This window comes from Euleptes europaea, chromosome 1, assembly GCF_029931775.1.
Source record: "Euleptes europaea isolate rEulEur1 chromosome 1, rEulEur1.hap1, whole genome shotgun sequence".
NCBI classification, from domain to species: Eukaryota; Metazoa; Chordata; class Lepidosauria; order Squamata; family Sphaerodactylidae; genus Euleptes; species Euleptes europaea.
In genome coordinates this window covers 111435811-111579989 of record NC_079312.1, presented here as the reverse complement: position 1 = coordinate 111579989, position 144179 = coordinate 111435811, and the positions used below count along the sequence as shown (strand labels likewise).

At 43.6% G+C, this 144179-nt stretch overlaps 4 protein-coding genes across 5 annotated transcripts; 3 read left to right on the top strand and 1 right to left on the bottom strand.

The window, feature by feature from the left end:
* Positions 1-67476: 67476 nt before the first annotated feature.
* On the top strand, positions 67477-72766 carry CCNG1 (cyclin G1). The gene is made up of 6 exons (XM_056852340.1): positions 67477-67740; positions 69531-69784; positions 70340-70418; positions 70509-70604; positions 71266-71460; positions 72683-72766. The coding sequence occupies exons 1-6, from the start codon at positions 67477-67479 to the stop codon at positions 72701-72703; spliced, it is 909 nt and encodes a 302-aa protein (XP_056708318.1). The 3' UTR covers positions 72704-72766.
* Positions 72767-77882: 5116 nt separating this feature from the next.
* NUDCD2 (NudC domain containing 2) lies at positions 77883-83805 on the bottom strand. The gene is made up of 4 exons (XM_056852352.1): positions 83605-83805; positions 81936-81984; positions 80565-80716; positions 77883-78033 (listed from the first exon to the last, which is right to left on the bottom strand). The coding sequence occupies exons 1-4, from the start codon at positions 83791-83793 to the stop codon at positions 77950-77952; spliced, it is 474 nt and encodes a 157-aa protein (XP_056708330.1). The 5' UTR covers positions 83794-83805; the 3' UTR covers positions 77883-77949.
* A 1561-nt stretch (positions 83806-85366) lies between these two features.
* HMMR (hyaluronan mediated motility receptor) lies at positions 85367-109683 on the top strand. The gene is made up of 18 exons (XM_056852305.1): positions 85367-85412; positions 90419-90517; positions 91551-91639; positions 93183-93263; positions 94240-94428; positions 95041-95124; positions 95920-96020; positions 98299-98370; positions 99217-99395; positions 100215-100333; positions 101110-101324; positions 103252-103368; positions 105332-105490; positions 105985-106131; positions 106667-106766; positions 106999-107175; positions 109118-109280; positions 109642-109683. Exons 1-18 carry the CDS (start codon positions 85367-85369, stop codon positions 109659-109661), a joined length of 2157 nt encoding a protein of 718 aa, XP_056708283.1. The 3' UTR covers positions 109662-109683.
* Positions 109684-113993: 4310 nt separating this feature from the next.
* On the top strand, positions 113994-133979 carry MAT2B (methionine adenosyltransferase 2 non-catalytic beta subunit). 2 transcript variants are annotated; one of them, XM_056852328.1, is made up of 7 exons: positions 113994-114040; positions 121326-121520; positions 122695-122809; positions 123136-123288; positions 129635-129828; positions 132922-133035; positions 133653-133979. In XM_056852328.1, exons 1-7 carry the CDS (start codon positions 114011-114013, stop codon positions 133821-133823), a joined length of 972 nt encoding a protein of 323 aa, XP_056708306.1. In that variant the 5' UTR covers positions 113994-114010; the 3' UTR covers positions 133824-133979. The 2 variants fall into 2 exon arrangements, with proteins under 2 accessions (XP_056708306.1, XP_056708297.1); XM_056852319.1 differs by lacking the exon at positions 113994-114040 and adding an exon at positions 118986-119052.
* The last annotated feature ends 10200 nt before the right edge of the window (positions 133980-144179 follow it).

The window sequence follows — 144179 nt, the reverse complement described above, 5'->3', positions numbered from 1 at the left end:
TGTTTCTCTCTACACATTTCGTCCTCAGATGTAGACATAGTTCTGGAAGTCGGAGGAAAGACAAATGGTGCAAAGAGGAATGTCTCCTTGCTAAGAACAGTTTGCATAAAGACGGAGAAAGAAGACCTCACTGGGGATCCAATTTAACACTTTAAATAGAGGCAGTGTGGTTCAATCGAACTCAATTGAATTAAAGAAGATTTAGATCGTAATCTTACTTCAACCATGAACTCGTTGAGCAGCCTTGAGCTGGATGCCATCTCTTGTAGTTAGCTCCCAGCCTGGAAATGAGAGAAGGTTTATGATCCCATGTAAGGCTGTTGCCAGGCCAAAGAATGTCAGATGCTTTACCGGGCATCAAAAAGACAACAGAAAACTGCAAATGACTATCACATTTCTATCCTGCCTTTCCTCCAAGGAGTTTGAATGGTGTTCATAGTTCTCATCTCTTCCATTTTATCCTGCTGTGAGCTAGGTGAAGCTGAAGGAGAGTGACTAGCCTAAGATCACCCACTGAGCTTCAAATACAAGTAAACATTTTAACCTGGGTCTCTCTGGTCCCAGTTTGACATATAACCACTATGCCACACTGACTAGTCATAGGGTTGCCAGCTCCAAGTTGGAAAATACCAGGAGATTTTGGGGGTAGAGCCTGAGGAGGGCAGGGTTTGGAGAGGGGAGGGACTTCAATGGGGTGTAATTAGGGTTGCCAATCTACAGGTGGTGGCTGGAAATATCCTGCTATTGCAACTAATCTCCAGCCGATAGAGTTCAGTTCACCTGGAGAGAATGGCAGCTTTGGCAATTGGACTCTATGGCATGGAAGTCCCTCCCCTCTCCAAACCCCACCCTCCTCAGGCTCCACCCTTCAAAATCTCCAGGTATATCCCAACCGGGAGCTGGCTACCCTGGGTATAATGCTATATAGTCCACCTTCCAAATGCCTGTTTTCTCCAGGTGAACCTGGAGATCAGTTATAATAGCGGGAGATCTCCAGGAGCTACCTGGAGGTTGGTAACCCTAACTAGTCATGAAGGGGAACAAGCTACTAAAGAACTTCCATCATCTTCCATTGGTTCATTTTTGCCACTGTCTTGGGTCAAAACCAACATGCAAGCTTTCAAATGTGAAACCGAGTGATTGGTAGCAAACCTGGCTCAAAAACAACAGGCATCAGGAAAAGCTTTGCTGTGACCTGTAGCCAAGGCTAATACTGAACAAAAAGTAGACTCCAACTAATGATAACACAGTAGAGAAAGGCTCAACATACCAAAAAACAAAACAAAACAAACAAAGCACGGAAGAAAGAAAGAATTAGAACATACAGAGATGCTGCTATAATAAGTAACTATAAAAATAATAACTGTGTTCAGGGGGGTGGCTACCTAGTTAGGGCAATGTGAATATAGGCAAGAAGATGATGACAATTATGCTCCATAAGCAAAAGCCCTAAATTCTCACCTTTGCATAAATTATGTACTAATCAAAATCAGATTTAAAAGTTAAATAGATTTGGCCTAATCTGCATAATTTGTTCTGATTGTAAAACCTGAGTTCTATGCTCAAAGGGCAGGATTTGCAATCTAGTTGGCAGGAGAAGGGAAACATGCACCTGTGGTAGGAATGAAACAAAGATAGAGACGCTGAAGGAAATTTGAGTGAATTGAAAGCTTATTGTGAAGCAGGGGAAGCAAGGTGACTACAGAGGGACTGGGCAAGGGAGAGAGAGACTGGTAGGGCACTGCCAAGGCAGGGCAGAATTCAGGGACAAAGCAGAACGCTTTCCAGATTGCGAGGCGATGTTTGCAGAGCCCAAACCTTGTCTTCTAATTCCAGTTTTGTGTGCCAGTCCATGTTTAAATTGCCCAATCTACTCATTTCTCTCCAGCCTACCAATATAAAATTTCCATCTTCACTGTCCCCTGAATGCTAGACGGAAGCTTGCTGAATTGATACTGTAGCAATATTAGCCAGTTACTCATCTTTGCACATTTATATGGTGCCCCTTGGGCTGATCCAGCTGAGCATTTAGCCAGTGAGTGAAATTCCTAATTCAAATGTCACTTCAGCTATGAATTTATAAGAACATAAGAAAAACCATGCTGGATCAGACCAAGGTCCATCAAGTCCAGCACTATGTTCACACAGCAGCCAACCAGGTGCCTCTAGGAAGCCCACCAACAAGACAACTGCAGCAGGACCATCCTGCCTGTGTTCCACAGCACCTAATATAATAGGCATGCTCCTCTGATCCTGGAGAGAATAGGCATGCATCACTAGTATCCATTTTTACTAGCAGCCATGAATAGCCCTATCAAATTGTTGTCTCTCAGACTCAGTCCTTCCTATGAAATATGAGGATAATATTAAACCTACCAGAGTTGTCACAAGAGTTAATGAGACAATGTATTTTAAACGTGTTTAAAAAAAAAAAAAAAAAAAACCCTCTTCTGAATATTTTTGTTATTGCTGCACGATTACATCTTGAGCTGATTGCTCATTAATAGTCAGGTATGATCACGGTTAGGAGATGTTTTGAGGGGTTTTTTTTCCTGAATGGGAAGTTTACTGGCAGAATTGTAGTCTGAGATCAATGCCCTTGGGGAGGGGAGGGAAGGAATGAGTGAAAAGAACTGGTTTGTTTGAATTTGCAGGAACAACAGAGAATTTTTGAAATGGAGTTTGTCTGGCCTGGAAGCAGCCAGAGGAAGGGTATGTGTCTGCATGCATACGTGTATGGAAGAAGTCATACTGTTGTTCTGGGAATGTCAAACAGCATCAGTATTTTGCTGCCTGCTTCAGGAGTAGAGTTGCCAACCTCCAGGTGGTGGCTGGAGATCTCCCGTTATTACAACTGATCTCCAGGTGACAGAGATCAATTCCCCTGGAGAACATGGCTGCTTTGGCAATTGGACTCTATGGCATTGAAGTCCCTCCCCTCTCCTCCTCAGGCTCCACCCCCAAAATCTCCAGGTATTTCCCAGCCTGGAGCTGGCAACCCTATTAAGGAATCTGCTTGCTTCGACTACGCTCTGCTTTATGAACAAACATGTTATAAATATATGTACTGTACTGTTATAAATACTTGTATAGCTCCACGGAAATTAAAATTATGCATACTGCCTCCGTTTATATTTAGAATGCTACCCATTCTCAGGAAATGTAGCTGCTCAAACTTCTCTCATTACTTTCTTTCATGTTCTGACAATAAATGTCTCATACTTCCAGCAGATCCCAGGGAGGCTATAGAAACCGTGAACTTCAGGTGCCTGGAGGCAGTTTTGGAATGAATGAGGGCTAACAAGCTGAAACTTAATCCCAACAAAATGGAAAGGCTACTGATGGGGGGTGGGGGTGGAGAGAAGATTTGACCTAGTAATTGGGAAGTAGCCTGTTCTGGATGGGACTGCACTAGGGTTGCCAACCTCCAGGTAGTAGCTGGACATCTCCCGCTATTACAACTGATCTCCAGGTGACAGAGATCAGTTCACCTGGAGAAAATGGCCGCTTTGGAGGGTGGACTCAATGGTATTATACCCCATTGAAGTCCCTCCCCTCCCCAAACCCCGCCTTTCTCAGACTCCACCCCTAAAATCTCCAGGTATTTCCCACCCCAGAGCTGGTAACCCTAGATTGCACTCCCCCGAAAAGAGCAGGCTCTTAGCCTGGATGTACTGCTGGACCTGGGCCATCTGTTGAATAGGTAGCAGCTAGGGTTGCCAACCTCCAGGTACTAGCTGGAGATCTCCTGCTATTACAACTGATCTCCAGCCAACAGAGATCAGTTCACCTGGAAAAAATGGCCGCTTTAGCAATTGGACTCTATGGCATTGAAGTTCCTCCCCTCCCCAAACCCTGCCCTCCTCAGTCTGTGCCTCAAAAACCTCCCACCGGTGGCGAAGAGGGGCCTGGCAACCCTAGTAGCAGCAGTGGCTAGGGGTGCCTTTCATGAGCTTTTGATTGGTAAGCCAGCTGCATCCCTTCCTGGGTAGGAAATAGATCTTGCTACTATGGTAACTTTCAGGTCAGGGTAGGGCAATGTGCATAGAGCTACCCTTGAAGACTGTTTGGAAGCTACAGTTAGTACAGAATGCTGCAGCTAGAATGTTGATTGGAGCAGGTCATAGGAACCATAACACTCCAGTCTTGTTCCACCAACACTGGATCCCAATTCCCTTCCAGGCCCAATTCAAGGAGTTGGTATTGACTTTCAAAGCCCTATATGGCTTACAGCTAGCACGTCTTAAGGATCATCTACTTCCATATGGCCCTGACTTGGATGGCCCAGGCTAGCCTAGTTTTGTCACAGAAATGCTCCCTAAAATGGCATACCTGTGGCAAGTTCTGTCCTGTTTACAGAATTTTACCACATTACTTGTCCATCACAGAATGAGGGTCTCTTCTTCCTGCCAACAGTCACCACTAATATGAATAATACCTGTGTAACAGGCGTGCACCACACTATAAGAGCCTGTATAAATTGCATTAGCAAGAGGGAGAAAAGACCAGCCACGGCAACATGTAACCCACCTCTCAGAAGAATATCTTTGTAAGAAGTACAGCAAAATTGGTGAGAAGCTACAGAACACTAGGAACCTACTGGAATGCTGACTTTCTCTACCTTTTTAAAGGAGAATCTCTTTCCCTTCCTCTACCCACAGACACCTTGTGAAGTAGGTGAGGATGAGAGAGCTCAAAGAGAACTGTGACTAGCCCAAGGTCACCCAGCTCACTTCATGTGTAGGAGTGGGGAAACCAACCCAATTCACCAGATTAGAGTCTGCTGCTCATGTGGAGGAGTGGGGAATCAAACCCAGTTCTCCAGAATATATTTCTCTATTTCTAACCACTACACCTTGCTGGTAGAGGTCAATGATGGCCAACAGGCTACACAACAGGAATTGTTAATGTTTCAAAGCCAAGCTGCACATTAACATTTTCATGAATCTCACAACTATAGCTCCTCCAGCTTTTTCATCACATAACCCCAGTCCTGACTGCCACTTGTCCCTCAGTCCTCCAAAGCTCCTCTAACACCAACACCTCTCTGTTTCTCCATAAACTCTTACATCTATTCTCACCTAAAGCCTCAAGCCCACCACCACATTTCTACTCTCTTGACCCTTAGACTTCTGTTCCACTCTGATTTCTAACCCAGACTGTTCACTTCTCTTCCACATGTACAAAAAAGGGGAGGAAGCAAGTGGAGAGCAGTGCCCTGGAGAAAGTCACTCAAACCAGAAGAACCAAATCTTCACCTTCTGGTGACATTTGCCATATGGGGCTATGTCACACACCCCTTTCACCTTCTTTAATACCCCACTCTCTCAGACTGTCTGTGTATGCTGAGAGAAAGCGTTAGCCTGAGTGTATTGTTACGGCCATTGGCCAGCATAAACCTCCAGGTAATAGCAGATCTCCTGCTATTACAATTGATCTCCAGCTGATTTTCTCCCCTGGAGAAAATGGCCGCTTTGGCAATTGGACTCTATGGCATTGAAGTCCCTCCCCTCCCAAACCCCGCCCTCCTCAGGCTTCACCCCAAAAATCTCCCACTGATAGCGAAGAGGGACCTGGCAACCCTATCTATAGCAATGTCCCATGATCATGGATATTGGGGAATTGTGTGTGCGTTTTTACATGTGAAGAACCAGCTCACAACATTTGCATGGTGGGAGGTACATGACAGCCAAAACCTAATCTAGCTTCCTACAACATTTACAGGGCAACCCTATGAAAAGTTACCCCTGTCTAAACTCACTGAAATCAATTAATTTAGACGGGAGTAACCCCACATAGGATCACATTGTTAAAATCTTCCTGGCAAGCCAGATGTCTGAACTGGCCCACTGTTTAATAGATTCATATTAGTGATAATGGACAGTCCAATTTTGTGGGCAGACCAGAAGAGCAACGTTCAGCATGGTACCTCCACTTTATGCAACTGAAATTGATATAAATTTGCATGTGCACCTGCTGCAGAGATCCACACTTCAATTTAATTCCCAAACTCATTTATCACATTCTAACCTTCTTGCAGGTTGAAAATAGTGATAGCGGTGAATTGGAGTAGTTAATATTCTGAACTCTACCAATTCAAGAAGGATCACCCCATTGCAAGGTGGACACAGACCTGTTTTGATTCAGATCTGGTTCACAACAGAATCTTCCCTTTGCTGCTCTCCCTGAGCTAAGGTTGCCAAGTGTCCAGTTTTGAACTCGACAGTTCAGTATTTGCCCTAACTCTCCAGTAAATAAACTGAGAAAATACTGGGCATTTAATTGTCTGGTATTGTCTAATTAAGTAAACCTGCAACCATCATAGTGTTAGCCGAAATGCTCTTTTAAATGGGGAAATTAGCTGTGCATACGGTAACTATAATATTTATAAAGCAGGATGCAACCAACTATACCAGAGCCCGTAACTGTGACCTTAGAATAACGACAGAGGCAAGGGATTCCGAATTAAGAGTTTATGTTTTTCAAGCATTCAAATGGTGCAACACAAACATACACAGAGAATCTAAGAATCAAAAGGGAAGAGGAGAGGGACGGTCGCCAATGTGGCAGGAGTTCGATGATGGGTTATACAATATCTTTCCTGTAGAGAAGTTGTCCTGAGTTCCAGTAAGCTAAGATACAGAGAAATAAAGAGGGGCGAGGGATAGGGGTTCCCGTAGACTCGACCAGCGAAGCGGGAGGGAACGTGGCCAGGCTGCACAAAACGCAAGCCAACAGAGTGACGGCAAATATGCCAGGGAAAGACCTAAGGTAGCATTATGGGTGTGGGGCATCCCAGATATACTGTTTTCTGGGGGTGGGATGATTGGATTACCCCTACGTGGTTCCCGTGTGACAAAAGGATTAACGATCAATTGCCAGGGTGGCTTCAGTGGCTTATTTCCACACATAAAGGGACAGGGTGTCTCTCTTTTTTATCATTTGTGTATGTATATGGTTGACTCATTTTTTATCAAGCGTGTCCAGTATTTTTGTTGAAACTATCTCTGACAACTCCTTATAAGGGACAGAAAAACTTTACCGTTGAGAAGGAAGGAGTCACCAGCTGTGAAGAAGGTTCACCAGGGACAAGACAGGCTTTACTTGACCAACTCTTAACAGAAAGTGATGCTGCTCGGCATGCTAAGGGGTGTCTAATATGGGAGGCAAAAGGATGTCCCATATACTGAGTATGCTCAGGAACATCATCCCCTAATAAGAAATAGCCCAGCAAGACTTCTCCAGTTTCTAAATGCCTCTTCTTGATACCAGTAAACCTTCCTTTTTCTTAAAGATTAAGCTTTTGGTACTTAAGAGGGGGGAATAGACTGGAGGTGGGGGGGGGAAATACTTAATCTACTTATATGTTTATGTTCTCCTTGCAAGCAGATTTTTTTAAAAGCACATGGAAGGACAAATGCAAATTAAGGTGAGCCAAGGGGAACACTCTCATGATCACTAAATGAAAGACTGAATAGAAGAAAAGTAATGACATTAAGGTACTAAGTTTTGAAATCTTTCCTCCCTTAACTTGGCCTCCTCCCAGGTTAGTTAATAATGAAGTTTGTTACAGTGGGCAAAACACTGAATTTTGGCTCAGGTCCAAGCCAAGGACATATTAGAGGCCCAGAAGTCCTATTCAAGCTATAGTTCTCAAAGATCTTTAGATTGGGAACATCCTTATGATAAGAACTGAAGGATTAATGAAGACCCATGGAGCATTCTTTCCCTTCCTCCAGTCACTGCTTCAAGGTAAATTTTGAGGGGAAAAGTCTTGGAGAAGTCATAGAGAAGAAAGATACTAGATGAAGGAAAATCTGGGATAATGTAGAGCTTTTGAAAGCTCAGGAAGCTTTGACCAATTCTGAATCAAGATCTCTAAAAGTAATGGAGAACAATACAGCTTCATGCCTCTAAAGGGAATCTGGTCTTAGAGATATATTCAAGGGTTTTCCCTGTCTGATTTGGTCTTTTCTGTTAGTGTAGTTGAGGAAACTGATCATTTCCCCCACTTTCCCCCATTTAAAACATGAGCTGCCATAATGTATGTTTAAAGCTGCTCATGATCCAGACTGGGTGGGGGGGGAGAGATAAACATTTTAAACACCCTCCTAATTCTTTCTTTGCAGTATTGTATTGCTTTATGATGAAAAGGGGGGGGGGAATCCCTGAAAACATATCACTGCAATGAGTGATGATGGCTTATTCTCACACTCTCTTTCAGAAGCCCCACCACCCTTCTTTTTCTGTGCCAAAAGAGCTGTAGGTGTGAATGATTCATTCCTTTGTTGCTTAATCAGTTCATCTGTCTCTACCAGCACATGTGATATCAGACAGTCTGAAGAAAGAAAATCCATATACCTGGATGATAGGTCTGAAGACTATCGATTACATTTCTTGTGGTCTTCTGAGGGGAAAAACGTTAAGATGGGGGACTATTTCCAGTGAAACAAGCTAGATAATTATTTAAAGAGGAATTGACCAAATGTGCCATCTTTATAGCACTACCTTAGCCTATTTACTACCTTGCTTGGTCCAAACATAGTAAAGACCTTTCCCCAGGAAAAAAAACAAAATGGCAAGTTCCTGGAGCAGGGGGAAACAAGCAGACGGGCAGACATACCAAGGGAAATCCAAGCAGCAGTTATTTACTAATGGTAAATAACCCAGATTGTTGGGGACCTGGCTAATTTCAGAAGCACCTGATTACCAGGACCAATTCTGGTCTGTGGTTTGTTAGAATCACAGCTTGAAGTATCTGTAGTTCAATCGTCTCATCACCACTCCTCTGGCCAACAATTCTAGGAATAGGGTTGCCATTGCCAACCTCCAAGTGGGGCCTAGAGATTTCCCAGAATTGCAGCTGATCTCCAGAGATCAGTTCCGCTGAAGAAAATGACTGTTTTGGAAGGAGAACTCTGTGACATCATACACTGCTGAGGGCCTTCCCTTCTCCAAACCTATGGTTGCCACCTCCAGGAGGTGGCTGGAGATCTCCTGGGATTAAAACTGATCTCCAGGCGACATAGATCACTTCACCTGGAGAAAATGGAAGGTGGACTCTATGGCATTATACCCAACTGAAGTCCCTCCCCTCCCAAAACTCCACCCTCCTCAGGCTCCACCCCCAAAATCCCAACTCAGAGCCGACAACCCTATGTAGGAATGACCTGCAGGACCCCTGCTTCAAGTCCATCATGTCTGACAGACACACTTGTTCAATCCTCCCTTCTTTCTTAAGGCCTTGCATTCTTGTTTGAATTGGTCTGTGCAAGATGCTAGATGCGCTGTCCTCGCAGTGCGTGCTTCATGTGATGGCTGCAATGAGGAGAGCGGCTTGCTATATACCTTTTCCTTCAAATAGGAAGTAGGAAAGTGTATATTTGGAAAATGAATCAAAAGCTGAGGCAAATACACTGCGGGTTGGATCCCGACTAAATTTTGGAATGGCAGCATGGAACTTTCCTGCCTGCTTTTCCCCACAGCAGCCCACGGATGCTGCACCTAGGAGAACAGGAGACCCTGCAGAATTACAGGAGGGGGGTCTGCAGCAGAAAAGGGTAATTAGTGGAAATTGCTGATTTAGTCAGGATCCAACCCCATGTTCGTTTATCTCAGAAGGGTAATTAATACAAATAAAACTACCTCCGTCTTTCGGCTCTTCACCAATTGGGCCAGTCCTGGCTGTCTTTTCTGTCAGCACTGTGTTTTCTGTGTCTACACTTTGTTTTCCATTTCCACGTCCCTATAGTGCCTTTAGGTCTCTGTTCCTATGGCAGCAATAGCTGAGAGTGACTCATGTACCTGGCAGGCATACCATCCAACAAGAATGTGTAGTAGCCCAAGTTCACACTACAAAGCATGATTCTGGACTGATATTTATGTGCACAGACACAGGCAAGGCAAGATGACCTTTTCCTTGCATACCTGGGGAAATCCCGGATATATAAAAAATCACTTTTTCTTCATTGTTGGTGCCCTAAGGATCAGCATGGGCTCCAGGCCAGTCATAAGACAAAAGGAGCACTGGTGAGGATCAAGAAGGGAAATAAAGTACTGAGAATCTCCCCCCCTCCCAGCTGTATACTTCTATAAGGGGCTTGAGCAGGTCAATTTTAACTGGATTCTTAATATTCTGTGTTTCCCAGAGCTTGCAGCCAACTCGAGAACTTCAGCTTCTGCAAAATATAGCAGCCTGCCTCTTGGTTAGGATAATTATACACACACACAAGTGGAAACCTGCAAGAAATTATTGGGAGGGCATTCTCCGACCCTTGCTTCCTTCCCTCTTCCCCCTTTCTCTGTCAGCATTCCCCTCTCTCTTTCTGCCCCACCCCTTATCTATTAACCTTCCTTCACCTGCCTTCCCCCACCCCTCTATGTCAGTCTTCCATCCACTTCCTTCTCTAGCAATCTTCACTTACCCCCTCTTTGTCCCCTTGATTGTATGTCAATCTCCCCTCTTGTACCCCACCCCTTCTCAATGTCCCCCCTCTTTCCCTCCACCCTTTCTCAATCTGCCCTTCTCTCCTCTCCTCCCCTCGATTTCTCTCCCCTCAAACAATTTCCCCTCCTTTCTCTTTCTCTTCCCCTCCATCAGATGACCCTTGCTTCTCTCTCTTTCTCTCCCCCTTCTTCAAACAATCCCCTCCTTCTCTCGCTTTCTCTCCCCCTTCTTCAAACAATTCCCTCCTTCTCTCTCTTTCTCTCCCCTTCCCTCAGATGATCCCCTCCTCTCTCTCTCTCCTCCCTCAGATGATCCCTCATTCTCTCTATTTTCTCTCCCCTCCCTCAGATGATGCCCCATTCTCTCCTTTGCTCCCTCCCCCCTTAGATGATCCCCTCGTTCTCTCTCTTTCTCTGCATCCTCCCTCAGATGTCAATCCCCCCAATCTCTCTCTTTCGTAGATATATAGACGTCTGGGGTCCTGCAAGAAACTTGCAGGGAGAGGGCATCCCCCTGCCTTTGCTTCCTTCTCTCCTCCCCTTCTTTATCTTTGTCTCCAAGCCAACACCCACCTGAATAAATGCTCAATATGACTATAAACATACAATTGTACCCCAAAAAAGTTTACTATTTAAAACAAGGGGGGGAAATCAACTGAAATCAAGGCAATCCCCATTAAAGCACATGTAGCACACAGCACGGGAATCCAAGTACTTGAGTTACAATCCTATGCAGAGTTTCCTAGGAATAAAAAAAGGTAAAGGTCCCCTGTGCAAGCACCAGGTCATTCCTGACCCATGGGGTGACGTCACATCCCGATGTTTTCTAGGCAGACTTTGTTTACAGGGTGGTTTGCCAGTGCCTTCCCCAGTCATCCTCCCTTTACTCCCAGCAAACTGGGTACTCATTTTACCGACCTCGGAAGGATGGAAGGCTGAGTCGACCTTGAGCCGGCTACCTGAAATCAACTCCTATGAAATATATATGACCATGCAAACGTGCATTGGATTTTTTAGAAGGGAAGCTAATTGATTATGACCTGATATAAGGGGCAATTGATGGCAAATATCTTAATCAGACACTAACCTGAAACTTGGTTTTCGAACCATTAGACTGTTCTGCATTGATTTGCACTTTGATCCATTATATCTGGCCTGCTAGCATTCCCTCCCAGAACTCATTATATCATCAAGATTTCTGTGGAGACATTTCCTGTACATCAACAACCGTTTCATACATCAAGCTATCCTGAGTGGGAATATTACAAAAACAGCTTCCAGACAAACAGCATAAAAGGTCTTGACAGGAGAATAGAGGAGAGGAAGAAACAAGCCCCAAATCACGCTGGAAGAAACTAATACAAATTAACTGCAGCTTTTTGGTGGTGTAGGACAGGTGTTCGGTAAACGGTTTAATGGCCTCAGTGGAGCAATGAAACTCCCAAAGAACTGTTAATCAGGAAACAAGTAGAAAAAGGGGTGGGAGTGGGGATGATTATATATGACTCTCTTTGAGTTCACACATCTTATATAGCCAGTAACACATTTTCACCCAGTATTTCACAGATTCATTAAATGTACTGTTTGTTTTTACTTCTAAGGTAGGCTTCTCAACCTGGTTGGTGTTTGTCAGTTACTTGGATCAAATGTTCTGGCTTATGCTTTGTTCCCATTACATAAAGAGCAATGCATGTCTTCTTCATGTGTGCGCCACATCTGCACTTCAGTCTCTGTACTCTATTGTACATAGGGTTGCCAACCTCCAGGTACTTGCTGGAGATCTCCTGCTATTACAACCGATCTCCAGCTGATAAGAGATCAGTTCACCTGGACAAAATGGCCGCTTTGGCAATTGGACTCTATGGCACTGAAGTCCCTCCCTTTCCCAAACCCTGTCCTTCTCAGGCTCCACCCCCCAATAAAAACCCTGGTGGTGAAGAGGGACCTGGAAACCCTAATTGTACACCAGTTGCCGCAGGCTGTCATGGCAGCCATGTTTTCAGGCCACAAGCAAGCCTGTGAATCAGCTAGCCCATTTGCTTGTCTACTTGGAAGCCAGCTATCTGTGACTACTTAGTGATCAAGATGTTCTTCAGTGAGAGACAGCTGTGCTGGAATTGTTTATGCACCGGTTGCCAGCTCAGAAGCCCAAACCGTCCTTGATGCTTTGAGATTATGTGTGGAGTTCGGTTTAGAAAAAGCGAGTGAATTTTGGAAGGCGGCAGAGAGACTGGAAATGAGTGCCTAAGAGAGACTGTTTTTATTTTTCCATCCATCCTTGTTCTTTATTCTGCTATTTTGTAATAAATCCTTAGAAAGGAGGTCAACTGAAATATGGCGACATACCCTTTTTTATTGGTTAAGAGTCCACTTAAAACCTTCGGGTTTAATTCCTTTTATGCTTGCTGCTGATCCCTTCCTGCAATGGTCTCTTAGAGCCATAGACAAGCTAAGATCTATAGGATTAGACCTAGAACAACTCTTAGAAGGAGGTTTAAATAAAGCAAAAAGTATGGTACACCAGCGACTTATTGACATCGAATTGCAAGCAGAGTATGCCGCCTTACCTCCTTTTTACAAGCACTTGAAACCTAGGTCGAGCATGGCTTTAGCATCATACCTGGCCAATATTTCAAACTCAAACCACAGATGGGCTTTTTCAAGGGCAAGATTTGATGCTTTTCCTTCCTCGGTTCTTTATGGTAGATTTCGACGAACCCCTATGTCTTTGAGACTTTGCCCCTGCTTGGAAGACATTGTTGAGACAGTTCCACACATTTTATTTCACTGTCCTTTGTATGAAGTGGAGAGAAAATGGTTAATTGAACCCCTATTAAGGCATTTTAGCTCACCCGGAAATTCCTTGCATCAATCAGAGAGCATATTTCTGAGATATCTCTTGGAGGATAAGAGTATATGGGTATCACGTTTGGTGGCTAAATTTCTGTATATTGAGATTATCAAACTTATAAACAGTTCAGGCCTCAGGTAGGTTGAATGTTATAGAATCTCTAATTTTATCACAGTGTCTATCATTATACATGGATTTTAATGGTTACTCTTGTTTAAGATTGTTTATAATGTCTTAGGCGTTACATGTTTTGGATCAGCTTGAACTCTTTTTAAAAATTAATACTTTTTATGCTGTATATGTGATGGATATTTTACTGCTCATGGACTGTTCCAATAAACTGACTGACTGACTTAGAAAGGAAGCATTGCTTTTAAGCCCTCTTTATTTTTCTGTACAGAGAACTAATTCTGGGTAGAATTCTTCCCTTTTCTTGGGTGGACAAAGGACTGGCTAGCTCAGGTAACTGGACACAACTGTCCTAGGTCATGAGATGTTAGATAGCCCCCCAAAAGGTATGTGTGATAGAACCATCAGGCTAAGAAAACCAGAGCTGTACCTAATGAACCAGCAGTTACCTAGGAGCTCCTCACTGTGCCAAGTACACTCATGTTCTTTCTTCAGATATTTCCTTGCTGGTGGAAGAACACTTTCCCAGATAAAATAGGATGGCCAACCTCCAGGGGGTGGTTGGAGATCTCCCGTTATTACAACTGATCTCCAGGTGACATAGATCAGTTCACCTGGAGAAAATGGCTGCTTTGGAAGGTGGACTCTATGGTATTATATGCCATTGAAGTCCTTCCTCTCCTCAGACCCTGTCCTCCTCAGGCTCCACCCCCCCAAAAAAAATCTCCAGGTATTTCCCAATCTGGCAAACCTAAAATAAGAAAAGATCCTTGAATAAACTATCTTGTTTGCCACAGTTTCCCACCAGATGCTTACAAAAAGATCATGGAGATCAAAGATTTCCCCTGTAGTTACCACCCAGCAACTGGCATGCAGAGGTATACTGCCTCAGAACATGGAAGTTCCATTTAGCTATAATTTCTAGTAGCTATTGATGGATCTAATTTCAATTAACCTGTCTATTTTAAAAGTTATCTAGGCTAGTGGCCATCACTGAAATTTGTCATGGTTAATTCTGTAATTAACAGTGCAATCCTAAGAGCACTTTCTTGAGGATGAGCGCTTTCAATAGACATGCTTCGGATGGCACTGTTAATTATGTACTGTATAAACCAAAGAAATATTAAATGCAACACATGCCATGCAGAAAATACATCTTCTCGTCTAAGAAAATTATCTGAAGGAGATAAAAAGTTTCCAAACTTCAAATGCATATTTTCTAATTCTATTTGTCAAAGCGATAACATTTTCCTCCCTTCAGTGAGTTGTCATATTTTCCTTTGGAACTTGAAAATCATTCTTGTGGGAGGTTAAATTTAAAGCCATTTTATAAAACTATCTTCCTTCGCAGTCTTTTCTGGCGCTTCTCAGCCCTGGAATTATATGTAGAAATAATTTTGCAACTCTATCTGAAACGCCTAGTATAAATATACCGCAACTCACAGTCTTTAATGAGTACTGAGTTATACAGGGAAAAGGCAAGGTAAATCATGTATCAACAGCTCCCCCCATTGGAAAGCAAAATTATAACGGCAATTTTGTGCCTCGTTTCTGCAAATTGCTTGCATAAAGCCATTCAATGTGACAATATTTGGAATTTTAACCATTTGCGATGGGGTATGCTTTCTAATTTTCCATGATTACTGCATATGCTGTATACTAAATGCACAACAATAATCTATTATATCATATCCATTTAAAAACAAACATTCATATATATATATATATATATATATATATATATATATATATATATATATATATATATATATATATATATATATAGACATAGCAAGAAAAATCCTTGCCAGGTTGCTTCCTATTCATTATTCACATCAGAATTTCAGGTACCTGGCAACTCTAAATCAGCAATGAGAAGTTTTCCAGTGTAATTTAATGCCCATTTATTCCTGCATGTGTGCACAACAGTCATTATGTCACTCAGCTTCTTCTCAAAAATCTAGATGGATTTAATATTTTTTGAAATGTAGAAATGTTGGCATTGAAAGCCCAGAACTAAGACTCCTCTAGACATTTTAATTGTTCTGCAAAACATTTTTCTTCCTTTGAATGTCAGAGCGAACCTTGATGTGTTAGCCTTTAAAAAAAAAAAAAAAGATATTGCTGAAAGTTCTGCTAAAGAAACTCCTTTAGACATCTGGAATTTCAGTCCTACTCTGACCCTCAAAATGTAAGGCCTTTTAAATGCAGCTATTGCCTTTGATTTCACCATGCTGAAGGTTCCCCCAAGACCAGCAATAAAACTGTCTCTTTGACCTTTTGCAGATCTCTGGTACAGAAGCTGACAGCTCTGGCCAGTTGTACTTATGCATTAACAAGCTGCCAAGGATCTTCAATACTATGCAATTACTGAGTGTTTAGGTAGTTATTTATACCTAAATAAAGTGATGGCAAAGAGGCTAATGACGAGAATGCTTCCCAATGCACAGTACTGTAATTTAAGAAAAGGATGCCGCAAAAAGAAAGGAGAAACAAAAAATATGACCCGAGGAAGAAGGAGTTCCTTGATACGTTAGTAATTTTTGTTGCCAATGTATGAACAGGTGGTAGTCGTCACTCCTAAAATAGCAAAAGTCCAGTGAGCCTGTTTCTTACCTCTGCAGAGTCCAGGCCGTCATTATGTAACATGTGTGCAAACAACATAAGAATGCTCTGAAGAGTCACTTGGGTTCCAGTCGCCTGACCTTTTCCATTCTCACATTAAGCAAGGACTATTTCTGGACTACAAAATACTTACTGAGGGACAGATAGATTATATACTTTGCATTCTGAAGTGGAAGGTTGCTATGGTTTCTCTCTGCAAGCAGAAGATTCTCTTCATTAGACTGTCACGGACACAGGGACCAGTCACATCTAGCCAGCATCCTTCTCAGCCCCGGCCCTGAGGTGACTTTACGCACAAGCTCAAAGGCTTTAACACAAGCCCCTTACTCAGGACAGTTGCCACCATTTTACTACACATACATGTTTCTACCTAACAAGTTCAGAGTCAAATTGTTGGGTAATCTTGGCCCCTCTTTCTTATTTGGGAGCTTTCCAGCCTCAAAGCATACCGTCTTAAAGAGTATTATCCACATGGCAGAGAACTGTTTGTTTAAAACATGCATACGACACTCTTCCCATCCCCCCAAAATGCTCAGAGTAGCTATCAATAGATACCGATATCAATAGTCACAATTAACTAAACCACCTATGAAAAGATCACCTCTATATCCACCTCACAGTAAACTGGATTTAACACTCACATACATATGTGCCGCCTACTCACAACCAACTAATGGCAACGAGCAAGGGGCTTTCAAGGCAATGAAAAGTAGAGGTGGTTTGCCATTGCCTTCCTCTACAGAGCCTTCCTTGGAGGTCGCCCATCCAAATACCAACCCTACTTAGCTTCCAAGATCTGACAAGATGAGGCCATACCATGCTGCCTTCTCTCCCCCTAATGCTCACATAGCAGTCAGATTTATAACAATTATAACAGATTTATAACATAACCAGCAGCTGCAGTGGCTCACTAAAACAGGTTCTATATGCCTTTCTACATGGGGAGGGGCTGTGGCTCAGTGGTAGAGCATCTGCTTGGCATGCAGAAGGTCCCAGGGTCAATACCCGGCATCTCCAGTTAAAGGGACTAGGCAAGTAGTTGATGTGAAAGACCTCTGCCTGAGACCCTGGAGAGCCACTGCCGGTCTGACTAGACAGTACTGCCTTTGATGGACCAAGGGTCTGATTCAGTATAAGGCAGCTTCATGTGTTCATAAGAGTTTGTAGCATTTTTCCAGGAAGGTTGTTCTGTAATGGATGCTAGCTGCCCTAACTGCTGAGAGAGACGAGGTTGCTGTGCAAATTTAAACTTGCTCATAGGTTTATACCCAAACAGGCAGTTCCTTGGGTAAGTGGTTCTCACGTTATGAAGGTCTTTAAAGGTCATAACCAGCATCTTGAATTGAACTTGGAAACCAGTGTGCATTGAAAGTGGATTGAAAGTGCATTATTTGGGCTGTGTGAAAGTGCCCTAGTTAATGAAATAAAGAGCTGGGTGTTAACAATACAATGATGACTTCTAACCTCAAAGCTCGTGTGATCTCATTAAATGGCCTAAACTCTAAATACTGAACAGCATAAGTGACAAGAGGCAATTTTAAGGCACATCACAGTTAAAGGGCAAGAGCATTTAATGCCCAAGGCAAAATTCATGTAAACTCTTAAATAATGAAAAAAGCTGACTTAAAAATGAGATGCATAAATTCATATATGAAAGAACTTTAAGATCATTTAGCTTTATATGCTAGCTCTATGCTTTTAAGAGTAGAAAAATGTCGGGAACAGGGCTGATACTAGAACCTAGAATGTTATAAAGTTTTCTATTAAGAGCTTTCTCTTCTCCAGAAAAAAAAAATGCCTCTTTTAAGTTACAAAGAAACATATTGCATGGTGATGAGGATGGCTATTTGGCAAAGCTGAAGGAGAAAAGGTAGCCAAATGTATGACCTTATTTGGGGGGGAAAGGAGTTATAAGGGTCAAACTACTCATTACCTTTTCCCTAGGGACATCCCCAGTCAGACAGAGAAACACGTTCTGCAGTTCCATACTTCCTGGGTGTACACAGGCCTAATTTGGTCTAGATTATGGTGCATAGAGAAAAGAGGCTTCAACCTTCCACTGCACTGTTTCCCTGATTCAAAATGCCCCCCAATGGGATCTGTATGTTTACTGATTGGCTTTGCCTTATTAATAATAAATCTGAAACTGAAAATGTTACATTTGCACAATGGGGCAAATAACACCCCTGAGTGCATCTCAGGTAAGGAAAATGGTGTCTGCCATGCTTCTGATCCAAACTGGAAGATGAAGATGAAATAAGGGCAGTAGCAGTGATTAACATTTAGCAGGGACTCTTTGAAGGAAATAGTGGAATGAATCAATACAATATCTAGATAACTCTGTCTGACAAGCTGAAAGCATAACCTTCGACTCTACCAGGGCTTGACATTACAAAAGAGGCTGCTTTCTGATGAAGAGGAATTCCAGAATGAATATACAAAGCATATAAAGTATTTCAACCAAAAGTTGGTCACAGGTTTTATTACATCCAAAATGTTCTGACAAGAGAATGGACTCTTCTTTAATTTTAATTGAATCTAATAACAAAATAATAATCTAAAAAGCAACATTTTCACATTAAAACTGTTAGGTCTGTCTAAGGTTGTAGTGACTTAAGTTGGGGTTGTTTGGACCTCTTCAGCCCCTGTAGTTTTGGGGAGTGCTGAAGGGGGTGGAGTTTAGTATTGATGTTGGCCATAGCCTACTTCTCAAATTAGAGTGAATGCACCCACAATCTGCATACAATATACCCTTGATTTTTCTTTATATATGTACTGAGTAATCCGCATATTACATTCAATGCATGTACAGCTGAACATGTGATTAAACCACAGATTTATCCAGGTACTGGTCCCCAGTTCCATTTGCAAAGTGAACACATGTTGGCTCTTTCTTAAAAAACAGATGTTTTCATGTACATGCAGGATGTACATGTGCTCACAGTCAAATATGAACTAGGATCATGTTGTAAGGATAGGGTTGCCATTTGACTGCTTCAGGCTGGCAACCCCTCACCCACTTCCCACCCTGGAGAATCAGGGAAGTGAGAGAAAAAATGACAGTCTAGGACAGTGAGGGCGAACCTTTTAGAGACCGAGTGCCCAAACTGCAACCCAAAACCCACTTATTTATCGCCAAGTGCCAATGCGGCAATTTAACCTGAATACTGAGGTTTTAGTTTAGTAAAAACAACTCATACATTAACATCTTTTGCCTTAAAGGAAAAACACAATAACAGAGCTTTCAATGATACAAAAACTTTTTAAAATGCCACTATGTTTTGTATACATGTAGCTGCCTTATACTGAATCAGACCCTCGGTCCATCAAAGTCAGTATTGTCTGCTCAGACAGGCAGCAGCTCTCCAGGGTCTCAGGCAGAGGTCTTTCACATCACCTAATTTCCCAGTCCCTTGAACTGGAGATGCCAGGGATTGAACCTGGGGCCTTCAGCATGCCAAGCAGATGCTCTACCGCTGAGCCACAGCCCCTCCCCTCCTGGACACGCAGCCACGCCCAGCTATTTGATGTTTTCAGAGCCATGGGTGGGAAGGATTCCCCCCCCCCCGCCCATCAAAGATGAACATCCCGCGGCGGCACAGACGACATGCCCCAGCGGCTGGGCATTGCGCCTCTCCTGGGCGGGAGAACCGCAGTAGGATTGGGCCCCGGCAGGCAGCAGCCTCAGCACCCTGTGGTGTGGGGGGGTGGCGGCAGCTGCGAGCTCGCCGCTCATGGGGGGGTCTCCCTCCCTCCTTCCCCCTAACCTTGCTTTGCCTTGCGGTGCAGGGCCGGCGCCGGCTTCCCAGTCTGTCCGGGCTCTGCGGCCACAGAGCCAGGAAGGCGTGGCCAAGGCCTTCCTTCAGAGCGGCAGCCGCCGCTTGCCCGTCCGAGACCCCCAGCCGCTTCCCCAGCCCTGGAAAGGGCCTGAACCTCAGCCGAGCGCGGGCCGATCGCAAGGGCCAGGGGGCCAGGCAAGGCAAGCGGCCGATGGTGCGGCCCCCGGGGCAACACCCCCGCCCTCGCTCCAGCCCAGGCGATGGCCCCGCCCCTCCCCATGCCGCTGCAGGGTGAGTGGGGGGGCACGCTGGCAGCCTGGGGCCTGGCGCGCTCCTTGGCCCGCAGGCGGCGCCTCCACAGCGCCCGGCCTGCGGAGGGAGGCGTCGGAGAGGGCGCCCCCTCTGAAGGGAGCGCAGTGCAGCCGCTCCGGCTGCTGCAAGGGGAGGAGCGCCCCGCCCGCCCTGTCCACGGCACCGCCAGTGCTGCTCCCGGGGCCCCTGCCCTGCTGCCCCTCGCCGCCCAGCCCCGTGGCCCCCGACAGCAGCGCCGCCCCGACGGAGGCGATCCTGCTGGCGGCCCTGCCAGAGTATAACTCGAGCTACCCCTGGGCCTGGCTGTGTGTGGGCCCCTCACCCAGCCCGGCCCTGGAGGCGCCGGTGGGGAACAGCAGCAGAGTGAGGGCGGGCAGGGGCAGAGCTGGAGAGGCAAGCGGCGCCGACAAACAGCTGAGCTGCGGCCGACCCTTCGCCTTCTGCCCCGCCAGCGCTCGTCCAATGCCCAGCTGGCCGGCGGGCCGCTCAGAAGCTGGCGGCGCGTGTCTTCGCCTCCCCCTCGCTCGTCCTCCTGTCTCCCGGCCGTTTGTGGGGAGGTCCCTCGCTATGCTCCTCTCTCGTGCCGACCGCAGCTCAACTGAGAGAGAGGGAGAGCTGCGTGCCGGCAGAGAGGGCTACGCGTGCCGGAAATGGCACGCGTGCCATAGGTTCGCCAACACGGGTCTAGGATAAAGATGGCTGTCTAGGATAAAGATAATAAACAATGGAGGCCAATCTAGAGCATTGCCTTTGCCTTAAAGTCTGGTGTCTTCTGACCCATCCCATTCACACTTGTGGAGCTACAGATGAGAAGAGCTAGGTTCAGCTCATCATTATCCCGGTAGGCCATGGCCCCACAAAGCCACCATACTTCTCGCTTTCTCTTGTCCCTTGGTGGTGCAGCCCACAAAGAAGTGAAGTGTTGGTGCCAGAATGGATAGTGCTGCTGCTGGCACCATCCCTCTGATCCTGTGTGCCACCACCTCTTCAGGGAGGAGCTGAGCCCACCCACTGCAACCCACCTGGTCCTCCCCTGCCCATGTCTCAAACAGGTAAATATTAGTCTTAGCACACTATAAAGCAGGGGTGAGGAACCTTTTTTCCGCCAAGGGCCATTTGGATATTTATAACATCATTTGTGGGCCATACAAAATTATCAACTTTAAAATTAGCCGACCAAGCCCCAAGCAGGCAGCTGCCCCAGATGACACCCCCCGGCGCAGGCAAGCAGGCAGGCATCCAACTAGTGGGGCACTTGCCCACCTGGTGGCACAGGATGGTCCATAGCTAACGGCTCTTCTGCAAGGGGGAATAAAGGTTCCTTTTCTCAGCAAAACAAACTCACATCCGCCTTGAATAGAGGCTATTTCTGTCCGCGGGAGGGGGCCGATCGCCAGCCTTAGATCCTTCTGAGCTAGAGATCTGCCAGGACCCACAAAGGGCCAGACCAAATGATTTCACGGGCCTTAAACGGCCCCAGGCCTGATGTTCCCCACCCCTGCTATAAAGGAACAACGTTTAGGGTAAAAAAAGGGACATTTATCTTCAATTTTAATTTTTAAAAAGTAAACTTTGAGCAGGAGAAGTGGAGACTCTGATCTGAAGATTTTGAAGGAGCAGGCTAAATAATAATCAAGCTAAATTCAGTAGGGGTCTTTGGTAGGATCTCTCTTGGCTAAGTATTCTCCTCAACCACTAGGACGAGAGCCATGTTAGTTTGCCAGCGTGGTGTAGGACTTTATTATGCCATGCCACACTGTGGGTGAATGGGGATCCTTCCCCTCTTTAGTTGGCCTGTTTTCTCGCCAGTCAGCTGAGGGGAGGCAGGCAGGCCTGTAAATTAGCAGACAATTGTCCACCATTAACAGGCACCTGGCAACCCTATATATAAATCACCATTTTGTATAATACAAAAAAAAAAAAAAAAACCCTTTGCAACTGCCTCAAAAGCAGGAGGGGAGAATGTAAAGGATTCAAGTGGACAAAACCAAACTGGTCACTATATAGACACTCTCTTTTGATTTACCATGAGAGTCAAGAGTGCGTTCATTCAGCAAAAGTTTTCCCAATCATCTATTCCAGAGACCATTTATTAAAATGTGCACGAGAGCCCTTGGTGAATGATTTGAGATACCTTCACTTTGGGCATAGTAAGCATATCTGGTTCTACAGAAAGCCAAAAAGCTTTCTCAAATCAATCATTATGCTCTTTAGACTGTTACAAAAGTTTTAGGTTGAAATGTAATTGAATTCTGGGGGAAGGAGAAAATGTTAATGTACTACTTTAAATTAAATAGAGCTGGGAGGAATTGTCATGCAAGTCAGCAGCACTAACAGCCTACCTACTGATAACTTCATTAAAAATATAGTGTAAATGTAATAAAAGCTTCAGTCTTGTCCTAGCTTGGTGTGCTGACAGACTGCCTAAAAGCAACTAATCAGAACTCAGGTAGGAAGGAATGAACCTCTAAGTGCAAGCTTGCGACACTCAGACAGTGGAAGAAAAGAATGACAGATAAGCAGCCTTGATACAGAGCTATCAGGTAAAGATCAGGGGGACCCACCTTGACTATTCCACGATCATTTACCTTCTACCATAACTGGTATTAGAGCTCCCTCAAGTACTTGCTTGTTCAACTCACATTCTGCTTGCCAGTCACCAGCAAGGAGCCATTTTTTGTCAAGCAATGTGACTTTTCATAAACAGCTTGAACCTGTTTGGTAGGATTGCCAGGTCCCCCTTCGCCACCAGCGGGAGGTTTTTGGGGCGGAGTCTGAGGAGGGCAGGGTTTGGGGAGTGGAGGTACTTCAATGCCATAGAGTCCAATTGCCAATGCAGCCATTTTCTCCAGGTGAACTGATCGCTATCGGCTAGAGATTGTAATAGCAGGAGATCTCCAGCTAGTACCTGGAGGTTGGCAACCCTACTGTTTGGTTACTTCCCACATATTCAAACAGTATAGTGCAGTCAGCAACATTTCACACATGCACATTCTCACACCACCTGATCAGAGCTCTATTCCCTGGCACAGATCTGTTGGCACCACACACCTCTCTGCACCAAATTGTTTAAAAACAGAGTGACAGAGAGCATCTGCCAAACTGATTCACCAATGGAGATAGCGTTTCCCTCCATTACCCTCTCAGACCTGATCTACACATGCCTGTTGGCTGGCAACCAGCAGGAGAAGGAGGGGGCAGTGATGGGAGAGATGATGTTACATCATTGGCTTGACATCACTTTCAGTGTAAACCCAAAAGTGACATCACTGTACCAGCATGACACTCTAGGTTCGCACCACACTACAGAGTTTTGGGGTGATCGTAGCATGTCATGTCATGTCCAATGGCGTGACAACTGCCCAGCCCTTTTTTGCCTGCCCCCCTGCTGAGTGGCAGCAGTGACATCAAATGGAGAGCAGAAAGTCTCCCATCACAATGGGGTATTCTTCACGGAGATTTGCTGCTGTTTCGATGCTGATTTGCGTCGGAGGCAAATTTTGGTTATTCACTCCAGATCCGTGTTTTCCCCCACTGAGCAAAATAAGCCGGGTTAAAAGAGAGGCAATCCAAACCACTTCTGAGCCGTACTTTCCAGTAGAAGAGCGTTTTGTTGCTCGGATGCCCATGAAAAAATGTTTGCTTCGCTCCCCGGGATGTCTCCTTTCTCCTCCCCCAAGAACGGTGATTGGCTGGGGGAGTTGCCACTCTAACAGCATCGCACCGGCAGGAGGGAGACCCAAAGCAGACTGGCTGCCCCTCTTCAGAAGGGTGATGGGAGTTTTGGCTTGGATTTGCCGCTCTCAGGACACCCCCCCCCCCAACACACACACACATAGGATCGCACCAGCTGGAGGGAGACCCAGAGCAGACTGGCAGCCTCTCTTCAGAAGGGCGATGGGAGTTTTGGCTTGGATTTGCCGCTCTCAGGATGCCCCCCCCCCAACATACACACACACATAGGATCGCACCAGCTGGAGGGAGACCCAGAGCAGACTGGCAGCCTCTCTTCAGAAGGGTGACGGGAGTTTTGGCTTGGATGTGCTGCTCTAAGGATGCCCCCCCAAAAAACACACACACACAGGATCATGGGACGAGGGGGCGGGATTAGGCGGATTTGGAGCGGTGAGTCATGAGCGGCAGCAGATGTAAGCAGCGCAGAGAAGTGCGCTGTTTCTCCCGTGAAAAATTGAAAATGCCTCGGGATGGGGGGAGAATCTGCGCTGCCATGAAAAAGCTATTTAAATAGGTTTATTGTTTGCTCCGATTCGAAACCAAAGCAAAATCCACCGTGAAGAATACCCCAATGGGAGACCTGGTAAGTGTATATGAAGTAGAATGAAGTGGTGGGCTCCTGAGGTGATCAAATGAGCTGTACCAACTCAGACCAAGGTTGGAAGAGTCATGTGTTAATCCTGGGTAATGAAAAAGCTCCCAGAAAGTATTTTTTTAAAAATAGTGCATTGGGATGCAAGTTTCCATCTTAGCCCTTCACATGCTGTGTTATCTTCTACTTGCACGAAATGATTAATATAGAGGAACTGTGAAAAACATAATTGCTCACCTGCAGTTTGACATGGTGGTACAGTCCAGTCAACTGCATCGGCGCTGCCACCACGCTACCACCTCGGTCTGCAGCATGCCCACTAGCTTCAGAGAGAGGCCAATCAATAAAAGGGCTTCCCCCCACCTTTCAATGGGGCAGTCATGGAATCACATCTGATTAGCTGTGGCACCTTGAAGTCATCACATTCCCTACGTGACTTCTGATGGGTGAGATGGTGTGATGAAGGAAACCTTTCAAGATAAGAAAACAGTGCGCTGAAAGAACTATAGCAGAAACAATGGCTGTGAAAACGCCCAGCAACATGTGTGAAAGGTAGAAGATTCTGGCAGACCCCCCTCCTCCCACATGGAAACTTTTATGCTGAACATCCCCAACATTTGGTGCGGCACTCGCACAGATATTTTTTCTTTTCTTATTTTGGCCCCGTTCCCAATCTGTTTAAAAACGAACCCTAGCTTGAAATGGACTGGAAAAGCAGCGCTATGGCATTCAGACTGGAAATTCAGACTTTTCAGCTTGAAGGCATAGTGATTGTTTATTTTCTAACTGCAAGCCTGACAAACTCTTCCTAAGGTCTGCAAGTCAAGATGTGTTGATTTTGATTTATGCATTGTTACTTGGCAGGGGGGCTGAGGATCTAATGTTGCCTTCGCTTCCACCTATGTGGTCCCACAGTTACAATTTCAGTCAGAGCATAACTTGTCTAAAGTCAAGCTATCTTTGGTTTGTCTGCCAGATCTAATGAAGGGTAGAGTCTAGCTGTGCATTAGAATTCAAATCCCTGTGTTACAAACTCACATATTAATGCCAATTGTTTTGAGGACATACACAAAAAAAGGGAGCACAAACATGTTATTGTTGTTACAATAGCTCAATATAACACGATTTTGAATGCAGGGCCTAGGGTTCATGGCTGAAATCATGTTCTATAGTTAACAGAGCCTGGTAGCTGTATGTTTTAGTGGTCTTTTTGAAAGAGAGAAAATGGTTGGTCTACATAGCTGCCCACAAAAACATAGAAGTACATGGTAGCTTGTTAGGGTTGCCAGGTCCCTCTTCTCAACAGGTGGGAGATTTTGGGGGCAGAGACTGAAGAGGGTGGGGTTTGGGGAGGGGAGGGACTTCAATGCCATAGAGTTCAATTGCCAAAGTAGCCATTTTTCTCCAGGTGAACTGATCTCTATCGTCTGGAGATCAGTTGAATTAGCAGGAGATCTCCTGCTACTACCTGGCAGTTGGCAAACCTTTACCTTGTACTGATGATGGTCAACCACCGGTGCAGGTATCACAGGTGGAACAGCAGTGTGCTGCACCTCGGGACAGGAAAAGAAAGACTCATAGTCTTGGATATGGCACAGAATTTGCCGGATTTTTTGTTGCACATCCCCATATTAAAGTCATCCCTCAAGAGTTGAGAGTTCTTGGACTACAGCCAGTGATTTCCCTAGCAAACCAGGATACTTGTTCTGCCCGTGTCCACATGGAGTCCTGATCATTATAGCAGGTTGGGGAGGAGTTGAAGGAAATGCCAGGGTAAAACAGGTGGGTCAATGTAAAAGTACAGTTTGCATCCTGGTAGCAACCCTACCGGAATAGCTTCAGAAGGGGGGGAGAACAAAACAGAAAAGGCAATTGCATGAAGTCTAGTTATCTATGTGCCACCAAATGCAAAGAAATATATGCACGCCTGAGAATGAATCTACAGTTTTGCCTTGCCTCCCAACAAAACATTTCTTCACAATGTGGCCTATTGAATAATAGACCAGCAGTTTGAAATTAACCAAGAGATCTGTTTCTGCTGAGCCGTACAACAAAATAAATCCAATTTACTTCATTTCTCCCCTACACAGATTACTCATCACTCAATTATTTCACATTTCAATCTAATTAGTGCTCCAATTAATTATATTTCTTCATGTTGAGAAGCAAATGCTCATTTAGTTGATTGCAAGATATTTCTCCTTTCCTGTTGCAAGGGGGGCGGGGAAGTAACATTAAGGGACTGTGGAACATGACTTAATGAGATAAAGTGTCATGTGAAGCTATTATTTGAAGCGGATCAAAGTAAAATAGTTACTGGATTTAAAAACAGCCAATAGTTGCAGTAACTAAACAGGAGTAGAACTTCTTTAAAGAGCTTCAGCCACACACACACACACACTCAAAAAAAGCCCAGTACTATTAGGCATTCAGTACATTATTGCTGAGTGAAGTGTGCAGTTAGTCAGAATGGTTTCATTCCATGTCAGGTTCTAACTGAAGTCACCTGAAGAAGGGCTCTTGGCAGGACCAGGCCAGGCTCTGGCTTTAGGTCAAGTTCTTGGTTCACATATCATAAACTCTGTGTATAGTTTCTCATCCTGTTATCCACTCTGCCTGCAATCCACAGCTGTTGTATTGTCTATCTTGCCCTGGGAACTGTTATCTCGGAATTAATTCACTTTGTTTTACTTATTCTGGCTGGAGTGCTTTTAACCATGTATTCTACCCTTGTGAATTTCCTGCATTGTGCAGGGGGTTGGACTTGATAGCCCTGGTGTAGGGCTGTTGAAAAAAAAATTCGGTAAAATTCGGATCCGGCAAAATCCGGCCCGTTTTGATCTGGGAAATGCCGAAGTCCGAACTCCCCTGTTTCGGTTCTGTGGAATCTGGCGCAAGATTTGAGTTCGGGGGGAAATTTGGCCGAATAAAGCCATTAAAAACACATTTGCGCCTTTCCATGGCTCCGGGGGGGGGGCATTTTTGGAGGTAGATGTTCCAAACTTTCAGCGTAGCTTCAGGGGGCCCTTCTTGCAAGACCCCCCAAGTTTTGTAAAGATTGGATCAGTGGGGCCGAGATATGGGGCCCGGTAGGTCCCCCCTCCTTAATGTGCATCTTTATTACATTTTACAGCACACTCATACCTTTCCACAGCTCTGGGGGGCATTTTTTGAGCTAGATATTCCAAACTGTCAGCGTAGCTTCAGGGGGCCCTTCTTGCAAGACCCCCCAAGTTTTGTTAAGATTGGATCGGGGGGGCGAGATATGTGCCCCCCATCCATCTACTGGAATAATTGCGAGCAGGCGCAGGGAGACTCACACAAGGAGCACCGCCCCCCCTCCCCTATCCACCAGGCTCGGCTGCACTCCAAGCGGGGGAAGAAAACCAGGGCATGCAAGGCGCACTTGCAAAGCCTACAGAGAGTCTCAAGCAAGTCTCACCAACCCTCCCCCAACTCTCCAACCAATACGGCGCCATGCTGCACCCTAAATGGGGGGGGGGAAATCCAACGTGCGCGAGGCATGCTTGCAAAGCCGACGGAGAGTCTCAAGCAAGTCTGTCTCACCCCCCACCTCTCCAACCAATACGGTGCCGTGCTGCACCCCAAACGGGGGGAAAAATCCAACGCGCATGAGGCGCACTTGCAAAGCCAACGGAGAGTCTCAAGCAAGTCTGTCTCACCCCCACCTCTCCAACCAATACGGCGCCACGCTGCACCCCAAACAAGGGGGGGGGAATCCAACGCGTGCGAGGTGCGCTTGCAAAGCCGACGGAGAGTCTCAAGCAAGTTTGTCTCACCCCCCCACCTCTCCAATCAATCAGGCTCAGCTGCTGCTGCAACCACCAAACGGAGAGACTTGAGGCGCTAGCCGCCGCAAAGACTCAACTTTAAACTTTAAAAGCAGAACACACACTCCCGCAGAGGCAAGCGGGCACCCCCCCCCTCAGCAGAATGGGTGAAAGCCCTCTTTGGCTCCCCCGCCCACCCACAGAAACTGCTTCCCCCCCACACACACAGACTCTGCTTTCCCCCCCCACACACACACACACTGGAAAAAAATTATAGATAAAAGCCCCAAAATGGGTCTTACTGTGGATGTCTTCTCAGGAGTAATCCAATACAATTCCATTTATGCATGGTAGGTTTTGCCTTGGATTTGCCGCTCTCTAGATGCACAGGAAGGATCTTGCCTGCTCGCAATCATTCCAGTGGATGGATTGGGGGGAACCGCATATCTCGCCCCCCCGATCCAATCTTCACAAAACTTGGGGGGTCTTGCAAGAAGGGCCCCCTGAAGCTACGCTGAAAGTTTGGAATATCTAGCTCAAAAAATGCCCCCCCCACAGAGTCGTGGAAAGGCACGAGTGTGCTGTAAAATGTAATAAAGATGCACCTTAAGGAGGGGGGACCTACCAAGCCCCATATCTCGGCCCCCCTAATCCAATCTTCACAAAACTTGGGGGGGAGTCTTGCAAGAAGGGCCCCCTGAAGCTACGCTGAAAGTTTGGAATATCTAGCTCAAAAAATGCCCCCCCAGAGCTGTGGAAAGGCATGAGTGTGCTGTAAAATGTAATAAAGATGCACATTAAGGAGGGGGGACCTACCGGGCCCCATATCTCGGCCCCCCTGATCCAATCTTTACAAAACTTGGGGGGTCTTGCAAGAAGGGCCCCCTGAAGCTACGCTGAAAGTTTGGAACGTCTAGCTCAAAAAATGCCCCCCGGAGCCGCGGAAAGGAGCGAATGTGCACACGCACCCCCCCACGGGGATCTCTCTCACACACAAACTCTTTCTCTCCCCAGGCTGCACAGCAGCTGGGCTCACCCATTCAACTGCAACTGATTGGCCGGAAGAAGACCTAGCTTGGCCAACGATTGGCCACGGGAGAATGCTGCTTACTAACTGACGGTTATGCTGCTGATTCTGCGCCCCCGAATTTGCCAGATTTATCTGGCGTCCGCTCAAACTCACCAAATTCGGCTCGTCGTTTTCCCGCCTTTTTTTAATTCGGTTCCATCCGAACTAGAAACCGCCGAATTGGGGGAAATTCGGCTGTTTTTTCAGTTCAGACGAACCGAATCGACAGCCCTACCCTGGTGGTCCCTTCCAACTCTATGATTCTATGATTCTACCCATGTCATGTCATTAGCAGCCTTCTTCGTTCTGTAGACAGTCCTTTTATTTACCTTATTGCTCCTAATAAAGTATTATTGCTTCAGAGCTACCTGCTTGGATGAATCAGCTTTTGAGGGATGCTAGAGGTAAACGCCTGACATTCCACTTGAATCTATTTTTGGCCTCTAACATCAACAGATTATATTATAGCTGCTTAGAGACCTTTACAACAATGCCAGAGGAGAGGCATGAAAACCTATGTACTGTCCCTACCAAGGGAATGGGATTAGAACAAGAAGTTGATCTAAATAGAGCCAACGTGGTGTAGTGGTTAAGAGCAGTGGTTTGAGTGATGGACTCTGATCTGGAGAACCAGGTTTGATTTTCCACTCCTCCACATGAGTGGTGGAGGCTAATCTGATGAACTGAGTTTGTTTCCCCTGCTCTTACACACAAAGCCAGATAGGTGACCCTGGGCCAGTCACTCTCTCTCAGCCCCACCTACCTCACAGGGTGTCTGTGGTGGGGAGGGGAGGGGAAGATGATTGTAAGCCGGTTTGAGTCTCCCTTAAGTGGTAGAGAAAGTCGACATATAAAAACCAACTCCTCTTCTTCTTCTCATGGATGGAGTTGATTCACTGATCCACCTTTAAAATAGAAAAGTATTTCTGACATTATTTCCCTCTCCCACCCCCTGCTCAGTATTCAACTGACCTGAAAGTGACACCACATAGTAAACTTGCAAGTTACCAAGGTGTGAGAAATTAAATGTTCAAAGCAGCCTTCCTCAGGGTTGCCGTAAGTTTGGAGAAGGAACTTACAAATGCTTGCTGTTCTTTAACATTTACTCGTGTATTGACTGGAGTATGGCTGGAGGGCACGTGATGTCAGCAGCTTTGCTGAATTTAAGCAGGTCAGGGTAGGATTAGTGCCTGGATGTGAAAACCCTTAGTAGGGTTGCCAACCTTCAGGTGAGGCCTGGAGATCTCCCAGCTCACAACTGATCTGACTACTTTGAAGAAAGGGGCTGCTTTGGAAGGTAGACTAGGGCTGTCAATTCGGTTCGGTCCGAACTGAAAATCAACCGAATTTCCCCTGATTCGGTGCTTTTCTGTTCGGACAGATCCGAACTCAAAACTGGTGGGCAACCGGGGGGGCCGAATTCAGCGAGTTCGGGAGTTCGCGAATAAATTCGGCCAATTCGGCCGTCAGTAAGCAGCATAACCGTCAGTAAGCAGCATTCTCCTCCCCCGGCCAATCGGTGGGCAAGCTGGGTCTTCTTCTGGCCAATCAGTCAGGATTGAGTACTGGAGGAATCAGCTGATGTGCGGCCCGGCCAGGGAGAGAGAGAGAGAGAGCGAAATCCTCGTGTGTGTGGGGGGGTGCTTGTGCACATTCGCTCCTTTCTGTGGCTGCAGGGGGCTCATTTTTTGGGGTGCACACACAAAACTTCACTGGAACTTCAGATGAAGCTTCTTAAGGTACCCCCCAAGTTTTGTAAACATTGGGTCAGGGGGTCCTGAGATATGGGCTCCCCCCTTTTTCTTTCCATGGCTGCAGGGGGCGCATTTTTGGGGGTACAAATCCCAAACTTTGAGCGGAGTTTCAGACCAGTGTTCTTAAGATACCCCCCAAGTTTTGTAAACATTGGGTCAGGGGGTCTCGAGATATGGGCTCTCCCCCTTTTCCCTCTCCCCCTTTTCCATTTATGTGGCTGCAGGGGGCGCTTTTTTGGGGATATAGCCCCCAAACATTTAGCATAGCTTCAGTGAATTATTCTTAAGATACTACCCAAGTTTTGTAAAGATGGGTTCAGTGGGGGCAGAAATATCGCCTCCCCCCTTTTCTCTTTCCATGGCTGCAGGGGGCGCATTTTTGGGGGTGCAGACACAAAACTTTCACTGGAACTTTAGATTAAGCTTCTTAAGGAACCCCCCAAGTTTTGTGAACATTGGGTCAGGGGGTCCCGAGATATGGGCTTTCCCCTTTCCCCTATTGGGATGAATGGGGCAGCCGATCCGATCCTGTGTGCATCTCCTCTCCAGAGCAAAACGTTCCGTGCCTAATTGGAATCATCTTGGATTACAGCCCGTCCTGATGGAACAGAAGACAGCCACAGTAAGACCCCTTTGGGGGCTTTAATCTATAATTTTTCTCCTGTGTATGTGTGTGTGTGGGGGGGAAAGCAGAGTCTGTGTGTGTGTGGGGAGGGAGCAGTTTCTGTGGGTGGGGGGGAAGCCAAAGGGGGCTTTCGTCGGTTCTGCCTGGGGTGTGTGTTCCCCCTCGAGTCTCTCGCTCCCTGGTTTGAGGGGGGAGGTTTCAGTTGTGTGTTGCAAAGGTGTTGTTTAACAAGGTTGTGTTTGCAGTTGTTTTGCTAATTTCTCCGCTGTTGTCGGGCTGGGAGCTTTGTGCGTGGGTGGCAAGCTCTGCTGAGAGATGCACAACATTAAGGGTGGGGGGACCCCTTTCAGGGCCCATATCTCAGCCCCCCCTGACCCAATCTTTACAAAACTTGGGGAGTCTTTCAATAAACGTCCTTTGAAGCTCTGCCAAAAGTTTGGGACCTCTAAGCCCAAAAATGCCCCCCCCCTGAGCCGCGGAAAGGCGCGGTTGTGTTTTTAATGGCTTTATTCGGCCGAACTTGTTTCCGAACTTTGAATTCCCGCCGAATTGAACGGATCCGAAGTGGGGGAGTTCGGACTTCGGCACGTACCGAACCCACAAGGGCCAAATTCGGCCGAATCCAAATTGTATCGAATTTTTTTTTTTTGACAGCCCTAAGGTAGACTCCGTGGCATTATTCCCCGCTTAGGTCCCTCTCCTCTCTAAACCCCACCATGCTCAGGCTCTACCTCCAGATCTCTAAGAACTTCCCAGCTCAGAGCTGACAACCCTACCCCTTAGGAAGCCTGTATAACCTGCCTTGAGTTCTATGATGGAAAAAAATATGGGACATCAGTGTAAATAATAGTAAGTTGGACAAGGCTCTAGAGATGACTGATCTGATGTGTGTTTGTGTGTAAAGTGCCTTCAAGTCGCAGCCGGATCTGATACATCCCATGAAAAAGTTTTAAAAAAATCAAGGTATGAAAGATGTATATATATTTTTGCAGTGAAAAGGAGTGTAACCCCCCATTCACAGACCATACCACCCTGTACAACCTCTATCACACAGGTTCAGAACTATGGGTAGCTAAGGCAGTCACAGTTTGCAACTTGTTTTGCCTGTTTTAAATATACAGAGAGCCCTGACCCCTTTCACATACTATGTCTCCTCTTTCATTCACACAGACACCACCAGACAGGGCAGCCCAGTCACCTTTAACAATCAACCCTCATTCAGACACTTCACAGAACTATTGGGGTTGGGACTCAAATACTGCTTCAGTCACATGCTGCTACCATTTATTCATGTCTGTCTGTCTGTCTGTCTATCTATCTATCTATCTATCTATCTGTCTGTCTGTCTGTCTGTCTGTCTGTCTGTCTGTCTGTCTATCTGTCTATCTATCTATCTATCTATCTAGCCCCATGGCGCAGAGTGATAAGCTGCAGTACTGCAGTAAAGAGCTCTGCTCATGACCTGAGTTTGATCCCGACAGAAGTCGGTTTCAGGTAGCCGGCTCAAGGTTAACTCAGCCTTCCATCCTTCCAAGGTTGGCAAAATGAGTACCCAGCTTGCTGGGGGTAAAGTGTAGATGACTGGGGAAGGCAATGGCAAACCACCCCTTAAACATAATTTGCCTAGTAAATGTCGGGATGTGACATCACCCCATGGGTTAGTAATGACCCGGTGCTTGCACCTTTACCTTTTTTATCTATCTATCTATCTATCTATCTATCTATCTATCTATCTATCTATCCTCCCTCCCTCCCTCCCTCCCTCCCTCCGTCTGTCTGTCTGTCTGTCTGTCTGTCTGTCTGTCTGTCTATCTATCTATCTATCTATCTATCTATCTATCTATCTCCCTCCCTCCCTCCGTCCGTCCGTCCGTCCGTCCGTCTATCTATCTATCTATCTATCTATCTATCTATCTATCTATCTATCTATCTATCTATCTATCTATCTGCTGAGCTCTTATATGTTTATGTGTAAACATCCAGTCCACAGGATGAAACAAACAAGGTGTTAAATTTATTTATGGCTTAAACACAACATTCGAGTAATTCAGGTAAACAATTATCCAGCTAATTCTAACTCTCCTTCTCACTTGAACTAATGGCTTTAACTGTTAGCCTCTTACCACCATTCCTTCAACTCCCACTGGTCCCTCTTAGGGAGAGGTGGAATTTAACCTGTACATCACAAGATGAAATAACAGCAACCACATGGTGTAAAAGATAACAGCAGGTATACTTTTCCACTACATAAAAGTGCCTTTCAAGTCAAAGCAGGAATTGCTGCTCCATCCATTCTCCATTGCCTCAAAATTTCTTGCAGGTAATTTCTCCCAGTCTCTGTAGACATTGAAAATCCATCAGCAGATCAACAACAAAGGGAGGGAAGAGTGGCAATCGGTGTCCCTTGATCTTGCGAGATAGTTTGGCCAAGTTAGCTGAATCGTGGGAATTGTAATGTTCTTTCCTCTGACCTGGATGGCCCAGGCTAGCCTGACCTCATCAGATCTCAGAAGCTATACAGGGTCAGCCCTGGTTGGTACTTGGATGGGAGACCACCAAGGAAGTCCAGGGTAGCTATGTCGAGGAAGGCAATGACAAACCACCTCAGAACATCTCCTGCCTTGAAAGCCCTGTGGAGTCGCTATAAGTCAGCTGTGACTTGAAGGCATTTTCCACCAACAACATCATTTCAGCAGTTTTTGCTTTTCAAGACCTGTTATAAACTTGATCTCAAGTGACTATTCCGGCAGAATGGCCCGGCCTGGCTTAGCACAGCACAGCACCGCTGGCAATGATTTACCCTATTCTTAAATTCTAATGAGGTGAATTTGCATTTTATATGTACAAGCTGCACTATGATCTCACTGCACATTTCTAAGTGAATGTCCTTTTACGATGATGTTATTTAAAGTGAACGATAACTGGGGAAACAACATTCAACCTGACAAACTACTCACGGGCTAATTCCATGTTTATTTACAGGACAAAGAAAAACAAAACAAAAATCAAAAAGTACATGTGTGGAAAAGAACGGACTGCAGAGACGACAGCACTGTGGAAGGCGTTAAAATCGTCATATTTAACAACCTGACAAAGTGACCTTTAGGCAGATTGATTTAAAGCAAGGAATGCAGATCACTATGTCTTTTTTATTGGCCTGTACCTTTCCTCCTTTGCAGGCTGAAGGACATGATGGAGAAAAGAAAGTCACAGAGGAGCTGGACTACACATTCTGAAGCCCTGTTTCAGGTACTAAATCATTTCTTTATTAAGAACCAGGTCTGAGGTCATTTCAGTCCTAGCTGAAACTGCAAAGGTGGAGGAGGGCAAGCGGACCTCTCCTCCAATTATCATGTTGTCTTTATTAAATGTATCTCAAGTCTGAATATCGCAGACCAAAAAAAAAAAAAAACCCCTCTTTCTGAAAATGTCTCTCAATGCTACAAAAAATTAGCAGGGGACAGAAACAGTGAGCCAGAGCCAGAGAACAAAAAGTGGTGGACACCTATGACGATGCCTTCCCTTATTTTGAAAAGGGCTAATTACTGTCAGCTGCCCTTTTCTCTCTAATCCTCCCCTGTGCTATCTGAGCTGGACTTCATTTCCCTTTATAATAGTTATTATTAGGGAAGGAAGGTTTAAAAACGGCATTTGAGAGATTCATCAGCTAAAGTTTAAGGATTGCGGTGAGAGTAAGTTGGAAGAATAAGGACTGTGGGCATTTTTAAAGTGAGAATATTTTTTCTCCCTTGAGCAGCTTGAGTTTTACAAGAAAGTGTTCAAATCTCCATATGTGAGCCACATGGGATACCACCTAGCACAGCCCCTTGAAGGAACTTTCCAATCTCATTGACAAGACCCAATTAAATAATAATAATAATCACCTGACTTGCCCTGGATGGACTTTTTGAGTATTCCCAGAAGCATAAACTTTGCACAAGGGTCTGCTGCTTGGGGGCTTGAGTACTAAAGCGGCTGCAGCAATGCAGTGCTTTCCAGGGGTAAATGTGGAAGTGATGTAACCGTGTTGCGCGCAATCGTCACTCCAGAACAGCCAGGTGGATTGGTGGGGAATTGCCTGCCGAAACCACCCACCAGGCAACCCTAATCCTACCTGCCCCTCCTCCTGCCTTCTCCTGACAGAAGCCAAGGCATGTAGGCTGGCAATACTGTTATGGTTGCTTAGTAATCCCCCCCCCCGGAAGGTTTTTTCCCATGGAATACAGATTGTTCTGCAAACCTGGGGGTTTTCTCAGGTTTGTTGAAAGATCTATCTTGTCTGTCAATGGCTTCAGTCTCTGGATTTAAGTATCCACAGATCTGGCCACGTTGAGAATTAGATATATTGACAAGTAGGGACCCTCAAGAAACTTGAGGGGAGGTGGCATCCCCCTTACCTTTGTTTCCTCCTCTCTACCCCTATATCTCCGCCTCTCACTCTTTTCCCATCCTGCCACCCCTTCTCTTCCTCTCCATTACTGTTATTCTCTCTGCCCCCTACCCCACTCTCCATTACCCCACCCCCATTGCTGTCACTCTCTTCCCCACTACTGTCACTCTCTCTGCCCTCTGCCCCACCTCTCTTTTCTTGCCCTCACCTCATCACTCTCTCTTCCCCTCAAGCGAATCCCCCTTCTTTCTCTTCCTCTCTTCCTCAAGCCAGTCCTTCCTTCTTTCTCTTTCTCCCTCCCTCTTCTTTTTCCCTACCTTTGAGCCCAGTGGCAACGGCAGTACCTGGGAGCTGTTCCAAGCTCAAAGTAGCTCCTCTAAAGCCAGGCCTGGTGCCTCTCCTGATGTCCTCTGCCAGCGGGGCTGGGCTCAGAATGTCTCCCGGTGTCCTCTGCCACAACGGCCGGGCCAGGAGCCGCTCCCACTATCTGCCGCAACCGCGGCCTGGCCCAGAGCTTCTCCTCCACTGCAGCAGCTAGAACTGGAGCTGCTCCCAGCGTATGAAGACATGACCAGGCACGAAGCCTCTTCTGGCATATACAGGATTGCCAACCTCCAGGTAACAGCTGGAGATCTCCTGCTATTACAACTGATCTCCAGCCAATCAAGATCAGTTCACCTGGCCGCTTTGGCAATTGGACTCTATGGCATTGAAGTCCCTCCCTAAACCCCACCTTCCTCAGGCTCCGCCCCCAAAACCTCCCACCGGTGGCAAAGAGGGACCTGGCAACCATAGGCATATACCACTGCTGCCAGGCCTGGAGTGGCTTCCAGCAGCTTCTGCCACAGCAACCGAGCCCAGGTTATTAAGGGTAACCGCATATATTGTCCCTAAAAGAAGCTATAGTAATGATTTGCTTAAATGTGGCCATACCCTTGGATTGTTGAGTTAAAAATAGTATTTTAAAGAACAAATATATGTGGATGTGACCCATAATGATGATTTCACTTCTTTTTATAAGAAATAGGGGTGTGTGGGTGGGATAAATCCATTGCTTAAAAAACTCACAGTAGATCTATTTTTTTCCAATGAATTAATCTAAGTGCTATTTAAGACACACCGTATAAAAAGAGAGTCCCTTTTGATCTAGAGGATGATTATATGCACAGTAATTTCAGGAAGACTGGCACAAAGGATGTTCTTTCACTGTATTTTTGAAGAAAAAAAGTAAAGAACATTTCCTTCAAGCTATATAATTTTGTACTTTTAATTTAGATAACTCAGATTATTTACTGGCAAATGTTTCTAACCAGAAATAAGATGCATATTCATGAAAGCTGATTTACTGTAATCATTTTTTCTGATGTTCTGCATCTGCAAATACTTTAAGAACTTGAGTTCTGATTCATGGGCAATTATGTGGGCATATCTTATAAGGTTGACAAGGTGGGGGAATTTCTAGGTACACTCAAGGGTGCCTGTTGAGATTTCAGTATGATAAAATTCTGAGGTTCTCAGTGTGGATCTTAGGTTCATTCAAAGATAAATTGTAGGAAAGGCATCAGCTGTGGTTCTTTTCTTTTATACATATACTCATACAGCAAAAAAATTATATATACTCATATAGCAAAAGGTCCAACAAAGCCAGCGAGGTGTAGTGGTTAAGAGCAGCCAATTCCAATCTGGAGAACTGGGTTTGATTCCCCACTCCTCCACATGAGTGGTGGACTCTAATCTGGTGAACCGGGTTGGTTTCCCTGCTCCTACACATGAAGCCAGCTGGCTGACCTTGGGCTAGACACAGTTCTCTTTGAACTCTCTCAGCCTCACCTACCTCACAAGGTGTCTGTTGTGGGGAGGGGAAGGGAAGGTGATTGTATGCCAGTTTGAGACTCCTTAAAAGGTAGAGGAAGTCAGCATATAAAAACCAACTCTTCTTCTTCTCTTTTAAAAGCAAAGGAACCATTAGTAAGCATACCTGGTACATGCATACAGCCATTTCACTCTCATAAAACAGTCACTCATTGCATTGAAAGAGTGAATTGACAAGAATTATATGTACTTTTTGGTAAATAATTACATGTTCCCCTCCTCTTGTCTTCCCCCACTTACACAAATTGCACTAAGCTACCAGTTTTCATAAATGGTAGAGCTGTGAAGCTAGAGTTCATCTGTTTGTTTTTGGTCATTTGTTATAGAAACAAACATCAGTTGAATGAAGGGGGATAAAGTTATCATAGAGCTTAGCAGATATGAAAGGAGGACACAGCAAAAAAAATACAGAACTCAAATAGTCTATTCTAATTTAAATGAGTTTTAGGAAATCAAGAGGGATGGAGACAAGAGGACACTTAACTTTTTAACAGGGGTTTCTTATGGATCTGTCTCTTGCACTTTGGGTAAAGCTTTATAATTACCTGCCAATGGTGTTACTAGATGATAGAGATGATATAATCCCTTATTTCAGATAATTATTTTAGAGTACTGTTAAGTAACATAAATGTCCTAATGCTTTGGGGGACAAGGAGAAGTTTATATGTTTAAACTAACTAACTAAAGACATGCCAGACAGCTGTGCTTTCAAATGAGCAGAGGTGATGAAGAGGAGCTCAGAAGGACTTCTTCCTTGGGAATTTTGGTTATGTATTTTTACTATGCCCTGACCTGGATGGGCCAGGCTAGCCTGATCTCGTCAGATCTCAGAAGCTAAGCAGGGTCATCCATGGTTAGTATTTGGATGGGAGACCACCAAGGAATACCAGGGTTGCTGTGCAGAGAAAGGCACTGGCAAACCACCTCTGTTAGTCTCTTGCCATGATGAAACCCCCCCCAAAAAAGGGGTCGCCATAAGTCGGCTTCAATTCGAAGGCACTTTACACACACACAGTTTTACTATGCAGCTTCCTAGACAGCTCAGGCTTTATGGTTTCTGCCTGCTGCTGTCAGAAGAGGGGCATATAGCTCTGACATGAATAAAGAGGATGGGAACCTGAAACCAGGATCCTTCTTCTGTTTAAGTCTGGTCCAGGATCCTGAACCAACCACTTTGCCCCTTCATCCCTTTCTGGACCTGAATACCTTACTCTTGCTGCTTACCTCTTTCCACACCTGGAAAAAAAAAACGTCCCTTACTGGGCTTAGTTCTTTGTCATATTCCAAAACAAATAACTTCTAACCTTCCTGAAGCGTTTATTTTTTTCAAGCCCTTAGATGGCAACTACAGGAAATATTTTAGCTGCTCATCTATGTGGAAGACTGAAAACTTCAGATTATGATCTATGGATACACATGAATGAAATGAAATTGGAAGATTATTTCTAAAAAACACTTTCAATATTTTGTACTGGCCAGGCTTGTTCACCACTATGCTCCATAGAAGATTACTATAATATATTGTATCTTGCCTGGTTGGATATCTCCCCTGCAGGCAGTTTACAAAACTTCAAATCTCATTCAAAAAACAATACATTTTGTTATGAGCCACTCTGCATGTGTCAAAAACCCAGGCTATACGGTAATTATTTTAAAGAAATAAAACAAATACAGACTACATAACATTAGCAATAAACACCAGTGTGACCACCCAATACAACAAACATAACCAATTAATTCAGGACTGAAATATATGTTATGCACTAGCCAGATGCGACATTAGCTTGTTGACCACCTCTCCAAAGCATCCTCATGACAGGGAAGGAATTTCAAGAGAACTCTAAAAGTTTTAAGTATCCTCTTTCCTTTACTTCTCCTTCACGTAAATTATTCCCTTGAGGACTATAGGAAACATGTAGCCATTTGGCCAATATTGCGCAATATAATGAGTAGTTTGTTCCTCAAGCTAATCCTCTGAACACCCTCCTAACAATAAGGGCCTTGCAGTTCCCCCTGGAAGGTTTGAAAGGAGATGGGTCCAGCGAAACTCATTGTTCCTGTAGGTCATTTTTTTTAAAGGAAGAGAATTTGAATAACCCCGGATGAGTATCTCAAGCTGGAAGTGGTATTTCCCCATTGTTCAGACATATAATTTGTTTATTTTTTTAAAAAAAGTTTTTAATATTTTTCAAACTAATTCACATTCAATTGTATCATTCCATTCATAGTGTATAATACAAACAATTTCTATCTTATCACTCAAAAGATATATATAATTAACTTCCCCTCTCCCCTCCTCTATCCATTTAATATCCTTATTTCTGTCTTTGTATTTAAAGTCTAATTCATTATAATAACCCACATTTATCATTATCTTAAAGTTTATTCTTTAACTTTGGTATCTTAATTACTTCAAACAATTTGAATTAGGTCAAAACATATCCCTTAATATTTCCCAAGTTAAGTTCATTTACACAGTATGTTGTCCATGCCTCCCATTCTCCCACAAATTCCGTGTTTTCCTTTTGGTTTATTAATGCCGTACGTTTTGCCATTTCAGCCAGTTCCATCATTTTATCTATCCAGGCAGTCTTATCTGGTATCTCAGACGTTTTCCATTTTGTTGCATAGGCCAGTCTTGCGGCAGTAGTGGCATGTATCAAAAATGATCTCTGGGTCACTATAGAGTCTGGTATTATACTTAGCAACATCATTTCCAGTGTTTTAGGGATATTATATTGTACTATCAACCTTAATTCGTTGTAAATCATATCCCAAATATTTTTTGCCTTTTCACACAGCCACTAGACGTGGTGAAAAGAACCAACTTCTTCTTGATATTTCCAACATTTTGGTGACATTTGGTGTCAAGTACCATCTATAGATCATTTTATAAATATTCTCTCTCAATGATTGTGAAAGTATATGTTTCATATCTTTCGACCAAAGTCTTTCCCATTTATTCAAAGGAATATCATGACCCAATGTCTGTGCCCAGGTTATCATCGTTGGTTTGATTTGGTCTTGTTCCGTATATAGTATCAATATCATCTTATACATTTTTGTAATGTTCGGACATATAATTTCTTTATGATCTGCAAAGACATCAGCTCATTTCTTGTTATGCTTTGTTCAATAGAAAGAAAAATGAGGTTTATTTCATAACGTTATTACTTAGACAGATCCCTTAAGTTCTCATTTTGATAACAAATGGAGAAGTGAAGTTGACAACCCTATTACAGCCGTTCAGTACTATTGACTGAAGGAAAAGTACCTCATGCATTTCATGCTTGTTTAAGGGTCTCCAAAGAACAAACATACTCTGCCATTTGTATTTCCAATCTCTGCTCACAATCTAAAAAGTCTGTTAATCACATGCCATTGGATTTATCCTTTGTTCACTAGAGAAGACATTTTATGAATAAAAGGTAAGCTGCATGAAATTAAGCAGTTAAGGGAAGCCAGCATGATGTAGTGGGTAGAGTGTTGGACTAGGGCTTGGGAGATCCAGGTTCATATCGCCATTCAGTCATGAAGCTTATCAGGCAGGGTTGCCAACCTATCCACTAATGCTATAAAGTTGGTTATCAAGAAAAAATCAGCACTTGGCTCATATCTAAACACATATATTGTAAGGAGTGGCACAAATAACAACAAGACACTGCAAATATCTACAAGTGAACCATCATCTAAACAGGAAACAAATGCCTAACAACAGTACAATAAATATGTACAAGAAATCTATGTCCGGGTTTCCCTCAGAGTCCAAAAGACACTTCATATGACTGAAAAGTCCTTGTAAAGGCAAGGCCCTGAAAACAAGGAAGGAATCTTCTTCATAGGTCTGTACTGATGAACAGATGCTTGGAACAGCAATCCAAATGGTAGCTGGAATGTTTTTTCAGATGAGAAACCTGCTGGCATGAGCAAAGGAAACGTCTCCCTGGTAACTGACGCTTTCACCAATAATGGCTTCTTCAGCGTTAACTTCTATGGCTGCATCACAGTCTTCAACAAGTCACTAAACTTCATGAGTGTTTTTTCCCCTTTCTAAGCCACAACAAAGTGCTGTCAAGTAGTAGCTGACTTATGGTGACCATATAGGGTTTTCAAGGCAAGAGATGTTCAGAAATGGTTTGCCATTGCCTTCCTCTTCAAATATGAACAAAGGCCAACCCCACTTAGCTTCCGAGATCTGATGAGATTGGGTTAGCCTGGGTCATCCAGGTAAGGGCAGCCTCCTATAGGGAATGGTTCTACAAACAGAGAATAGGCTCAGACTGGGGTCATTTATGTAAATTCCAAGTATTTGTCGGAAGGACTTCCCATCAGAGTTGATAGGAACTATAACTGCCACAGCCTCTTAAGCTGCATTGGATGGCTGTGAAAACTACAACTTTTATTACCCTCAGCTATCAGGTAAGTTCTGAGCAAGTTCCAACAATGGCTGCTGGCAGCCTGCCTTTATGCAAATGAATTCTGCAAACTGTGCAGATGCCAGTACACTCAAAACCCTGCTCATTTCAAATTGTAAACACATCAGCAATGCAACCATGTGTGGTGCTCTGTTCAAGAGAAAATGGGCATTGCTCACTGGGCAGGTTTAATTTTCAAACACATTACCAGCAAAGTTCACTTAGACAGGCATGAGTGTTAGGACTTTGAAAATGATCGCTGGTGGTGCAGAAGAAGAATCTGGTGGTCCTCACCATTTCCCCCAGATGTGCAGGAATTTTGCAAGAAATTACTGGAGGAAAGAGATGCTTGATTCTTGTCCTTCTTGTCTTGAACAGCCTGGCTGAACTTTTTGACAGGCAACAGACAGGGAGTGCAATTGGTAAAGCTTTTGCTTAAAAAACAATCCTCAATATCCCTCCACAACCCCACCCCATTCAAAAAGTTTGAGGAGAATGACACAAAAATCCATTATGCTACTTATAGCTGTTTATTAGGGTTGCCAGCCTCCAAGTGGTGTCTGGAGCCGATAGAGATCAGTTCACCTGGAGAAAATGGCTGTTTTGGCCACTGAACTCTATGGTGTTCATAGAGTCCCTCCCCTCTCCAAACCCCACCCTCTCCACCCCCCAAATCTCCAGGTATTTCCCAACCTGGAGCTGGCAACCCTACTGTTTATTGAAGGAGATTGTGGTATTAGATACATAAATATGCTATCAATGTTCCTGCCATTTGGAACCTTTGTCGACATTACCCTTTCCCCAAAGTTTTACCATATGCCAACTGCAAGAAAAGCACAAAATACAAGGACCTTTCAATTGTGTCATCTTGACATGCGTTAAAGGAGTTACATCTTTTTATCTTCAGCACAAATATTGATTGACCTGCTTTTTGCTAGGTTCTGCAGGCCTCTGGGCTTTCTCAGAAAATGAAGCTCTCCAAGGAAATGCTAGAGAAAGAAATGTAGGTTATGTTGAGAACACGAAGGGTAAAGGCGCTAGTGGGTTTTCAACGGTGTATGACACGGCATAATTGTTCTGCTTCTACAGACATTAAATGCATCTGACTTGTTTTCGTATCTTAAAATGACAATGTGGAAACTTGTATCCTGTGTACGACGTGGCTAAAAATGGCCATATTCACGTACCACCCAAATGTGTAATCTTCTCCTCAATCCGTGTTTAGATGTTCTAGGTCAGGGAGATGGCTCTCAGATGTAGCAAATTAGAACTTTTCTCCTGCCCCAGATGCAGCATCCTCAGTTGCTAAAATTAATACCACGTTGACTTAATGAAAGCAAGTGTAAAAGATAATTAAAAGGAGAGAGAGGAAACAGGCTGGCTTTCGTGCTCCACCATTTTAACCTAGTTTTTTCCCTCAGCCCACACTGAAATCAAACACCAAGTTTCCAGTCTGTACAGCAAGATGAAATGGATCAGGGTATATGCAACCATAACAGGGCCGGATCAAGGTTTCTATGAACCCCAGTGCAGAGACTGCCCTGAAGGAGCATGATTTCAGCTGCAGCGAGAGAAGGAGGCAGGGAATTTGCCTTCTTGTTCTGAGACTCCGCTGGCAGTTCTTGAGATCCTCCTAGGGTTGCCAGGTTCCTCTCCCCAAACTCTGTCCTTCTCAGGCTTCACCCCCAAAATCTCCAGTTATGTCCTAAAACAAAACTTGCAACCCTACTTGGAAGTTCCCTGACCACCTGCTCTCCCAAGGAAGAGGGAAAATTAAATTAAAATAAAAGAGAAAGAACAGGCTCCTGCCATCATCCTGTCTGGGGCTCACGCACCTGGCTTCTGATGGTGGCAACACTCACCACCTTGCACAGGACAAGAGCCACCACTTGCTTGGCAGTGGGGAGGTGACAGTAATTCTGAGGCCCCTTCCTGGACTTTTGTCCAAGGCTCCACAATCACAAAGACCGCCCCTGCGCCTAAATGCTGAGAGAACACCATTAAGGGTAAACAGAAGGGTGAATAAAGATCACAGTAAAAGATATGTGAAGCATGTGCTGTTTCAGAAAGAGAGTGTCTGAATATGGAAAGCAGGCCCCTGACCAGAGAAAGGACACCATTCACATCCGCTTTGTAATCCCTTAAACCAGTCTCTCCATCTGGCCCTTGAACAGTGGTTAAGTACCAGCGAAGGGTGAATTTCAGACTGAAATGGGCCTGTTGGCTCAACTTGGTCAGCCTTGCAAACATCTGTTGGTCCTAGGCAGCTGCCTAGCATTGCCAGATGTTAGATGTATAAGCGTCCCAAATTCTGAAATGTAGCTGCACTTTGTTTAGGATTGCCAGCTCTTAGCCTCTTGCAGTCTTCAAGGTTTGCTGCCCAGCAAGCACAGAACTGCAATGAGATAAGCCATATTTGTCAGCGGTCTTCTTGATGTCACAGTTATGAGCTATTAAAGGATTAAAGGTGTCCCACTGGGATGGTCCATTATTTCTGTTTCATTCTACCATTTTGCCAGATGCTACAGAGGGACATAGGAACATCTGCTGCATAGCTGCAGCTGCCACAATCTCTCAACCTGACCTTCTTCACAGGGAGGTTGCAGTGATAACAGACAATAACCGTATGCATGCTACTCTTAAGTTCCTTGCACAAAGATCTGGATACAAAAGTAATAGTAAAATGAGTAAAATTATGCACCATTCCCCCAACCGTATACATGTTGCATGGAAAACATATGTTTTATAGTGTACTCCAGAAAAGGAAAGCACACTAGGAAAGTTTTCAAACACCACTAAACCTCTTTGTTTAGTATTTAGCATCTTGGAACACGTTGTCCTAAGAGCCAGACTACAGAAACTCTAAAAGGCCAAACTAGTAACTTAATTAGTAGGGTTGGCGTGTTGGACGAGTATCTGGGAGAACCCAGTAGGGTTCGAGTGTTGGATGAGTATCTGGGGGAACACCCACTCTGCCTTGGAAGCTTGCTGGGTGACCTTGTGCCGGTCACACATTCTCAGCCTAATCTACCTCACAGGTTGTTATAAGGATAAAATGGAGAAGCAGAGAACAGTGTACCTAGCCCTGAGCTCCTTGGAGGAAAGGATAAAAATGTGCTAAATGAAATGAGGAATAAATAAACTATGTATTATGCTGTATGCTGCTTAGTTTCGTGTCCTGATCAATGGGCAAGGCAAAAATTAAAAACCAACCTCCGCTGCCTAAATATGTCAGCTGTTCTTCGGTGGCAGATAACCGCAAAGGATGCATCAGTAGAATCAGGTTACCGCAAAGGATGCATCAGTAGAATCAGGTTACCGCAAAGGATGCATCAGTAGAATCAACGGCATTTCTAATCGTCAGTCACCTTCCACTTAAAACAACTATCCCCTTCGAAACTCTTCAGCTCTTTGCATTTCTCCGTGGCGTCATGTCCCCCAAACTGAAGCACTTTGTGAGGCTCTCTTCAAATGTACCCACTATCACCGCAATCCATTAATAATAATGCAAACACCTTGAAGAGTCATGTACCCAGAGCAGACTGTGAGTCTTCGGTCCCCTTATTTAAAGTCTTACACCTGCTGTATACCTTTCAGAGCCTGGTTTAAGAACACCAGGAACATTTATTGTCACGATTTATGGGAGGACTCCAAAGAGGTGGATGTCAAGACTTCTGTGTGGAATAGAGAAGAACAAGAGTGCAATGTTTATTGAACTCTTCTGTAGAGTGCTTTCTGCCTAAATTTAGATTGATTGTTCCCCTAGCAAACTGGAAGCCCAAAGACTGGAATAATGCTGCCATCTCCAGGCAGAATAGAAAAAGGCAAGGGATGGAAAACTGGGGGGGGGGGGGAGAAAGCTGAGGAAGGGGAAGGACTGTTTTCTCTCAATCTAAGTGTTATGAAACAGAGAAATACTGTTCGTGCGTAGGGTTATCAGGTCCCTCTTCACCACCAGCGGGAGGTTTGGGGGGCGAAGCCTGAGGAGGGCGGGTTTTGGGGAGGGGAGGGACTTCAGTGCCATAGAGACCAATTGACAAAGTGGCCATTTTCTCCAGGTGATCTGATCTCTATCGGCTGGAGATCAGTTGTAAAGCAGGAGATCTCCAGCTAGTACCTGGAGGTTGGCGACCCTATTCGTGTGGGACAAGGAATTTCAGCTTTTCTCCCCCTTGCATGACATGCTGCGTTGAGTGAAATATCCTCTTTGGCAAAACTATTAATTCACGGTCTGCCAGAAAGTTGATATATCATTGTTGTTTATAGCTGTAATCAGGCTCCTCCAATTTTTATATAAGGCCTCTTTTCCCGTCCGATTTACCAAATCCTTGTAGTTCTTTTTAATGGTCAGCAGCTCCTTCAATACTGAAATAGTACTGTTCCTTTTGAATTCTCTGTGTTTCCTGGATATTGCTCGTTTGAGGAGCCTGCATTCATGTTTAAACCAAGAATTTTGTTTGGATCAGGCATGTGAGTTTGAAGTAATTTCCTTAGTAAAGAAGGGTTTAAACAAATCAGTTAATCTAAAGAAAACATTTAGGGCAATGGCTGCAGACTCTTGCCCGAGGAGGGCAGCTTTCAATGAAGGCACCTCCAAAAGCTGCATTCTGCAACACACCAAGGAGTCAAGCTTAGGACTCCAGTAAACACGTGCTAGGGCTTTTGGGGATTGGTGCAGTATTTGATGGTGGGACGGTAAAACTATTAAAGTACAGGACCCCAACTGTCTTTGAATCTGGTCATGTGTGAGTTGTTTTTAAAACACCCAGTCAGGAGACTTTTTAAAATTAAGTACTTCTTTTGATTTAAGTGTGTTTCAAAATGCAGTTGTGGTATACAAGAGCCATTGTAATACAGAAGTTAAGCGATGGAGCTGTGAACCAGAAAATCCCTCATTCAAAAGTTGTTTCTTCCATAAGCTTATTGTTAGGTAAACTCAGTCCCACAAAAGATGGGAATGATAATAATATTGACCTGTCTTACAGGTTATAGGAATTCTTGAAGTAATGGCCTAGATCCGAAGTGCCACAAACTGGACCAAGCTTATGAAACAGGTCTTTCTCACTTCCTGTTGCAACTGACTGAGTACGGTTGCAAGGTCCCTCTTCACCACTGGCGGGAGGTTTCGGGGGTGGAGCCTGATGAGGGGTTTGAGGAGGGGAGGGACTTCAGCGCCATAGAGTCCAGTTGCCAAAGCAGCCATTTTCTCCAGGTGAACTGATCTCGATTGGCTGGAGATCAGTTGTAATAGCAGGAGATCTCCAGCTAGTACCTGGAGGTTGGCAACCCTACTATTGAGCCCCTGAAATTCTGCTCTCAAGTGTCAGGGGACTTCCATGAACAACAACAGGAGCCAAGTGGGGATCTGTGGTAGGATGGGTAATCAGAGAGTATCATCCCCCCACTGCGAACAGAAGCACCATTCCACAGGTATAGTTATGCCATTGAACAGTGTCTTTAGATCCAACACAAGGTTTTAGAGGAGAAGAGCTGAGTTGTAGAGCAAATGTTTTGCATGTTCAAAACACTGGGTTCAATTCCTGACATTTTCACTTAAGAGATCTCAGCACTGGATAATCTCTCCGCCGATAGTGAGCGCCTGCTGTTCAGAATGGACAATATTGAGCTAGATGGGTCGATAGATTAACAGTATGAGTATGTTATCTATCTGTAACCACACCTTACCTTACCTAGCAGAGGTTCAGACATTCCATTTTGCCATTCCATTTTATACAATAGAACTGTCATCACCGTAGAAGGCACATAGGAGAAGTGCCTCCCTCCCATCTAATCTCTTTCTGCCTGCTAACAAATCAGGAAGAAGCCTAAGACCGATTCCTTCTCTGACAGATTGGCTTTGGCAGGAAGAGTCTGCTGTGAGGTGCTTGCCGACAAACAATTTCCCATGTGCATTTCTGAGGAGGAGCAGTCCCATTCAGGACTGCCTCACATACGTAGCTGAATGTTTTAATCTCCTCAGGAGGTGTGTCAGATTGCTTTTTCTTTACAAGATCACAAGCTCATCCAGTTCCATGAGGTTCTGGCTCAGTCCACGAGCAACACTAAGAATAACCATGCCTCGCTCCTCCTTAAGGAGCCCCAGGCCCTGCTTACCGAAGCAAGTACTGGATGCCCTGTACGCATCAAGCAATCAAGCTACCCTTGGACATCCCGGTGCTCAGGCTGATCGTCTGTCCCTATGACAGCTTCAGCCAGTGGCAGACACGATTTTTAGTCAGCCCCATTACACTTGATTACATCCCATCAAAATGGAGTCGCAATCAGACAGCAGAAGGCCAGCCCGCACTGTTTGTCAGCAGGGTGTCAACGTCCACATGATCAACTTTAGCCCATGGCTACGTGGCTGGAAGTCAGCACGGGCTGTCTAAAGAATACAGCTGCCTTGGTTTGAAATGGCTGTGTAGGCAGGCCCTTAAGGGGTCCGCAGTCTGGAGTTCCTGTTCTACTATGTTACTTCCTATGTGCATTTTGGCATTTCTAACAGAGTAATTACTCATAGCCAGCTTAGGGAAGCCTAACTTCTGAAAGAAAGAAAGAAAGAAAGAAAGAAAGAAAGAAAGAAAGAAAGAAAGAAAGAAAGAAAGAAAGAAAGAAAGAAAGAAAGAAAGAAAGAAAGAAAGAAAGAAAGAAAGAAAGAAAGAAAGGAAGGAAGGAAGGAAGGAAGGAAGGAAGGAAGGAAGGAAGGAAGGAAGGAAGGAAGGAAGAAAAAGCAAGCAAGCAAGAGGAAGGAAGGAAGGAAGGAAGGAAGGAAGGAAGGAAGGAAGGAAGGAAGGAAGGAAGGAAGGAAGGAAGGAAGGAAGGAAGGAAGGAAGGAAGGAAGGAAAGTTTGGTGTAAACAAAACACTATTACATAACAGTTTAGATCCTTTTTCTTTATTTCAAATATTCCGATGACTCAACGGTCTTGGACAACATAAATTTATATCCAATGTACATATTACTGTAGACTTGCGGTTGCCACCATTGTACCTTTTCACCATGACTGGCTACATTGCATGGGTACACCAGTACCAATGTGCTTTATGATTGACTCACACGAGCGAATGAAAGTAGTACCATAGAAGCCGAAACACAGTGACAGTTTGGTAGCAGCAACCATGCTACTTACATAACTGGTGTCAGGGCAGCTAATAATAACTGTTTGCCTCGTGGTTCCTGCTTGCACATACACTGCAGTGTAGGAAGTTGTTAGTTGTTCCTGCAAAGAGGATTTAAAAACACACGTGCACACAACCACGCATCCCTATCTCACAACATGACCAGATCCACAAACCACTGACTTCTCGTGTAGAACATGAGCACCACAGTAAAATTAACCAAGTGGAAACAACCCTTTGAGAAACAATCTTACAAAAAGCCTCAGGTCAGGGCCGGATTTAGGTTTGATGAGGCCCTAAGCTATTGAAGGTAATGGGACCCTTTACATGTCACGCTGTCCTTTATCTACAACAAATTGTCGCTGTTTTTTGTGTTGAATATATGCTATATGGTAATTTATGGACCTAATAGGTATCTAAAGCCATTTGCACATAACAAAATATGTATTTTATCAAAGTAATTTTTGAACTGAAATACAATTAAGAAGAAGTATATTAATAGTGAAACAATTATTATTTCCTTTAAATTTTTTGTGGGCCCCCAAGAGAATGGGGCCCTAAGCTATAGCTTGTTTAGCTTATATGTAAATCCGGCACTGCCTCAGGTGAAAGATTATTCCCCATGTTTAATACAGAGGTAATAGTCTATTGGGGGTAAAATACAGAAGTAAAAGTCTATTAGTTTGTTTTGATAACATGATCTTAAAGCTGCTCAATTCATTTATATAAGAAGTGTCTTTCTGGATCAGACCAGCGTCCCCCTGGCCTTCCATTCTGTTTCTGGCAGTGGCCAGATAGCCATATACCTCAGCGCAGTCCACAAGCAGGGGGTATTATAATTAATACCTATGACCTGCTTCTTCCTTCCAGCATCCCACAATCAGAACACTGCCTCTAATGGTGGAGGCTTCATTTGCCTTGTCACAACTCATATTCATTGACAGACCTGAGGAAATCTATTTGCTGCATCTCTGCTGTTCTGAAATAGGAGATATAAAAACACACCATCTGGTAACCTTTCCTCAGGTTCCAGAATTAACTGAAGCTTAGTTCATGATAAATATTCATAACTAAATGTGTGTGAACAGAAACACTAAAAATAACCTCTTCCTCCCAAGTGACTTGTGCTATTAAGCATTGGCCTCAGGAGAAAACATTTATTAGTGACTAGAAATAGAACCTGCACCTCTTGTTAACAAGGGCTGTGTGATTCATGGCTTCAAGAGCCAATCTGAAAAAAATCACCCTAGAAGGCAATGCATTTTTTATAATCCCTACACAAGTGTTGATTATGTAGATGAGACTTTCTTTTGCTGAGAAGATGAGTCATATGGAAGAAACACTGAAATATAGACACCGAAAATAAAGCTGATTTCTGTTTGTCACTCATTCCTACAGAAAGCGATTCCTTTCCCTAAAAGCAACTGATTCCCGCTATATGCATATTATCAAACACTAGAAGTGTGTGTTGTCTATTACAGAAGATCCTTCCATGGCAGGTAGGTGTACATTCAAGGGTTCTAAAAGGCTGCTGACCCAAGTGGCAGTAGCTGGCTGGGTTGGGGAGGCATTATTAGGTAAGGTAAAGGTCCCCTGTGCAAGCACTGAGTCATTCCTGACCCATGGGGTGACGTCACATCCCAACATTTACTAGACAGACTTTGTTTATGGGGGTGGTTTGCCAGGGCCTTCCCCAGTCATCTTCCCTTTACCCCCAGCAAGCTGGCTACTCATTTCACCGACCTCGGAAGGATGGAAGGCTGAGTCAACCTTGAGCCGGCTACCTGAAACCGACTTCCGTCGGGATCGAACTCAGGTCGTGAGCAGAGCTTGGACTGCAGTACTGCAGCTGACCACTCTGCGCCACGGGGCTCAGAGTCATTATTTCCCATTTCACTTGCAGTTAAATTCACTGAAACAGAGATTTCCCTTAGGGAAAGAAAAATGCACAGCAGGTGCAAAGTTTCATTCCTGGATATATTCAGAGTTGTCCTTGAGTTTCCGCTACATTTTTAAAATAGAGAATTCTGTTTTTTTTCTCCTCCAAACAAAAGGGTTTGTACCCTTCACATACACGCCCAATGTGCAGATGTATTTAATTGGTTATAATAACAGCGTCTCTATGTATATGACCAGTGAGTAGGTCACCTGTGGTGAAAAACATAGGGCTTGTGGGAAATTGCCTGCCCTGCCCTCCCTAACTCAGGGTACCCTTGAGGAAAAGCAGTGCTGCTGTTTCCTTTTTAAAAAGGCCTTAATTTAACACCCTACCCACATGTTAATATAAGGAACAGGCCAAGCAACCATTTTAACTCCCATTCTGATATTTTGGATTTTACTTTGGGACCTGCATTGCTGCTGACAACTTCTTTCTGTGCTTAAGGGACAGTCATTAGAGACTTTGCTATTGTTGTTATCTTCATTTTATAGGCTACATTTCTCACTGAGACTCAAGGCAGGTTACAAATATGAATAAGAACTATTCAGTCAGCAAGCAAATTATGAAGTATAATAATAAAAAAAAACATTTGAATCTAACAGCAAAGATTTGTTGTAAAGGGTTACCAGCCTGCAAAGGGAAGCCTGGAAGAAATGACAACTTTGGAAGTAGGGATGCCAGGTCCCTCTTTGCTGCTGGTGGGAGATTTTTGGGGCGGAGCCTGAGGAGGGCAGGGTTTTGGGAGGGAGGGACTTTAATGCCATATTGCCAAAGCGGCCACTTTCTCCAGTTGAATGGATCTGTATCGGCTGGAGATCAGTTGTAATAGCAGGAGATCTCCAGCTATTACCTGGTGGTTGGCAACCCTATGGCATCGCATACCTACTGAGCTCCTTCTCCTCCACAAACTCTACCCGCACCCAAGCACTGCCACCAAATCTCCAGGAATTTGCCAAGCCAGACTTCGCAACCCTACACTGGGCTGGGCAGATTACAGGTATGGAAAAGCCTATTCAATACAGGTATGAGAAAGCCTATTCAATAGCGAGTAGACTACAAAATATGATAGAACAATTCGGTCTAACAGCAAAGATTTAATTTAATTGTTTAATTACCTCTTGCTTTTATGGCCCTAGCCTGCAGCAACCTGAAAAAACAGTTATTTCATAGCAGAGCCATTAAGTTTACACCTATGAGTGGACCCTTAAGAAGCTCTCAAGCCTTGGCATCAGCCTCACTTCACAGACTGTGCTCACCAGCTCTATCTAAACGCTTAACTGCATTGTGACCTTATTTACCAGTTGGTTTCATGAATAGGGTTGCCAACCTCCAGGTAGTTGCTGGAGATTTCCCGCTATTGCAACTGATCTCCAACCAATAGAGATCAGTTCACTGGGAGAAAATGGCCGCTTTGGCAATTGGACTGTATGGCATTGAAGTTTTGGTAAGAAGACAGCCAAAATAAAACCAGAAGTGAACGTCTGGGATTGCCTCTGGATCTAGTAGTCAAGATTCATAGGATCACTAACTGGCACTTTCACCCTTTAAACTATGATTCAGTTAAACTATACATTCGTTAGGTTTGTTTGGTTATAAGTGGACAGAGTTCGGTGGTAAAGTAAATCTGAGAGTGGCAGTCTTGTTTTTGTGCAAGGCTTTTAAATTTCCTGTGTCCTACTTTGAAGAGTACCAAGACTCTGAAGATGGTTACAGATTCTGGTATGCATACATTGGTTCATTCTGTATGTAATACATTTAATTTCATGAACAGAGATTATCTCCTAAAAAACAGCAGTGAAGTAGTGCTTAGGAATGAACGATTATTCTAACAGCTCATTCCTGAGAGCTGCAGTGGCAGGGGACGGCTCCAAAGAGGCTTGGTCGCTGCAGCAGGGGGGAAAGGGGAGGTTTAAAAACAGAAAAAAGGGAGGGGGATGCCCCATTAAAAGCAGTGGTGCTGAGCCAACAAAAAGCTGGTGCAGCACCGCTGTTGCTAAAGGGGGCATTCCCAGGCTGAAAAGGGTTAGGAGTAGGGTTGCCAGCTGCCAGGTAGTAGGAGATCTCCTGCTAATTCAACTGATCTCCAGCCGATAGAGATCAGATCGCCTGGAGAAAAATGGCCGCTTTAGCAATTGAACTCTATGGCATTGAAGTCCCTCCCCATCCCAAACCCTGCCCTCCTCAGGCTCCGCCCCAAAAATCTCCCGCCGGTGGCGAAGAGGGACCTGGCAACACTAGTTAGGAGGCTGCCTACTGGCAGTTCCGCCCCGGAAAGTCCCGGGAATGCCTCCCCAGACACCAGTGCAAGGACTTCCGCCAGCATAGGGTTGCCAGGTCCCTCTTCGCCACCAGCAGGAGGTTTTTGGGGCGAAGCCTGAGGAGGGCGGGGTTTGGGGAGGGACTTCAATGCCATCGAGTCCAATTGCCAAAGCAGACATTTTCTCCAGGTGAACTGATCTCTATCGGCTCGAGATCAGTTGTAATAGCAGGAGATCTCCAGCTATTACCTGGAGGTTGGAGCAACCCAAAACAGCACTATAACACTATAAAGCAAATAAGTGAATTTTATAAAGTGCAAAGTGAATAAATATATACAGCATATACAAAGGGAGTACAAACAGATACAAAATTTACAATAACAATCCAATAAGTATGACTTATCAAGAGGATGCCAAGGATCCTGATTCAACAGGTAAGTTCAAGTAATCAACCAATTAAGGTATCATTTGATATTAGAATTTTTTGAATCATTCAAATTCTTTTTAGGTTGCAGTTATTGGAACAAAGCCACAGGAAAAAGATGTCAGACGTGTTGTCTAGTCCGGGACCACGTTTCGCATATGGCTTCTTCGGTGACCTGTATCTGTGTATCAAAAATGCATGTATTCAACTAATAAATCAACATTTATAATAGACATTAAAACATTATTTAATCAATAATAAAAAGACTATGCAAGCATAAATATTCTTACCAATAATAGATATAAGTATAAGTGCCTTAGTAGGTGTTGTCTCATAGGGACCGCAAAGATTTGTATCCAGGTCTCCAAAAGGACAGAATAGTCAAGGAAAGATAAGGATGGTATTTAAAAATAAAAAGGATTTGGCTCTTAAATGATCGCAGCTGTAGCAGACAGGCTCAGAAAAAACTCAGAAAAAAGGGTTCTTAAAGTGATGCTATCCTAAAAAACAGGAATAATCTAATTCATTGTTTAGACCATTGGGAGACAATGTTCCCATAAGGAAAATAAGTTTAGTCTCCATTTGGTGCAGTGTTTACCTGGAGGTTGGCAACCCTACGCCAGCAGGACGCTGGTGGGAGGCCAAGCCAGCTTCCGAAGGCTGCTCTGCTGTGGCAGTGTAGGGGGGCCAGCGTAACTGGCACTACGCCGGCATCCGTGCCAGTTTGCACAGCACAAGTAACACAGACGTTGGTGTAGGGGTCACAGTGCCTCCTAAACCCATTTGGCCCCCAAGCTTAGGCATAAGCTGTAAGTCTAGCAAAGTCTAGCACAGCTTGGAAGAAAGAATGGTAGAGAAGTTCATTTTAGCAGGTTAACTGGTGTAAGGACATCTTAGGATGCCTTTGTTCCAACATATTTCTTCCGATGGTGCAGTTATTTATTTGTTAATTTATTAGCAAAGAGAGGAAAAAGGTTAAACTGATGGAGTCATTCACTGGTTATACACAGGTCAGGTACAAAATTGCTTCAAAGCGGAATTTGATTCCATTTCAGATATTATTGATTGGACTGTCACCCTTGTTGTCATCATAATCCAGAGATCAGCATCTCAAATGCCAAAGCAAAAAAAAAAATGTATGAGCAGAACCAAGGCAACCAGAGCTGCCGGCTTTTTTTTACTAGCTTCTTCTCTTATGCCCTTCATTGCAGAGTGATCTGTAGATGCCAGCAGTTAGTAATGAGAGAAAGATGCTTATCTTCATGTTCTTAAAAAAACTTACCAATAAAATACAGTAGTCATAGTAGTCATAGGTCTTCTCTAGACCTTATCTGTTTTATAATTTGGTATAGATTATAAGTAATTGCTGTGTCTGAGAAAAAACTCTTCAAACATTAACTGTATTGCATAAAAACACTAGGATTGTATAAATGTTTAGGAGCCTTATACGTTTTTCAGAATACTTACCTGATATTGAAAAAACTGAATATAAGCACCTGGTACTTACTCTGTGATCCTTATAATAAGGTATATGCTTGTTAGCAGTTATAGGTGCCTACAAGGCTGACAGATTTGGATGTGTGAACCACAAAATGGTGGTCGGGTAAGATTAATAAGGAATTATAATATGAAATTAAATTTTAATGTTTAGAAATATTTTCATAACTGTGATGTTGTATAATTGTAATGTTGTGTTTTAGATGTAGAAATTATTAATCTGATGAAGCAATCACCAGCGAAACAAAGCTTAAACCGGTGGCTTGTCATATTGTTGACATAACTTCTGGCTGTGATTTTTACCACGGTGCTTGCTGCACATGGACAACGATACAGCCTTGAGAAAGAGAGAAAGAGACATTATTGGTCAGCAGCTATCAGCTGACTACGGAGGAGCCCAGTGCTTATACAACACAGAGGATCGCAGCAAGTGAATGTGTTGCTGTAGAGACTTGTGTGACTCTGATGAACAGTAATTCGATCCTGTCTCTTTATAGTTATTTGATAAGCTTGTGTTAGTTGTAATATTACAAGGTTTCTTTGTTTATAATGATGATTCTGTGAACTGGAAGTACTTGTCTATGTGAGCATAAGAAAAATATTTATAAAAATAACAAAAGGAATTTTTGTGGCTGCGTGTTGAAATACTGTGTGATAACAGGAGATTTAGCCAGCTATTATATGCAACACGCCCTTGCTTAATAGTTAACATATCTGTGTAGGACAGAAGGCAGCATGGTATAGCCTGATCTTGTCAGATCTCGGTCAGCCTTGGTTAGTATTTAGATGGGGGACCACCAAGGAATACCAGGGCTGATATGCAGAGGAAGGCACTGGCAAACCACTTCTGTTCATCTCTTGCCTTGAAAATCCCATAAGGGGTTGCCATAAGTCGGCTGCGACTTGACAGCACTTTACACACACACACACACACACACACACACACACACACACACACACACACACACATATCTGTGTAAACTACAGCGCTTTCACCTGGGTGAGGCATATGCCCTTTTAGTTCTTGCTTGAAATTCCTTTTCAAAAGAATTTTTACAGAAGTGAACAGGACCGCGTAAGTTTTCAGAGAGCAGCTTTTCCAAATTTGGGGCGGGAGGACAGTTCAGTGATAGAACATGTTTTACATACAGAAGGTCTCCACATTAAAATATTGGCATTTCCATGTAAAAGGATCTCTGGTTGCAGGGCTGAGAACCATCTGACTAGGGTTGCTAATCCATAGGAAGTAGCTGGAGATCTCCCACTGTTACAACTGATCTTCAGACAATAGAGATCAGTTCACCTAGAGAAAATGGCTGCTTCGGCAATTGGGCTCTATATCATTGAAGTCCCTCCCCTCCCCAAACCCCACCCTCCTCAGGCTCCGTCCCTAAAACCTCCTGCTGGTTGCCAAGAGGGATTTGACAACCCTAACTGTAAAATATATGGGCACAATCCTGAGCATGTCACATTAACAGAGTTGCCAACAGGCCTGGAGAAAAAAATACCCTGCCGTTTTAATAGATGCTTCATTGGATGTCACTTACCTCTAAGCCATGAAAAGCTTCAACTGCCCATTTCCATACAGGCCACCTCTATTAAAGAGGCAGGACATTTTTCTCCAGGCCCATTGGCATCCCTACCGATTAAAAGGAATGGGAGTTGTGCAAGAGCACATCTGAACACAGGTCTGTTCTTATACAACTCTCTTCCATTTCAGTGGAAATTTCCAAAAGATATATATATATATATATAGTAAAATCAATAAAGTAAGCATGCGTAACTTTTAACCTAATTGTACTCAGTTGCAAACTACATCTGCACAAATGCTCTCTCAGCTATAACATAAGAAAACCATCAATGGTCTTCAACAGCTGAGAGACTGAATTATATGCAATCAACAGCTGCTGATTACAGAACTACTACTTTAAGAGTGCAGCTGTTTGATTGAAGCATTACTCATTCCCCCTCCCTTTTTTTTCCTTGGGGCTTAAGAAACGACCATTCTACAAAAAGAAGAATTAGAGCTTAACTTTGTACGATTGCAGTCTGCAAGAGTACACAGTACGCACTGTCAGCAGTCTTTACCAGTCCCAGACCATATTATTTTGCAGAGCCAAATATTTTCAAAAGATGACAGTTGTATCTAAAAAAGATGTCCCTTTTATACTGCTTTCCTTTGCATCACTGTTGCTATTGAGTTGTGTGCAAAAATGATTTGGATTCACTTACGACTGTAACATGGACATCTGCCACTATGAAAGCATTTTCAAGACAAAACTCTAGGTCTGGGGTGCGGTGAGACAACGATAAAACGTTTCTATAGACGGTTTATTTTGTTAGTGTGTTAATCCCCTATTTTTTTATTTTAAAAAAACTGATTTGCATACTTATGTTCAGAATTTAAGCGAGTTGCCTTAAGACGTGAATCTGATAGTTGCTTCCATTACTTTCACTGGGGAATATATTTCTGGGTTTAACTTCCGTATCCTAAACACCCAATTGGGATGGATTTGGGGAGGGGTTGTGGCTCAGTGGTTCAGCATCCTCTTGGCATGCAGAAGGTCCCAGGTTCAATCCCCAGCATCTCCAGTTAAGGTAGGTGATGTGAAAGACCCCTGCCTGAGACCCTGGAGAGCTGCTGCCAGTCTGAGTAGACAATACTGACTTTGATGGACCAAGGGTCTGATTCAGTATAAGGCAGCTTCATGTATTCATGCATTCCAATTTCTTAAAGACTGTACCCCTCACCTAAGGGATCCATTCTCACAAATTTCAGACAGACAGGAGAAAGAGTCCTATTCTATAGGCAATGATATTTTTCATTTGCCTCTGCACAGAAAGGTGGGCATAGGCATGTTAGTAATTTTTGCCACCTTTCCCAGAAGCCACAAGCAGGGATGGGCAGGGGCTGGGGTTTTCTTTTATAAAAATGCAGTGCGTCCAGAAGAGTTCTAAGCTTCATCCCTTCCCTCGCTGCACTCCATTTGTTTCAACGTTTGTTTTCCAGCCCAGATGACTTCCTGTATCGGATTCTGATGGGAAGAAATATGCCTCAGAGTGGAACATAGCCAGGTAGGCTGCAATCCTGGGGGGTGGGGGGATCTCCATAGGAGCCAGCGTGACCCCGTGCTGGTGTGGGTGCCACTTTATTGCAGGATAAAGCTCTGCCGGCCCTTGCTGCCAGTGCAGCCTGTCCAGAAACTAAATCCCAGAAGAGTCACTCAGGTGTGGGGGAGGCATTCACGGGGCGTTCCCAGGGGTGGAGCTGCCTTTAGGCAGCTTCCACAGCCCTTTCAGCCCAGGAATGCGCCCTAGAGCTTTTTTGGTGGCGCAGCCTCGCTTTTTTCAATGGGGACTTTCCTTTTTTTCCCTTTATTTTTATTTTTAAATTCCTCCCCCCCCCTCCCTGGGGCAGCCGGGAAGCCTCAGAGGAGGCCACCCAAGATTCCATGGCCACCCAAGATTAACAGCACCTAGTAACTGATAAAAAGGTTTCAGAAATACCTGGATATTTTGGGGGTGGAGCCTGAGGATGGCGGGGTTTGGGAAGGGGAGGAACTTCAATGGGGTATAATGCCATAGGGTCCACCCTCCAAAGCAGCCATTTTTCTTCAGGTGAACTGATCTCTGTCATCTGGAGATCAGTTGTAATAGCGGGAGATCACCAGCTACCACCTGGAGGCTAAACAAAACAGTAGCAGGCTAAAGAAGTAAACAACAAGCAATAGAATGCAAATTTTGGAAGAGGGATTGTTAGGCAGTTTACGGTAGAACTTGGTGTCAGAGAGTTGCCTGAGATTTTCAGTTCTATAAGAACGTCCAAAAAATTCTCCTACAGTATGAAATGCGCTTCATTTTCCTTTTTAATACCCTGGCCCCAAACGGGTTGAATTCCGAATCCTATTTATCTTGTTTCATTTAACTATCCCTTTAAGAATTCTCCGCCGCCTTGCAGCTGTTTCTATTTGAGCTAGATACTTTCACAATCTTTCAACGCATGAAGCTTTAACATAGCAACCCATATGAGGGAGCTCTATATTTGTCCTAGGAATTGAATTATAAAGCCTTTGTGGTAAGAATATGTATTTTATTATATAACATGTTTTGTAGTTCTTTATTGAGGTTGCCATTGTATTATATTATATTCATGTTTAAAATCAGGCTGATGAAGCTACTTCTGTAGCGAAAACGCTGGAGAACTTCCGGAGCCGCGTTACCATCTCCTCCGCCTGAAAAAGAAAATGAAATTGACCAGAAACAAGCCAAGCTTACCACACGAACTATTCTGTTGTTAAAAATTAGCACTGTTGGCTGTTTGCTTTTCTTGTCTTTGTACAACGTTTCGTTGTTTCCTTGTTGCTTTGTAACCCACGTTACTTAGCCTGGTTTGTGACTTCAGTCTCTTCTAAGTTACAATACACCTACAGTCTCTGACTGTGTGCATTCTATTGCTTGTTGTTTACTTCTTTAGCCTGCTACTGTTTTGTTTGGTCGCAATATCTTTTACAGTAGAGTGAGTTGTTTGCTTAACCACCTGGAGGCTGGCAACCCTACTGATAACCCCCTTGGAATATATTTAGAGATGGATTGATAGCTCTAACCTATTGCTGCTTTAGCATGGATAAAATCTATTTTATTGTCTTTAAAATCTCTAGCAGCAGGGTCCCAAGCATGTTTATTCAGATGTATGTTCTGATGAACACAATGATATTTCTCTCTCCAGAGAGTTTGTAATCACATTTACTTAGAAAGAAGCTCCTCTGAATTCAATGAGTCTTACTTCTGAGTAAAGCACACATAGGATCATGCTGTGTTATTGAATGTATCCCTTTCAGTTAGGGTTGTCAGGTCCCTGTTTACCACCGGCAGGAGATTTTTGGGGCGGAGCCTGAGGAGGGCAGGGTTTGGAGAGGGGAGGGACTTCAATGCCATAGAGTCCAATTGCCAAAGCAGCCATTTTCTCCAGGTGAACTGATCTCTATCGGCTGGAGAGCAGTTGTAATAGCAGGAGATCTCCAGCCGCTACCTGGAGGCTGGCAAACCTACTTTCAGTGTTCCTGCAAACAAGACAATTTTTGCAGGGTAGATACTTTTGCCTTTTTGGCTTCTCCCATAGCCACGAGAAAGTAATAAAAATGACAGATCCTTTGTCTGCAAAGCAGATTTCTGTTTTATTTTGTTTTGACTCCATGAACATCTCTGCTTAGATCACTAATAATGAATGTTCCTTATAGGAGACAGGTATGGTTGCCAGATCCCTCTTCGCCACCGGTGGGAGGTTTTGGGGCAGAGACTGAGGAGGGCGGGATTTGGGGAGGGGAGGGACTTCAATGCCATAGAGTCCAATTGTCAAAGCAGCCATTTTCTCCAGGTGAACTGATCTCTATCAGCTGGAGATGTTGTAATTGCAGTAGCCACCACCTAGAGGTTGGCAACCTTAGAGACAGGAGAGAAATCCAGGACTATCATTGCACTCGTGTGGAAATAATATGTCCCTATATTGCCAACTTTCCCCAAAGAAAAACAAAGTAGAAACAAAATCAAATGTTTATGCTCTTTCAAACTCAGGTTTTACTGTATGGGGAAAGTGTGGTTTTAAAAAAAGTCATTATGAATACTTTAAAAATTGTGCAACAAGGGAAAATTATTTTAATGTTGAGATGCTGGATTTGTAGGGTTGCCAGGTCCCGCTTTGCAACCGGTGGGAAGCTTTTGGTGCAGAGCCTGAGGAGGGTAGGGTTTGGGGAGGGAAGGGTCTTCAATGCCATAGAGTCCAATGACCAAAGTGGCCATTTTCTCCAGGTGAACTGATCTCTATCTGCTGGAGAGCAGTTGTAATAGCAGATCTCCAGCTAGTACCTGGAGGTTACTACAAATAACAATAAACCTGTGCTAGTACAGTATAGACTATCAAATATTTTAGCATGTGGGCTCTTTAAGTAACAACAAAGAAACTTACAACGTTTTCAGCCCCAATCCAGTCCTCCATTCGCCAGGAGGATTCCACCCGCACTTGATCAGAGAAATTGACACAGCAGAATGTGGTAAGTGAGCCTTACGTAGTCAGTAGGAAATGACCTAAAATTGATTCTATAGGTGAAAAATATTAGTAAGCTGTTTATTTTTTTCAGCGCATAAACAAAGCAGCTGCACAATGCGTGATTATACAGAGCGGTTAAGTTAAATTGACTCAGAGCGTGGAAGGGCAGTTTCATTTCTATGCAAAAAGACAAATGCTAACAGGCAAGCTGAAGAAAGATTGAAACATGTCAATTTGGATCGACCTCATGTCCTTGCCATCTCCAACCCGGGAGGTTCTCTTTGGATCTTATGGGCAACTGCTGATTTGCACTGAGTAGTCTTCTCCAGCCCGGGAGATTGCTTTCTTGATAGAATTGCATGCAGGACTTTCATTTCAGTTTTGTTTCATTTGTATGCAGCATTCTGTTCTACAACCTTGTATCATTGATTATGTTGAGCTGTATCAACTTCTGATGTTATTATACAGAAAGGTTTAGTTAGACAGGTGTTTGAAAAATAGAGTTGTTTATTCTGTTTATGTTTAATATACAAATTTGAAAACGTTGTAAGTTTCTTTGTTGTTACTTAAAGAGCCCACGTGCTAAAATATTTGATAGTACCTGGAGGTTAGCAAAAAAGAGAAACGGCACTTATGGCTAACAAATTCAGAGCATTACTCAAGAGGTAACCAACAACCAGTGTAATCAAAGTATAAGAACATAAACAATTGTATAACAAGCATATATCAAAAGCAACAACAAAGGAACATTGTTCCTGTTACAAAATCAAAAGACCAAGAATACCAAGAAAAAGATGTGTTTTGAAACCAACTATATTACATGTTGATTTTATATTTATTTTCTTTAGCACGGAGACACACACAACAGTATCCCACTGCTGAATATTATGGAGGGATGAGGCTGAGAACAACTCTGCATGCTACCTAGTTCAGCATTTTTGTCCCCAGATTGCAGGGAGGGTCTCGGGCTGGCGTGATAGACCCACAGTTCTGCAATGTAGCCCGTCCTTATTATCCCCTATCTGGAATAAGGTTACAGGCATCATCCCCACTTGCTTTGTAATTCTCCGTGCGGGGAAAAACAAACAAACAAACAAACCCTGACACTTGTGTTGGACTCTGACCGAACTTTTCTGCCTGCTGTGCTTGTTTTTTATTTTTAGGGAGCCAGTGCCGGATTTACATATAAGCTAAACAAGCTGTAGCTTAGGGCCCCACTCTCTTGGGGGCCCCATTTTTTTTTTAAAGGAAATAATAATTATTTCACTATTAATATACTTCTTCTTAATTGTATTTCAGTTCAACAATTACTTTGATAAAATACATATTTTGTTATGTGCAAATGGCTTTAGATACCTATTAGGTCCATAAATTACCATATAGCATATATTCAACTGGAAAAGACAGTCATGCTAGGAAAAGTTGAGGGCAGCAGGAAAAGAGGAAGACCCAATAAGAGATGGATTGACTCAATAAAGGAAGCCACGGCCTTCAATTTGCAGGATCTGAGAAGGGCTATCAAAGATAGGACGTTTTGGAGGACTTTCATTAATAGAGATAATTCACAGTGGGTAGCCGTGTTAGTCTGTCTGCAGTAGTAGAAAAGGGCAAGAGTCCAGTGACACCTTAAAGACTAACAAAAATATTTTCTGGCAGCGTGTGAGCTTTCGTGAGCCACAGCTCACTTCTTCAGATACCGCTAGAATTTTTTCTGCATACCACACCTAATCCCATCACGCCTGCTATTCACATGTACATACTGTTAACATTTACATACTAATGCTTGTCTGAATTCACTCTCCTCTACTTAAAGACAGATGGATTCACATTCTAGCTGCACCTGAAGAAGTGAGCTGTGGCTCACGAAAGCTCATACCCTGCCAGGAAATATTGTTGTTAGTCTTTAAGGTGCCACTGGACTCTTGCCCTTTTCATTCATAGGGTCGCCATGAGTCGGAAGCGACTTGACGGCACTTAACACACACACATATATTCAACAACAACAACAAAAAACAGCGCCAATTTGTTGTCGACAAAGGACAGCTGGACATATAAAGGGCCCCGTCACCTTCAATAGCTTTGAGCCTCATCAAACCTCAATCCCGCCCTGCAGGGAGCTGTGACATGGGGATCGCTTAAAAATAGGACTCTCCCGGCCTGCATGCTGAACTAACCCGGGGACGTTGCAAGTCCTCTAATCCACCAGGGGGGGCGCCAATGAGCAGCAGCCGTAGCGAAGAGTAGCTGGACGGGAGACGCTGCCAGAGGAGAGCTGGTTGGGTCGCGGAGCCCTGGAGGCAGCTTTGCTTAAGGAGGGGGAGCGGGGAAGAAGCTAATGCATTTGGAGTTGTTTGAACGGGTTTTTTATTTATTTATTTGGTAATATTTCTGTATTTATTTATTTATTTAAAAAATTAGTCTGATTTTTAGCCCAGGGCACTCAGCCTTTCCCCGCGTAAGGTACGTAATGGGGTCGGTGGGTAGCTGGGATGAATGGGAAAGAGTCGATCCTGCTGGCAGGGGGACTCTCTTTGGAGATCGCCGATCGCCGATCGCCGGGCTGGAGCGCGGAGAGGAAGGGAGCGAAGGGCAAGCCCGGACCTGCGCCCCGCAGGCTGCTCGGGCGGCGGAGCCCCCGCCTAAGCCCCGAGGGCGAGCACGCCCCCCTTCTCGCTGTCCGCTTCTGGATCCGGCCCGAATGGGCGCCAGCCGCCTTCTGCAAAGGAAGGATGCAATCTCAAAGGAGGGTCGCCTTCAGGGCGGGACTAGAAGCGCTTGCATGGACCTTCCGTGCTTATAGGGTTGCCAACCCCCAGGTATTTGAAATCCAAAGAAAAACTTCTCAGTACACAGCCACTGAACACTGAATATGTACAGGTTTTTTTTATATATTTGTTTGCTCTAGCAATACTATATAACCATCAACATTTACAGAAAAACGTGATAGTTACAATTCTGTAAAAATGTGGAACTTGTTTAGCAACATTTCCAATGCAATTGTATGCTTAAACAATAGTTCACATCCATTTATTACTAGAACCCCCCCAGGGAAGTGTCTGTTCATCCGGCAGTAAATATCTTTGCAATAGTAGAAATTTAGGATTGCAATAGAAGATGCTCTCAACGCCGCGGTCTGCTGGTATGTAGTTGAGTGCATACAGTTCCAGGTCAGCTGATCACCGGTTCTGGATCCGGCCCGAATGGTCGCAAGTCACCTGCAAAGGAAGAATGCAATCTAAAAGGAGGTTCGCCTTCCGGGCGGGACTAGAAGCACTTGCGTGGACCTTCCATGCTTATAGGGTTGCCAACCTCCAGGTATTAGCTGGAGATCTCATAAGAAAGGCCCTGCTGGATCAGACCAAGGCCCATCAAGTCCAGCAGTCTGTTCACACAGTGGCCAACCAGGTGCCTCTAGGAAGCCACAAACAAGACGACTGCAGCAGCACCATCCTGCCTGTGTTCCACCACACCCAAAATAATAGGCATGCTCTGATACTAGAGGGAATAGGTATGCAGCATAACTAACAGCCCCTCTCCTCCAGGCATATGTCCACTCCCCTCTTAAAGCCCTCCAAGCTGGCAGCCATCACCACATCCTGGGGCAGGGAGTTCCACAATTTAACTATGCGTTGTGTGAAAAAATACTTCCTTTTATCTGTTTTGAATCTCTCACCCTCCAGCTTTGGCAGATGACCCCGTGTTCTAGTATTACGGGAGAGAGAGAAAAACTTCTCCCTGTCCACTCTCTCCAAACCATGCATAATTTTATAGACCTCTATCATGTCTCCCCTTAGCCGCCTTCTTTCCAAACTAAACAGCCCTAAGCGTCTTAACTGCTCCCCATAGGACAGTTGTAATCTGCTATTACAACTGATCTCCAGCTGATAGAGACAGTGGGGATGATGCTTGTAACCTTATTCCAGATAGGACGGACTACATTGCAGATCTCCAGCCGATAGAGATCAGTAAACCTGGAGAAAATGGTCTCTTTGGCAATGGGACTCTATGGCATTGAAGCCCCCCCCTCCTCAGGCTCCACCCCAAAAACCTCCCGCCGGTGGCAATGCGGGACCTGGCAACCGTACATACCTAGCATTGCTTATTTTTAATATATGGTACTGCTCTACCAAAGTGTGCCCCAGCCACAGAGTTGGGGTTGCCAACCTCCAGGTAGTAGCTGGAGATCTCCCGCTATTACAACTGATCTCCAGCCGATAGAGATCAGTTCAGCTGGAGAAAAATGGCCGCTTGGGCAATTGGACTCTATGGCATTGAAGTCCCTCCCCCAAACCCCGCCCTCCTTAGGCTCTGCCCCAAAAACCTCCCGCCGGTGGCAAAGAGGGACCTACACAGAGGCAACCCTACACAGAGTGTAAAAGCAGTTTGTTTGTTTTTCCCTTTCCAAACTGGGGTGGCAGATTGATGACCCATGGCTTTTAGGACAGGGTCCCCCCAATTTTGGAATGCTGAGATAGGTTAGTAGATGGCGTGGACATGGAGGACAGGGCCAAACACAAAGTGGCTGTCGTATTGGCATTCATAACAAAATACTGGGAGGTTCCAATCGAGACATCTTTCTGCTGTAGAAGTCGCTGCTCCAGGACACATCCTGCAGGTGCAAAGGGGATGCCTCCTGGCTTGCTTTGATAAGCACCTTCTGTACCAAGATAGTGGTGGCAAGTGGAGAGCTGGAGTGAGCTCTCCACTTGAGCTCTTTGCTTTGGATACTGTTTAGTTTCTGTTTCAAAAAAGGGTCAGGGCTGGCTTCAGGTGTGGCTGAAGAGAGGCTTCCAAGACTCATAAGAGAGTCTTGTGTTTGTGGCCAAATGGAGGCAAGCGGCTGCCACGTTGGGATTCGCTGCTTTAGAGCAAGGTTTTTGGAATATTTTAAGAAATGTCTCACAACCTCTCTGAGTCCTAAGTGTTGCCAGTATCCCAAACCTTTATGTTCTTGGTGCAAACTATTTAGTGCCACATGGGGTCAATTCTGGCTCAAATAATCCTGTGTTGTGCAACCAGGCTTGTGGTGGAACTACGGTTGCCAACCTCCAGGTACTAGCTGGCGATCTCCTGCTATTACAACAGATCTCCAGCCAACAGAGATCAGTTCACCTGGAGAAAATGGCCGCTTTGGCAATTGGACTGTATGGCATTGAAGTCCCTCCCTAAACCCCACCCTCCCCAGGCTCTGCCCCAAAAACCTCCTGCCGGTGGCAAAGAGGGACCTGGCAACTCCAGGTGGAACTACATGTTAGAAGGAAAAGATGCAGTTCTCAACTCTGGTTTCCTCATAAGGCCCACTGCAGAGTTGTGGGGAATGTGCAAGAGAAAATTAATGTCTGGGGTAGGTGTGTTTCTTCCGTGCCCCCCCCCCAAAAAAACCATTGATTCACCCCTGTGAATGCCTCTTTCCCAGTCTGCTTTCAGTTCTTTTTATCACCAAGTGGGATCCAAAAGAAGAAGTACGGTAAGCCAACTGAAGGGGTGGATTTTCAGGACAGAATTGGTAGGGAAAGCTAAGTGATCCTCAGCCACCTACTTGGTTTCTCTACAAATTCCTGCCCTTCTCTATCCCCCAAGTGATTTTTTCCCAACTTGGCAAATATGGGCTTGGGAACACACATTTGGTATGGTAGCAAATATGAGATATGACCCAGAATTGCATGTTTCAGCCTTTACTGCTCTGTCAGTTTAGAGGATTTCTAATTCTTTGTCCTCTTGCAACCGATGGCAGGATTAAATATGACCCTCCTGCAGTTTGGCATATCAAAGCTTGTGCTGTAAGCATTCTGAACTAAGTCTTGTATTTCAGATGATTGAAACTCTTGCAACAAGTGAGACTCCAGAACTGCTGCGTCGGCTGAATATGCTACTGGAACAGGAGTTGAGATGTCAGCCGAAACTCTCGGGCCTGAGGCTAATTGAATCAGCTCACGATAACGGACTCCGGATGACTGCGAGGTTGCGAGACTTTGAAGTGAAAGACCTGCTTAGTTTAATTCACTTCTTTGGCTTTAGCACGGAGACATTTTCTCTTGCTGTGAATTACTTAGACAGGTTTTTATCAAAAATGAAGGTGGGTTTTTAGATTGTGTAACTGTGAGTAAAGCTGTTCCACTATCTGGCTTTCTAAGTCTTCAGCTGGAAGGAAGTGCTCTCCAATGTAACAGTTATCTTTGTCAATCATATTGAGAGTAAAGTCACGAAGTCATTTCTGCATGTCTAACAGATATGGAAGCATAGCTTTTGCCTGTCAGTTCTGTTCAGGAAATCTCTGCAGACTCTTGCATTAGCACAGTGTTTGGGAGGCCTTGCTACGTACTTAGAGTAAGTTCTACCCTACACTTGCTCTCAAGATGAAATATGTATTTGTGTCTTGAACTTTGCACACTGACATTCTGATGTGTTCACCTTTGTGTTGCATGACACATGCTGGCCTTTTTGAAAGTGGGAGACCATCTGCATTGTCACATGACATGCCAACGGTGGTGATTCTGATTTCAGTGTTCAAAGGAAACATAGGCTAACAAACAGTAGTTAAACCTTCCGTCTGCTCTGTAAAGCCCAGGCATTTGGACAACTGGCTTATTCACAAGGATTTTGGCTTGTGTGAGTAACGTTGTTCTGAAAATTGTGACGGCATTTCTGGTGCCAAAGCAAATGCTGGCCACAGGTGGGCCTTTCAGGCTTGTGTTGCACTGAAGCCAATAGAGAAGTCCTACCAGCTATGCTGGGTTTGTCTCATGTCCCCTACCTTGCACTGGCTTTGTCACAGAAGGTAATGGAACAAAAGTTATGCATGAAATGATTGGGAACCTGAGACCACTGCTCGAAACATGATGTGGTCAATGTATCATTGCTTACCCGCACAACTATCTTGGCTGTTTGTGCTAGAAGCACTGCAGGAAACCTAAGTTCACGCACAGCTACACTGGACATTTGATGCTCCCTGTTGTCATAGTAAGACTAAATGTGCAGCATCTTCTTCCTTGACTGCAAATAAGAAAACCTGGCAAGAGGTTCCAATAAGCACCTTCCCCCATGAGAACAAGGTGTATTGAACCAGGGTCTCTGCTGCTGGATCTGTGCACACTTTGTCTGACTTCTGCATGGGGGTTCACTGGGGTTATGTGGGAGGGTCTTTCCCTGTGTAGGACTAGAGAGACCCAGGTTCAAATTCCCACCCTGCTTTTTATGAAGTTCACTGGGTGATGGACCCGTCACTCCCTCAACCTAACCTACAGGGATGTAGTTAAGGATGGAAGAGGGCTGTATATACCGCCCTCAGTTCCTTGCAGCAGGAAATTGAAATAAACGTCCCACAACACCAACAGTTTGACACAACTCCAAGGAAAGTTCCAAACAATTGGTGCCCTGTTCTGCATCTGAAAAAAAAAAGTATTGTAGCAGCTGGATATTCCATTCCATTTGCAGACCTCACTGTTTCTGTATAACTGTATTGAAAGGAAATAATCTAAATGCTTCAGGGAAGTATATAGAGAGGAAGGTGCACAGCTGTGGAGATTAAGCAGTTCAACATCTGTGTTTTGCTTGCTTCCCAAAAAAGCATATGATAGTGCAGCAGACCTTCCAATTCAAAATCTCTTATACTATTCAGATTGGGGAATAACCAAAAAGTAGACCAAAGATAACCTGATTGTTAAAATGAAATAATGTAAGCTTCATAACTTTCTCTGGCTGCCTCTTAATCTACATATAAATAGTATTGATTTAAAAGTCAATGACCTATGCATGCTTGTTTAAAAAAATGTTGAATTCATTGGTACTTAGGATTTCAGTTTAAACATTAAACATGTAAAGTTTTAGGTAATCTCTAGTGGATTTCAGATGCATCTTCTCTTTTAGGTACAGGCCAAACACTTAGGCTGTGTCGGTCTAAGCTGCTTCTACTTGGCAGTAAAAGCAGTGGAAGAAGAGATAAATGTTCCTCTAGCTGCTGATCTGATTCGAATAAGTCAGTATCGGTTCACGGTTTCCGACCTGATGAGAATGGAGGGGATTCTTTTAGAGAAGCTGTGTGGAAAACCAAACGTAACAACTGCCTTCCAGTTTCTACAACTCTATCATTCAGTATTACGTGACAACCTAAGCAATGAGAGGTAAAGTGGACTTTCTGAAATACATCTGATGCTTCAGATTCCTTTTTAGGCAAGGTGATGTAGAATGTGTGCACAGCTAAACAGAAATGGAAAGTAATTATTACCAATAGACTGCATAGTAGCAAGAAAGCAACGTAATCAGGATTAAAATTGTTGACTACTAACACTCTGGTCTAAACGGTATTAAATTAAGAGGGTAGAGTTAATTTTAGAAATTAAAGGGGAAGGAAGCAGATCAGTGTCACTAGTTTCTTGAGACTGGGTTTCTTAGCTGGGTTTTCATGCTAGCTAGCTGATCCGAAACAGGGTCCAAACTATTGCGGTACTTAATTTCAGAGCTAGGTATTCCAGACTAAAGTGCACACAAGTATCCTTTAAAAATACCAAAAGGAGTTATCGAGTCTTGTTGACAGCTCTTAGTCACAAATTGAATGTCTTGCTAAAGTAGTCTTAAATGATTCATAATAAAGTGTTATGGCTAGCAATCAACAAATAACCCCTGCGGTTTGTGTCTGGTATTTGTGACTTATTAACTTGTATCTCACGTTATCATAGGAAAAAGCATCTTAGCTTTGACAGACTTGAAACACAGCTTAAAGCATGCCACTGCAGAATTGCTTTTTCTAAAGCAAAGGTAAGACATTTGGTGATTGCTTGCAAGAATTTTATTTTTTTAGAAAATTGATGGGATCAGTTGTCAACTTAATTGCTTTCTGTTGCTCAGCCATCTGTGTTGGCACTCTCAATAATAGCCCTGGGAGCTGAAGAAAAACTGCTGGAATTGATGGAAATGGTAGAATGCTTCAGAGTACATTCCAAGGTAAGCTGTAGCTTAGATTCTTAAATAACAGAAACACACGAATGGACCCTTTTGACAGTTCTACCAGCCCTTGAATGGTCTCTTACCAAGAGTTTCTGCTACTGGACAAGAAGCTTGGTTTCTTCAAGGAAGTACATCTTTTGTGGGCAGAAGGCCCTACATTTAGTCTCAGACTACAAAGCCTCCAGCATCAGGTGTTAGGAAAGATCCCTCTCTGCTTGAGATTTGGAGAGCTGCCGGCGGCTGCTAGAGACATTGTATCCCTTCTCTTAGGCACTCTGGCTTTATTTGTCTAGGTAACATCTAGAAAGCCTCTATTCCTGGGATGCAGGTTGTAGTATTAACTACGATGTGGGAATTAGCTGCCTTGGGACAAAATTATGCTTACAATAGACGTTTGTGACTGGACAGTTGGTAATAGTTTCCAGAGGGTAAACTTGAAACTGATAATTAAGTAAACTGCCATAGAAACCTCTTTGTGTATCAAACTGGATATTTTTTTTCACCTACCGTTATCATCTCTGGAACCCATTTAATTCAGTCAGGAGTTTGCATCTAGATGCACATATGGTCCCTGGGCTTTGCCTGCTACTTTGCCTTAATTTTGCTTTCTCCTGGGCAGTCTTGATTTGTTTCTCCCTTCCAAACTTGCCTTCTGCAGATAAATGGCAGAGAGTTGTCCTTTTGGAAGGAACTGGTGTCAAAGTGCCTCACGGAATATTCCTCAAGCAAGTGCTCAAAACCAAATGCTCAAAAGCTAAAATGGATTGTGTCTGGCCGCACAGCAAGACAACTAAAGCACAGCTACTACAGAATAGCCCACCTTCCTACTATACCAGAGACTGGTTTCTCAATAGTAAGTCCTTTGCTCATGTAACATGACGAAAATTGATACGCTTGCTCATATGATGCTGGAGTGTCCCCATTTCAAACTCCAGTGCGTCCAATAGATTATTCCTATTTTAACTAAACTACCTGCCACTGGAATAGGTAATAAAATAGTCCTCTTTTTGCTGGTGGATAGAGATCCAAGTATAACACTGACAGTGGCCAAGTATCTTTCCACCATATTTTCCTTAAAGAAATAGGGGGGGAACCCTCCCCATTTACTGCTCAAGACCAGTGGGTCATGGGAGCTTGGAAGGAAAGGAAGTACTTGCGAAATGCACTTTGGGGATTTGGTGACTCCGCCTATAATGCAAAAGAATAAAATGGTATTTAAACTGGCTTTCTTCTAAATCTTTCGTTAGTGACAATAACTGCCTTGAGCCTGTGGGATGCCCTGAACTAGAAATGCTGGTCATATCTGTATTACAGTTTCCACTGACCAGTTACTCTGAAAGACAATGGAGGTGCTGTAATGCTTCAAACTCGGATGACATTTAGTGTTGAGGGTTTTAATGGTCCTGATCACCCCCGGGGATGTAAAAATGACAGATGTTTAAGCAAGTTTGGGGTCTAATTTCAAAAGATTGTGTAAATTGGCAGTTGGAACTAATTAAAATGTCGTCCCCCCTTTAAACTGTTTTAACTGGCTACACTGCCCATTTAAACACTATTTTGGAATTAGTCCCAGAACTTGCTTGAACACCTGCCATTTATACATCTGACTCTGTTAACACACAGTCTTGTAGCTCCCCCAGACTATATCTGTTCTGGAAGTGAAAGCTACTAACCAGCTTCATTCTGATCCCTGCAAGAATAGACAGAAGAGCATTGCTTAAATGTTAGCAGCAGACTGCACTGGTTCAAAAACCAAATGCCATGATGGATAGTCCAAGCAGCCATCCCATAAGGATTAATGAATGTCAAGTTTTTAGTCCAAAGAATAATAATGTACTCTTACCTTCACATTAGAAATATAATTGTCTTCTATGAATTACATAGAATTGTCTTCTATGCGAACAATTACTTGTTGCAAATCAATGAGTTCTATAAGAATGAAATATGGGGGTCTAAACTCATGCAACTCTACCTCCCCCTACGTAATTGCCATTCTTTCAAGAAAAGAATTGTGTAAGTGGTGCTAGTAAACATAAACACATTTTTGTTTTACAATTCTCTCTTTTTCTGACTAGATGGAAGAGAAAGTGGAGTGACTAGTAACGCGTGTGTATCGTTAAGGGCTAAGATCTACTTCATACTGAAGCAGAGAATCTATTGGTTGTCCCTGCTGAAAGCAAATTTTCATGACTTTGTGGCCATGTCTTGTCTACCTCTTGGTTGAGTGATTGACTGGATAGCATTTTGCACTGGGACTGTTCCTCTCTTTTGGGTTCCTCGAGAGAACAGTGGATTGTGTCTGAGCTTCAAAACATTGAAAGGTGTCAGCTGCTCTAGTGTTTAATTCTGACTCCCGTGGAAACGCCAAAGAACACCAGCAGGATTTTGCTCCCAAGCCTTTCTGTTCAAGACATCATTTTCCGGAGTATCTACCCGGTGCAAGCTCAACCTGGAGAGAAGAACAAAATATATGGTGGAACTATTGAAACATGAGGCAGTTTCATGGTACGACTATAGGCTTGGGTGGAGTGAAGAGCTTTCATCTTGCCAGACAAGCTGTGGCTCATCAGTGGCCCCTAGTGAGACTCTACATCATTTAATGCCACAGTCCAGCTTTCTGAAGTGCATGATGATTGCTCCCAGCAATACGGAACTGTTTTAAATAGCTGGTGTCAGCACTGGGTATTATGTACACTGTGAGAACTTCGGTTAAATGGTTACGTTCAATATCTTTTTCAGCCTTTTTTTTTTTTTAAAGTAGCACAAGATATTGAAATCTTCACTGGGAGTCTATAATGTGACAAACACCAGTTGACTACAAGTTCTGCTAAAGTGTAAGCGCTGTTTTACTGAATTCTCATCTACTTCAGAGGGCTTGAAACTATGGTGTTCACTGCAAAAATGAGCCAGAGAGTATTGGTCTACTAAAAGTCAGTTGAGAGAGCCAACCTAGTTTGTATTCCTATTTTTGGAAAAAAGATGAGGTGATTGATCTTCGCAAGAACTGTAGCAGGATAAATTCCTCCAATAGCTGAATCACAGAACAGCCTCAAGATACAATTTGAGTGCCTCTTGGCAAATGGGTGCCAGCTGTGCTACAAGTCATGCAATACAGTTGCGTTTACAATACAGTGTGTTAGATCAAGTTAATTACATACTGTATGGAGTTTAGTGCTATACATATTTTTAAAAGGTCATTTTAACTAGTTTGCAAGTTGCTCCGCTGCTATTGTTTTCCTCCCGAAAATGGGGACTTCAGCCTTTGATACATACTATAATGAGTGGGAAATGGGTTTAGCTAAGAAAAATCTGATGTCTGTAGAAACTAGGCTGGACTGCTAATACATACCCCAGGCCGTTTATGTCTTGGTGAATTCAAAAGGCTGAAGTTACAGGCATAACTACTTGAATGCTTTGAGATAAGAGTTGTGGGATTGCAGATCATGGTCTGAATTTACCTTGTGCTGAAGCATTCCAGCCACTCTGCGAAACTACCACTAGTAGTAGCTTTCCCGCCCCAGTTGTCTTAAGTGAATTAACACTTATTTGTTAAGCAACTTCTTTGGGCGGCATCTGCTCCTACTCTTAATTTCCTGCTGATAAACTAAGCGGTTCATTCTTTCATTCTTTAGGTTAGCTTTAAGCAGCTATGTTGATTTTTAGCATGTAGTATCCTGTCCATCTTTGTTAGATTAACATAACTACCTGATGTTACACTGCCAGCTCCAATGGCCATGGGAAATTATTAGATCAGGAGCACAAGTTATTTTGTTCCCCATGTCTAACCTTGAGTAAGCTCATTCTGCCTTAGAATTTAATTGATTTAGAGCTAACCATGTTCCAGGGCTATAAAGTTTTTGAATTGAATTGCTGTGATTACCAGATGCCCAAACCCAAAGATTTCAAGTTCTATCTCAGCACAGGTAAAAACCCTTCTACCTCATTTAAACTGCTTTCCTTCTAAAGAGAGTAACACATCCACTAGTTTTATAACAAGCCATATTGTTGGAGTGCCCAAATTACTAATTACATAATGGGGGGTTTTCTTTTGACTTCTGCATTTCACTTTCTGAGTAGCTGGAGTGGGGGGGATTTTAAAAAGATATAGTCAGTGTTGAAGGAAATATAACTGGTTCTCAGAAGTGCTGTTATGTCTTGGAAGTAGAAAGCATGCCTTTCAATAAAAGACTGAACTGGAATTGTACATGTCTGTTTTACACTTTGCGTACATGTCTCTTACACTTTGCGTAAAGCTTGCCTACAAAAGCATAATGGCTAGAAGATGCAGCTGGTGTCCACATCCTGTTTATACCAATGCAGTGGCTTTCTTCTTGGGGAGGGGCTGTGGCTCAGTGGTAGAGCCTCCGCTTGGCATGCAGAAGGTCCCATGTTCAATCCCCGGCATCTCCAGTTAAAGGGACTAGGCGAGCAGGTGATGGGAAAGACCTCTGCCTGAGACCCTGGAGAGCCACTGCCGGTCTGAGTAGACAATACTGACTGATGGACCGAGGGTCTGATTCGGTATAAGGCAGCTTCATGTGTGTTCTCTTTAAAACATTCCTATGGCAGCAACGTAGTGTTTTCCCCAAATGGGGAGTGGAGAAAAGCATAGAGACAGTTATTCAGCTAATGCTACCTGGCAGGACTAGATTATTGGTGGGAGATAAGAAAATGCTGACATGTTGTGTGTACATATTGTCTGTGCACATAAACATGCAAAGCTGAATTATACCAAGTCAGATCATTGGTCTAAAAGTCAGCACTATGTACTCAGACTAGAAGCATCTCTCCAGGGTCTTTCCCATCACCGGCTCCTTTTCACTTGAAAAGCCAGGGACTGAACTTGGCACCTTGTACGTATATGCCCCTCTCATGTACATAGTTAAAATTATTACAAATGGTTAATCAATTTTATACACAAGATATGAGCCCCTTCGTATGGCAACTTAATTACCAAAACAAGCTGTGAATTATTGGAGACGGTTTGAGAACAGGGATTTTAATCTGAATGCTTTATAGTTTTGGCACTTTAAAATTCCAATATAGTACAAGCTAATTCATGGTGAGGCGGTTGAGATGTAATACTTCCTTAGACAAGAAAATTACTACCTTTCTTCACATACTAGGCTTAGATACATTAAGTGCAAAAAGACACTGCAATTATAGACACCGAGTACACATTATTAGGGGATAAAAATCAGACAAATTACAATTCATTTATTCAATTCATTGTTTGTATATACAACTGAAATGCGAGCCACAAACAAAACAATCCAACCCAATATAATGCTTACCATTCTTCAGAAGGTAGTGTAACTAAAACACACATTACCATTTCCTTATTGCACAGGAAGCATACAGTTTACTCTGAATTTACGTTCTCTTACTTCAGCCATACCCTACAATTTATAGTTCTATGTGCAAACAAAGGGCAAAATTCTGGCATATCATGTTACTACATTCACATGCTCAAGGGAACTTCAGTTTCTCAAACAACACCCCCCCCCACTACAGAGCAAGCTGTTTTTTGAAGCTCAATCTAGTCTAAAACAGTTGGAATTGAAGCATTAAGGCTGCTGCTGCTGTTCAAAATAATCCGAAATCTTCTTGGCATGCTGATTGCCATGGGTGTGGTTCATATGAAGGGGAAAATAACTGCAGTTGCATTTGGAACTCCTGCATTGGCAAATAACCTCTAGATCAAGGGTCCCTGACCTTTTTGAGGCTTGCAGGCACATTTGTAATTCTAACAATGGTGGGCGCAGCAACAAAATGGCTGCCTCGGGAGATGGAGCCAGCCACAAAGTGATTGCCACAGCTTAACTTCAGTAACACAGTATGGATCCTTGTGCTGCGGCCAAAGCAACGTTTTTAAAAAATCTGAACAGCCCATCAAATCTCCAATGGTCAGTGAGAAGCCACGCTGTATAAAAAGCCCTACCTGGCCCTACCCATTTCCTAAAAAACATTTGGGGGCACCAGAAAAGGTGTCGGTGATCAGTCACTGGCACCATGCTGGGAACCCAATGTAAAGACCCCAGACATCCCTGACCTGGATGGCCCAGGCTAGCCTGATCTCGTCAGATCTCGGACACTAAGCAGGGTCAGGCCTGGTTAGTATTTGAATGGGAGACCACCAAGGAATACCAGGGTTGCTGTGCAGAGGAAGGCACTGGCAAACCACACACACACACACACACACCTTGTCCCCAAATGCAGCTTAATTATTATTATTTTTGGTCTGAAGCTTGGCACAAGAGGATAGAAAGACACATGCCAAAATAAAGGTCTTTCAACACACACCTGGGGAAACTGAGTTGGGGTTCTCTACAATCTGTGGTGAAGTCAACAGAGTGGCACATTAGCATCCTAGGCAACCCAGGTTTGAATCCCCACTTCTGCCATCGAAGTTCACTGGGTGACCTTGTGCCCATTGCAAACACTCAGCCTGGCCTACTCCACAGGGGTTTTGCTGTAAGAAAGTGGAGAGGAGAACGGTGTTCTAAGCTGCTTGTGGTGGTGGACAGTGCTGTTAAGTCACAGCCAACTTATGTGGTGGACAGTGTCTGTGGTGGTGGACAGTGCTGTTAAGTCACAGCTAACTTACAGTGACCCCACAGGGTTTTCAATGCAAGGGACGTTCAGAGATGGTTTGCCATTGCCTGCCTCTGTGTAGTGACCCTGGACTTCCCCTTGGCTATCTCCCATCCAAATACTAACTAGGGCCGACCGTGCTTTGCTTCTGAGATCTGAAGAGATCGGGCTAGCTTGGGTCTTCCAGGTCATGGCATAAAAAAAGCTGGATGCAAATAAATAAATGAATAATCTATTTTCAGTGCTTCATCCTTTGTATATAAAAAAGAGTGCCCATATGGGCACAGCTCTCTGAAAACTGCTTCAACATAGTATGTGCAAGAACACCCCAAGATGACATTTCAAAGTAAGTTTTAATAAACTGCCACATTGGAAGCTTTGTCAAACTAGAAGTCAAGAACATTTGTGTACTATTGTTTAGTATTCGTTCAGCTCAATTAATTATGCAATTTGTGGTCTTCAAATCTTCTGATGCATTAAATACACTAGTGCTCTATTAACAATCGAAAATGTGTTCTTAATCTTGGTAAGCAGAATCATTTGCAAACAACATGGTCTTTTATGCATAAGTGTTTATTTTCCATGACTACATTAGTACAATTTAAATAAAAGCCATTTCCAAAGGCAGCAGTCCAGAAAGGGAGTAAACCATTGTGAAGCCGAGTCTTGCAAATGAATTATCGGGCTGCATTAGAGTCCTCCATAACCCTATTTCCTATTTACAAGAAACACAGTTAAAGGCACTTGGCTATCTTGCAAGATTAGAAAAGTCCGGTCCTCCTTTGCTGTAGTTCCCAGAGATTTCTGCTCCGCTGAAGTCAAATCCAGGGTTCTGCAAAGCAAGTGCAGAAACTGTAATGTGTACATATTAGTCATGGGTCATTGCATGCATATTAATCAAGTTAATTTTCAGTCTGGTTTATCACTTTCCCAAATTTCTCAACTTAAGTCAGTGTGGTTAAGTAGTTAAGGTGCCAGTCTAGGATCTGGGAGATCCAGGTTCAAATTTGTACTCTGCCATGGAAACTTGATGGGTGACCTTGGGCCAGTCACAACACGCACAGCCTAACCTATCACAATGTGCTGTTGTGAGAATAAAATGGAGGAGACAAGAACAATGTAAGCTGCTTTGGGCCTCCCTGGGGAGAAAAGTGGAGCATAAATGAAGTAAACAACAAATAGATCACAGCAGTCTGATCAATGTTATTTGGAGCAGTTAAGTATAAAATTTCTTTGTATTCTTGGCGGAAGTTTATAAATCTAACTTTATATACAGCTTTAAATTAAAATGGCCTCATGATCTTATCCTAAATTTAAAAGAAGAATGAGCTTTAACAGTGATGCTTATGTACTTTCTTTTAGGGATTACAGTCAAACAGTTATTAGGGTTATAAATCTGTTTTTTATGTATGTAACTTTCATAAAGAACAAAAATGTGCACAACTGTCCTCTATTAAAACTTCTGAGACAGAGGAGTAATCAGTTCTTAGTTAATGTAAGCATACGTCCACACGTAAGCATATGTCAACTTACAACTCCTTGGACAGGGATTCACAAAAGGCATTTTTAGGATTGCACCGAATGAAGCAAATAAACTGAATATTAAAAGCCAGACTGGTGCCCTGAAATAATCTATCCCAAAAAAGGTAACAGACCACCACTGGATGTTATCTACAGCTACCAGCTCAAACTAATATAATGTGCCACCAATGATCTACAGCCCATCTGGACAATGATAATGCTATCTCACAAGCCTTGGGTAGAAGGCCTTTCACTGCAACAGACAGCCTCCTACCCTAAAACAGCATCATACTAACAACAAACTACCTTCCAGAGAAACTAACACCGGGCTCAGATGCTGCAACAAACCAACTTAGCCCCCAAATTAGGGGGTCGTCTTATACACGGAAGCCGGATGTTGCTGCCTCTTTCCCTGCTTGCTCTCTTTTCCGCCCATCAGCTGTTGGGCAGGGAGAGAGCAAGCAGAAGAGTTACCCTGGCAGGCCAGCTGGTGTCCGGTTGGGTGGGCGGCGACCGGTTTGTACACCGGACACCGGCTGGCCAGGGCTACAGGACTCTTTCCCCAGTCGCTCAGCTGATGGGCAGAGAAAGAGAGTGAGCAGGGAAAGAGGCGGCAATAGCCAGCTTCTGTGTATAAGACGACCCCCTAATTTTGGGGCTAAGTTTTACCGAAAAAAGGGTCGTCTTATACACGGAAAAATACGGTAACTTTAATGGGAGATTCCCAAGTGAGACAGATGAATCGGGGTTCATTAAGAGGCTTTACCAGGAGGGAAGGCGGCACAGCATAGCCCAATCTCGTCATATCTCAGAAACTTAGCAGTCGATACTTGGAAGGGAGACCACCAAGGAACACTCCACAGAGAAAGGAAATGGCAAACTACCTCTGCTTCTCACTTGCCTTGAAAGCCCCTTGGTGGGGTTGCCGTAAGTCAACTGAGATTTGATGGCACGTTACACACACCCACAAGGTTTCACACTAACTACCCCTCCCCCAGTTGAACTGGAATTAAAATATTTCATCTCATTATAACTATGACTATATTTACAAAATCTGTCACTCCTCACCAATTACAGGTGTTAACTAGCTCAGCAGAATTAGCAGATGATCTCTGTATTTTTCCTGATTAGATTTGAATTTTGTATAGTTGCATTTCACTCTGGACTTCCTGTATTTCATGGCCATTTGACCCTTTTTTTCTCTCCCAAGCATCCTACCTGAGCATGGCAACCGAAGAGACTGCCTTCTCAGTTGTAGCACCAAAAGTATGGAACTCCATGCCAAGAGATACTCATCTGTCCCCTCCTATCATCTTGCACCAGCTGATGAAGACGTTTTGTTTGGCATTCTCTCCCTCCTCATGTTTTAACTTTGCTGTTTCGTGTATGCATTTAGCTCTGGTTTTTAATTGGTTTTATGGTGTATTTATATTGGGCCGCTTTAATTGTTAGCTGCCTTGGTAGTCCTGATTGAGAGGAACAGTGGCATATAAATGTAACTAAATTAATAAAATAAATACATAAAATGATTCCATAAGAAGGATTTACACATAACATCTAAAGTGGGCTCTAGTCCATGAAAGCTTATGTTGTAATAAAATTCTTTTCATCTAAGATGCCATAAGACGCTTGTTTATTCATGTGTTCTCAGTCACTCAATGGGATAACCTTCTCTGAATATATTAAAATTGTAACCAACCAATATGCTGTATGCTTTTACAAAGCAAGGAAAAGACTTCAGTTAGCTGTGTATATATTCTGCATGAACATACATGCTCCACTTTAACATAGGAACTCTAGTTTACATATGAAGTTAACATGAATTAGTTACTGTGGACTTGCCTCTCTCTGGAACCTTTCCAACGTAAGCTTCCTCTGCATCTGGTCCTGGACCCAGGGATCAGCAGCATACTCATTCTCTAACAGAGAACTCCAACAGTTTCCAGCATCACGATTGGTTTTGGTTAAGATAATTCGTATTAACTTCTGGTCCTCTTTACAATAAGGGGTGAGTGGGTAGAAAGAGAAGACAACGGAAGAGGTTTTTTCTTTTCTTCAAATTTAGAGATGCTTATCTTTTGATTAGCAAGTTGAAACAATTTTGTTCTTTGTAATTAGTATTACCAGCAGTATTTACGTACTCAGGACAGTGCAATTAATAGTACTATGTGGATTCAGATTACCAATTCTACCTTGAAGACAATCGGGGACAATAGCGAAACAATATAGTTGTGTGGAATGGTTGTTATGCACAGGTACACTTTCTAGTGACAGGATATAAAGTGATGGGCTTTACTTGTTTGATAAATCATAAACACAAGGTTTCTGAAGAACTATGAATTTAGAAGAATAGCTAGTGAATGGGGTGATTAGATACCTCCTATCGCTTTATTGCTCTGCCACATTTTAGGTATCTGAAAATTTGTCTTCTCCAAGGAGTGTGGGACCAGGACAAAAGACAGTAAGTTACTACCCCATATCATCCAGAGAGTTTCATGGCTAAAAGCTGAGTCGAATGCAGATCTCTCTGGTCCAAGTCCAACAACTAGCCGTTACATTACACTTTGCATGCAGCTAAATACCACATTGTGAATGACTACTGTTATTTAACTGCATACTCGTTATTTTCTTTATCCAATGCATGTGTTCTATTATTTATGCTTTACACTATTTCAATAAGATGTGACACAGCCTAACATTAGTCTGATTTCTACACGGTCAAGATGACTATGACTTACAGTCAATTAAGAAATTCCATCCCACAAATTCACTCATGGATGTAATCTGAGCATCATGGGTATAATCTTTCCCTGCACAGATGTTACACAGCCCTGTTTCCCTCTCCCCACCTCCACCTTCCCTAGCATGCACACAGACAGCCCAACAGCCTTTATAAGGTACAAAAAGTACTTTACTATCCCCATCCAACCAGATCTGAAGCTCATATCATTTACCGGACAGTGGGAGAAGCTGGGTGGGTAGATGAATGAGCTCGTTTCCCATTCTCCTGGCCTGCAATGGTGAGGAAGGCAAGAGGAAGAAACAGGGCTCTGTTTAACCCTAGGGGTTCATCCATGCATGGGTAGCAAGTGCGTTCAGTGACAATATTACAAATTCATGTGGGCTCAATTAATAAAGCGAACAGCTTGCTGGTGTAAGAAAAATTAGCCACAAACCAAATCGCCCCTAGAAAATAAATTTAAGAATATTTACCTAATGTCCATGTTGCTTCATCAGCTATTGTAGAATCATATAGTTTACCCTGAAAGGAAATATTTTACTATGTTGAAAATACATACATGGATGAATGTTATGTATTTCACAGAAAATCTCATTTGTTCAGCACTGTTCAATCTTCCTAAACTAACACTGGGCGTAAATTACAATTTTTATACTTCGACAAAGCATTTGTGTTCATATTGTCAGCTGGTTCATAACATTCATCAGTGCAAGGGGACTGTTGGGGTCTACAATTCTAATTCTACATCCAAAGTTTTGTAATAAGAATCATGTGCATAATCAGCCTATGCCCCAGTCAGCTTATTTTTATGCTGCTGCTTTTCATGTTTCCCATTCAATTTAAGAAGCAGAATTTAAAGCCAGCTGTAACGGATCCATATGAGACAGCTGGCAACTTTCTATTAATCAAACTTATACAAGACGAATGCAGAAATCTGAAGAGGCACTTGTGTTTTGCCAGACTGTGGCTCAAAAGTTAGAGATGAATAAGAATGAGAAACATCGCATCAGTTTTATTCCTAAACACAATATGGATTTGGGAAGAAACAGAAAAGAGGAAGAACAGATTCTACTATGGAAAGCCAAGACAGATAAAACTTGCTACATATCTAACATGCAACCATGACACACCTGAATCAGTTGATCAAACTAAGCATCTCAGGAGAACAAAAGTTAAAACAACAGAGCAGACAGCCCAGAGATGGGAGAGTAACTACTTTAGTTAAATGGATGATATTTAACACTGCTTTGCTCACTAATGTTCTTGGCTTATCTTCTCCTTTCACTTCTTGCACAAAGCGAATGATGCAATATCATTCTCCTCATATTAACAAAGGAAGAAAATGCAACTTACTAAAGAGAAACTCTGCCCTTCTCTCTTTTTAAAAAACAACAACCCACAAGTCTGAAGGACACCTGGGGCAGACTACTGAAGAACTGAGAGAACTTGCACCAAGGCTTATATCACAGCAGATCATAAGCTAACAGGGCCACCCTAACTGCAAGTTCTACGAGGTAACCAATTCGGCTTATTTACCACGCAATAAACAGAATGAGGTGCTAGCCATATGTCCAATCTAACTTCAGAAAAGGGGCTTGATTAAGTGCCGAATAATGCACTTTCAATGCACTTTGCAGCTGGATTTTACTGTGGTCATTTCTGCATGGGAGGTTTCGCCTTGGATTTGCTCCTCTCTTGATGTACATTTTCCCCAACTGATTTCTCAAAACTCCACATGGGGGCTTATTCTCGAGTTTGGAGAATTTGGATGGGGAAAATGTGCCTCTAGAGAGGGGCAAACCCAAGGCAAAAAAAACTCCCGTGCAGAAATGGCCTGTGTGGAGCGGCAAGATCCACTTGCAAACGATCGCTTAAAGTGCACTGACAGCGGATTATTCAGCATGCGTGATCTCAGAAGCTAAGCAGGGTCAGCCCTGGTTAGTATTTGGAGGGGAGACCACCAAGGAAGCCCAGGGTTGCTGTGCAGAGGAAGGCACTGGCAAACCACCTCTGTTAGTCTCTTGCCGTGAAACCCCCCCAAAAGGGGTCGCCATACACACACGCGCGTGCGCAGAACGACCCAGCTGCTTGAGGCGTTAACGGCTCCTGCGGATCGGCGTGGTTTCCAGCCCCCTTCCCTACCTTGAGCACCTCCTTGCCCGCCACGGCCAGCGCCAGGTGCCGGCTCTGCAGGTTGCACGCCACGTCCCGCCCGCGGGTCCCCTCCGGGACGTTCACCTCGAGGAAGACCTCTTCCATGGTCTGGTACCAGCGGCCCCAAGGGGTGGCACACGGCACCAGCCCGCTCCGCTCTTCGAAATGCACCGACATCCACCCGCGTCGAGCTCGCCGGCGAACTCCAGCGCGCGCGCGCGCACTCACGAGCCAGGTGATTGCCTCCCCCGGAACGAATCCCTAACGGAAGGCGCCACTTCCGGTCCCATTTCCGCCAGTTGCTCGCCAAGCGACGGCAGGGCGGGTGGCTTCTAGCGCAGCGCCCCAGTACTTTGCCACTTTGTTTTCTTTCTTTCTTTGATTTTTAATAAATTTTCAAACAAACAGAAAAAACAAAATACAAACAAAGGGTTTAAAAAAAAAATGTCACAGTCAGGAAAGAAAATTCCAAGACCACGGTTACACAACCCGGATAACCTACAAGAACCAATGAACTCTGACCGTGAAAGCCTTCGACAATATTTTGTAACAATATAGATAGCTACATAATAAGAATGATATATCTATAAAAAAAAGTTCACAGAAAAATAACCAAACGTACAGTTGTTACATTCTTATTACAATTATCTTATATTCCCACTTGCCTCCACCAGTGTACCCTTAATCCCACCCATCACCGTGTTGAACTTCCGGAGAAGTGTCTAAACAGTTTATTTCCACTTTGTTTTCGCGCCGCTCACGAAAATCACAAAACAACACCCGCTCTCAAGTTTCCCCCAGATCTCTTCGTCAAGCTGGGTGTTAAGTATGGGGGGGGGGGGGGACGGGGGATGCTTTGGGCATGTTGCCAGAACCTCGCAGCTTGCAGTGAGCAGGCTTGATAAACTGGAGACCAGGTTCGCAGTCTTAATTAAACTAGACGGTGCTTGGTGTAAATCACCATTTTGCACACCCCGGGTGACCTTCAGATGAAAATGCAAAAAGGCAGTTTCTCCCTTTGAAAATATAGATTTTAAAATAATTCACAGCGGGTAGCCGTGTTAAGGCTGTCTGCAGTAGTGGAAAAGGGCAAGAGCCCAGTAGCACCTTCAAGACTAACAAAAATATTTTCTGGCAGGGTATGAGCTTTCGTGAGCCACAGCTCACTTCTTCAGATACTTGGTATCTGAAGAAGTGAGCTGTGGCTCACGAAAGCTCATACCCTGCCAGAAAATATTTTTGTACCAAGTATCTGAAGAAGTGAGCTGTGGCTCACGAAAGCTCATACCCTGCCAGAAAATATTTTTGTACCAAGTATCTGAAGAAGTGAGCTGTGGCTCACGAAAGCTCATACCCTGCCAGAAAATATTTTTGTTAGTCTTGAAGGTGCTACTGGGCTCTTGCCCTTTTCTAACATTTTAAAATGTTCTTGCTGAATCACCGACGCACACCCCCCGTTTTAAAACTGTTGATGTTCATAATATTTTAGCGCTCCTTCCGGTTAGGAATTTCTCAGCCAAAGGAGCGGGGGGAAAAAAGGCACCTTTCCCATCCACGTTTCTTTTAAGTCACTTTCCCAATCTGCCCTCCGTTTTCTGCTGCGCCGCCTCAAGGCGGACGCTTTGATTCGTGGAGCGTCTGGCCGGCTGGGCCCTCTGATTGGCTGGCGTGGGCAAGAATTGAGGAGGGCGGCCTCGTTCGAGGCTTTTGAATTCGTTCCGTTCCTGCCTGCGCTGGCCTCCGTCGAGCCATGTCGTTCCCAAAGGCTCCCATCAAGCGCTTCAACGAAGCACCGAGTAAGTGAACCGGAGGGGAAGGGCTGCTCGGCCCCGTTTCCTCCCTTTTCGGGTTCCTGCTTTCGCCTGTGCGGCGGGGAAATGCTTGTCGGTCTGCTGCACTCGGGTGTGCAAATCTAAAACGTCCATGAGCTAGTAGATAATTCACGGTGGGTCGCCGTGTTAGGCTGTCTGCAGTAGTAGAAAAGGGCCAGAGTCCAGTGGCACCTTCAAGACTAGCAAGAATATTTTCTGGCAGGGTGTGAGCTTTCGTGAGCCACAGCTCACTTCTTCAGATACCGCTAGAATGTGAATCCATCTATCGATGGATATCGATCTAGCGGTATCTGAAGAAGTGAGCTGTGGCTCACGAAAGCTCACACCCTGCCAGAAAATATTCTTGCTAGTCTTGAAGGGGCTACATGAGCTAGTGGACGCGGTCTTGGTTGTTTCCCCCTATTTCGTCTGCTAATATAGTGCTTTTAAATGCTTTTAAACTTTTTCCACTCGCGACCCCTTTCCGCCCAAGAAATTTTTGCACTGCCCCAGGTATTTGGGTATATAAAATAGGTATACAAATCTAACATTTACTGATAATAAATCGTAAAGAAGTTTGTTTATTTAATTTCGTGGACCCCGCCCCCCCCCCACATTCAGTTCTGCGACCCATAGTTTAAGAAGCTTTGCTATAGTGCAGTGGCAACGGGGCTTCTACATGGTAGGTTTCCAAAAATTGTCCTGCCCTGGATCCTAGGAGCTGCTGTTCCTCCCCAATGTGCCACCAAAGCTTTTCTAGTTGGATATATTTACATAGATGTAACAATATCTGTGACGAGTTCTCAGGATTCCCAGCTTGCAACTTAAAACAACCAAGCCTCCAGCTAACTTTGGTTTTGGAAATTCCTGGAGATTTTGGGGCAGTGCCTGGGGAGCACAGAGTTTGGGGAGGAGTCGGAGCTCAGTGTGAATAGACTGCCAAGGAGGTTGCCTTCCAAAATGGCCCTTTCTTCCAGGGGAACTGATTTTAGTCTGAAAATCCATTATAATTCTGGGAGAACGTGAGGCCCCACTTGAAGATTGATGACCCTATCTCTATCTTTCATTGTGGAGATATACTTTCCCCCTTATATCTTTCTAACAAAAGCTGTTAGAGGCTTACTTTGAATTCCCAGCTTGTTTTTGTTTTTTTTAAAGAACTTACTAGACATATTGTTACACCAGAAACCTATAAAATTTAGTTCCTGACTTTTAAAAAATGCATCCCAGTGGCAGGAAGTGGCCACTGCGGGGAAAATAGCAGCCATGTGGGTGAGACCAGGAAAATCCAAACTTTCTTCCCCCTACAGCAGCCGACCAGGGTTTACTGCAATATTTCCCAAAACATTTCTGCAAAGCAGGTTTGGGAAAGACTGGGGGAAACCTGGGAGTCCCCAGAAACTGCAAAAACGTGCTTCAATGCTGTGGGGAAGTAGGGGGAGAAATCTGCCTCCAACAGCATTGTAGTTGGAGCAAATCATCTGTGTGGTAATGGCCATTCTCTGTAGCTGGTGAGTGAATGAGATGTGAGGGTGTGCTGCATGGAGGCTCCATTGTGGTTAACAGCTGCTGATGCTGAACTGTTATCCATGAAAGCTTTGCTCATGTTGTACTTAACCTTTATAACTTCCCACTGAGAAAGCAATAGACCTGACATTGATTCCAGGTAGGGGTTTTCCTTAAATTGTTTTGAGTTGTGCATATTACAGCTCTCCCATAAGGAGATGGAATGCTAGAGTTAGGGTAATAAGGTAGGGTCAATGTGGTATATGTGTATTGTTCATTAGCAATTATATCATGGGTCCTATTTAGTAGTTACTTGTAGCAGTTGTGTGACCACATTCCCATTAACATGGGCTTGTCTAGTCCTGGAAATAATTGTATTTCTATGAAACAGAATATACATGGTGGGAAACTGTGCTATTCCTGAAAAATAAAGTACTTTCCTGAAAGATGTTCTGATCCCGTACAGCAGCTGTACTCCTAATGTGAGTAGACAGTTTTGCAGTGAATGAGCTAATTGATACTTAATATGCTAAGTGCAGGTGGGTCTATGAAAGTCCCGAGCAGGTGTTTGGAGAAAATAATGGGTTGGATGAGGGCCAAGAAACAAACTCAATCCAGATAAGGGGCTGTTGGTCAATGGAGAAGCTTCATAATGACTGCTGAGTCAACCTGTCCTGGAGGGGGTTGCACTCCCCCTGAAGGAGCAGGTTCGTAGCTTGTGGGTGCTATTGGATCTTGGTCTACAGTTGGAGGCTCAGGTGTCTTTTGTGACAGCTTCAGCTGGTTTGCCAGCTATGGCCATCCTTGAAAAGTGTGATCTGCCCACAGCTATTCATACTCTGATCGCATACAAGTTAAAGTACTGTAATGCACTCTATGTGGGGCTTCATTTGAAAATGGTTCAGAAACTTCAATTGGTCTAAAATGTGGCAGCTAGGCTACTGTAGGAGTTGGCTCCAAAGATGATATCACCCCTGTGCTGAAATATTTGCATTGGTTACCATTCTTTACCTTTAAGGCCATAAATGGTTTGGAGCCAGGGTTCCTGAGTAACTGTCTCTTCTCATACTATTCAGCCCAGTTAAGATCTGCCTCTCTAGCTCTGCTGTATGTGTCCCCCACCTCCACTAGTGAGGCAGGGCATGTTCTGTGGTGGCACCTAGCGTTTAGAACATCCTCCACCTTGAGGCTCACTTGTTGCCTACTTTATACACACACCACACACAGATTTTAAATAAGAATTTTTAAAAATCTAATCAGCTTTTTAGTAGCTTGGGTTAAATATTGTGTCATGGTTTTAATTGCAAGCCACCTTGAGCAGGACTGTGAAGAGTGGGCATAGAATATCCTAAATAAATACTGGCAATTATCCCATCTAATCTCATATGTCCAGACAATATTACATTTCTTAAAATTATCCTGAAGCTGAAACCTCTGTTGCCCAATTCTGTGCAGCCTCCCATGTATTTTACTGTAGCCCCTTCAAAAATGATAACTGGGCTACTCTGTTGACCCTAATTACAGCAATCAGGGCTGTTATTCTGCATGCTCGTTCATGATTCTTTCATTAAAGACTGCAGATGTGTGTTCAGTTACTTCTTAAATGTGTGAATTTATAGTCTTTCTCGCTGTGACTCAAGGTGGATTATATATTGTAAATCAAATACAATCAACAGGATGGGCCGTCCAATAAATAGTGTGATTGGAGCTGGACTGCCGAAATCTGAAAACCAGCAAATATCTGAAACAGTTGAAACAAAGCATAAGCATCTAAACATGTTAAACACGGCAGAAATTACATGCTTACAATAACAGTTACTATAAAAAAAACTTTTCTACTTTGTCAGTTAGTATATTATTAATGGTTGAATGGTATTGGTCCCAGACAAGGCGAAGAGGAATGTCACTGTTGTTTTATAGTGAACTATTCTCCTGGCTATTCAGAGTTCCCTCCACCTCCACCATGAGGATGTGAATGAATCCTTGAACCTCCAATGGAACCCATTAGCAGATTTTACAGTTTGTGGGTCCACTGGAGAGACCGGGAGCAGCTACAGCACTTTCCCCTGTGACAGACAGGAGCCCTCCTATGATTTTTGGGGGACCAGGTTCGTTTTCCCCTCAGCTACTAGGTGCTATAAAGTTAGCAAGCGTTTAGGCTTTGGGTTTGCTGCTGTGAGATGTTTTGAGGCGAGCAGGTAGAATATGGAAATCGCCGGGGCAGGAGTTGTATATAAACAACACAGAAGATTTATTAACCGATTTCAAAGAACAGATCAGCCGCACAGGTCTCCATACAGTCAGAGGATAAACCTGCCTGAGGCCCATAAACCTCAGCTAGTTATGGCTTCAGAGTGTGGTCTGAATTTTCTTCAACCCTTTCAGGCACAAACAGGCTTTTACTGACTAGCCACTAGGTTGGATCCCCTTTCACACACAGGATTCCACCCACACCAGCCTGCCTTTTCCCAAGAGTCAGAGTAAATGGTACGAGGTCTGCTCATCCCCAGAGACAGGCCTAGTAATCAAATACTATGTTCTCTCCCAGGGGCAGAGCTAAACCGCTCTGCCACGCTACCAGGCGGAGCTACCCTTCAGCCCATCTTGCTCTTGTGCTGAGGCAGACCCAGGCTATTTCTGCACTCTCTCTGAGGCAGACCTGAACATAAGAACAGCCCTGCTGGATCGGACCAAGGCCCATCGAGTCCAGCAGTCTGTTCACACAGTGGCCAACCAGGTGCCTCTAGGAAGCCCCCAAGCAAGATGACTGCAGCACCACCGCACCTAAGATAATAGGCATGCTCCTCTGATCCTGAGCTGAACTATCTCCTCCTGTGCTTCCCACCCCCCAGCCTTCCATCCCCCATCTGAAAGGTTGGAGCAGCACTCCCATAGGCTCTGCTGAGTGGCTGTTTTGTCCTTCAGAGGCATGACAGCCTCCTGTCCGTCACAGGGGAGCACTACTTAACATGCAAAGTTGGATGGGGAAGTGATGTTTCTGAGCCAGCATCATGTTTAACACGACTGAAGTGTTATAAGCTTTGCTGAAATCTATTTGCACTTAAATGTGCCAAGCCAATTGCCTGTCTAATTCAGCATGCTCTCACTTTGCCATCTTCTATGTAAGGAGCATTTTTATAGCTATCTTAGTCTAGGCAATGCTTAATGGACTGGAAACAAGTCGGGTTTTTCTTTGCTGGCTGAAATTTGTTGTAACAGTAGAAAACAACGTGTTGCCATCCTCATATGCTTGGATTGTTGTCTGAACCCTTATGATTTCAGAATATGTAGGCTGCTTTGAGTCCTGTAACCAAGCAGAAAAGTAGGGTATAAATGTTTTCAATACATAAAAGCTTTACAACATTAGATTAAGCAAGCAATGTAGGGACACAAAAATGTTCTGTAATTGTATCTTCTCCCTAAATGTAAGGTTTAGACTTACTCTAACTCTGGTGAATGCTCCATTTCCATCCCTCTCACCTCAGCTCGTGCCCCACCACCAGGCTCTTACGATGTCAAGTCTTCAGACATGTCAAAAGGACCCGTGTCTTTTGATAAGTCCCAGCGGTTTACAAAACAGATGGGTAAGTCTTCCGAAAATGAAATGGCCAAGGCGCTCAGCACCGTTGAATCGGCAGCCGCTTCCCTGCTTTTCCTGTTCCCTTCTTATTATCAGTGGGCTTGTGATCTGTGCATGCAAAGCATTGGTTCTTGCCTTTCATTGTGTCCTTGACCAAGTACAATGCATCTTGGGTATCTGTGAATTGTTTTCCTGGCTCAGGCTGCAGTCCTATGTATATTTACGTAGAAGTTAGCTGCGTTTTGTTTCAGTGTCAACTTGGATTGTACTCTGTTTGTCAGTGAGGCTTCTGCCTTAACGTTCTGTGCAATGCTAATGCTGTTTTTCATTAACATTTGCTCCATTGTGCCTTCACTATGCCTAATCATCAAGCTTCTATTACTAAACATTTTTTTCTGTTTTCTTTCTTTTCTTTCTGCATAGTACCATATATCTGGATCAGAACTCTTTGTTTCTTTGTAAAAATAATAATAATAATGTACCACATTCGTTGTTGTTGTGTTTTTTTGGGGGGGGGGGAGTGGGGGAACATGTCGATAAAGATCAGAAGGGAGATGTCAAAAGGGATTAACCGTGCTTGATTGCAAGCAAATTTACCCTCAGGTGGTCTTTCCAATTTACTTCTCATAATATCTGGCTAATACAACATGAGAAGGTTAGTATCGCCGTAAAGATTGTTAAATTTTTCATAATAAAAGACAGAAGTATTTTGTGATCCCCCTGAGATGAAGTATAAACTGTGCCATATTTTTCCAATATGCTCTGGCATATTTTATTTAAAAGGGGAGGGGAAGAGTCAGTGACAATACTTACTTATCATGCTTGAAATAATTAAAGCAAGCAGACTTTGACTTCTAACGTAGTCACTGAAATCCAATTTATTCAATTTGTCACAATGTGGATTGCATCCAACTATAGATGATAGGCTTTTTCTGAATTCCAAATTTACACAGTGCATAAACTTTGTGCTGCAATTATAAGTCAACGAATCCTGATCTGTTAAGCTCATTCCAGAGAAACCTTTGTTTTCTTAACAGGGGATGGAGGAACTCGGCAGAATCCCAGCAGTATGAAACCTCCACCCTCCCCAGCATCTGCAAGAAGAATGCAGTCTCTTGGTTCCAAGGTAAGATTTATACTTGAGTGTTTAAAACATACACATGTATAAAATGACATTTCTTCTGCCCAAGTATCAAGCTAGCAAAGATACTTCTTCAGATCTGGCTTCCTGTATCGTAACATAGAAACAGCTCTTTATGACAGAATAACACTAAATACTAGCCAAGCTTACAGGTGAAGCTGGGAAGACACATTTGAGTACAGTTGTAATTGAGTTGAGTGAGGTAAAAAAAAATCTCAAATTTTCACAAAGGCCTGCAAAACGTTCTCCAGCAGTATATATGCGGGGAGGGGGGAATGAGGGAACTGGGAGGAAGGAATGCAGAATCACCCAGGGTGACCACTCTGTTTTGACTGTGCATGCACAATGGCATTCACAGTGGTAATGAGTCCACAATTGGGGAATCACTCCACCAGGCAGACTTTCACCAAAATTCACATTGTTTTCAATACCATGGGATATTAATCTGTAAAACTCTTCTCCCCCCCCCCCGCCCATCCATTGGAATGTGCACAACTTCAAATTCCATTTAGCCTTCTAAAGCAGGGGTGGGGAACCTTTTTCCCACCAAGGGCCATTTGGATATTTATAACATCATTCGCCGGCCATACAAAATTATCAACGTAAACATTAGCCGACCAAGCCCCAAGCAGGCAACTGCCCCGATGACACGCCCCCCCCGGCACGGGCAAGCAGGCAGGCATCCAACTGGTGGTGCAGGATGGTCTGTTGCACCAACTGGGCATAGCCGTCCAGCCACACGCCGGAGTTGCTCCTGCTCCGCATGGTCAGGGCCGAATTCTACAGCTAGCTCCTGCTACCTCCGCCTGCAGGGGTGAAATGAGGACACACTGGCTAAGAACTTGGCCCCCCCAACGCATTCTGGCCCTGCCCCCTTTAACCTCTCCATTGCTGCCACTTCCGCCCCCAGACGTCTTGTAGTACAGAGGGAATAAGTTTCTCCACGGCCCGGGTGGGAAAGGGTTAACACAGTTTCTTGGGCGGTCCTAGCAGCTCCATAGCTAACAACTCTTCTGCAAGGGGGAAAGAAGGTTCCTTTTCTCAGCAAAACAAACTCACATCTGCCTTGAATAGAGGCTATTCCTGTCCGTGGGAGGGGGCGGATCGCCAGTCTTGGATCCTTCTGAGCTGGAGATCTGTGAAGACCCACGAAGGGCCAGACCAAATGACTTTGCAGTCCTTAAACGGCCCCCGGGCCTGACGTTCCCCACCCCTGTTCTAAAGGATGCTAAATGTTTAGAGAAACTGTTCTCAGAAGAGAAATAAGAATTCCTAGTATAATGTTTTAATGAACTGGGTTAGTCCATAGACCAAATGGAACTATTTCTGTAAGTTCCAACCTTGTGCAGAAAATATCCTTTTGTCAAAAAGAATGGCGTTAAAGTGGGAGGGTGCTTGAAAAGTATGAGTATTCGTACAAGCTGCTTTATGGTAAAACTAAACACCTAGTTTTTAGCTTTGCAGAACTACATAAAACAAATTGCAAATGCTTTTACAAAAGTGTTTCTGTGCCTTTCTTAACTTAAAGCTGACCGGCTCAGGGGTAAAGCCAGAAAAAGATTTGGCCCTCATGAAAAACTTGAGAAAACAGAAGGAACTGGAAAAAGAGGTAAGAATACTACATCTTTCTAAGAGGCTTATTTAAGCGGATTGCAGTTAACTTGGCTGTATGTCCAATGGGACATCCAAAATGATTAGTTCCATTAAAATTATTCAGTGACAGATCAGGCTTTTAACCATTTCAGGCTACATTAAGCCAACTATCATGCCTTTTGTTGGAGGCTACTGTGCTACTTCATGTAGCAGCCTAGGAACAGAAGAACAGATCCCTCGATACTATGCCTTCTATTCTTCTTAAGTATGTTTCATCCATGAGCTTTTCCAAGTTTAACTGACATACATTAGATAATTCAGTGAGTTCATGTCACAAGAGACTTATGGCAGCCCCTTATGGGTTTTTCGAGGCGAGCAGAGATTGGTTTACCCTTGCTTTCCTCTGCCCTGGTCTTCTCTGGTGGTCTCCCATCTAAGTACTAACCATGGCCAACCCTGCTTAGCTTTCAAACTGATGAGCCTGAGCTAATTGGGTTATTCAGGCTGCTACTTAGCTGACATAAGACACCTACAGTTATCCACAGGCTTTATGCAAGTTCCCTTCCCACTTTCGACCCAGTTTTTTGGAATTAAGCTTTGATAAATAAAAGGCAAAATGGACTTCTGAACTAAGAATTTAACAATGCAAAAGGAATCCACCCTATATTTACAAGGGAGTCTTAAAATAACAACAGCTGTTAAGTCATTTGGTTATCATTCAGATATCTGTCATAAGTTGTACTTCAATTTGTAGCTTCACTCTGCTCAATAGAACTCGCATCCAAGTAACAGAATAGGATTGCAGCTTTGATCATGAGGACTTTTAAAGATTACTGTTTTTAACAGGTAAATAAGAACTAACAAAACGAATTCAACTGCTTTTGTTATTTATGGTTCAAGAAGACATTTATGCACACTTAGCTCCTAACAGAATGATCAATGGAACTTTCTTCTGTAATACTGATTTAATGGTTGCTTGCATGCTATTATAGATCCGCGTGCTAGTTGGAGAACGTGGCCAGCAGGATAAAAAACTACAAACCCTGGAGGAAGATTTTGCAAAGTTGGAATCGAAGCTGTCTGCTGCCATTAGGGAGAAAACCTCTCTCTTGGCAACTGTTGCTTCTCTGGAAAAACAGCTTCTGGAATTGACCAGGACCAACGAATTGTTAAAAACAAAGGTACACATAACTATGGTTTGCCCTGTTTTTTAAAGAAGGCACTCAAATATGTCTGCCTGTTAATGACTTGGCTGAGATAAATAGCATGCAGTCTTTTCACAAGCCTAATGCCATTTCAACTTTGAAGATAAAAGCTAGCTGCATTTCTTCTCACCCTCTTCTTAATCCTCTAGTTCTGGTGGCTCTAGTATAGTGAAGATTTGTAATTACTGGATGTTATTATCTCTTTTTATGCCTGAATACTGGTTTGGGGTTTTTTTTTACAGTGCACAGGCAGGCACAATATAACCTAGCTATGTCCTAACTTCAGACAAATATATGTTCAGGGATGATGTGTATTTACCTGTAGCACTGTTTCAGACACTCTAGTCTCAGCAGTCATCTGCTTGGTAGTATTGCACACAATACACTTCTAAGCCTCACTTTGTCTCCCTGAAAAGTGAGCCATGTACGAAAATATCTGTCAGTGAAATCCATCAGATGTGTAGGTACTTTGGCAGGGTTGGGTCCTATGGCTTTTAAAATTCTGTTCCACCGACGATTTTTGAAGCTGACTTGGGGAGGTATATATTTGAATATAACCTTATCTTCCTTTCCTCCCACAAATGTAAGTTCTCTGAAGATGGAACACAGAAGAAAATGAACAATTTGTGCATGGAGTTAATGAAGCTCAGGAATCTCACGCATGTAAAGAAGGTCAGTTACAGTACTGTGATTGGATCAGCTATCTGCCATACTTTAAATAGCCTGCGTTTTAAACTGCTTGGTAGACAGCTTGAGTCTTGGGTATCTCAGAAATTGCCCCCCGCCAACACACACACACAGTGTGTATCAATGAGTGTGTGTTAAGTGCAGTCAAGATACTTCTGACTTACGGCAACCCTATGAATGAATAGCCTCCAAAATGTCCTATTGTTAACAGCTTTGTTCAGGTGTTCAAAATTGAGGTCTGTGTCTTCCTTTATTGTATTGATCCATCTCATTCCTCTTTTCTGGCTTCCTTCAACTTTTCCTAGCATTATTGACTTTTCCATCGACTCATCTTCTCATAATGCAACCAAAGTACGATAGCCTCATTTTAGTAATTTTAGCTTCTAGGGAGAGTTCAGGCTTGATTTGATATAGAACCCACTTATTTGTCTTTTTGACGGTCCACAGTATCCATTAAATACTTCTCCAACACCAAATTTCAAATTAATCAACTTCCTGTCAGCTTTATTCACTATATCAATGAGGCACAGTTTGAAATCATGAAGGTAGGAATTTGAACTTTAGTTGTGGAGGATGTGATGGAACTTCTCACTTTATTGCTAGACATCTTACTGGCAAAACTAAGGCTGTAGTCCTGAGAATACATCCTGAGAGTAAGCCCCTTTGAATTAAATGGGACTTACGTCTGAGCAGACCTGTTTAGGATTGCGCCTTATGTGGGGTAAAATAATAATTGGTAGTAGTCTGCATGTGCTAAAATGTCTTTATCTGGGTTCTTAGGCAGCTCTCTCTAAGCAACAAGATATGGAGATGAAACTGCAGACTGTCCAAAGAACCTTAGAACATTCAAAGGAAAAAGTAGCACAACTGGAAGAACAGCTGTAAGTTCATGCATGAAGTGTCATTTATTTGACAAAAATGAAGGTGCACAGCAGGTTATAAATATGTGGGGATCTCAAACAGGCATTGTGGGCAGCTGTTCTGCTGAATGATAGGCTGTCACTCCTATGTTACTTGGAATGACTAATGCTAGCAGTATGGTGCACACGTGGCTGGGTGTAGTAGTACTATATGGTATGGTAAGTCCGAATAGAAAAATATTAGCTAGCCTATCCTGAGTACCAGGGGTGGATTGGTCATGAAATCCATTGGGGAAAATACCAGTGGGCTGATGGCCTGGGAGGGCTGCCGTCCCAGCCCCAACCAAGGGGTGGCCCCAAGCAGAGTAAACTGCCTCGAGCAAAATGGCTGCACATACTCTGGGTGGCACATGCGAGCCAGCTCAGAGCCACCTTTTGTTTCTACCTCCCTTCATTGGGAGATGGGCTAGGGTCCTTTCCAGGGTGGGTTCCTTTCCTACTGAATACCTTCAAACAAGATGAAAGAGTCCAAACTTGGACAGCATGTATGAACTTTGATGTACTAGACACCCTAGTATAACTAGTTAAATAAGGAAAATAGCTCTGAGGTTTATAGAGGGATTCTCAAGAGTTTAATGGAAAATAACTCTGGTGAAAAGAGTGATCCCAGGCTAGCTTAAGAGATAAACTGGGGAAGTGTGTTAATGTTCCTAACTCCTTCATGCAAAGTAAAAGAAACTTCAGATTAAGAAACAAACCAAAGGGGGTTACCGCACTTTGTATTCCCAGCGATGTATTAAGAGTTTGAAAATGTTATTAAAAAACATCGCTTTAAAAGGGTTTTTGGATGCAACGGCTAATAAATGGTTGGAAGATGTCTTCACAGCTAAAGGGGCCAAACAAAGTGTGAACCGTATTTTTTATAACATTTTCAAACTCTTAATACATCGCTGGGAATACAAGTGTGATAACCCCCAAAGACTACCAAAGAGAAAACCCTCTCAGCAGAAAATAAAGATTCAAACATTTGTATGTGAGACACTTTGATACATTTGGAAATACAATATATCCCTTGAATTTAACCATCTCAAACTTCTCAGTTCTGTTATTTTGTTACTCTAAATTTCCTGTTATGAAGAATTGCTAACCTGACTTTTAAATCCCACAGAAAGAGACAAATAAAACTATTTTAAGTTGTATTTTCAAAAAGCCTCTTGAGTGCCAAATATTTCTGACCAGCTTTATCTATCTATCTGTCTAGTACTGCTCATACAGCTGTAGCCTTGAGCAGGAATAAAGGAATAAAAATGCCTTACTGTTATTCTTTTGGTATTTAATTATTGCCCCTATCAATTTTGCCACAGACCGAGTAACAGAATAATTTGTACCGTATATACTCATGTATAAGCCGACCCGCGTATAAGCTGAGGTGCCTAATTTTACCCCCAAAATGGGGAAAAATTAGGCACCCGTGTATAAGCCGAGGGTCGGCTTACACAATGCCCCTGCCCCAGGTCGCCCTCCCGCCCGGCCTCCCGGGCCCTCCAGACCCACCCCGACCCCAGCGCCACCCCCTCCCGGGCCCTCCACACCCACCCTGACCCCAGCGCCACCCTAGGGGGGAGGGAGAAGAGCCCCTGAACCCCTTACTCACCGGGAGGACGAGGCCCGCTGATCAGCTGGAGGCGGCGGCAGGGAAGGCACGCAGGCCGGAGGCGGCAGCGGGGCCCTGCCTGAGCGCAGGCAGGCCCCGCTGGCCTCTCCCAGGCCGCAGAGAAGGCGCGGGGGGGGGGGCGGTAAGTTCCCCCTCTCTCCCTCCTCCCCTCGCCTACCGTATTGACCCGCGTATAAGCCGAGTTGGCTTTTTTCAGCCCTTTTTTTGGGCTGAAAAACTCGGCTTATTCGCGAGTATATACGGTATCTGACTGTAGCCACGTCACCTGCCTCATACTGCCAGATGCCTCATTGGACCTTTCCATATTTTTAAATAAAGGATTAATTAAACTGGCCCTCAGCTCATTAAATATAGGATGACCAGCTTATTATTCAAAATAACCCCTTCCATCACATAAGGCTCATACAAAATTGGTTTCCCTTGTATTCTGGGGTGAAGTGATCAAATTATAATATGCATGTTTTCGGTGATACTTGGTTGTATGTATTTTCCAGTTGGGTGCTTGTAGTGTGACATTGGACAGCTGGATCATACATTCTTTTTTTGCGAGCTCTCTTTCATTTTGATATTCATTTAATATTCTAAAAAATAGTCTGTAAAAATAGTGTTATGCTGTTATTTTAGGATAGCAACTGAGATACATGCTGAAGAGAGATGTGATTCCGATAATCTGTTGGAATATGTTGTAGAACTAAGGTAAATCCATTCTCTGTAGTTTAAGACCAAGCCTTCTCTGGTAAAGGTACTTGACTTTTTTTTCTTCCAAAAGCTTGTTTGTAATAATATTTTCCTTGAGATTAAGTATACCTAATTATGCATAAGTGTGCATTTGTTAAACTGATAAATTAAGCTAGTCAGCAAAAAGGTATATTTTTAAAACAAAGTTTGCATCTATGATGGCCACAATAGTTACTCCCATAAATGATGTCTCAAACTTTCACCAACGGAAGGAGAAGAGTTCCATCTGAGATTAATATTGTCTATGGAGCTGGAATGGAGGGAGCTTTGAAACTTTGCTCCACTCTTGAATTGGTATCTGTGCCTTGAAAAACAGTGGTATGAGACAGGTGTCTGTTCAGTCTTAAGATAGCATTGGTAGTGTGGGGAGGGCGTGCCCAGGTGAAAGGGGTTTGGAAACTGACTAAAGGCAGCTCTGCACCCAAAACGCCAGCGCGGGGATTTGCGCTGGGAGACTGCTGGCAGGAGGCTGAGCCGGTGTCCGAGGGTTGCGCTGCCACCCAGTCCAGGGGTGCCGGCGTCCATGCCAGTTTGCACTGCGCAAGTGGCACGGACGCTGGTGTAGGGGTCACTGTGGCTCCTAAGAGCATTCGGGCCCCCTTCAGGAATGCACTGTAAGACTTGTTATATATGTTTTCAAGTTGATGAAGTAAAACATATTAATTTCCATTGCCCCTTGGGAAAAGGTCTTACTATTTAGTGCTGATGATTCTGTATCAAACAGTGCTACTACTGTGTCTGAACAAATCTGTCTCACTTAAACTTGAATGATACAACTGGCACGTGTATGTTTGTCCTTCACAGCAATGCTGCAGAGCTAGTGGATAAATACAGGCTGGACATTGCCCATTTAGAGGAAATAATAGAAACAAAGAATAAGGAAATTGACACACTGCAGACTTCTCTTCAACTTACAGAAACTATGCGGTCTACACAAATTAAAGAGCTGCATGCAAAATGCAAGATGTTTGAAGAGCAAAAAGGTGACTCAAATACTTTGGACATTGCCTGGTGTAGTGGTTAAAAGCAGTGGTTTGGAGCGGTTGAGTCTGATCTGGAGAACCGGGTTTGATTCCCCACTCCTACACATGAAGCCAGCTGGGTGGATTTATCAATGTATTGTTATTCCTGTGAAGATTCAGAACATTTAATCTTTGCCACGAATGCCTCTTACTGGTATTTAAGCGCCAGATTACTTTCTGTGAAGAGATATACCATCAATCTCACTGTATTTTAACTGATATGGAACAGGAAATGGAATTGTGTGTACGGTTATATGCTCAAACTTCTAGCGAAATGCTAAGCTAACTCATCTCTTTCCCAGATTTCTGTTGAAAGCAGACTAAAGCTTCTGTATTGGATGTTTTAAAAGATACTTTACAAAATGTGTTGCTTTACAATGGTGTTTCGTCCGGCTGTTTGTTGCAGTAGAAAATGATAAAATCAATGGCCCTTTTGAGAAAGATAAAATCTAATTCTCTAGGAATAGTATTGGCTCTCACTTAAAGTTGCCTTTTCAGGAAATAACTCAGGTTTGGGAGCTACAAGGAAGTTTAAAATGGTGGTTCCACATTAGTTCCAAGCAGTGGTGTTAAAATTCTTATTGTAAAAGAACCTGGGGGTGGGAAAGCAAACAGCCATTTTTTAAATCATTATTATTTTTGCTGCTTGTTATATATATTTTGGAGATAAAAATGATCCAGGCGTCTTAAAAAAGGAGTGACTATCATTCAGCAAATTGCAGAGAACTAAGAACAAAGTTCAATTACTGCATTGTGTAATTAACATTTTTATCTTTTTAGAGGAACTTTTAATTGAACATAGAGAAAAGCAGCAAAGCATGAATACTGAAATTCAGCGCTTGAAAGAAGAATTGAATTTAGCACAAGAGGAATGCCAGGAGCAAAAAGGAGTCTATAAGGTGACCAATGGAAAACTAGACACTATGGGGCCCAGTCTTTGGCCTTTTATGCATGGCTGTTTCCCTCACAGTTACCCTCCGACAACTTCAGGTCTTTGTTTTGATTATGCATGCCGTTTCCAACAGTCAGAGTTTGCCTTGCTCTCCCCCTGCGTTTCCCCACATTTTGCCCACGTTTTCAAATTTGAGATAAAACAGGTCCCTCAAAACGCAGGGGGAGAGCAAGATGACCTCTGACGGTTGGAAACGGAATGCTTAATCAAAAGAAAGACCTGAAGTCGTCAGAGGGGTGACCGTGAGGGAAGCAGCCATGCATAAAAGGCCTTTGTCTACAGATTGTGAATAGCTGCTATAAGGAACACAAACCAGACATGTTCTCTTAATTGTATCCAACTTCCTAACAGATCATTCTCAGTAATTGAAGCATAACTGTTAAGATGTTAAGTTTGTTCTGATGTCTCTGGTTACTGAACCAAGCCACCACAAATTTTCCTTAGGTGACTTGGGCTGGTTTATAATGGGTATAATTTCAAAACTGCTATTTTGGAAACGTCATTTAAATAGCTTCAAAAATAGTATCCATGTCTTAAATTCTGAGTGACTGGATTCAGCTTCCGAAAGACAACAGACAGAAATTGATAGACTACCTTTGATCCCACCTTGATTAAACAAAGAATTCTTTCTTCAGGACAAAAGGTTAATGATGGATTGTTGATGGATTATTACTACTGATGGGAAAACTTGATCCTTTTGCTCTATTGTTGATTTCACTTCAGGAGCGTTCTGCTACAATGCATCAGAAGTTGCTTGAGTTCCAAGAAGAGGTGAGTAAAGAGAAGCAAATTCTAGAGAGAGAACTAAGAGAAACGGTGGATGAGCTGGATAAACTGCACACTAAAGAAGGCAAAGTTGAGAAGATGTTGAAGCGCCTGGAACAAGAGAATAAGGCTCAGACTGAGGAGCTAATACAGCTGCAAGCAAAACTGCAAGGGTTTGTATCAATCTGTAACTTGGACACAACCTCTCTTACAACCCAGATGAACAAATTTACTATTCATATCTTTTCAGACTGCTAGTGATCGCTCATGTGATGGGACACTCCCCACAAAAATAAAACATCCTACACACGAAAAACTAAAGTTTTGGTGGAAGTCTATGGTAGAACCATTTCCCCTTGACATCTAGCTTCCTGTGTGCAAGGAATCTTTGTTTAGACTCAGCAAGGAGCGTTCAGTCACATGAACTCTATCCTCTGACTGAAGTGGTATTGAGGGCAATTTACTGAAAATTAGGAAGGTTGTTTCTGATCTACGAAGGAATGTATGTAATTAATATAATAGTTTGAGCTGAAACACACATTTAAGTTATTTTTATTAATACTTGGTGCACGAGTTTTGTATCTTGACTTTTTTTTAAGTTATAATGAATTTTCCATTTGGATTGTAATACTGAATTATGGGTGGTTAGATTTATTATGATAATAAGTTTTTCACTTAAATCTAAATGCTTCACTTAAGTCTAAATATTTTCATACTCTGTATTTACTATTTACTATTTTCTTTTTCCGCAAGACATGTACCTGACATGTATGATCCTTTTAGTAGGTTAGATTTTTTTCTGCTGCCCTTAAGGTCTTTAACGCCAAAGTCAACGCGCAATTGCTGTATGGTATTCCTGTCTGGATCAGTGCACTAGGTTAGCCACTGGAACGCACCCAAGCCAAATTCCTCAGAAAAATAATGGGTATGCCCTGTTGTGTCCCATATGCTGCATTGTGCTTGGAAACTGGCCAAATGCTACTTGAACAAGAGCATGGTTCATGACTGTAAAATTCTGGTTACACCTCCATTTTAAGGCAGGTTCCTCTTCCCTTATCTACTATATGCTCATGGAGTAACATGCTTCTAAGTGGATTCAACATATTGAGAGCCAAATTAAATCTATTGGCTTTAACCTCGACTCCTTGTTTATGCTTAGTGAAGCAGAAGCTTTACAAAGGATAAAATGCAGACTCTTAGATATAGGACTTCAAGACCTAAACAGTGCTGCTAATAAAGCATGCTCCCCATCTTTTGATGTTTATCTTTTGGTACCTTTTGGTGTTTATCAGCCCTCCCCATACTTATCTCACCTGTGTGATCCTTCTCAACGTAGAGCCATTTCTCTGGCCAGATTTAATGTTTTGTCATCTGCGCTACTTGAAGGCAGATTTCGGAAAATTCCTCTGTCTGAAGGCTTTGTCCTTGTGGCATCAATTGTATTGAAACGGTTGCTCATGTCTTATTTTACTGCAGTTTCTACACAGAATCTCGTAACGAACTTTTAAGTCCCCTGTTGGTTAATAGACAGAAAGTCTCAGATCTTTTTAACGTTTCCTATTTATTGAATAACCGTTTGCCCCATATATTAGAGACGGTAGCACAGTTTTTAAAGTTTGTTTTAAAAGCCAGCCAAACAGCTAATTAGATGGCAGTATTAACAAACAGCGCTATTTGATGTAACTGTCTTTTAACTATGCCATAAAGGGCACTTTTTAATATCTCCATTCCTTTTGCACCCTTTTTGTATTATGTTTTTATGCCAATAAAGGAACGATGATGATTTTTTTCTTATTTTAATCTTTATTCATGTTGTATGCCTGCTTTCTCTTTGTACAAGCAAGTGTTGACATAGTACCTAAAAGGCTTGATTTTAGGTACAGCTTGTCTGATACATAAACATCATCTAAAATGAGGATATACCTGTCTTAGCAGCATGCATATCAATTTTCTTTTTTATTATAATGGAAGAGCCTCAAAGGGTTGTCTGGGATCTAGAGGCCAGCGCTAGAAAGCATTAACTTTCAGAACCAAAACAAATATTAAGCAATTAGCTGCTAGTTTGGAGACTTAAACTAAATTAATGTTGCCCTCCTTTAGGAAAAACGCAGAGTTGGAGAAGATGACTGAGGCACACACAAATGCTATTGTACAGATGAAAGAAGAGCACAGCAACACGCTGTGCAAACTTGGAGAGACCATCGCTGAATTTGAAACGTAAGGCTTTACATACTAAATAATAGATTAAACTTCTGTTCAGCTCTTCTAATCATAGATATACACAAGGAAACCTTCAAAAGTTAATTTGGTAATTCCATAAGCTATTGATTGTGTACTAAAGTTAGAGATTTATCCTTTCCTATACTGTCTTGCTTTTGCTTTTAGAAAATACCTTGTCCACCCTATAACCAGGTGTAACTAAAGAGGATGGCACTATCGTAAATTGCCCTCTGACCCTCCCCCCCCCTTCCTCACCGAGGCTGGCCAAAAGCAACTGAGAGGGTTTGACTTATGGTATTTTCTAACTTCCCCAAAGACACCCTTTCCTTCTCAATCCCTGGGAAGTCTTGAACGTCAACCCTTCAGTAGCATGCCACCAACCAGAGTCCTCCCCCTATCACCCTCCTAGTGCTCTGGTCTGCTAGAAGTTTGGGTGTGGGAGAGTGTCGGAGCGAAGGCATATGGGCAGCCGTCTCTCAGCCAGCACTAATTCAGTGCTGATGTTTTGGGTGGTAAATTGACTTAGGCAACACAAGTGAGATTTAAAAGCAGCCATGTCACACCGGAAGTTCTCTAAGAGAACGGGTCTTTAATAGCCAAGCATAAATCCTAACATAAAGGAAGCACAAAAGAATGGGAAATAATCAGAATGCAGCTAACCTCTACTTACTGAGTGAAACCTCAGTATTCCTCCTCAGGAATGGATATAAGAATTGGAAGTTTGAGAAAGACTTCTAGTACTGGAACAGACTTCAGCCCCTGAATCCAGACTTTCCTCCTTGGGGCACAGTGTACCAGTCCAGGTTTTTAATCCCTTTTTGGAATAGGTTAAAAGCTTTCCACCAACTATATTCTGGCCAATCGTCCCAAAACTTTCACTAACTGATTTGAGGGCTCCAGGACTGGAAATTGAAATGAATCCAACTTGGCTTCCTGGAAAGCTTGACCAAATGGTGAGATATGAACTCTGAACTCCCTTCAGTTCCCAGCTCATCTGTCACCATATACTTGTCTCCCTTTTCATGGATGTAACAGTGCTTGTTATTGGCCAGCTCAGAGAGGTATGCGTGTTTTCTTAAGGCACATTTCCTTTCCTGATTACAGGCACACATTACAAATAAGGTTTATTTCCTCGGGAGGGGTTAAAAGATTGTTGTGCAAATATGCTTAACACTATTTACAGTTGTATCCCTCAGTTTATGCCAGGTACAGTCAGGAAAATGATCCCATTAAAAATAAGGCAGAAATCGAGCTTATGGAATTGTATTGTAACCCAATAACATTGTTACTTCTCCTGGTTCACTCTTCAGAAGATAAAACATTCCTCAGGTCCTTATTAAGGATTCCTAGTGACCTTTTAACAGACACCTAGTCTGAATCCTTATATATATATATATATATATATATATATATATATATAACAAAGACTAAATTTGAAGTGTGATCTTTTCCCAGCAACCTCATTTCATTAGCCTGCCTCTCCAGCAGCAGACTCGGAGACCTTGGATTTCCTAAACAGTAGTTGAACAGATTCTTTTACTGTCAACTCCTCTTTCCCATCTAGTTCCCCAAAGTTCCATGGGCCCTGATTGGCTGTTATTTGCTCTTCAGATACTCCAACCAGGCATAAATGGGATTGATAGTGTATAAAAAGGGTAGGACCCTTGCCCATCAGACCCTTACCCAGAGGATATGAAAGTTTAAGGTAAAAAGATGGTGGAGATTTGATAATGAGAGAAGTTACCTTTGTCCTCTCATACAAGAAAGCACAGAGGGAATGTGAATGGGGGCAGAAGGATGAGTTGACAGAGAGGGACAGGATGCTCAAGCAGCGGCTGTAGCATAGTGAAAGAAAGCTGAGAATGAATTGAAAGCAGATAAAAGTTCCCACAGGGCTACACAAATGCTAAAGCACAACATTCTCAACTAGGCATGCATGTACTGTCATTCTCCTCCTTAGTTACAAAGCTTGTGTGTCTGAAGAAATGACATGCCTCAGACAGGTGAAAACTTCTCTGCAGGACCAGTTAGCTGAAATGGACAAAACAGCTCAGCACACAACCCAAGTGATGCAAGAGGTACAGCGTGTTAAAGAAAAGGCAAAGGAAGAATATGCAAGGTATGTCTGGTGTTGTTCGTTTATTAAAGCATTTATACCTTGCCATTCCCCTTGGCTCAAGGTGAGGTAGACCTTGATAATGCAAAAATGTACACAGTGCTAGATGATATTCTTATGTGTCTCTTCTGACTGCTTAGGTCAGGCTGGCTTAATTTCTTAATGATATCCCCTTATGACAAAGATCAAACTTGGTATAGTTCATTTAAACAGTATAAGCTGCCTAAGGAACACAAGGTATGGATGAACAATCCTGACTCTTAGCCCATTCAAGATGAGCTTCCATGCTTGGTGGGAAAAGTTCATCTGGCCCGCAGAGGTCTCTTTTATATTCTGTGAGTTGCATAGTGAAGGCAATCCTGTTGAACTAGAAATATATTGCCACAAAAAATACATACAGCTATAGAAGATAACGTGTTGCTTTACCTTCTAAAATACATTTCACGTGTACTTGGATGTTGGCAAAATCATTACATGAAAATGTGCTCCTCCCCCAGGATGCTGCTGGATGCCCAGACCAAATTAGCATTAAAGGAAGCAGAAGTCAAAAGAATCAAAGAATCAAGCATTGCTCACATTGCCAACTTAGAAGCAAGACTAGAAGATCAAAATGAAGACTTCAAGAAGCAACTAGAACTGGAAAGGTGAGGCTTAACTAATGATAGTGTGGGTCTTTTTTTTTTAATATAAATTTTTATTAAGATTTTTTTTAACCACAACAAAAAAATCAAACAAAAAAAACAGTACATGTAACAGCAACAACAACAAAAAAGAAAAAAATCAATAAGTAACAAAAATTACAAAATACATAATACAAACTCGGAGGAGTATCCATATATCTTACTTATTACAATCTCAAATATCAAAGTTCTTATATTCAAAAAAAAAGAAGATACCCCTTCCCCCACCACCCACCAGTAACAGTGACCCTTCACCCGACTTCCGTAGCAGGTGTCTAATCAGATTTTACTATTAAAAATACAAAGGTATAAAATTACTCTGATTTCTACAACTCGTTAATTATAACCATAAAATCCATTTTTGCCGTCTTATCCCAATATGAGGCGGCCTCATATTGGGTCTTCAAAGATCAAAATACATCTGAAGCTAGAATGATACTGTTAATTAAAACAAACGATGATATTTAGGAAAACTATTTTAAGCTTTTTTATTTTTTAGGAAAACTATAGCAGAAAAAGCAGAAGCTGATTACAAAGAGAACATAAAAACCTGGCGTATGCTATATGAAGAATTGTATAATAAAGTGAAACCATTTCAGGTTAGTGTATGTTGAGCACACGTTTTTGCAATATCTATAATCCTAAAGACATCCAATGATTAAATTAAATTGGAATATTGACCTCTCCTGCTTCCCTGTAACATAAGTAGCATAATTCATGAGTTCCATCAGTCTTTGATGCTGCTTAATAAAAATGGAGAATCTGAAAGGTGCTGAGAATTTTATTTTGCTCATCATTGTGGTCCAATATGTGTGTGGTGTTCTGTTTCAGCAACAACTTGATGCATATGAGGCAGAGAAGAATGCACTAGTGAATGAGCATGGTGCTGCCCAAGAAGAGCTGAACAAACTTAGTGATGCGTATGCTAAGCTTCTGGGCCATCAAAATCAGAAGCAGAAAATCAAGCATGTAATGAAACTGAAAGAAGAAAATGCACAAATGAGACAGGTTTGTGTTGCTAGATGGAGCATTTTATCACTACTTGCTTAAGATGTCCTATGATGGATTTTCAAAAGGTACCTCACCAAAGACTTCTGAGTAAACTCAGCAGTCATGGGACAGGTCCACTTATGGGTTAAAATTGATTAAATGCCAGGAAGCAGAAAGTAGGAATATATGGACAGTTCTCCCATTGGAGAGAAGCAGTGGGGTCCTACAATTTGTTGATGAATGATCTGGAACTAGAAGGAAGTACTGTCGTGGCCAAGTTTGCAGATAATACAAAATTATTCAGGATGATGAAAACCAAGGCCAACTGTGAAGAGCTCCAGGAGGATCTCCACAAATTGGGTGAGTGGGTAACAGTGTGGCAAATGAAGTTCAGTGTTGGCAAGTGTAAGGTGTAGCACATTGGAACACAAAATCCTAGCTGTAAGTAAATGCTAATAGTGTCTCAGCTTGCTGGGACTGAGAGGGAAAGAGACCTTGGGGTCACTATCATAGTGACCCCAAGGTCAATGTAAATGTCAACGGATTGTAAGCCAATATTATCATGCCCCTGTATAGATCTGTGGTACAACCTTATCTGGAATAATGTATGCAGTTCTGGTCACTTATCTGAAAAAGGACACGCAGAGCTGGAAAAAGTAACAAAAGAGGTCAACCAAGATTATTAAGGGGTTATAACACCTTTCCTATGCGGAAAAGCTAAGGAATCTGGGACTTTTTCAGTTTAGAAAAGAAATGACTAAGGGTGAGACATGACAGAAGTACATAAAATTATAGGAACTTTTTCTTCCTCTCCCAATATACTAGAATTCAAGTACACCTGGTTAAGATGATAAGGAGTAGATTCAGTAGGGGGGGAAAGCAAATATTTCTATACTCAGCAAATTATTAAAAGGTGGGATTTGCTGCCAGAGGATGTAATGATGGCCACAGGCATAGATGGTTTGAAAAGGAGATTAGACAGATTCATGGAGGATAGATCTATCAGTGGCTACTAGCTATGGTGACTAAAAGGAACCTCTACATTCAGCAGCAGTAAACATCTAAATACTAGTGCCAGGAGGCAAATTCAGGGAAGGTCTTGGCCTCTATGCCCTGTTGTTGGCCCTCCAGAGTAACTGGTTGGCCACTGTGTAAGAAAGGATGCTGGACTAGATGAACCATTGGTTTGATCCAGCAGGGCATCTGTTGACATCTTCCTATGTTCTTATAAGATTAGAAAGTTTGCATTAAGTTGCTGGGAGTGGGGTTCAAGCAACTCCCTTGAGTTATGTACTATAATAGCAGTAAATTTTGTTCATCCCGTTGCTCAAAGGTTTTTAACAATTTCATCAGACTACAGCGTTCTTGACTATGTCACATTTACTGATTTAAAATATATTATCAGTTAGCTAATGCTGTGAGGGAGAGGTTAGAAGCGATGATGTATAACTCACTTATCTAGTCTCTCTTTTTTCTTAAAACGAAAACATGGGGCCTAGAATTTTGTACTCAAAGGCAAGATTAGATAATCCAGAATCAAAATAGAAAATCCTGTCTCTATGAGCTGAGCTGTGCAACATTTGTGGTAGGAAAGGCAGTCACAGAACTTTCAAGAGAAAGATGAGGAATAACAAAAAGAACTCACATTTAGATCTCTTCAGTGTGTTTAAAACTGTCTACAACCTTGTTCACAGCTGTTATGAATTTTGTTCAGGATTCAGGATACTTCCTAGCATCCTATAAGGTATAGAATTGGGGTGATGCTTTGAGACCCCAAAGCTAGAACAGCTTAATAAGCTTTTTTGCCAATGAACGTTTGCACAAACAGCTGCTTAATAAACTAATTCAAAGTGGTGTTCCTGGCATAGTTTCCGTTGAATGAGATGATGTAGATTTTTTGTTTGGGGCACATTTTTGTCATATTTTATATGGAGTTTAATGTCAAGGTCTTTTCCTTTAGGAGGTATCAAAACTGCGTACTCAGCTAGCAAAGGAAAAACAAATGCGAGGAGACCTCCAGGAACAACTGAATGGGATTGAGGGCATCAAGCGATTTGATCCTTCTAAAGCTTTTGAGCATTCCACTAAGGAAAATGTTGATCCCAAAACACCTTTCAAAGAAAGTGAGTGAGGCTACAAACGTACTTCATAAACATGGGTCTTTTTGTTGCTATAATGTTCCTTCAAAGGTGTTCCTTCTTCCCCCCCCCCCTTAGCCATCATAAAGGGACTAGGGTTGTCAGGTCCCTGTCCGCCACTGGCAGGAGGTTTTTGGGGCGGAGCCTGAGGAGGGCAGGGTTTGAGGAGGGACTTCAATGCCATAGAGTCCAATTGCCAAAGCAGCCCATTTCTCCAGGTGAACTGATCTCTTATCAGGTGGAGATCAGTTGTAATAGCAGATCTCCAGCTACTACCTGGAGGTTGGCAACCCTAAAGGGGACACATGCTTTTCAGGCAACTTACTCTAATCTTTCTTTGCAACAGGTAATAGAAACAAAAACTAAGGTGCTCTGTGCTGAGCTGAACTGGAACCAGCGTACTTGGAGTGCCGCCATACAGGCTTCAAGACTCATTACTTAAGAAGCAAATGCCTTGTTGAGGTACCACATTGTAGAGGGACCTGGAAGTACATATCGGAAGATTTCCCTATTCAGCTGACTGGTGTTCTTCTCCTAAAGAAGCTTTCTTTAAAAAATCGAAGCAGTAAAACCAATTACAACAGTATTGTTTTTTAAATGTTTTCTGTTTCTTTTAGTAGCAGGGACTAGTGGAAACCTTTGTAAGTCTCAGTGTAATTTTGCTGATGTTAAACTCTGGAAGTAGACAACAGGTTTGCTATATCATTGGTAAATAATTAAAGACTAGTGTACATGGGACTTTTTATTATAAAGCACAGGTTGTATTCTAGATTAATCTTTTCCTTAACATCTTAATTTTTGTTACGGGATCTAAAACTAGCTCTAGCCTGTAGTTCTATGCTACATTACTTCGCTTGGATACTATTTAACGTGACGCAAATCAAATAAAACTTTTTTTAATGTGTCATTAAAACATGTGAACTAAAGAAAAAGACATGAAAGATACTGCAGACTTGGCCAACCTGAGAAATCAGCAGTGGCTGAACATGGACTGACACAAACAGGACACAGGGTCTTATTCCAAGACACTGAAAGACTGGACAATTCTACCAACTATTTTGTCAGATTGCACAGAGAAGCCATTGAAATTCATAAACATCAGCACAACTTTAACAGAAAAGAGGAGAGTTTAAGAATGAATAAGGCTTGGCTTCCTGCCCTGAAAAACCTCCAGACAAAGACAACATTCAACAATAGCCATACAGATTAGTTTTGGATTACACACATTAACAGATCACTTCAGGATACAATGGTTCCATATTAACATACCATACCCTCATTAGCACATTATCTTGATACTTACAGGACAATACTTTTGCAGGACAATACTCCGCTCAAACCCAACCCCTTTCTGACTATATATTACTCTTCCTACACCCTTGACACTGAGAGACACTGTCCTTCAGTGTTACTACTCTGAAGATGCCTGCCACAGTTGCTGGCGAAACGTCAGGAAAGAAAATTCCAAGACCACGGTTACACAGCCCGGATAACCTACAAGAACCAAAAAGACTGGTCGTTTTCATGGATTTTTAACCATTCTGAAAACATTAGCACAGTGTTGCATTGAAGAGATTGACGGCAATTAGAGCCAAACTGTCAAAATTCAGTTCAAGAAATCATCAAAGAGCCAATATAAGAAAGCCCATTTGTATAACTGAAAACATATAACTTTCCTTCATTGATGATTGGCATGTTGGATAATAAGCCAGCGTGGTGTAGTGGTTAAGGGCAACCGACTCTAATCTGGAGAATCGGGTTTGATTCCCCACTCCTCCACATGTAGCCTGCTGGGTGACCTTGGACTAGTCACAGTTTGCTCAGAACTCTCTCAGCCCTGTTGTATGCTGGCAGCCCTAGGCTACCCTGGTACACCAGGCAAGGTGTTCAGGACTGGAGCTAATGTGCAAGGATGGAACACTGCTGTATGGCCAGAGACAAAAGGTCTCCTCGCATCCATCTTGTTTGTGACATGCTACAGAAGCCGACTGGGCAAAGTTCAGGCTTATTTACCATGTTTCCCTTTGAGAGAACATCTGGTGTTCCTTGGAACACCAAGGGACAAAAGACAGACCTCTTCAGCATGTCATTATCTCTCCTGCAGCAGATAAGACACACCTCACTACATCTCATCAACAACAGAACTCCATTCAGAGAATGGACACAAATAATCTCATCAAGTTGCTAGCCAAGCCATCTGACTCAACCTGCCTGATAGTTTTCCAGACTTCACCGTAGAGGTCTCCAATTCTATAGCCTGGGGTACTTAGCCAAGACTGCCTAGGTATTGTTTCTGATCTGCCTCATCTCCTGTTCTATTCTCCTTCCTACTCCTAATCCAGTCTACAGCAATCAAACTTTTTGTCCAGTAGCAATGACAAGCCATTGCCAGGCACAGTAAGGCCATGGCTCCAACTCCTCTCCTGGGTATAAATACATCTCAATTTGCCATAGCAAATTGCTAGCTTTTTTCCTGGATCTAAAACGTGAATCACTGTACTTGTGTGTACAGTTTTCCTTTCCTTGCAAGTAGAGATGGTTGTCTCCACGCAGCTGCCTCTATCTGGACCTCACTCCCCGGAATGGTAAATATATTTTCCCATGGGAACCTTTAATCCTTGTGTCCACCCCCTCATACCTTTGCTTTCTTAGTTCTCTGTGCGTATTAGGATTTGTGTGGATATGTAAACAAATTCGACTCTTTTTAATAAAACCCTTAAAATTTACAAGACGCTTCTTTATTGGGAACTTTTTCCATTGGTGTGCTCATTCACGTAAAATTCAGTTCAGATTCCCCACGCCAACCTCTCGCAAAGCTCTACCAGTCTCCAGCTAATTTCCACCAATAAAAGGAGACTCCTCTATTTGGCATAACAGCCCCACCTACCTCACAAGGTGCCTGTTGGGGGGAGGGAAGGGAAGGTGATTGTAAGCCACTTTGAGACTCCTTGCAGTAGAGAAAATCAGGGTATAAAAAACAGCTCTTCTTTGCTATTAAGTGTCTGCAAGCCAAACACTGGTTGTTGTGAATCCTCTTTCAAAAAGTGGCATACATAAGGTCTCACAATAAGTATCAAGAACCTTTCACGACAAACGCTTGTCAGGGACAAGCTGATCCTGTGGGCTGATCCTGCATTGAGCAGCGGGTTGGACTAGATGGTCTGTATGGTCCCATCGAACTCTGATTCTATGATTGTTAATACACTGGTATAACTCTGCATGATTCACACTTGGCTTACTGGCAGCTGTTCACGTCTAAGAAGCACTTTTAACATTTTTGCATGCCATTCCCTTCACATACTGGGTGTTGTAGCATCCCACCTATCCCCTCCAATATACTTTATCTTACAGATTTTCCTTTGCATTTTAAAGAGCCTTATCTAGTTCTGCACTGAGCCATGTTTTGCTCTAGATTTATTCCAGTATGGTCTTTTAGCCTAAACACATGCCCTGTCACTGAACTGCATAAATTCCTTTTGGAGTGGGGGGGGGGGGGGCGTTTAACAAATTTAAGTGATATATTTTCCTCAGGTTTTCCTGTGTACTGTGCCAGGATCCTGAAGAACTTGTAACTCATCCAATATATCCCACCAAACTTGGACTGAACATTATGGAACAGCAAAATATCGTGTGGAGAAAATGCCCGAAGCTTGCCTCCCTTGTAGAGATTGTGCTCACAAATGTAGTCATATGACTGGTCTTTACTGGTGGTTACAGCCCTACCCAGGGAGCAGGTTTAAGAGAGTGGTGCTGGGTGTCTGCTGCTCAGCCCCTTGGCCTGTGGGGTCCTGCAAGGCTCTGTCTTATCTCCTATGCTCTTTAACATCTACATGAAACCTTTGGGAGAAGTCAGCAGGAGATTTGGCCTGGGTTGTCACCAATATGTGGATGATCCTCAGCTCTATCTCACACTTCCAGCTGATTGCCGGGAGGCTGCAGAAACCCTGAACTGGTGCCCGGAGGCAGTTTTGGAGTAGATGTTGGCCAATAAACTGAAGCTGAATCCTGAAAAGATGGACGTGCTACTGATGGGTGGAAGATCTGATCAGCGAAGACAAAAGTTGCAAGTTTGGGAGTGGGTTTGAAAACAAAGATGTTAATGTAAAAACGACCAGCATTAATAAGAAACCCCAAAGTCCTACTACTGATTCTTCCTCGTTTCAACACGACCTTGCTTCTTGTTTTATTTTTTTTTATTTTCTTCATGTAACATATCAACATAGAAACAATATCCAATACTAAAAATAATAGTAATAATAAAAAACAAGTAATATCACTAATTTAACAATAAAATGACTTCCCCCTCTCCCTCTTCCCGCTACAAATAAATTGTATAAACGTTTGCTAACGGAGCTAATCCCAATATTATTTTAATTAACCTGTTCTTCTCCTATCTAACATTATTGAATCCGTACCTAATATAAGATTAATACAAAGTATATTTTAATTAATATAACACGACCTTGCTTCTTGAACGTTTTTCGGGGTGGGGGAAGGAAGAGAGAAAGACAGAGAGGGTACCAAAGCCCCTTCCTCCCGAACATCTATCAGGGAAACAGAACAGGCTCCGAAGAGCCCCAGAAAGGCACGTGGCCTTTCGCTTCCAAAGGTCGGCTCCGCTGCCTCCCCGCCAACGCCTGAGCTCTTTGGAAAACAAAGCATGTTCTGCAGCTCTTAACAAGGCTTGGAGTTTTGCCTCGTTGTGCTTGGTGGCAATGCCTGAGCTAGTGCTCCAAGGAAATTGGGTAAGTTGAACATATATTTGGAATAGATCTATTAAAAAAAAAAAATGCAGAGACGCAAGTGATTTCCAGCAGTTCCAAATGTGCCGAATTAAAGACGTGAACAAAGGTGTTTCTGTCATTCAGGGTTGTCTTGTTTGACTATAGGGCGAAAACGCATGGTCGCTTTTTCCTCCTTTAATCCCTGTTTTAGCCAGGATCGAACGCACATTAAGCAAAACGCATGCGTTCGATCCCGGCTGAATCCTGACTGAAACAGGGATTAAAGGAGGACAAAGCGTTTTCACCCCATGTTAAAAGCAGGCAATGGTCCTTTCATTTCCTTGGTAAAGCAGGACATCTTATGTGGGACCTGATGGGGACTGAGAGTGAAAACAGTGGTTCGGGCTAAAAGACTGTCCATTTATTCAGCAGGATTCTGATTCCGATTATCACAAGCTGACATGGATAACCTCCTTTTTACCTCTGTGACACCTCTATGGTGTCATCTTTGAAATCTGTTTTCAGCATGCCATGAAAGAGGAAAATTACAAAATCAGATGTCTGTGCTTCTTAAACACCTCTATCTATCTATCTACGTGTGGAACACGTAAAAAAACGAAACCTCTTTAATCTATTTGAACGGATTGAAAGAAATATATGTAAGTGCGTCTGCTCACTGGAAAACACGGAGAATGCAATATAACACTTCTCCCTCCACCTTCCCCCCACACACATTATAAATCTAAAATTATGAACTTTAGGTTGTGTTGTGCATTTGCCGCCTATCCAGATAAAAAGGCATACCCCATGTTACTGTATTCAAAGCATTTTAAAATTTAGAACTGTATGTGCAGATTGAATTCAACATTTACATACTAATGCTTGTCTGAATCCACTCTCCTCTACTTAAAGACAGATGGATTCACATTCTAGCTGTATCTGAAGAAGTGAGCTGTGGCTCACGAAAGCTCATACTCTGCCAGAAAATATTTTTGTTAGTCTCTAAGGTGCTACTGGACTCTGGCCCTTTTCTACTACTGCAGACAGACTAACATGGCTACCCACTGTGAATTAACTTTTTATTTGGAAGGGAGCTGGCAAAATTGCTTCATCTGAAATACATGTGGCCTGTTTTTTTTGTTTTTTTTTAAACACTAAAAGTTAGATGAGGGTTCTGTGTAGCGGTGGCTACTGCTGCTTATTCTCTGTTTCTACGGAAGTATCCATGATTGTTTTCTTGTGAAGCTGTGCTTGCTGATCATGGCAATTTTGAAGAGTGTTTCCTGTTTCTTTCATGTTGCCTGCTTTAAACACTGAAGAGGTCTCAGTGTTTCGCCCTCCCATCACAGCCTAAAAATAGTTTGCTGTGAACTACCTGGCACACTACTAGGATGTGTAAACACACAGCTGATCTCTGCGAGGTTGACTTGGAAGTAAGTTCCACTGAGTCCTGTGGCTTTACTTTCAAGCAAGTGCTGACATGATTGATTCTTTATGTAGCTACTAATGTTTCATTATATTTCTCCTGCTGCAGCACTATAGTAGTTCTTAAACTGGGCAACAGAAGAGGCCTTTTTTTGCTGTCAAGTCAAGTCACAGCTGACTTATGGTGACCTCCTTGGAGGTCTCTCATCCAAATACTAGCCAGGGTCAGGGCTGAGAGTTTGTGACTGGCCCAAGATCACCCCGCAAGCTTCCATAGTGCAATTGGAGATTTTAACCTGTGTTTCCAGGAAGTTTGGACTTGTTATTCCTGAACAAAGTCCTGTAGCAAGCATAAGCAAACTGAAGTAAGATTTTTTTAAAAAAATACAGCGCCAGGTTTGATTAGCCATTCAAAGAAAAAGACAGTGGAGGTGCCTAAGCCCTTGGACATATTTCAGTAGTTCTTAGAATCCCGACGATGGTTGTAACAACCCAACCTATCTATTTAACTTTTTGTATTATTTCGATTGGCAAGCCTACCCATAATGGGGGGGGGGGTGCCTTAAGTGTAGCTTCCTGATTGCAACTGAGACATCAGTGAGGAGGAAACGTTACCTTCTAGTTTTCTAATTCTAGTTTCTTCCTGTGTATGGAAATAATTTTGAATCAGTACCAAAACTTGCTGGTGGTCATACATTAGAAATAATAATCTAGGATGATTGTGATATGTAGATGCAGCAGGAGGGCATACCTATCACCCAACCTAACACACTCAGTGTTGAGGATAAAAAAACAGAAGCGGAGAAGAGTATGAAGTAAGCCAATTTGCCCCCCCCCCCCCCACTGGGGAGAAAAGCGGAGTATAAATAAATATTTTTTATTGGAGATTAGAAGAAGGAGGGTTGGTTTTTATATGCCAACTTTCTCTACCACTTAAGGGAGACTCAAACTGGCTTACAATCACCTTCCCCTCCCCACAACAGACACCCTGTGAGGCGGGTGGGGCTGAGAGAGCTCTAAGAGAGCTGTGGCTAGCCCAAGGTCACCACACTTCATGTGCCAACCCGGTTCTCCAGATTAGAGTCCACCGCTCCAAACCACCACACCACGTTGGCTGTTTTATACTATCATTGTACTCTTGCAAACATTCATAACTGGGTTATCTTCTCCAAATCACAAAAAACCAGTTGCAAATATTTGCTGCTGCAAAATATCAAAGCATGTGTTGTGGGTACAGTCTCAGTACTACCCTTCTTTGAAAGTTATATACATTGGCCCATTTGGAAAGCGGCAAACAGTAAGGGGTTTCTCGTGCTAGATGTAATTCTGCCTAGTAGCTAACTACACTGGAAGGCCATTAAACTGAAGGCCATATACTAAGCAGCAGTCTGATTCCTTCTATCACAACACTGCACAATTCATAAAATCACAGAATCATAGAGTTGGAAGGGACCACCAGGGTCATCTAATCCAACACCCTGTACAATGCAGGAAATTCACAACTACCTCCCTCACACACACCCAGTGACCCCTACTCCATGCCCAGAAGATGGCCAAGATGCCCTCCCTCTCATGAACTGCCTAAGGTCATAGAATCAGCATTGCTGACAGATGGCCATCTAGCCTCTGCTTAAAAACCTCCAGGGAAGGAACACTTACCACCTCCTGAGGAAGCCTGTTCCACTGAGGAACCACTCTGTTAGGAAGTTCTTCCTAATGTCTAGACAGAAACCCTTTTGATTTAATTTCAACCTGTTGGTTCTGGTCCGACCTGGGCAACAGAAAATAACTCGGCACCATCCTCTATATGACAGCCCTTCAAGTACTTGAAGATGATTATCACGTCCCCTCTCAGTTTTCTCCTCTTCAGGCTAAACATACCCAGCTCCTTCAACCTTTCCTCATAGGACTTGGCCTCCAGACCCCTCACCATCTCTGTTGCCCTCCTCTGGACATTTTCCAGCTTGTCTACATCCTGTTTAAATTGTGCTGCCCAAAACTGAACACAGTACTCTAGGTGAGGTCTAACCAGAGCAGAGTAAAGCAATACCATCACTTCACATGATCTGGACACTATACTAATGTTGATGCAGTCCAAGATAGCATTTGCCTTTTTAGCTACCGCATCACACTGCTGACATGTTCAGTGTTTGATCTTCTAAGACCCCAAGATCCTTTTTGCACACACTACTGCTAAGACAAGTCTCCACAATTCTATAATTATGCTTTTGATTTTTCCTACCTAAATGCAGAACTTTACATTTATCTGTGTTGAAATGCATTTTATTAGTTTTAGCCCAATTTTCCAGCCTGTCAAGATCATCCTGTATCTTGCCTCTGTCTTCTACCGTATTTGAATTCCATGAGTTCGTTTAATCTATGAAGTAGTATTAAAATTAATTCCATGCTGATACTGAAGATGTGCTCGGTCAGAGAAGAAAAACGATTGTCACAAATTTTGCTGCTGAACTGAAAACTAGGCTCCTGCAGTCTTCCCTGTTTTTCATGAGTCAGTAACAGGACTGACTGCCTTAAACTTGTGCTGTATACGAATGAGGGTTTGACAGCATCTTTTGATGCTGACGCGGATGTCCCTGTATATTTAGAAGTGAAAGCTGCCAATGCCTGTGCACGCTTACTAGGAAGTACTTTTGAAGCACTTCCAAGTGAACGTAGCTATGTGTGAAAATATCGCTTTGAAACGCTAGCGGGTCGATCGGTTCTCAACTGCATTAGTTACAGGGTGTTTGTTGTAGGGAAGGGAATTGTAAGCCAGTTTAATTCTGCCTTAAGTGGTCGAGAAAGTCGGCATATAAAAACCAACTCTTCTTCTCCTCCTCCTCCTTCATAACCATTTTGGTATTCTAGAGTGGCCTATGTGTGATTTTCTCAGAATGCACATTCACCGTTGTGAACTGGGCACAGCACATGTGCACGTTTTCCAGCTTTGGTGTACATGGCTGGAAATCCAGATTTTTGAGGGCACATGATTATATGTACCAAAGCTGGAAAATAACCCGTTGGCCTGTTCACACAAAATTGCAAACACATTTATGCATGGCTGTTTCCTCACGGTCATCCTAATGACCGTACAAAAAAAAAAAATCATCCCCGCAGCACTAAATTAGCCGTTTCACAGCCACACCCCAAGCAACACAACGAGCATGAAAAGGTAAAGGTCCCCTGTGCAAGCACTGGGTCATTCCTGACCCGTGGAGTGACGTCACCACGGGGCTCCTACAATGAGCTTAGAGCGCCTTTAAACAGAAAAAGGGCTCGTGCATGCTGGGAGATATATTGGTGACCCTCGGGGACGCGCCTCCCGCAGCCAATGAGGGGCCGATCGGAACGGCTTTCAACCGCCGCCTCGCGACCGCCGTCCGCGAGCGCGCACGTCGAATCCCCGCCTCCCAGGGCGGGCGAGCCAATGAGCTCGCTCGGGTTGAAAGGTTAGGGCGGCTGCCAAGTGGGCGTGGCTCGGGGGAAGGCCGCTCGCCGGAGTTAGACGGGAGCGAAGCGCCGGCCGCTGACTGAAGGGAGACGGGATGGTCGGGTGGGAGAAGGAGCTGCGGATCCGCTTCGCGCCGGGCAGCTGCTGGCTCGAGGAGGTGAGACGAGGCCGGCCCGGGCCGCGCTCGGGCCCTCCGTCCCCGTTCCCTCTTGGGCTGTGGTAAACAAACGACGGCCACGCCCCCTTCTCGCCTTTCTCTTTCCCTTCCCCCGCCCCGTCTCCTTAGCCGCAGTTAGGGCGCCTGCGCAGAACCGACCCCCCCCCCCCAAGCGAGACTAGCGTTCAACCGGCGCGCGCGTGCAAGGCAGGCAGAACCCTGCTTCTGGGCCAGGGGACCTCCCAGTCGAGAAAGCCTGCGCCTTCGTGTGTGTGTGTGTTAAGGGCCGTCAAGTCGCTTCCGACTCATGGCGACCCTATGAATCAAAGGCCTCCAAAATAGCCTCTCTTTGACAGCCTTGCTCAGGTCTTGCAAATCGAGGGCCGTGGCTTCCTTGAATGAGTCCATAACAAAACAAAACACAAGCCTTCATAGGCTTGTTTATCTTGCAAGGGGCACGTGACTTGTGGTTTCCTTTTTTTCTTTTTTTTTGCTGACGGCGACGTTTTTGAGCCCCGCCCGTCATTGGCAGCCCGTTGGCCACCTTTATGACCTGCAACAGTAAAAGACCTAGAAAAGGGCCTGAGTCCAGTAGCACCTTCAAGACTAACAAGAATATTTTCTGGTAGGGTATGAGCTTTCGTGAGCCACAGCTCATCTGAAGAAGTGAGCTGTGGCTCGCGAAAGCTCATACCCTGCCAGAAAATATTCTTGTTAGTCTTGAAGGTGCTACTGGACTCTGGCCCTTTTCTACTACTGCACACAGACTAACACGGCTACCCACTGTGAAGTAAAAGACCTGTCGTGCTTTTTGTTGAGACCTAGGGGGGGAGGGGATTTTCAAGTTCTCCAGAACTGCTTTTTTTTAAAAAACCGGTCGGTTTGGTTGAGGGGCAGAGCAGTAAATATTCCAGGCCAAGATTTTAAGATCTGCTTACCTAAAGGTGTTTTTTCTTTGTTTCAACTGGAAGTGGAGAGGTAGTTGGTTATTATTATTTTTTTCTTTTTAGTAACGTATCTTTTTCCTTTTTAGCTCTACCCAGTTACAGTAGTAGAGGCAGTATTTTGAGCTCTTTTTTGTCATCAAGTTTGACTGGTTGGCTGCTGTGTGAAACAGGATACAGGACTAGATGGACAATTGGTCAGATCCAGCAGAGCTCGTCTTAGGTTGTCATAAATTTACCAGTTAATTTTGTTAGTTATTGAGTTGATCTCTTTGGTGAAAGTTTGTAGCATGTGTATGCATTCTTAATTTGCTTGTGATTACACTAGTTTCTTTTAAAGCAGTTCTTGTTATAGGAGTGACCTTTTGGAAAACAAAAAGCTGCTAGAGGTTTTATCATTTTAATTGGAAGAATTGTTACTCATTTAATCTCTGAATATCCCCATTGCTGATGAGGTTTCATTCTCCAAAAGTGCAGGCAGAGGAAGAATGCAGAAGAGTATTGGATAAATTTTTAGATTGTGGCAGGATTTGGTTACAAGTTTTGTAAGGCTGAGTTTAATTTTGGTTGTTGATATCAAATTGGGATTTTGAAATCTGGATTCCTATGATCAGGTGTAGAGTATGCTGCTTGGGATGTACCTGTAGGAAATATTCTTCAGGATATGTCCGAGGAACAGCAGGAGCACCCTGTAGCCCCCAATTATACATATTGTCCCACCTTTTCCTGGATTTTCTAGTTGGGAAGCAAATACTTTGTTAAAGATGAACATCTCGAGAACACTGCGGTACAAGCTTGCTTCTTTGATTTCAAGGTGTAGAACCCTTCCTCACAAACATTGTTTTTAGCCAGAAGGATGTAGTTAAATGGTTCAGATTTTTTCAAATATATCCATTTAAAGTTCAGCATGTTTATTTGTGCTTTTTATTACATACCGCATGGGCATTTGAGGGGTGCAGTCTACTTTTTTAGATGATGGAAGTCAAAATGTTGCAGTAAGTAATATGCCAGGGTATCTTCTTTTTGTAATCATTCAATATGTTATCTTCAGTATTATGGCTTGTATACATTGGCAGCTTCTACATATGGAAGGGGTATTCATCTGTGGAGCAAGACTTCCTTCCCTGCTGCTGCAGCTGAAAATACCTCCCCTGAAATGCTGCTTTAGGTGAGCAGAGAACTTCTCAAGAATAGCAGTAGGCAGGAATCAGAGTGAAAATCAGCCCCACCTTCCTTCTGCCCTATTATGTATTCTTGGACTTGTCATGTTACATGACTGCTATGTTTTTGAAAGCAGAAACACTAATTAATAAGATTTTCTTTTTATAGGATGTGATTGATATCCCAAACAGACGTACACTGATTACTGGTGCCACTGGGCTCCTTGGCAGAGCTGTATATAAGGAATTTAAAGCAACTAATTGGCATACTGTTGGCTGTGGGTACACTAGAGCTCGACCCAGGTTTGAACAAGTTAATCTCCTGGATGGTGCTGCAGTTCATAATCTCATTCAGGATTATCAGGTGAGAATTGTGGAATGAAAGGGAAGGCAGGTAAGATCCATGTTGCCGTGAAGGTATCGGCATTTCTTCACTAACTTTGTTTCTCACTGTAATCAAATTTCTCTAATAGTTATTGCTGTTCCATAGAAATTTTTTAATGCAGCCTGGGAATAATATTACCTTGTTTTGGTGAGATAATGTTCTACTTCATGCAGAGCCCATGTGGTATAGTGGTTAGAGTGTTGGACTAGGACCTGGGGGACCCAGGTTCAAATCCCTACTCTGCTGTGGAAACTTGTTGGGTTACTTTGGGCCAGTCATATTTTTTCTGCCTGCCATACCTCACAGGTTTGTTATAAGGATAAAGTGAAGGAGAGGAGAGCTATGTAGCTGTTCTGGGTCTCAACTGGGGAGAAAGATGTGCTGTATATAGTTATGCTGTTATCTATCAGTGTTCCATTTGCAGGTTTGGTTACTTGTCTTGCTTTTATTCATGAAATGCCTGAGATGGAGATGGTAGACTCATGCAGCAAAGTAGTCATACCAGTTAAACATTCCTTGACCATATTTACTCTACACAAGTGGGAAAAATCTGTTCCTTCAGTTAGTACTGAATGTCAGTCCAGCCTGGCATGACTATTTTAAAATAATTCTGCAAGATTTTCAACCAGAAAATGGTCAAAAGGGTCTCTTGTGTGGTAAAGCAAGCTCCCTATAAAACTCCATATGAAACTCCTAGCAGAGATGATCTTAGATAAACTAGACATTAGTGCAAGAAGACTAGAAGAAGAGTTGGTTTTTATATGGCGACTTTCTCTGCCACTTAAGGGAGAATCAAAACGGCTTACAATCACCTTCTTTTCCCCTCCCTACAACAGACACCCTGTGAGGTAGGTGGGGCTGAGAGAGTGTGATTAGCCCAAGGTCACCCAGCTGGCTTCATGTGTAGGAGTGGGGAAACAAATCCAGTTCACCAGATTAATGTCCCCGGTTCTGCAGATCAGAGTCTGCTGCTCTAAGCCACTGCTCTTAACCACTACATCATGCTGGCTCTCTCATAGTTTCATAGGTTATAATTAATGTGGTTCAGTTGCACACTTAAATGGCATCTCAGTTCTTCAGTATGGATGAGTATTGAGGTGATACAAATGCTTGCTTGTTCTATACTCATTAAAAACGGGTGTTTAATTTTCAGCCTCATGTGATAGTACATTGTGCAGCTGAGAGAAGGCCAGATGTTGTAGACAGTCAACCAGATGCTGCTTCTCAGCTCAATGTGGCTGCTTCAGGGAACATAGCAAAAGAAGCAGGTAAAAAAAATGTGCATGGATGCAACTCGTGTCAGGATGCATCATTAGTTTGCATGGCATTACAAGTATGGACAGTACCCCTAACCCTGTTTGAAGGAATTCTCTCCAAGAAACGTATATCCCCTAACTTTGTAAATGTGGGCTGATCTGAAGATGGGTAGTATTGATCTGAAGATGGATGGTAGGCCACACACAGAGAAAATTCTGAACTAAATGGGTCTTAATCTGATCTTTGAAGGCATTTATTTTTGTGTGGGCTAATTGTTGATTAATGAGTATGAATTTACACTTCTTTAAATATTGGTTATATTTCCTTTTCATCCTAGCTGAAATAGCAGCATTTTTGATCTACATTAGTACAGATTACGTATTTGATGGAACAAATCCTCCCTATAAAGAAAATGATGTACCAAATCCCCTAAATCTCTATGGCAAAACTAAGCTGGAAGGTGAAAAAGCAGTTCTTGCAAACAATGATGGTAAGTGTACATCTGTCGGTACAAAGCTTTTTCAGTATGTATTTGAGAGACATAAACATGTTTCAGGTTAAAATGACTTCATCAATAAAAAAGAAGAAACAGTAGGTTTTCTAACTGCCTTGCTTTTGGGTCTTGCCACTGAAAGGAGAGTCATCTCTCCAGCATAGACAGGCAAATGTTTAGTAACTGAAGTGTTTCAGATTAATTCTAGAAAAAACAGGAAGCAAGTCCAGTCTTTGCCAGGGACTCTGTTGTGTTGCAGGCAAGGAGTGAGGGGTGGAAGTGTAGTCTGGGAAGCAATCCAAGGTCATTCACAGTACAAGCAGAGTCCAACATATCAATACAGGCAAGGGCAGTCCAAGACGTTAGTCAGGGTCAGTCCAAGAAGTCAGGATACCAGGAATTTAAAGTATAGCTGATAGACAAGGCCTATACACAAGGAGGTTGGTGACAAGTTGCTTGCACAACAGCCAAGCCTAACTGATGGCTTAAATCCCTTCTGCTGCTGCTGTAGCAGAGCCAGCTGTTGCCAATTAGGCTGATCTCACAGGTGGTGCTTCAGCCCTGTTCGTCCTTGTCACTGCTTCCAAGGAGGAATCTACGTTGGGCCTTCAATCTTGCACTTTGCCGTTGCTGCTGCACTGTCAGACGAACCAGTTTCCTTCTCTGATTCAGTGGCCTTGGCGAGGCCTCTGGAGACACTGCATGTTGCGAGGTGTAAGGTCCAGCTGGAGTTCTTGAGCTGGCAGGCTGCAGGCATGGTGAGTCACCTCCTGACTTTGGCTGATCCTCTGTTCTGGCAGGCTGTAGACACTGTGTTCCTTTGTGACTTCTGCCTGCGGATGTCCCTCTGTTCTGGCTTCTCTTCGCCAGAGGAGCTCTCCGCAGGCTGACTCATGACAGCCTCACTGAGTGCTGTCGGATGTCAGTCTTTCATCCTCAGTTCCTTATTTATAAAAGTTACCTTGTCACACACAAGGAAAATGCAATAAAGACAGTAAAGCAACTACATACTTTTTAATGATAAATTGGTTTAAAAGAGCAGAGAAGGGGCAGAAGCTGTTGGGATGAATGGGAGAGATAGTGCCAGGGAGGCCTTGTGGTGGGCTGAGTTAAGAGGGAGAACAGCAGAAAAAACAAGAGGAGACAAATCTTGATTTAATCCTTTGTTGTGCCCAAGACAGGTGCAACTGGCCAGAACACTATGAAATTTAATATATAGGTACACAGGTTGGTACAGTTACATTAAATTTCAAAAGAGATACCTTTTTTAAGAAAAGGTGGGATTACTTACAAGGAAGTTAAAAGTTAGACATTTCTGCAAGCTCAAGGATTTCCGCAAACAAAATACAATTTTTCTGCCTCCCGCAGTCACCCGAAATGGCCTCCAAAATCTTCCTTGGGGAGAAAGGATCCCAGAAACAGGATTTTGGGTGCACATTAGGCTGCTGTTAGAGCGGGAGGTAGGAAAATTGCACTCCATGGGAAAGAATCCTTAGGCCCTTGGAAACAAGGTGGGATCCAAGCCTAATGATTTACTCAAATACTTTGCTGTCTTTGTTAGAATTTTAGGGTGAGAAATGACCAGGGGTGGGGGGGCACTTGAGAAGTACTGTCTACCTTCCAGGAAAGGAGATAATATAATTAAAATACTCTCCAAAGTTAATTTTTGAAAAATCCATAATTAACAGTTGATGAAATAAAATAAGTTGGAAATAAAATTGCCAGTGCCATAATGCTGTTGTATAATGCTGGAGAGAATGCAGAAAGGCAACCAAAATGACGAGGGCATTGGAGCATGTTTCCTACAAGAAAAGGGTAACGTGTGTATGGCTTGTTAGTTTATGGAAGAGGTTAGCAAAGGAAGTGAGATATACAGGTTATAAATTTTTTCTTGTTCGGGGAAAATCACAAAACACATTTTCGTTACTCTCAGATGAATGGCTCATCGATTGAAATTGACTGACAGTATGTTCAGGACAGACTAGCAAAATAGGTTATTTACAGAATCTAGGGTACAAGATCTAAGGGTCACTGGCTTATATGAGTTTAAAAGGGGGTTAGATGGATTTATGGTAGATTAGTCATCTTTGCTGACAGTGATTGATAGATGGAACTTTTCTGTCCAGAGTTGGTATGCCTCAAAGAACCAGATGCTGGAGACAATCAAGAGAGGAAGGCTGTTGCCTCTGTGTGGGTTTTCCTGAGGCCTTAAGCTGGCCCCTGTTGGAAATGAAATAGCTGGAGTAGATAATTTCTTAGTCTTACCTAGCATGGTGGTTATGCTTTAGAACATTGGTAGTAGGATTTGTAGCGACTGGGAAGGGTAACAAACTTGAACATGCAGGTGAAACAAGTTTAGCAAGGGTATAAAATGTAGTCATTGATTTGGAAGGGGTGGGCACAAGTTTAATTGTGGTTTCCAAAATACTGAATGTAGATGTTTTTGCAAGATAAGGGTCAAAAAGAAGTGCGTGCTCATTGTCATTCTTTAAGTTCATCCAGAGCGCTAATGTGTTGCCACTAGGGCTGTCAATTCGGTTCGGCCCGAACTGAAAATCAGCCGAATTTCCCTTGATTCGGCGGTTTTTAGTTCGGGAGGAACCGAACTCAAAACTGGCGGGCAACCGGGGGGGCCGAATTCAGCGAGTTCGGGAGTTCACGAATAAATTCGGCCAATTCGGGGCCGTCAGTAAGCAGCATAACCTTCAGTAAGCAGCATTCTCCTCCCCCGGCCAATCGGTGGCCAAGCTGGGTCTTCTTCTGGCCAATCAGTCAGGATTGAGTACTGGAGGAATCAGCTGATGTGCGGCCGGCCGGGGAAAGAGAGAGAGAGAGGGAAATCCTCATGTGTGTGTGAGGGGGTGCTTGTGCACATTCGCTCCTTTCCGTGGCTGCAGGGGGCGCATTTTTTGGGGTACTGACCCCAAACTTTCAGGGGATATTCAGACAGGTTTTCTTAAGAGACGACCCAAGTTTTGTAAACATTGGGTCAGGGGGTCCCGAGATATGGGCTCCCCCCCTTTTTCTTTCCATGGCTGCAGAGGGCGCATTTTTGGGTGTGCCGACCCCAAACTTTCAGCGGAGCATCAGACAAGGCTTCTTAAGATACCCCCCAAGTTTTGTAAACATTGGGTCAGGGCCCCCCGAGATATGGGCTCCACCCCTTTTTCCTCTCCCCCCTTTTCCATTTTCGTGGCTGCAGGGGGCGCTTTTTTGGGGGTGCAGCCCCCAAACTTTTATCATAGCTTCAGAGAATCCCTCTTAAGAGACCACCCAAGTTTTGTAAAGATGGGTTCAGTGGGGGCTGAAATATCGGCTCCCCCCTTTTTTCTTTCCGTGGCTGCAGGGGGCGCATTTTTGGGTGTGCCGACCCCAGACTTTCAGTGGAGCTTCAGTCAAGGCTTTTTAAGAGACCACCCAAGTTTTGTAAACATTGGGTCAGGGCCCCCCGAGATATGGGCTTTCCCCTTTTCCCTATTGGGATGAATGGATCACCCTCGAGAGATGCATACATATGGATCTTATATTGGATACAAATGGAATCATATTGGATTACCCAGCCTCCCAGCCCCTCCTGCTGGAACAGAAGACAGCCACAATAAGACCCCTTTGGGGGCTTTAATCTATATTTTTTCTTTTCTGTGTGTGTGTGGGGGGGAAAGCAGAGTCTGTGTGTGTGTGTGTGGGGAGGGAGCAGTTTCTGTGGGTGGGGGAGGGGGAAGCCAAAGGGGGCTTTTGCCGGTTCTGCCTGGGGTGTGTGTTCCCCCTCCAGTCTCTCTCTCCCTGGTTTGAGGGGGGGCTTCATTTTTATTCTTCAGGTTTTTCCTCATTCATAAGATCAGTTAGGTTATTTTGATGCTTGCTCAAAACTGGTTTTCAAATGGTGACTTAAAGAATGCATCTGCCTGGTCCCAAGTCCAATGCAAAAGGAGAAATTCCACCCCCTTTTGCTCATTATGCATAGCTAGCTGCCTCTGTCCCTTTCCATGGTATGCAAACTCCCAGGTGTCAGGTGTTGCTTTGCACTGTTGCAAAGGTGTTGCATTGCATGCTTGTGTTGCTTTGCAGTTGTATTGTTTTGCAAAATTCTTCACACCTGCCCCGCCCTTTGCATGTTTGCAAAGGTGTTGCTTTTCAGTTGTGTTGCTTTGCAAAGTTCTTAGCACCTGCCCCGCCCTTGCTCTCATCAGCTGTTTGTCGGCCGGGAGCTTTGTGCTTGGGCGGCAAGCTCTGCTGAGAGATACACATTAAGGGTGGAGGGGACCCCTTTCAGGGCCCATATCTCAGCCCCCCCTGACCCAATCTTTACAAAACTTGGGGAGTCTTTCAATATACGTCCTTTGAAGCTCTGCTGAAAGTTTGGGACCTCTAAGCCCAAAAATGCCCCCCCCCAGAGCCGCGGAAAGGCGCGGTTGTGTTTTTAATGGCTTTATTCGGCCGAATTTTTTTTTCGAACTTTGAATTCCCGCCGAATTGAACGGATCCGAAGTGGGGGAGTTCGGACTTTGGCACGTACCGAACCCACTAGGGCCAAATTCGGCCGAATCTGAACTGTACCGAATTTTTTTTTTTTTTGACAGCCCTAGTTGCCACGCCTGGTAGCAGCATTCATTGGTTAGGCTAGGCTATAATTGGAAACAGAGTTATGGCAACAATATAGTCTTGGGAGCATCGTTACATTTGTAGCCAATCCAGAAATCAAAGCATTTATTTGTTCAGGTGCAGCAGTAAAGACAAGCTGTTCCATGCGATTTGGGATGTGGTTCCCTTATTAAAATGTAGACCTTCAGTGTGTTGTGGTTATGAACAGAAGCATGTTGGCCAATTGTATGGTATTTTTCGATCTGCATGGCAAGAGTTGTTTCTTACCCCATGCTGGCAGCAATGTATGGGGTTAATGTTAACCAGTGTGAGAGGCTCAGTGTAGGAAAATGAAGCAACAGCATTTAGAAAGGGCATGAAGTATATGTTAGTCTTCCTCCATTATTTCCTGCTTTTCCACCATGCTTCTTACAATATCAGAGTATTAATTATTGCATTATTCCAAGCCAAATCAATACAACAGCCACATCATGGTTATGGATATTGTGGGCGGCAGAATTTTTTGGGGGAGGAGGGGAGAATGCGCATTTGTACATACATTACTTTAATGTTAGAAGTCCACTTGTCCATAGTACTAGATATTCTTAGCAGTGTCACGAAAAAATCATTTTAGTGTTTCTCTCATTTTGATGTTTGATATGCAATGAAATTAGGTGTGGTTTGCTTCCGGACTGAAAAGTCCAAGTAGGATTGGATGAATTGCATCCATCAATGGAGGGCACAGGTGGATGCAGATGTTTCCCTTTTCCCCCTCCTCCCAACATTCCTTTCCAACCCCAGGAAAGTTAATTCCCACAGTTGTAGAACTCTTAAGGTTAAAGAGTCATGCAGGTTATTTGGGGGGGGGGGGATACCTTACCATCGGTCCTGCACTTAGGAGGGAGGTAATTTCACTGCCTTCCTCCTCCTCAATGCAGCCCTTCATCCTGCATGATATACGTAACTGCAGACCCTGCAGTCCTCCCCCCACCCCCAGGAGAAAGGGAACAAAGGAAATGTCAGCAATCTCTGGATCCAACCCACAATATTTACTATATGATTCCTGCCTATATGTTTGCTGATATTGTCAAAGGATTTTGAGACTGGTGAAAGAAGACCTCCCTTGGCAAAACCTGAGCAAGTCTGTTGTTTGTATTTTGCAGAATTTATACATATGTCTTTTAAAATATTTCAATAAAATGCGCCAGGTGAATCTATACAAACTCACTGCAGGATCTACATGCACAGAGGAAATAGTGGGTGTGAAAATTTGGATTACTACTATGTTTCTGCTCATTTTTACACAAACCATTCTACATTTCCGTAGGACTGCAATTATCAATTTTATGGGAATTGTGACATTTAACATTTTCAGAGAGGTATGGCCCTGCCCCCATGTGATAGCTTTTGTTTTTTTTTATTGGCTGTAGGTACATTTCAACAAAATCTAGGGCCATAATACAATTTTTGTGCCAAATTTTGTTTTAGCATGAATGACTATGGGCATTACTTTGAGTATCTTTCCTGTTAGGCTGAGAGGTGCTTCTCAGTGTAATTCAGAAATGATAGCTTACTTGCAATTCTGAATTTTTGAATTCAGTCTCCATCCATGTGGACTAATAGCGCACTTCACCAATGCTTACTGAGTGGTATATATTGTCATAGCTCAAATACATTTTGTTTCCCCTCAAAGTTAGGTTTGGGAATGTCATCATATCTTTTAACTACTTCTGGGTATTTAAAGCTTTTTCTCATCTTTTAGATGCTGCTGTGCTTAGAGTTCCTGTTTTATATGGAGAGGTTGAAAGCTTGGGGGAGAGTGCTGTGACGGTTATGTTTGATAAAGTACAGTTCAGTAACAAGTCAGCCAACATGGACCACTGGCAGCAGAGGTTTCCTACCTACATAAAGGATGTAGCTAGCATTTGCCGACAGCTAGCAGAGAAGAGAATGGAGGTGAGGACTTGTGTGGCTTTTAATTCTTTTGGAACTGTTTTTTTGTAGGCTAGTTTATATATTACAACTAGTGGATACATATTAGCACACCGCAGCACTCAGTACCAGCTACCGTATTTTTCGCTCCATAGCACGCACCTGACCATAACACGTGCTCCCCGCCCCAGCTGGCCGTCTGGGCAGGGAAAGCCGGCTCGTGCTGGAACGACGTGAGCCAGCTCTGTGTGACCCGTCCGCCTCCCAGCTGGGAGGCGGGCGGGGAAAGCCGGCTCGCTGTTCCAGCGTGCCCAGCCGGCTGTGCGTCCCGCCCGCCTCCCAGCTAGGAGGCGGGCGGGGAAAGCCGGCTCGTGTCGTTCCAGCGCGCCCAGCCGGCTCTGTGCGCCTGGGGCACAGAGCTGGCTGGGCGTGCTGGAACGACGCGAGCTGGCTCTGTGCGCCCCACCCGCTTCCCAGCTGGGAGGCGGGCGGGGAAAGCCGGCTCGTGTCATTCCAGCGTGCCCAGCTGGCTCTGTGCACCTGGGGCACAGAGCCAGCTGGGCGCGCTAGAATGACGCGAGCTGGCTCTGTGCGCTCCACCCGCTTCCCAGCTGGGAGGCAGGCGGGGAAAGCCGCTGTTCCAGCGTGCCCAGCTGGCTATGTGCGCCCCGCCCGCCTCCCAGCTGGGAGGCGGGCGGGGCACACAGAGCCGGCTGGATGCGCTGGAACGGGGCGCACAGAGCCGGCTCGCATCGTTCCAGTGTGCCCAGCCGGCTCTGTGAGCACATTCGCTCCATAACACGCACAGACATTTCCCCTCACTTTTGAGGAGGAAAAAAGTGCGTGTTATGGAGCGAAAAATACGGTACTCCTCCAAGATACATATTCTCATGTTATATCAAAGATCGAAAAAGGCATGTTAAGGTTTCTAGCATTTGCAGCTTATACCCATTAATTACAACACAATTCAAATTGTGTCTTATGAAAAACTTTGTACAATGGTAACTATATGCAGATTGCAGTTTTTGACCAGACCTTAGAATTTTAGCAGGGGCTGCAGTCTTTCAAAACAATAGATGTGTTGACAGTCAGATGGGAATTAATGTTAACAGAGAATTAGATAGCAGTGGAGACTGTGAGAGTGCAGTCATCCTTTCTCTCTGAATACACAACCTACCCAAATGGGACCGCCCCGACCAAAATGGCAGTCTGTAGTGTAGTTCTTCCCCTGCCATGTAGTTTGGTTTGCCTCACTTGGTGTTCCTTACGTAATACCCATAGAAGCCACTGCTGTAAAGGTGAAGGGTAATAGAACTTTACAGTATAGCACCTGCCATTCTTTGCTTTGGAAACTTTAACTCTCACCATGTTCACAAGTGTCTGAGTTTTTTAAAAATGTTCAGAATATTTTTCAAGATGCAGACGCAACATTTTTGAATCCTAGGCAAAATGAGAAAGGTTTGTGGTTCATGCTGTGTTCAGAGTCCTCCTGTTAATCTAAATATATGTAAGCAGGAACTTCTCAGTTAGCAATTAGTGTTAGCTGCCTACATTAAGAACCCGCCAAAAGACTGTCAATGTATTGCAACTATAGAGAAACACAAAGTTGCAAACCAAGCTAAGCAACGAGGGTTACAAAGCAACAAGAAACAACAATAAAGTTGAACAAGTACAAATATGATACTCAGCTAACAGCCAAAAAGCTCTAAAATGACAGATTTTGAAAATGAACTGTTCATATAATTAGGTTGGCTTGTTGCTGGTCAGTTTCATTTCAGGCGGAGAAGATGATGGAAACGCGGCTCTGGATATTCTCCAGCATTTTCACTACTAGCAAGTAGCTTCATCAGCCATAAAGGCTTCTAAGTACAACAAGTGAATCGCATGTAAAGCTCCCAGCCCGGGTTGGGAGCTTTACATGCGATTCACTTGTTGTACTTACAAGCCTTTATGGCTGATGAAGCTACTTGCTAGTAGCGAAAACGCTGGAGAATATCCAGAGCTGTGTTTCCATCGTCTTCTCCGCCTGAAATGAAATTGACCAGCAACAAGCCAACCTAATTAGATGAACAGTTAATTTTCAAAATCTGTCATTTTTGGCTGTTAGTTGAGTATCATATTTATACTTGTTCAATTTTATTGTTTCTTGTTGCTTTGTAACCCTCGTTGCTTAGCTTGGTTTGCAACTTACATTGACATTCTTTTGACTGGTTACACTCTTCACCATTGCCTAGTTGCGTTGTTTGGGCTATTACTGTTTCTTTGGTCGCAATATCTTGTTACAGTAACAGTGAGTTGTTTTTCTTACATTTTTCTTACATTAACAACCCAGCATTTAGTTTTCACAGCATTTAGTTTCACAGCACTCAAGAAGGATATTTAAGAGAAGGTTTTTTTTTTTTGATGACCGTTTGTCATGCTGACACTATCTTGGATTGATAAATGCCAGTTGCAACAGAGGTGCTTAGAAAGCCATCTCCTGTGTTGTTTATACACAAGAAATTAGAATGGCCATGAATTCTGTTGCAGTCAACACTCAGATGTGAAATGATTTTTTCTAATGCCAGAAAACTGGCTCTCCTTACAGTACATTGTGGGACTTCAGTTGTAGTTAAAGCTGGATAAGGGATATTGGGCTAGATGGGTCTTGCATGGAGCCAGCAATTATGTCCTGCTGTGGGGAGAGGTAACTTTTAATGTGTATAGTGTTTGATTGGAATAGAACTGAAACCCATTTTTATATCCAGCGGGAGTGTGCAGTTCCACACAGTGAAAAGCTTAAAGAGCAGGGGACATGAAGCATCTTGTATGCTGCATCATTTTTCCTGTTGAAAACCAACTTATTGCCCACTAATGCTGTTGTTAACAAGATGGTCACTAGCTCACCTGGAGTATAATCACCACATAATAAATGGCTTGCAGCCAAGATACCTGAAGGACTCTCTATAAATTTGCCCAAGACTTAAGGTCATCCTCGATGCCCTGTTTTGAAATTATTTTTTTCATTAAATTTAAAGGAATGCTCTTCAGCATTGCTTTGGGATATATTTTATCTCCAAGCTCTTTAAACATATAGAGTGCACCAACAGCTAAGCATCTTTTTTTAATGTATTGTAGGATCCGTCCATAAAAGGAGTCTTCCATTGGTCTGGTAATGAGCAGATGACTAAGTATGAAATGGCATGTGCTATGGCTGATGTTTTCAATCTTCCCAGTAGCCACCTGAGACCAGTAAGTAAGAGTGTAAATCCTTTTCTCCTCTTACACACAAAGAAAGCAAAATTGCAAATGGTGACCATATTGCATGTATACCACCTCTTACTGTAAAATATCACCATTCGAAAATGTCTGTCTTTTTAACTAGGAACTTTCTACATCATACTGGTTGATAAATATATTATACTGGAGTTTTTTTCTACAAGTTTAGATTGATCGTAAACATTGACTTTAGTACTTGTAGATGTATCCTTACAGTGAGCTAAAATATTGGGCATGGATTCAAAGAACACTGCACACAAGAAGTGATATTTTCTTCTGACTGCAGTTTTTGCAGATGCTTGGAAGGGTACCATGATATTTGGGAACAGCTTTTCTTTCTCTGCAAGAGTTTGCAGAGACCTCCATGTATGGATGGCTCTTTGGAGTTTCAGAATAGACTATTCACAGTGCTGTAGCTGTGAGGACTGCTGTCTTTCCCAATTCAATAGCAGCAAAAACTATTTGTACCCAAGTATTAGTATGGGAAAATATTTAGAATATATTATGAAGAAATTGTGAGCTTTTTTTCAGAAGATGCAGTTATAAATAGGGTATCTGTCTCACTCTGTCTTTTGTTCCTTATTTTTAAGGTCACTGATAGCCCAGTAGTGGGTGCTCTTCGTCCCAAGAATGCTCAACTTGACTGTTCTAGACTACAGATGTTAGGCATCGGACAGCAAACTCCCTTCCGAATTGGGATCAAGGAATCTCTTTGGCCTTTCCTTACTGACAAGAGGTGGAGACAGACTGTCTTCCATTAGTTTGTAAACAGCTTAGTGTTATTATGGAATGAGGCACTTTTTAATAAAGGGGGGGAAAGAATAGTTTTGTATTGAATGTTCTATGTTTCAAGTTTAATTCAATCAGGTAAAAATAAGGTCTTGCACTAGTGAAATGGTTAAAGATGCTAACTGGCAAAAAAGAACATTGAGGTGATTTTTTTTTTTTTTTTTTTTTGGTATTTGTTGCTGGCTTGTCATAAGTAGCCAGTGACCAATGACTATTCCAGCCATCATTAACTGTTGAGATGAAGATGTATTTCCTTTGCTATTCAGAAGCTTATCTCCCTAATAGCCAAAAAGCACAGGTTTTTTTAATTGTTTTTGAAGTAAGCTAATGTGATGGAAACTTGGGAGTGTCCTTTGCTTTGCTTGAGCTATGATCAAAATGTCCTAAAGCAGTGCTTTATTTTTGCAGGTAATGTGTAATTTTGATGCTTGAGAGATTTTCACAATGTTCTGTATTTCAAAACTCTTGCAGCTTTCTTTATATTTGTACAGAACAGTTCACATACCTCTCTTATGTGCATGCTTATGTACACATGCTGATCTGTAGAGAGAGGCTCCTTTATTTTGTTGTGACAGAGGCATGAAATACGTACTTACGTAAATTTTCCCTCTGTTTTTCTTACTGTTTAACTTAGACATTTGGATCCTGTAGAAACCAGAGAGGTCTCAGTAAAGAACTTGTTAACACGTTACTGGAATCTTCATTGTTCAGATGGGTTGAGAGAATGATGACAATAGAACGATCCCAAGTTGTTCTTAGTTGTTGTGATGATTTTAATGTCACAAGCCCACTTGCACAACACATACAACCAGGACAAGACATATAACATCTTCATATGGTGCAAAGAGACTAAAGATCCAGTTCATAAAATATTGTGCAGACCCCACTTCTCATAAGAACCTACTGTCACAACCCTGATCCATGTTTTTCATGTTATATTTTTATTTGTGCCACCACTTAATAAGTCCCTCTAGCTGGAGTGCTGTGAACCACTTCCCATCTACACCCTCAATTCTAGGAGTGTGTGACAAAGTGGATTTTTTTTTTACAAACAAGATTCCATAACCAAGTAGAACCCTTTCCTCCTAGATCCTATAGAGTTTGCTGTGGATTATGTGTTGATGAGAATATATTTAATACCTTCCCACTCTAATATATTATGTGACCCAAATTATCAGCGTAGGGAGGTATTTAGTGCTTACTGGATACAAAGTAAATGCTTTAAGAGCCTCAGACTTAGAAACAACAAGCAGGCATCTGCAGGGTCTTGTGGGAGGTGTATCTTTTTGTCCTCTCCATTATTTCCTCTCCTCTGAAAGTCCCTATAGCCACTCCTTTTTTCCTGCTTCCTTCTCTCCTTCCCACTCAACAGCTATCTGACTTCCATCTTCAGCTATATATTTATTTACTTCATTTATACCCCACCTTTCTCAGCAATGGGGACCAAAGTGGGTTACATCATTCTCCTCTCCTTTTTATCCTCTTAACAACCCTGTGAGGTAGGTTAGACTGAAAGTACATGACTAACCTAAAATCACCCATTGAGCTTACACATGAAGATGGGAATTGAAGCCTGGGTCTCCTAGACCATACTCTGAAGCTCTAACTGCTGTGCAACACTGGCTTTCATAGGGTGGCTGCTGTTAATCAGCAAGCAGCCAGGAGTAGCTGAGTCATGTAAGTCAGGTGGTATCAAGTTACCTAGAGGTTGCTTCCAGGCCTAGGGTTGCCAATCTACACCTGAGGATTTCTCGGAATTATTTCTGAACTGCACACAATAGTGATCTGTCCCCCTGGAGAAAATGGCTGCGTTGGAAGGTGGATTCTATGGCATTATATTTGGCTGAGGCCTTTCCCCTCCTCAAACTCTATCCTCTTTAGACAATACCAGAAAATCTCCAGGAATTTCCCAACCTAGAGCTGGCAACCCTAGTCAGGCCTGGCCCCAATGAATCTTCCAAAATTGGCCAAATTGAGAGCCAAAATTGGCCTGGAAATGACCCTGCTCCCCCCCCCTGCCTTTTTACTCACAGAAACCCAGCCTAGAATACTGTGGTTGTCCAGCAATAGCCACTGAGGGGATCTGATTCTTAAAGCTATAGGTGCTCCTTTTATTGTTTTTGGGTTTTTTAACCCCCCCCCCCCAATTTTTTTTTTAAGATTTCACATTTTCCTGCCAACCTAGGGCCCTTTTCATTTTTGTAGAAAGATCTGCCTTGGTCGTTAACAGCTCCAGTCAACAGATTTAAGTATCCTCAGATGTGGCCAACTTTGCTGTAAGTATATACACAAGTAGAATCCTCAAAGACTTGCAGGAGGGATCTCATTTCCCCACTATATTCTCTTACCCTTTCCTGAAAGTCCCCATAGTATCTCCCCTTTTCCTGCTTCCTTTTCTCCTAGGGTTAACAACTTCAGGTGGGACCTGGAGATCTCCTGGAATCACAACAGATCTTCCAACTACAGAGAACTTTAAGGTTGCCAGTAACAGGTTGGGAACTGCCTGGAGATTTGGGGGTGGAACCTTGGGAAGGCAAGATTTGGGAAGGAAATAACCTTAGTATGGTATAATGCCATAGAGTCCACCCTCCAAAGCAGCCATTTCCTCCAGGGGAATTGATCTCTGTCATCTGGAGAACAGTTATAATTTGGGTGATCTCCAGCCCCCACCTACAGGTAGGGCTGTTGGAAAAAAAAAATTCGGATCCGGCAAAATCCGGCCCGTTTTGATCTGGGAAATGCCGAAGTCCGAACTCCCCCGCTTCGGTTCCCTGGAATCCGGCGTGAGATTTGAGTTCGGGGAAAAATTAAGCCGAATAAAGCCATTAAACACATTCGTACCTTTCCGCGGCTCTGGGGGGGGGGCATTTTTGGAGGTAGACATTCCAAACTTTCAGCGTAACTTCAGGGGGCCCTTCTTGCAAGACCCCCCAAGTTTTGTAAAGATTGGATCTGGGGGGGGGAAGATATGGGGCCCGGTAGGCCCCCCTCCTCAATGTGCATTTTTATTACATTTTACAGCACACTCGTGCCTTTCCACGGCTCGGGGGGGGGGCATTTTTTGAGCTAGACGTTCTAAACTTTTGGCGTAGCTTCAAGTGGCTCTTCTTGCAAGACCCCCCAAGTTTTGTGAAGATTGGATCTCGCCCTCCTGATCCAATATCTCGCCCCCCCTGATCCAGTCTTCACAAAACATGGGGGTCTTGCAAGAAGGGCCCCCTGAAGCTATGCTGAAAGTTTGGAATGTCTAGCTCAAAAAATGCTCCCCTCCCCGAGCCGTGGAAAGGCACGAGTGTGCTGTCAAATGTAATAAAGATTCACATTAAGGAGGGGGGCCTACCGGGCTCCATATCTCACCCCCCCCTATCCAATCTTCACAAAACCTGGGGGGTCTTGCAAGAAGGGCCCCCTGAAGTTATGCTGAAAGTTTGGAACGTCTACCTCCATAAATGCCCCCCCAGCGGATCCACGGAAAAGAGCGAATGTGCACACGCACACCCCCCCACGGGGATCTCTCTCACACAAACTTTCTCTCCCCGGGCCGCGCAGCAGCTGAGCTCACCCACTCAACCGCGACTGATTGGCCAGAAGAAGACCCAGCTTGGCCACCGATTGGCCACGGGAGAATGCTGCTTACTAACTGACGGTTATGCTGCTGATTCTGAGCCCCCGAATTTGCTGGATTTATCCGGCGTCCGCTCGAACTTGCCAAATTTGGCTTGTCGTTTTCCTGCCTTTTTTTAATTCAGTTCCATCCTAACTAGAAACCGCAGAATCGGGGGAAATTCGGCTGTTTGGTTGGCAACACTAGTTCCCATGGAGGAAATAACTGCTTTGGAGGGTGGAGTCTATAGCATTATATTCCTCTGAGGTATTTCCCCTCCATGCACCCCACCCTCCCCATTCTCCACCCCCCAAATCCCTAGCAATTTCCTAACCTGAAGTTGGCAACCCTATCTCCTTCCTACCCAACAGCCAACCTACCTTTACCTACCCTTCTGTCTTCAGCTTTCCCTCTCACATGCCCCACAGCAGCCTCTACCTAGGAAAACTGCCCCAGTTTTATGGTCCTGACCACTGGGCCGGGCTCACTTGCATGGTAGAGAACCTTCAAGAACTTGTGGGGTAGCACCTCACTTTCCCCTGTATCCCCCCACACTATTTCCTCTTTCTCTCCCCCCGGCAGCCCCCATATCCTCTCTCCTTTTCCTGCCTCATCCTCTCCTCAGCCATTCACCTTTTATGTGCCATCTATATAGACGGCTCTCTGAATTCCATAGCTGATACACTGAGCAGGGTGTATCAGTCCAATCACGAGTGGTCCATTTCAAGATCAGTATTTGGACACTGTTTTCAAGGCTTGGGGTTTTCTCAGGTGGATCTCTTCACGACCAGTATGACAGCAAAGGCAAGACAGATTTGATTTTCAGAACTATATCTGATGGTGGGGTTGGAGTACATACCACTTCCTCAGGTGCAGGATTTACTAACATTGGGACCAGTGTTGCACCATGATACCCTCCATCTGCACCTGACGGTATGGAGCATACATTTACTTATTTAAAGTTCATGCCCACTGTTCAAGGGATTCTAATCCAGGTTAGAAAACCTTCTACCAGGTATTCTTATTCCAGGAAATATGATAAATGGGCTAGGTCAAAAGGCCTCTCCTCAATTACATGCCCCCTCCCTTGACTAAGGGTTTGACTTCCTCTTCGGTCAAGGTCCACCTTGCAGCCATTTCTGTGTATCATGATTTGGTAGAAGGTTCTGCTCTGTTTTCACACAGGTTGGCCCAACATTTCCTCAGGGGGCTAGTTAAAGTTCCTTCCCCCCCCCCATACACACATCTAGGATCATTAACAGTCTGTATCCTCTACCTTAGTCCTGTCACAGCTCATGATGGAACTCTTTGACCCACTGCCCTCATGCCACCTGGCTATCTTGAACAGGAAGGTGGTGTTCCTGGTTGCAGTCACTTTCACCAGGCGAGTCAGTGAGCTGGCTGCATTAAGGGCTGATCCTCCCTCCCTTAAAATCTTTAATGAAAGGGTTGTACTGCACCCAAGCTTAGATTTCTTACCTAAGGTGGTCTCAAATTTTCACCTGGCTCAGGAGGAAGTTTGGCCTATATTTTTTCCACCCTCACCCCTCCACTACCAAAGCTGAAAAGGCCCTTCACTCCCTGGATGTTAGGAGGGCCTTGTTATATTACATTCATAGAACCAAATAGTTTAGGGTCGATAAGGCACCACAGTTTTGGGCGCCGCGATTTAAGAAGGATGTAGACAAGCTGGAAGTGTCCAGAGGAGGACGACAAAGATGGTGAGGAGTCTGGAGACCAAGTCCTATGAGTAAAGGTTGAAGGAGCTGGGTATGTTTAGCCTGGAGAGGAGAAGACATAGGGCATATGATAACCATCTTCAAGTACTTGAAGTCATATAGAGGACGGTGCTGAGTTTTCTGTTGCCCCAGAAGGTCAGACCAGAACCAACAGGTTGAAATTAAATCAAAAGAGTTTCCCTCTGGACATTAGGAAGAATTTTCTAACAGCAGTTCCTCAGTGGAACAGGCTTCCCTGGAGGTTTTTAAGCAGAGGCTAGATGACAATCTGTCAGCAATACTGATTAGGCAGTATTGTGAGTGGGAGGGCATCTTGGGCAACTTCTGGGCATAGAGTAGGGGGTCACTGGGTGTGTGTGGGGGAGGTAGTTGTGAATTACCTGCATTGTGCAGGGGGTTGGACTAGATGACCCTGGTGGTCTCTTCCAATTCTATGATTCTAAGGCTTCATTCATTTATTATTCAAGCCCAAGAAAAGGTAGTGCTGTATCCCGCAGTCCCTTTCCAGATGGGTCATGACTGCAGTCTGGTCATGTTATGAAGCTGTGGGAAAACCCTGCCCATTGGACATCCATGCCTTCTCCATCTGGCCACAATGCTCTTCAGCTGCTTTTCACCATAGGTTGCCACTGGTCGACATCTGCAAGGCAGCAACCTGGTCAACTTGAAGAAACATTTGTGAAACATTCCGCACTGGACCTTCAATCGAGAAAAGATGCAGAAGCTGGAAAAGTGGTACCCCAGTTAGAATCATAGAATCATAGAGTTGGAAGGGACCACCAGGGTTATCTAGTCCAACCCCCTGCACAATGCAGGAAACTAACAACTACCTCCCCCCACATCCCCAGTGACCCAACCCTCCCCCCGCCATGCAGGATCCCACAATCAAAGCACTCCCGACAGTTGGCCACCCAGCCTCTGCTTAAAGACCTCCAAAGACGGGGACTCCACCACCCTCCGAGGCAGCACATTCCACCGTTGAACAGCCATCACCACCAGAAAGTTCTTCCTAATATTTAGGTGGAATCGCTTTTCTATTAGTTTAAATCCATTACTCCGTGTCCTAGTCTCTAGAGCAGTCATGTCCAAAGTCTGGCCCGGGGGCCAATTGCGGCCCCTTGGCTGGTTTAATACAGCCCCCCAGCCTGTTTTGCAGAGAGAGAAAAGGGGGCGCCTGGGGGCTGCACCTGTGCTTTGCATCCCTGACCGAGGGGGCGATGCTTGGGTGGAGGGTCGCCTCGATTGGCTGTCTCAGCCCCACACCCCGGAATGAAGGCCAATGAGTCTGAAACCCTAAAGAGGCCACTTCCTTCCTACCCAGAGCCCGTGCGTGGGGACACGGCCTTTGTTGTTCTGAAGCATGGAAATGCAGCAGCAGCTCCTCCCGAGTGGGTCAAGGGGGATCCTGAGGATGGTTGGGGGGGACTTGAAGGTGGGAAAGGTGGAGGGGGGAAAGGGAAATGCAAGGGAGGTCAGAGGCTGGCCCCAATCCGGGAGAGGAAAGACATCCCACACACACACACACACACACAAACACCAAAAAGCCTGGGAGTGGGGGGGGGCTGCTCCTTCTGGCTCTCCTCCTTCCTCTCTGCAGAAGGCTGGGGTGGGGGGGAGATGCAGCCCCTTCCCTGCATTGCGGAGGCCTCGCGAGGGATCCAGATTTGCAGGGTGGGTGGGAGGGAGGAGGGGAGAGACTGGATGGGTCTTGGGTGGGGGGATTGTGAGTCAAGGAAAGGCAGGGGGGAGAGGGGGCTGGATTTGGGGGCAGGGAGTGTTTGGAGTCAGACTCCCCCAGCAGGTTCTCTCCAAGGCAAGTGGCTGCTTCGAAAGAAGGGATGGGGTGGGGGAAATAAATGACTCCTGGCATGTATCGTGTTTGGAAATGAGGCGCGTTCAGACGGGGCAGAGTCTGCAGAGGACACCCATATTCATTCCAGAGGTCAAAGCCCAGAGCAGAGAGCAAAGAGGTCAGAAGGAAAGAAGAAGGGAAGAGTTGGTTTTTATATGCCCACTTTCTCTACCACTTAAGGGTGGCTTACAATCGCCCTCCCCTTCCCCTCCCCACAACAGATACCCTGTGAGGTAGGTAAGGCTAAGAGAGCTGTGACTAGCCCAAGGTCACCCAGCTGGCTTCGTGTGTAGGAGCGGGAGAAACAAATCCAGCTCACCAGATTAGCCTCCACCGCTCATGTGGACGAGTGGGGGAATCAGACCCGGTCCTCCAGATCAGACTCCACCTCTCCAAACCACCGCTCTTAACCACTACACCACGCTGGCTCTCATGGGAAGAAAAACTCCACATTCCTCCCTGCACGGGAGATGTCAGAGTGTTTGAATCTTGGACATGAGAATGAAAACCAGTTTATTTCCTGGCTCAGATGAGGGGAGGACAGAATACCCCCGGCATGGTTGAAGGGAGAGAGTTGACAGTCCCAGAGAGGCACATGAGCAGGGGGGGAGGGGGGAGGAAGAGTTCCTGCTCCTTCCCTACAGAAGGAAGGTTAGAGATTTAGAAGCTGGGGGGCGTCCAGTGAGCTGAAAGGGGCTTTGGGGAAAGGAAGGAATGTAGCCATGGTTTTTGTGGTGCAGTCTGTGGTTATGGGCATAATAAGTATGCCGTTTGCAATAAACTTTGCATAAAATAGTTAATTTGCATTTAATTAATTTAATTAAGAATGTCAGGCAAAATGGTTAGCCCTCACGCATGTTCACTTCATCAAATCTGGCTCTCTTTGAAAAAAGTTTGGACACCCCTGCTCTGGAGCAACAGCGAACAAGCTAGTTCCCTCACCAACATGACATCCCTTCAAATATTTAAACATGGCTATCATGTCTCCCCTCAACCTTCTCTTCTCCAAACTAAACAAACCCAACTCCTTAAGTCTCACCTCATAAGGCATGGATTCCAGACCTCTGATCATTCTGGTCGATCTCCTTTGGACATGCTCCAACTTGTACATCCTTCTTAAATTGTGGAGCCCAAAACTGGACACAGTATTCCAAGTGAGGTCTGACCAATGCAGAATACAGTGGTAGTATTACTTCCCTTGATCTAGACACAATACTCCTATTGGTGCAGCCCAGAATTGCATTGGCCTTCTTAGCCGCCATATCACACTGTTGACTTATGTTCAGTTTGTGGTCCACTAAGACTCCCAGATCTCTTTCGCATGTACTGTTGTCAAGCCAACTCTCTCCCATCCTGTACCTGTTCATTATGCTGTTTCTGCCTATGTGAAGTATTTCTCCCTATTGAAATCCATTTTATTGCTTATGGCCCAGCTCTCCAGTCTATCGAGGTCATTCTGAACTCTGGCCCTACCCTCCGGGGTATTAACTACCCCTCCTAACTTGGTGTCATCTGCAAATTTGATTAGCATGCTCTCTATTCCATCATCCAAGTCATTTATAAAAATATTAAATAGTACTGGTCCCAAGACAGACCCCTGTGGTACCCCACTGGTCACTCCTCTCCAGGATGAAGTTGTGCCATTAATGAGCACCCTTTGGGTTCGGTTGGTCAACCAATTACCAATCCACCTAACAGTAGCGGTGTCCAGCCCACATTTTACTAGCTTTGTTTTAAGAAGATCATGGGGGACTTTATCAAAGGCTTTACTGAAATCAAGGTACACTACATCTACAGCATTCCCTTCATCTACCATACTTGTCACGCTTTCAAAAAAAGATATGTGATTAGTTTGGCATGACCTGTTTTTGATAAACCCATGTTGACTGTCAGTGAGCACGGCATTTCTAAGTGCTTACAGACCGATTGTTTAATTACCTGCTCTAGTATTGTACCTGGTATTGATGTCAGGCTGACTGGGTGATAATTGTTTAGGATTTCTTTCCCCCCTTTTTAAAGATGGGAACCACATTTGCCCTCCTCCAGTCTGCTGGAACTTCTCCTGTTCTCCAGGAATTTTCAAAGATTATTGCCAGTGGTTCTGAAATCACTTCAGCTAGTTCTTTTAACACCCTTGGATGCAGTTCATCTGGCCCAGGAGACTTGAATTCATTAAGAGTAGCCAGGTATTCCTGTACTATCTCAGTGTCTATACTATGCTGAAATTCCCCTATTGCATCCTCTGCTCCATTATTCACAGGATGAGCACTATTCCCCTTTTGGGAGAAGACTGATACAAAAAAGGAGTCAAGTAATTCTGTCTTTTCTGCCTCCCCTGTTAATAACTCACCATCCTCTCCATGCAATGACCCGATAGTTACCTTGATCTTCCTTTTGCTATGGACATAACCAAAAAACCCTTTCTTGTTGTTTTTAACTTCCCTGGCTAGCCGGAGCTCATTCTGCGCTTTAGCCTTCCTGACTTTCTTCCTACATGTGCTGGCTACTTGTTTGAATTCCTATTTGTTGATTTCTCCCTTTTTCCATTTCAGGTACATGCCCTTCTTAAATCCTATCTCAACCAAAAGTTCTTTAGACATCCACCCTGGTTTCTACAAACCTCTACCTTTTTTACTCCTCATGGGAATTGATTGAAATTGCGCCTTCAATATCTCCTTTTTAAGAATTTCCCATCCTTCATGTACTCCCTTCTCATTAATTTTCTCACCCACGGGATCACACCCAGTAGTTCCCTAAATTTATTGAAATCAGCTTTCTTAAAGTCTAGGGTACATGTTTGACTATTTCTTGCTTCTCCTTTCTGCTGTATAACAAACTTCAGGAGAACATGGTCACTCCCACCTAAAGATCCCACTCCTTCTACCCCATAAACCAAGTCATCATTATTGGTTAAGATCAGATCCAAAATGGTTGTTCCCCTTGTCGCTTCTTCCACTTTTTGGACTATAAAGTTGTCTGCAAGGGAAGCGAGGAATTTGTCGGACCTAGTTGTTTTGGCAGAGTTAGCCTTCCAACAGATGTCAGGATAATTGAAATCTCCCATTACTACTACATCTTTCTTTTTTGAATGTTTGGACATCTGTTCCAGGAAAGCATCATCTAACTCTTCAGT

Excerpts from the sequence above, each read along its gene's own strand:
- HMMR (XM_056852305.1), top strand. The coding sequence starts at position 85,367 with ATGTCGTTCCCAAAGGCTCCCATCAAGCGCTTCAACGAAGCACCGA. Across the intron at positions 91,640-93,182 it reads TGCAGTCTCTTGGTTCCAAG|CTGACCGGCTCAGGGGTAAA; the intron begins GTAAGATTTATA and ends CTTAACTTAAAG. Across the intron at positions 109,281-109,641 it reads CAAAACACCTTTCAAAGAAA|GTAATAGAAACAAAAACTAA; the intron begins GTGAGTGAGGCT and ends TCTTTGCAACAG.
- MAT2B (XM_056852319.1), top strand. The coding sequence starts at position 118,990 with ATGGTCGGGTGGGAGAAGGAGCTGCGGATCCGCTTCGCGCCGGGCAGC. Across the intron at positions 122,810-123,135 it reads GAACATAGCAAAAGAAGCAG|CTGAAATAGCAGCATTTTTG; the intron begins GTAAAAAAAATG and ends TTTTCATCCTAG. Across the intron at positions 129,829-132,921 it reads TAGCAGAGAAGAGAATGGAG|GATCCGTCCATAAAAGGAGT; the intron begins GTGAGGACTTGT and ends AATGTATTGTAG.
- NUDCD2 (XM_056852352.1), bottom strand. The coding sequence starts at position 83,793 with ATGTCGGTGCATTTCGAAGAGCGGAGCGGGCTGGTGCCGTGTGCCACC. Across the intron at positions 80,717-81,935 it reads TGAAGCAACATGGACATTAG|AGGACCAGAAGTTAATACGA; the intron begins GTAAATATTCTT and ends CTTATTGTAAAG. Across the intron at positions 78,034-80,564 it reads TGGAAAGGTTCCAGAGAGAG|AACCCTGGATTTGACTTCAG; the intron begins GCAAGTCCACAG and ends CTTGCTTTGCAG.
- CCNG1 (XM_056852340.1), top strand. The coding sequence starts at position 67,477 with ATGATTGAAACTCTTGCAACAAGTGAGACTCCAGAACTGCTGCGTCGG. Across the intron at positions 67,741-69,530 it reads GGTTTTTATCAAAAATGAAG|GTACAGGCCAAACACTTAGG; the intron begins GTGGGTTTTTAG and ends CTTCTCTTTTAG. Across the intron at positions 69,785-70,339 it reads GACAACCTAAGCAATGAGAG|GAAAAAGCATCTTAGCTTTG; the intron begins GTAAAGTGGACT and ends ACGTTATCATAG.